The 139,239-nt window shown below is 39.0% G+C and overlaps 2 protein-coding genes across 4 annotated transcripts in view; both read right to left on the bottom strand.

Moving 5' to 3' along the window:
• Nucleotides 1–9,054, bottom strand: part of UGDH (UDP-glucose 6-dehydrogenase) — a 29,357-nt gene extending 20,303 nt beyond the window's left edge. The window contains exons 1-2 of the mRNA XM_008701416.2: nucleotides 8,794–9,054; nucleotides 1,468–1,636 (exon numbers count right to left, since the gene is read on the bottom strand). Coding sequence (XP_008699638.1) covers nucleotides 1,468–1,629 — 162 coding nt within the window. The 5' untranslated portion in view covers nucleotides 1,630–1,636; nucleotides 8,794–9,054. The remainder of the gene's footprint in view (nucleotides 1–1,467; nucleotides 1,637–8,793) is intronic.
• Nucleotides 9,055–19,546: 10,492 nt separating this feature from the next.
• On the bottom strand, nucleotides 19,547–95,080 carry SMIM14 (small integral membrane protein 14). Of its 3 annotated transcripts, XM_040625080.1 has the most exons (6): nucleotides 94,816–95,080; nucleotides 94,294–94,388; nucleotides 60,626–60,735; nucleotides 41,025–41,073; nucleotides 24,736–24,878; nucleotides 19,547–22,652 (listed from the first exon to the last, which is right to left on the bottom strand). In XM_040625080.1, exons 2-6 carry the CDS (start codon nucleotides 94,346–94,348, stop codon nucleotides 22,620–22,622), a joined length of 390 nt encoding a protein of 129 aa, XP_040481014.1. In that variant the 5' UTR covers nucleotides 94,349–94,388; nucleotides 94,816–95,080; the 3' UTR covers nucleotides 19,547–22,619. The 3 variants fall into 3 exon arrangements, with proteins under 3 accessions (XP_040481014.1, XP_040481015.1, XP_008699640.1); XM_040625081.1 differs by lacking the exon at nucleotides 94,294–94,388 and having other exon boundaries at nucleotides 94,816–95,076; XM_008701418.2 differs by lacking the exons at nucleotides 94,294–94,388; nucleotides 94,816–95,080 and adding an exon at nucleotides 85,774–85,871.
• Nucleotides 95,081–139,239: the final 44,159 nt, after the last annotated feature.

Below are 139,239 nucleotides of genomic sequence, written 5' to 3'. Positions count from 1 at the left end.
AAAGAAAGAAAGAAAGAAAGAAAGAAAGAAAGAAAGAAAGAAAGAAAGAAGGAAAAAGTGATTGGGGCGCCTGGGTGGCACAGTCGTTAAGTGTCTGCCTTCGGCTCAGGGCATGATCCCAACGTTATGGGATCGAGCCCCACATCAGGCTCCTCCGCTAGGAGTCTGCTTCTTCCTCTCCCACTCCCCCTGCTTATGTTCTCTCTCTCACTGGCTGGCTATCTCTGTCAAATAAATAAATAAAATCTTAAAAAAAAAAAAGAAAGAAAGAAAATGTCTTAAAAAAAAAAAAGAAAAAGAAAGAAAATGATTGATAACAGTCTTACAAATAACAAAGCTTTCCTGAAAGAAAAAAAAAGGAATATATTAATGGTGGAAAAAAATGCCACCATAAAATTTCCAAATGCTTCTCTGTTGGGTTTCTTTTTCTTTTCTTTTCTTTTTTTTTTTAAAGATTTTATTTATTTATTTGAGAGAGAGAGAGACAGCCAGTGAGAGAGGGAACACAACAAGCAGGGGGAGTGGGAGAGGAAGAAGCAGGCTCCCAGCAGAGAAGCCTGATGTGGGGCTCCATCCCAGAATGCTGGGATCACGCCCTGAGCCGAAGGCAGACGCTTAACGACTGAGCCACCCAGGCGCCCCTCTGTTGGGTTTCAAAAGCATAATATTGTGAACTCATTTTACAGTGAAATTTTTAAAAATGGGATACACATAGCTTAATAAAATCATTGGAAGCATATCTTCCTAACTATACATTATCTAAATTCACAGCAATTTAGGGGCACCGGGTGACTCAGTCAGTTAAGCATCTGCCTCTGGCTCAGGTTATGATCTCAGGGTCCTGGGATCAAGCCCCACGTCGGGCCCTCTACTCAGCAGGGAGTCAGCTTCTCCCTCTCTCTCTATGGTCTCCCTCCCTCCCTCCCTCTCTCTCAAATAAATAAATAAAATCTTTTTAAAAAATTCACAGCAATTTTGAAATTCTAACTAAACAAATTTGTGATACTAAGCACTAGATATAAAAGACATCATTTATCCACTCACAGTTTACCTGATAGAAGTACAGTACAATAACCCCCAAATATCATGGACTTATATGAATTAATATTATAAACACCCACAGTTTTATTATTTTCTTTGTACAGAACACCTTTCTAAAATTTTACTATTACAATATGGTAACCATATTAACAAAATTAGAAAAATAGAGAAGAGAAAAAATTACCCATATTCTCACTGCACTAACACCACCATTATTAATATTCTAATAAATTTTTTCCCAGTCATTTTCCCTGGGCATACTTGACATAATCACAGTTGTAATGTCCATGACATTGTGTATCTAGATTTCTCATTTAATTTCTTTTCAGTTGCAGTCATAGATTTTTACATTAATAGCAATTTATTTATCAAAAACAGTAAGAAAACAAAGAACATAAGAACAAAGAATTATTTAAAATGGTTTACCTCATAAATAGGGAGCGTAGGAGAGTTCCATGCGTTGATTCTTGATTCATTGACGTCAACAACTGTTACCCTGATTTCGGGGCACATATGAGCAATGACACTACACGTAGGTCCTCCAACATAGCCCGCACCAATGCAACAGATCTTCTTAATTTCAAACATGATTAAACTAGAAGGGAAGCAGTAAGATTGTTCTACTATTGAAAACAAAATTTAAAGAAATCGCATTGCACGTTTATCACGCTTTATAAAAACTGTCAAGGTGACAGATAATCTGGAAAGATTTCCTGCATTCATACTCATTAAGAATTATTAAAAGAACGATAATATATAACATTCCAATTGGAATGTCTGCTCTTGGCTGCACTAGCATAAAACATGGGGGAAAAAAAGTAACTGATATTACTGAAAAAGAGCCACAAAGATGATAATGACCTAATATTCAAAAATTCAAAAAGCAAAATAAAACCTTACTTAGGCCTCTAAGGCCACAAGGGTAATTCTGACTGCTGAGGAAAAATTCAAGGGTAAACACACCAGTGCAATTCTTGCTTAAATAAATGCCGGTGTACAAAGGTCAGCCTTATGGCAGGTTTAGACTAACAGGACAGATATCAGGAAACTTGACAGATAATAAGATTAGTTTGAAAGTCCAGAAGCGGCCTCTGTGATTATATTCCCTATACAATTTGGCTTCAGCAGTTTATTTTTAGGTACCTGACGATGATCTTAAACTCCGTTTCAACTTTAATCAGAAACTGTGCCATGGTTAAACAAAAGCCATTTGTGTAGTTAGCAAAGCTGTTACACAGATTTTGATGGGTTTTCAAAAGCCATGTAGGTGAACTGATTCACACTTATCCAAATGACAAGGTACTGATTTATATATAAGAATGTCAGTTTATTCATTATAATGAGAACAAGAACTGTCAAACTGATCCGATTTTTAGAATTTTAGTCTTTGCCAAGACCGACCTCCGACATCATCTAATCTAACCCACTCATGGATTCCAAAGAGAAGGAAAATGCCAATCAGAGAGTTTAAGAACTTGTTAGTATACTCCTGCGTGGGTCAGAGAAGGTGCTGTGGAAGGCGGATCTTATTATAATGCCTGGCAAGTACAACCCTACTCTGAAAAAAGATACACAAGCCACATAATTAAGATGATCCAGTTCCCTTAAGTCTGAATCTGTATTAATCAAACAATGTTCTAATCACTGGTTTTCTGGGTAGACTTCCCTCCTGGAAGAGAATGAGCTGAACAGCCCATACAAGTATCCTGGTCTGTGTTAGGAAACAACTAAGTCGGCTTATAAATCAATCTTCAGTTCAGGTCATGTTTAGCAGATATCAATTCAAAGTCTAATCTCTAATGACCTTTAATAAACCTTAAAAAGAACAGAAATTTGGTAAAACAGTAAAGATGAGCAAAATTTGGAATCTACCGATTCTACAAAAGAAAGCAATATTCTTAGTGATACACATACAAAGAAATCTTTTAAATTTATTTTTTGTGGGGTGCCTGGGTGGCTCAGTCAGTTAAGCATCTGCCTTTGGCTCAGGTCATGACCCCAGGGTCCTGAGATCAAGCCCCATGTTGGGCTCCCTGCTCATCGGGGAGCCGGCTTCTCCCTCTCCCTCTGCTGCTCCCCCTGCTTGTGCTCTCTCACTCATCTCTGTCAAATGAATAAATAAAATATTTTAAAAAATAATAATAATAAAATAAAAATGTATTCTTTGTTTTGAATAGGTAATAAATTCATATGGTACAAAATTAAATCTGTGTGACAAAGTATACAGTAAGAAGCCTCAAGTCTACCCCATCCCTATCTCTTGGCTACTCACTACTTTGCTTTCACAAGCAAACCTTTTATTAGTTACTTGTGTATCCATCCAGTGTTTCTCATACAGTACAAGTAAATACACATATGTATTTTAATAATCCTGACTTTCTAAATTCAAGAGGTAAAATACTATAATATACTATCAACATGTGGCTTTTTTTCACTTAATGTATTCTTACCTGTCTATTTCCCCCCTCTCGCTCTTATTTTTTATTTTTATTTTTTTCTGTTTCCAGTAAAACTCTTTTTTAGAAACAGTTACACTGTATTCCATTGTGTGGATGTACTTACCAGGAAATATTAAAACCATACTAAATCTGGTAGATCCTCTTTAATTATTTTTTAAGTAGGCCCCAGGCCCAATGTGGGGCTTGAACTCATTGCCCTGAAAGCAAGAGTTCCATGCTCTAAGAGCTGAGCCAGCCAGGTGCCCCTGGTAGATTCTCTCTTTAATAATCTAAATAAATGGGTTAAGAGTTTCCTATTATCACCTGTGAAGCCACACAAACATGATATTTCTATTAAACTTGAAGGGTTCCAAAATTCACCCTAGCAAAAATACTGAGCCTAACAAAATTTACTTTTGGCAACCATTCATCTTTTTCTTCACACTTCTTCTACTCTTCAGTTCTGACTTACTACTCTCCAGGCTTCAAGTGCCCTATACACAAGAAGAAAGAGAAACTGCTAGGAGGAAAGAACTGCATTGGGATTGACAAGCAACTAAAGCTCAGGGGAATGTTCTAAAAAGCTCCCACTTGTGGGACAGTTGAGCCTGGAGCAGGCTTACCACAGACGTGTCTCCAGCATTCACTGCCACTGTCCCCACCTCTACAGTAGAAAGGGCTTGGCATCGGGTTTCAGAAAAATTGTTTCAACTGCTTCAGACCTAGTCCTTTGGTCTCTTTCACGAAAAATTAATATTCCCAATTTAAGGGTCTATCTGTGGGCACAGAAGAGAATCTGGCCATAGATACAGGTCCTGACACTCAAGAATTTAACAATTTACTTAGGGAAAAATTCAACTGAAAAACATTTATTAAACACCCTATGTACTCTGGATACAACAGTGAACATGACAGGTACAGTTCCTACTCTTTCACGGTTATATTCTAGTGGGAGAGCGCAAAACAAAATAACTGCAGCTGTGATACATTCCATATAAAGGAAATAAACACGTAGGTGGAGGAGAGACTGTCTATGGGGGAAAAAACTACTGTTGATAGGGTAGTTAAAGGAGGACTCTCTGAGAAGGTGACTCTCAAGCTGACTTTAAAGATGAAAAGGAGGGGCGCCTGGGTGGCTCAGTCCGTTAAGTGCCTGACTCTTGATTTTGGCTCAGTTCATGATCTCAGGGTCATGATCTCAGGGTTGTGAGATGGAGCCCCTTGTTGGGCTCCATGCTCACTCAGTGCAGAGTCTGCTTGTGATTCTCCCTCCCCCCCCATCTCAAATAAATAAATAAATAAATAAATAAATAGAATCTTAAAAAGATGAAAAGGAGTTAGTCACACCCAAGCAACATATAAGGCAGTATAATCAATTGAATGACTAAATGAGTATTAAAGTCCAGAGGGGAAAAAAAATAAGAAGGTATCTACATCAAGGGAAAGATAGAATCTAAGCTTGGCCTAAAGACTAAGTAGGATATAGAAAGAAAAGATAGGTGGGGGAGAGCACTCCAGTTGGGGGGGGGGGGAGGAATAAATAAGGACTTATAAACAGAACTGAGTCCAAAGAAGTAAGACTAAGGACTAGATGGATAAACATACGGGTATTAAGAAGTGGTAAGAGGTACTAACTGTCTTGTAGAGCGGAAATGAATTTAAAGTGGGTCTCAAATGCCCCTTTCAGGGAAGCATGCCCACGGCAGTTCAGGAGGTTATAATTTAATAACTTCAGGCAACAAGGGCGCCTGGGGGGCTCAGTCGGGTAAGTGTCTGCCTTCAGCTCAGGTCATGATCCCGGGGTCCTGGGATGGAGTCAAGCATCGGGCTCCCTGCTCCGCGGGGTCCTGCTTCTCCCTCTGCCCCTCTCCCCTGCTAGTGCTCACTCATGCTCTCTCACAAAAATAAATAAATAAAGTCTTAAAAAAATAAAATAACTTAAGGTAACATAATTAAAAGTAACGATAACAATCAATAGCATTTGTGTAGCTAAAATCTAATAAACTCCACTAAAGGAAAAAAAAGGGGGAGGATCAGCCTGTAGCCTGGAAAGAGGGAGTTAAGAACAAGAATGATGTGTTTACTTCAGCACTGTCTAGAGAAGAATGACACAGAATCTGGAAGTCAGAAGTATTCTGGTTTCAGAGAGGTGGGGTAAGGATAGGCTTTCCCTATGTTTATGGCATGTTCTCCAAAGATTCCTTGCTCTGATTCCACTCTCCCTTATGGATTCAGATTCCCAGGAATCATAATACCAGAAAGGGATGACCCAGATTTGAGATAGCAAGCATTCCAGGAGCTGCAGTAAAATTTCCCTACTGTAATACTAAGGTTTCATTCTAGTGTAACCATTAGTCTCTTATGAGTTTAATCATTTTAAGTTAACATCTAAAGTCTTGGGCCGCCTGGGTGGCTCAGTCGTTAAGCGTCTGCCTTCGGCTCAGGGCGTGATCCCAGAGTCCTGGGATCGAGCCCCACATCAGGCTCCTCCGCTGGGAGCCTGCTTCTTCCTCTCCCACTCCCCCTGCTTGTGTTCCCTCTCTCGCTGGCTGTCTCTCTCTCTGTCGAATAAATAAATAAAATCTTAAAAAAAAAATCTAAAGTCTCATTAACTCTGGGCCCATGGAGGAAAAAAAAAAAAAATCTAACTTCCAGATCTGCAAGGCTGAAGATGAAGTCGTAAACTGCGATGAAGCTGAAGAACTGTCCCGCCAGTGGAACACCCTTACTCGACAGCTAGCCAACCTCTCTAATTACAACCAGTATATTGGGAATACCTAAAAAGTAGAATTTCAAAGTATTTTTGGACCAGAGGATCTTTTGGGATTACCATTTAATCCTAGAGCCAAGAGGTTATAACATTCTTACATAAACATAGATTGAATGTCTACATGATGCAACTCTTAGGTTCAAGGAGTTCACAGTTTAATAAGGCGCTCCCAGGCTAACAGTTCTTATCTGCTGCTGTTACCTCTACACTTAGAACAGTAGGCTCTCAGTAAATACTAACTGAATCAATGAGTAACTCTCCATTGGGGCCTGTTTGAGATGAAGACTGTTATTTGAATATCTTTAGCTCAGATGGCTGATCATTGTATTTTTGCTGAAATTGTCCAGAATACTATCGGCCTCTCTTTTTTATGTAGAACTTTGGCATGTCTTCCCAGAAATACTTCTCATCCACCTTGACTGCTAGGCTGTATTTAGCTTGCCTTACACACAGCACCTGGGGTAGACTACTGATGGATCTATATCATAGAACTGCATGTGTTTTGGGGTGTCCCTGTGGTGCTATTTCACATGAAGCATGGCTTATAGGTGACAGTGGGAAAACTACTGAAGAACTGTGCAAGTCCCAGTAAATCGTCACTTGGAAGTTTCACTACAATCTTCAATCTTTATTATGGAGTTTGATACAGTGTTAGTGTTAGTAATATACTTTGCCTGACACAGATGTCTTCTGATTCCATATTCCATTTCTACTTTTATGTACCTTCAGATCTTCTATTGTGCTGTCAGGGAAATGGGAATGTTTGCTTACTGAGTATGTCAGTTTGAAATGAGTTTCTACCTCTGTATTTTGGGAAAATCTCAACAACCCAGGCTGTTCCAAAACTACTCTTCCTCTAAAATTTTATAAATTCAGATCAATATTTCGACCTAGAAGATGTGGCTAACAAATATCGAAGGTCCTATTACAATCGAAGCTGAGTCTAATCCCTCCATCCCCACCCCTCTTCAGTATACTCTGCGTAATTACCCAGTAATTACGTTGTAGTTGGATACATCAACTTCACACATCACCTTAGTCATTTCCAAAAATTAAATACTAACAGATGCTTGACCTGGGAAAAATATTTAATCAATGAGAAAGGCAGTGATAATGTTCTATCTAAAGGGCATCATATAAAGCTGTGGAAATAAGTGGGAAGATGAAGTCTACTTATTAGTTACAGACTTAATGTTTGAGAAAGGAGTACAGCAATGGGAGATGAAATGAGATCCTTTCAATCAGGGTTGTCTACCACTTACCTTAACTAGATGCTGGGTATTAACAAGCACATCTCAGAGCAGACAGTAAGCTCTTTCATTTCCAGAACCCCCCTGAAGAAACAGACCAGACTACTGTTCTCCATTTCATAGGGGATTTGAAGAAACTCAAAGAGTCACTGTGTCTTTGAGGGCAGTCAATGGACAGCTACTCCTCTGTATATCCATGAAAAAGGTCCTTACCAGTGAATCCCTCTTTTCAGTACACCATAATTTTCAAGCCTACTCAGTTATCTTCCTATATACAAGAAGTATGATTTTTCTTTTTTCTTTTCTTTCTTAAAGATTATTTAATCATTTGAGAGAAAGAAAGCACGAGCAGGGGCAGAGGGAGAAAGGTCTCGATCCCAAGACCCTGAGATCACAACCTGAGCTAAGACAGGCGCTTAACTGACTGAGCCACCCATGCGCCACAAGAAATACGATTTTTCAAGATTTCACACAAACATGATCCCCTGAAGTACCCAAGAAAGGCTTTCCCTGACATGAAAAAAAGCAATTATATGGTGTGGCAGCCAATAATGGATTCCAGCATAGCCCGTACAGATGTCACGAATGTCTTAGGATTTCGCCCTCAGGGGCTTTCTGGCTTGTTTCCTCTTTAGTACTTAAGAAGGGAGGCTAGTGGGGCGCCTGGGTGGCACAGCGGTTAAGCTTCTGCCTTCGGCTCAGGGCGTGATCCCGGCGTTAAGGGATCGAGCCCCACATCAGGCTCCTCCGCTAGGAGCCTGCTTCTTCCTCTCCCACTCCCCCTGCTTGTGTTCCGTCTCTCGCTGGCTGTCTCTATCTCTGTCAAATAAATAAATAAAATCTTAAAAAAAAAAAAAGAAAGAAAAGAAGGGCGGCTAGTGACAGGAGGTGAACAGACTAAACACAAACAAAAGACCAGGACTCTGAGACCAAAATGGGGTCCCTAACCAGAGGACCGCTTCCTTCGGTGGACGTTCGGCTTCCTGGGAAAATCTCATTTGTTTCAAGTCAGAAAGTGAGAAAAAGAAAGAAGCGTCTGGAAGACTCCCGAGTGTACTCCCGAGTGTAGAATAAAAAGCCCACGCTATCCCCATTCTCAGGGCAGCGGACCAAAAGGCGATTCCCGCCCAGAGCCCAAAGGAGGAGGCCAGGGTCGTGAGACTGGGAGCCCCTGACCCAGCGCAGAGCGCAACCGGGAGCAGCGCGCACTCCCCCGCCCCGCTCCCTGCACATCCCGCGGAGACCGGGGACCTTCCCAACGAGGTGGCAGGGCCAGCCCGAGAAAGGCGCTTACCCACTTCCAGGCACCGAGCGCAGCGGCCGCTCCGATCCGGACTGCTCGGACAGCTCCTCTCTATGGGCCGCGCTGCAGCAGCTCCTGCACACTCGCCCTGCTCCGCCTGACCTCCTCTCACCGCCCGCCCCTCCCTCTGGCTGCCAACCACTGCACCCTGAGTCCCGGGCCCGAGCCCGTATTTAAAGGATTCTGCCCGAGAAGGCGGAGGCTTCATTCCCCCGCAGCCAGGCCCTCCAGGACTCTGCCCTCCACCGCATCCCTGCTCCTCCTCCCGCCACACTAGGCCCGGGCCCGCCCCTATTTCCTGCGGACCCCAGGGGCGGGCAGTCGGGGCGGTGCTAATCGTAGCTGGATGGGGAAGCCCCGCCCCTAGCCGCGCCTGGGCGAATCCGCTAGGGCCAGCTCAGCGATCCCGCCCCTGCCGCTCGCGGCCCTGGGCGGGGCTGAGTGCGTGGCCAGTCTGCTGAGGCCCTTGGGGTGGGGCTCCAGGTGCCGATAGGCCGGGTACTAGTCTTCCCGGCCGCCTGCAGACGAAGTCTCGTCGCCTGGCCTCGCTTCCCTCCCTGTGTCCCGATCCCCGCTGACGGTCGGCGCTGAGGTGGTACCGCGTGCGCGCCAGGTCGGCCATGATCTAGGACTGCGGGGGTACTGGGCCGTCTGCGGCTCGAGGGGACCGGAAGGTCTCGGCCCCCTTTCCGGTCTCCCCAGCAGCCCCGAGGACCGACCTCGTCTTTCGGCCCCCTAGACCCTGTGGGTCAGACCGCCCGGCGGCTTGCTCCCCTCCCACACCCTCCGGGCCGGCGGCCCAAGGTTTAGTCAGATCCCTTCCCTCGCCACTTCTGGGAAGGAGGCGCCTCGCGTCAGTAGGGATGCTGAGTCCCGTCGTGACTGGACCAGTTAGTGCCTCCGCCCTGATCCCTGGGAGGAGAAGCATGACACCCACGCCCTCCAGACATATTTTCCAGAGCTACTCCTGCCAAATTCTGGATCTGGGTTGTCTGTGCTGAGAGTTTGCAACATACAAGTTCCGTGTGTGAGGAAGAGTAAAATTAATGTGTGGACGCTGCCCGTTTTTCATGAGGAGGGCAGTTCTGTTCTCTTTCTCCTCTTCAAAGTCATCTTAAGTCTCAGATCTGTGAAGAGAAAAGCAGTCATGACTTTTTTGTGTGTTCCTCATTAAGAATTATATCAGGTTACATCATCTGTACTTGAAGTCAAAGACCAGTTTTATTTTATTTTTAAGATTTTATTTATTTGTCAGAGAGAGAGAAAGTACAAGCCAGGGGAGCAGCAGGCAGGGGGAGAAACAGGCTCCCTGCGGAGCAGAGCACCCAACGCTGGACTCCATCCCAGGATCCTGGGATCTGACCTGAGCTGAAGACAGATGCTTAATTGACTGAGCCACCTAGGTGTCCCCAAAGACCATTTAAAATACGTCATGAGGAACATGATTAGGAGTTTATAAAGGCACATTAAAATACCTCATAGATGCTGGCTGTTGTTTTTTTAAAATTTTATTTATTTAAGTAATGTCTACACTCAGCATGGGGCTCCAACTCACCACCAGGAGATCAAGAGTCTCATGCTCTTCCTCATGAGCCAGCCAGGCACCCTGAGATGATGGTTTTCTTGACAGGATCATGACAACTTCTAGAAAGCTGTTAAATGTTGATTAAACAGTTTGCTATAGATTGTAGAAAGTATGATATAATATGCAGGTGTTGTACATTCTAAGCAGGTAAATTCATTTATCCAACAAATATTAGTGCCTATTGTGTGTTTAAACAGTACAATCTCAGAAATTAAATAAGAATATCAGTACTAGCTAGAATGGACCTTTGGATACAGGACACAGTTCTCAAAATGTACTGACAATCCCTGAGACCCTTTCAGAGGATCCAGGAAGTCAAAACATTTTCATAATAATACTAACATGTTACTTGTTTTTTTACTCTCATCTTCTCACATGTATACAGTGGAATTTTCCAGAGGCTGTATGACACATGATATCATAACAGACTAATGGAGATTTATAGATTAATAAAAATGTGAAGCAATACCAGTCTTCTTACTAATTTTTAATTTGTAAATACAGTAATTTTTCATAAAAATATGTGGTTAATGTTAACATGTCATGGATTTATTATTGTCAATGTTAAGGAATCTATGTATTTTTCATAATTTGTCAATTTTTATTTCTAATAAGGTAAATACCAGTAGCTACAGTCAACATGAAAAAACTTTTTGGGGCCTTCAAATTTTAAATGTGTTAAGGAGTCCGGAGAACAAAAAGTTTGAGAACTGCTTGATGTAGACCAATTATTTTCAGATTATGTTTCATGGAGCTCTAAGTTTTTCTGGTGGTGTGTCACTCTGTGAGGAAAGAGAATGAGTGGATGAGTAAAAGGTTAAAACAGACAGGGCTCCGGGTCTCCTACATTTATCTCCCCTTTCCTCCACATCAGAGCAGTTCTACTTTTATCTGTTTAATCTGCTTGATATATCAATTTTTCATGTAGGATTTCAATTTATACATGGATTCCTCTTCAAACTTAAAAAACATTGATTCATTCATTGAATAAGTATTTCTCTCCAAGTATTTCCCACATGCTGGTCACCAGGAATACAACTGAGTAAAGAATGATACATTCCCTTCCTTCATAAATTTTACTCTATGGGGAAACATCAATCAATCAATCACACAGATAAATGTAAAATTACAACTTTATTAAGGTGGGATATATATATAGTCTTATGAGAGTATACAGCATGAGTATTTAACATAGTAGTTAGGGATGCTTCCTCAAGTTGTGAAAATTGAGCTCCTAAAGAATATGGGAATTAACTGGGGGAAATGAAGAGGGTAGTTACAGGAATAAAAAGAGTGAATGTGAGGCGAGCAATTCAGAGCTAATTACAGTAATTAAGAATTACAAATAGCATGTCCAGGGTAGTAGCCATGGAGATTCAGAGAAATGAACAGATTCCAGAGATGCTCAGGAAATAAAAGCAGTAAGACTTTGGTAATGTTCTCTCCAGTACCCCTCCAGTACCTCCCCCCAACACACACCAAGGGTGACCCTATCCTGATTTCTGACAATATAATAGTTTTGCCTTGTGCAGATACATTTAAGGAAATCACTTTCCAGCTCCTCAACTTCCACAGGTACCCTTCCCAAAACTGATATGCCTAAGAACAGTCCATTTTATAAAAGAAAGGCTTACCTTTCACCCAAGTAAAACCATACTACCATCCATTACCCAGGGGTAAACTTCTCCTGAGTACCAAAGAAATAAACTGGATTATTGTTTGGGGCAGTCACCTATGTTAATTAGTAAAGAAACCTCAAATCTGTCTTTCTTCATTTTATACTTATTTTTGCTAAGGCTGAAGTCCAGAGTTAGAAACAGGACATGTTGGCCTATGTTGGGATATTCTGAATTCCAAGAAGATGCCATATAAATTAGTGACCTTAATTCTTTTAAAAGCAACTTGTGTATTGGGGCGCCTGGGTGGCTCAATCAGCTAAGTGTCTGACTCTTGGTTTCGGCTCAGGTCTTGATCTCAGGGTCAAAAGACAGAGCTTCACATCACGCTAGGCATGGAGTTTGCTTGAGATTCTTTCCCCCTCCCTCTCCCTCTGCTCCTCCCCTGGCTGGAGCACTGACCCAGAGGGTATTGTGGTGAACTATCTTTGACAATGCAGAGAAGGGCCACTTTGGGTAGACAACAGTTGTTTGAGAAACACTGCTCTAGGGGTCAGTGGAGCAACAAGACAGAGTCTGAGTTCTGAATACCTAAAGCAAGCATTTCAGCCTTACACTGCTTATATTCTTGAACTGTTACCTGAAAGAGAACTTAAGTCCATCTGGTTTAAGCCACTAGAGTCTGTCTCCTTATTCCAGCAAGTTAACCTGTATCCTGATTGCTCCCAATCTGCTCCTTCTCACCCGTCATTTTCCTTACCATAAACTTTGCCCAACTCAGTTTGTATCATCAACCATCCAGTTGCTCAGGCCCCAAAACCAGACTTAAGTCTCGTTTTCCCTCTTCCCTTCCATTCACTGTCAGGCCATTCGTGTGGCCAATTGGCTTTACCTCCAACATATATCGCAAATCTCATTTCCTTATAATTCACATTGCCACAACCCTTTGTCAAAGAGATTAGCACCTCTTATCTGGATTCCAAAGGATTACTAGCTTCCTACCTCACTTCCTGATGCATAGCTCATCTTCCACATAGCAGCCAGAATGAGATTTTAAAATCATAAATCATATATCCCTCACCCTCTGTCTCAAGGGCTTTTATACTCATAATAAAACCCAGAGTACTTATTTTGGATTTCAAGATCCTATAAAATGTAGACCTTACTTCGTTTCAGAGAGCGAGCAAGCTTGCACGAGCGCAGGAGTGGGGGAGGGGCAGAGGGGGAGGGAGAGGGACAGGCAGACTGCATGCTCAGCATGAGCCCAAGGCGGGGCAGGGACCTGAGATCATGACCTGAGCTGAAAGCAAGAGTTGGATGCTTAAGCGCCTGAGCCACCCAGGCACCCCTGTAGACCTTACTTCTGATCTCAACTTGTACAGGTCATTTGGCCTTATTCTGGCCCCTTGAAAATGCCAATTATGCTTCAGTCTCATGTCCTTGCACTTTTTTTCTCTTGGAAAACTGCCCAGATCTTTCCATAGCAGCGTAATTCGTCTCACCCCAAATGTCGTCTCTCTCCCTTTTTTTTTTAAAGATTTTATTTATTTATTAGAGAGAGAGTATGAGTGGGATGGGGAGGAACAGGAGAGGGAGAAGCAGACTCCCTGCTAAGCAGAGAGCCAGCCATGCGGGGCTCCATCCCAGACCTGAGCCAAAGGCAGACACTTAACCTACTGAGCCACCCAGGTGCCCCTCCAAATATCATCTCTTCAGAAAGCTCTTTCACCATTATTAACTTCTGTTTAGCAATTAGTTCCTGAACTATTAGCTTATTTGTTAGCTTTTGTATTTGTCCCTTGTAAATACTATATAAACTTCTTGAGGACAGGGACTAAAAACAAATGGCCTTACCACCACAAGAACTCATGTTTTCTGAAGACCATTAAGTCTATTATGTGAAGAATGAATATTTATCCTATTAACAATTGTGATCCAAGTCCTTGCAAAGTAATAATCCCACCTTTATTCCTTATTATGACAGTGGTGTTCTTGTTTCCTTGGCATGTTTTTTCTTTTTCTTTCTTTCCTTTCTTTCTTTTTCTTCCTTCCTTCCTTTCCTTCCGTCCTTTCCTTTCTTTCTCCTTCTTTCTCTTTCTCTCCTTTCTTTCCTTCCCTCCCTTTTTTTTAGCATAGAGCCTTCTCATGAACTGAACAGCCATCCATGAAGAAGGATTACATCTCCCTTCCTCATCCGCACAAGAAAAAACTGAGAAAATAAAAAATATTTTTAAGCATCAGGAAAAACTGTGAAATATCACTATTAAAAATAACTCTACTGCAGGAGAATTTAAGGTTTCACTTAATTTCCTGACCATATATAGAAATCAGCTAGTATAAAGGAAATTATTAATTTTTGCTTTTATTTGTTTTGTTTTTCATCTCTAGAATTAAACACAAGCTTTAGCATTCTTCTTTAAGATTTATTTATTTTAGAAAGAGAGAGAGTGGGGGGGGCAGAGGAGGAGAGAGAGAGAATCTTGAGCAGACGGCCCATTGACCTCAGAGCCTGAAGTGGGGCTTGACCTGGGGCTTGATCTCACCACCCAGAGATCATGATCTGAGCAGAAATCAACAGTCAGATGCTTAACCAACTGAGCCACCCAGGTGCCCCAAAGTTTAGCATTCTTAATGCCAGCAGTTCTTACCCTTCGCTGCTACCGGAATCAACCTGTAGATGCTTAGGTCATACCCTATACCAGAATCTCTGAGGTATGGGTCAAAGCAACAGGTTTTTAAAGCTCTCAAAGTGCAGCCAAAGTTGAGAACTATTAGTCTAATAGTTTGCTCTTTAGCTTTTATTGCAATGGATTTATTCACCTATTAGTCAAAATGTATTTGCTTTCTAGTTTACTTGTCAAGGATTTTAAAATCTTGACTGGAAACTGTGACATTCTATTTAATGTTTTCATCCTTAATGTTTTTCTTATGCGAGACTCTGACCTAAAGGTGCCATTGTCCATTCTTAGTAGAGTGAATTCTTTTCAATAGAAATTCAATGGATGGGGCACCTGGGTGGCTCAGTCATTAAGCGTGTGCCTTCGGCTCAGGGCGTGATCCCAGCGTTCTGGGATCGAGCCCCACATCAGGCTCCTCTGCTGAGCCTGCTTCTTCCTCTCCCACTCCCCCTGCTTGTGTTCCCTCTCTCGCTGGCTGTCTGTCAAATAAATAAAATCTTAAAAAAAAAAATTCAATGGAAGTGCCCCCTAATAAATATCCAGTTTCTGTACAACTTAAGGTTTTGAAAAAGAGAGTTTGTATGTGTATATGTGTGTGTGTGTACGTGTGTGTGTGTGTGTGTGTATTGGGATGGTGAGGGCCTTTACATAACAGTATTTATTCAGGACTTCACAAAGCGTTTTTGATTTTTACTTCAACTTTCTGTTAAGTGGTACCATATTTGATAAGTAAATGAGGAAACTAATGCTCCAAATTAAGTGGGCTGCCCAAGGGTCACATAACTTGTTTTCCTTAGTATAGGCTGCTCAAAATACCATTAGTCATTTAGTTATCAAAAACTAACATTCACAGTTTCACAAGAAGGCAACGTGTTGTTAACATATCGAATGTGGAAGTACAAAGGATAACCTGGGGCACCTGGATGGCTCAGTCGGTTAAGTGTCTGGCTCTTGGTCATGATCTTGGGGTCATGAGATCAAGCCCCACATGGGGCTCCCAGCTCAGTGTGGGGTCTGCTGGAGATTCTCTCTCTCCCTCTGCCCCTCCCCACCTCAAATAAATAAAATCGTTAAAAAAAAATAACCCAGCCTTCTTTTAAGCCAGCTATTAAAGAGACTTGCAAAAATGTAAAACAGTGCCACTCTTCTCACTAAATTTTCCTTTTGGAAAATGGTTATTTTTCATAAAAACCTTTATATTAACATGTATTGGGTTTACTGTTATTTTAAAATAATGCTTATAAATGTTGTTTAATTTTGGATACAGTATGTATTGCTAGATATAACAAATGCATATAAACAAAAATTCTTTGGGGTCCCCAAGCCAGAAAGTTTGAGAATCACTATAAGCTATATGCTATAAGCTATATGCTATCTTTTAGCTATAAGAAAAGCTAAAACTCTGAATGAATTATTTACCTTAACATTAAGCCCAGCTCACACAAAGCTACTTCAGCACTTTTTCCCCAAGGCTAAACACTACTGGCAATATTTTTATTGCACATGAGGCAATCACGACAATTAAAATAGTAGTTTGAGAATTGGACAAAAATTGCAGAATAACTGATAAAGAACACCAATTGCCAACTATCTTTCTTCAACAAAAACACCCTTTCAATATCACTGGTACTTTTGTAGATTAGCACTGGAATTTATGACAAGATTTTTTTATTACAAGAATACTGCTACAATTATTCAACCTTAACTGTTGCCAGTTTATACCTATTTGTGACTTTCCAGTTCTTAAAATATTGTGACACAATGAAAAGAATTCCTTGGTTGTTGTGAAGAGAGAAAATTACTACCCATTCTTCAATGGAGAAACTATAAATTAATTATACTTTAAGTTTTCTTTAAGCCTTGTATTTTCTGATTTAGCTTTGGCTAATGGAATCATGCTTGAAGCTTGAGAACTCCAGCTTTCAATAGGCTGTTGTTAGTGAAACCCTCTAGGAAAAAGGATGTTGACAGAGCTACAATGCGAGACAGGACAGACTAAAATGCAGTTTTTAAGAAAAGGCTGTTAGATTAAAATTGAAGGCTAAGCGTATTTCCAAGGATGTAAATCTTTATCCATTTGTTGGGAGTGTAGGCTCTGGTGTCAGATTTGTATCTGTTCTGTATGCTATCACCATGAAATTCTACTTACTTGATCAATTGCAAGGAATCACCTTTAAGACACCCAGACTTTCAAAAGTTTAATGTTTATATACTAATTAGTTATCAGGGAAAGCTGCAATCAGGCCAGGGTCTGTAATGCCTTTTGTATGAGTGACTATATAACAGATTATCTTTTTTAAAAAGGAAGATTATTTTTATTTATTATTTATTTATTTATGAGAGAGCAGGGGGTGGGGGTGCTGTATTTCATAATCCCAAGATCATTACCTCAGCAAGACACTCAACTGACTGAGCCACCCAGGGATCCCAACAGATTCATTTCTTTAAAAACAACATAGGAGGAGCGCCTGGGTGGCTCAGTCATTAAGCGTCTGCCTTTGGCCCAGGGCCTGATCCCAGAGTCCTGGGGTCGAGCCCCACATCAGGCTCCTCCACTGGGAGCCTGCTTCTTCCTCTCTCACTCCCCCTGCTTGTGTTCCCTCTCTTGCTGGCTGTCTCTGTCAAATAAATAAAATCTTTAAAAAAAAATAAATAAAATAAATAAAAACAACATAGGAGGGGTGCCTGGGTAGCTCAGTTAAGCATCTGCCTTCGGCTCAGGTCATGATCTAGGGTCCTGGGATCAAGCCCCGCATAGGGCTCTCTGCTCAGCAGGGATTCTGCTTCTCCCTCTGTGGTCTCCTTCTCTCTCTCTCTCAAATAAATAAATAAAATCTTATTAAAAACAACAACATAGTAGGGGCGCCTGGGTGGCTCAGTCGGTAAGCGTCTGCCTTTGGCTCAGGGCGTGATCCCAGCGTTCTGGGGTCGAGCCCCACATCAGGCTCCTCTGCTGGGAGCCTGCTTCTTCCTCTCCCACTCCCCCTGCTTGTGTTCCCTTTCTCGCTGGCTGTCTATCTCTGTCAAATAAATAAATAAAAAATCTAAAAAAAAAAAAAAAACATCATAGTAGACTTACTCCATAATGCTGAATCTGCTATGTAGTACTTGTGCTCTTTGACCCTGCTCAGTTCTTCAAAATGAATAAAAACACTGCAATTCAAGTCCATTAATCATCAAAACACAGCCTGAGTGTCTGAGGTTATGAGCAGTATGAGAACCAAATATTTAAGAGGAAGGCCTCTGATATTGCAGGGATTGTAAATATTTTTTTCTCATTCCTAAATTTCCTGGAAATAAGCAGAGTGTTATACAAGGGGATATGATTTTTTCTTAAGATTGATTTATTTTAGAGGGGACAGGGCAGAGGAAGAGGGAGAGAGAATCCCAAGCAGACTCCCTACTGAGCACGGAGCCCAAAGCATGGCTCAGTCCCACAATGTTAAGATCATGACCTGAATGGAAATCAAGAGCTGGATGCTCAACCGACTGAGCCACCCAGGCACCCCGGGAATATTCTTTTTTTTTTTTTTTTTTTTAAGATTTTATTTATTTATTTGACAGAGAGAGAGACAGCCAGTGAGAGAGGGAACACAAGCAGGGGGAGTGGGAGAGGAAGAAGCAGGCTCATAGCGGAGGAGCCTGATGTGGGGCTCGATCCCGTAACGCCAGGATCACACCCTGAGCCGAAGGCAGATGATTAACCGCTGTGCCACCCAGGCGCCCCGGGAATATTCTTTTTTGATATGAAAGTTGCTTTATTCTTAAAACTACACATATTATTCTTCATCCCTATCTATTCCCTGCTTCTCAAACATCTCCCTCCACCTCCCTTTCAAAAGACATCTTAATTTGGCATCTGAATGTTTAAAATGTTTTCTGTAACATAGTTCTGAATAACACCCATTTTAGAGCAGAAAGTTAAGCAATAAACAAATATAAACACTGTTGAAATGTTTATTGAACCAACATAGTCCATTTGTTTGAGAAAAGATATGCAAAGTTAAGGTGCGGGGAGGGGGGGAGATCACATTGATAACTCCAGTTTTTAAAAATGTGAGCATGATAGATAATCGCAGTTGGTGTTTTTGGAACTTTCTGGTGGGGAGAAAAATCGACTGTATTAACTGAGATTTGGAACTGAGACAACTATCAGATGAAATGGCAGGAAGCAAAAAAAAACTTACGAGAATTCTACTTTCTGAGAAGAAAACTAATATTACAGAACCATTTTGTGAAAACTTAGTTTTACAGGGGTTCATGTATCTACTGACATACACACGACAAACTTTAGATTGAAATCATTAACTATCTCCAGGAAATTATGTATTTCACAAATTTTGCTATTTTAAAAGAACACCTAAGTATCACACAGACACTGACCATGCCAGAGCAATTTTACCATTTTTACCTGTACATGGGGATTAATGATCTCTAGTATCTGGGTGCATTCCAGGTCATAAGACAAAAGCAAATCTTTACTTTTGTGTGTGTTCAGTACAGTTACATATCTAACTCCTTTGAAGTAACACAGGTCTGCCCAAATATATAATTAACACTATTGGATATTATTCCCTCAAAGCAAATGTCTATTAACCCTGTATTCTAGGAAGAAATAAAAAAAAAAGAATAAGAAATGTAATTGGGATCTAATTTCCTAGAGATTCTCAGAATCCCTACTTCTGAATATTGGCCCCACTGCTATTACATAAATATTTTTCTTGTAACTTAAAGTTCTCTCTATGCAAGGTCTTTAGTTAGGGGTAAAAAGTCTTACGATAAAACTGTTTAATAAAGGATGTAAACATTTTACTAAGCAAAAGATGCTTACTTCATTTCCCACAAAAGCCAAACAGAAAACAATACATTACTAACGTTTTCTATTTATTCATTAATAAAAAGTGCATAGTACAAGCCCTTTATCCCAGTCCAAGTACTCAGTAAAAGATTACAATAAACCCTGGATGGCACAGACATGATTTGTTTGGCATGATTTAAACATTTAAAAACAGCAATTAATATTTAGTACATCACATGACCACTTTCGCTTTTAACAAAGTAATCATCAGACATGGTAACAAATACATATGCTTTTTCATTTAGAAATATCATCTTAAGACTAAACCTACTATTGCAACAACAAAAATTTAACCCATTGTGTGTAAACTCTTCATTTCTCCTTCAAGTTGCCGTTTTGTGTCTTGAGCTGATGAGCTGGTCAAATTTTAGCACGTTTATTTAGAGTGACAGGCTTTAATTCAGAGTGATAAATTTTCAAGGTTCTTTTGAAAATAAAATATTCAGTAATTCTGTAAACACGATCACATCACACACCACAATGACACTAAAAGTAACCATAGAATAGCTGAACCTAATAGTTACTTTGGAAAATCTCTGCAAGTTATTTAAAATATGACTTGCTGGCCATAGGATAGTGCTTGGATAGATACATGATAAAATCTTTACTATACACAGTTCCAATGTTAACTTTTTCCATACGGAAAGCAAGAAAACATTATTTTGCATAAGGGACATTAAATGACTCTAAAACAAAATAAATTTAATGTTGTTTGTGGAATATTTAAGAGCCAAAAGTGATTAAAATATGACGCTTTATCTTTCTTTTTTCCAGATTTAAAAATGATTGTAGCCACAGTTCAGGTGACTGTAAGCCAAGTAATGAATAAGAGTGTGCTCAATAAAAAGGCCACATGTAGAAGCTTTAAGAATTAAATAGAATAATATAAATTACTACTTAGATTAACAGGAATACTTTATATGCAGTAGTATGTGGCCTTTCTCAGGAATGCAGAGAAATTTTACAAGCAAAAAAACCAAAACTAAATATTTCTCTAGGAACTTTCATTGCTAATTAAATAGATGGTCCATATAGAAAAGGTTAATATACTAGATGTACTGTCAATTAAGTGTATACGACAGAAATGAAGAACCAGGAATAAGACTCTAGATTTGTAGGTCTCTAGCTAACACCAGACATTCTGTTTCCATCTCAAGGCCAATTGGCTTCAACCAAAGCCAATTCTCAATTATCTGTGAGCCACAGATTCAGTGAATGCATCAGTATCTCTGCCAGAGATTGGCTTTCTAGCAGCTTAGAGAACAGACTGTCAGGATGTATGTGCAAGCCTTCAACGTCCAGGGGCCAAGGGCAGAAAAGGGAATGCTTATACAGATTTAACTCCATCCTATGCCATCCCTGCCCTTTCTGCACTAACAGCCATAAAGGTGGGAAGGCTTCCAGTAGGCCACAGAAAGAGGAAGAACCTTAAATCTACGGTGCTCACTTACCCAAGATTTGACTTACCTGTGTTACGATACCCCTTATTTAGTACAAGTAATTAAGAGTAGGTGACACTCTGTGAAGAAGTTGAGCACAACACTAAGATGCACAGAAGGAATGCAAGCAGTCAGCACTGGGTTATATAATGAAATGAAGCCCTTAAAAAGTTTATGGCCTAAAATGTAATCATAATAAAGGGGGAAAAATACCCTAGGAGCATCACACAATTTTATCAGAGACTCTATTAAACAGTACAATGATATAGAGAAGTTTATTAATTCATACAAGTAATTTCTCAGATCGATACAGTGAAAAGCTAGACTGATCTGGGAGGAAAATCCTTACATCGATAGCAAAATATCTTCTAGCCGCCATAAACCAACTGTAATCACTTGCTAAGAAAAAAATTCCATAACCACATAGGTCATGCAGACTTGTTTTTATGCCATTTGTATTCATATTCTTTCAAACTGAGCAAAACAATGCAACCTTTTACTTTTATACATTTCAAAATTTTACTTATATTAATGCTCCTCCCCACCCCAATCCATCTTATGACTAAACAAGAATGAGATAAGGGGTGAGAAAAAGATCCTTGATTGCTTTTTCATTTTCCTCCTTTTCTCTTGGAGTAAACCATCAAATATTTTCTGAAGTCAGAAGGATAACAAAAGACTCACTTTCTTCTTCACAGAAAAAAATAGACTAAATAAGTAAATAGCATTCAAATGTCAGTAACCAAATAGGCCCCCAATACAGCTTTAAGATAGTTCCATTTAAGAGGGAAGTGTTAGAACAGAAAAGAAGGTTCCTGAGAGGCACCCATTTAACAAATAAATTATAGCTTAAATTATTACTGTATAGAATATACCTGGCAAAGGCAGAAAGCATTAACTTTTTTCCTCCTTTCATGAACCTTATAAGGCTATACTGGATTGTAAATCATCTACCATATTTAAATCATGTTTATTTAAAGTTCTCCTAATATTAGACATTTTTGTGGGAATAAAAAACTTAGTAAACAACTATTTCATTTCTTATCCCTCTTTTTCTAGACACATAAGCCAGTTGTAGTGGATGACACAGATTTGTAAAATATTCCAAAGGCTGCCCACAGTCCCAAGAACTAGAAAAAACTGCCACCCACAAATAACCTATTAAGGTAAATGTAAATACGGTGTGGTTCTAATTTTTTTTTTCATACAATCTAGACAACCCCAAGTAACTTTATAAATACCTTATGAAAAAAAGCAATTTTAAAACCTATCAAAACTACTTAAAATATTTAAAGGCAGGATCTCAAATTTCCTTCAATCAGGCCAGAAATCATCACAAAAAATTATGATCACAGTTACAAATAGAATGAGTGGAATGTTTAAGTTTAGGATAACCAAAAAAACCCATGTAACTTTTTTAATATAATCATTTACTCAAATATACTGTAAAAAGGAATGGTGATAACACAGGAAGCAAAAATAAGCTTGCGAGTGAAATTTCTAGAAGCTCATGAAAACAATACCATCCCATATTGCAGATGCAAAAGGAAAAACAGTCTAATGGGGTTAAGAGTACTCTGGTCATCTTCGTTCATTTGGTCGTGCAAGGTGTTAACTATTTTCACTTCCCATATCACAAAGTTAGTCCACAGGAGGGGCTGGTGGATCTTGTCCCTGGCATTAGAAAGACAGAAATTATGGAACTGACTTCTTGAATCCCAGTGCAACCAATCTAACACATATAGTAAGAACTGAACAGCATGCCCCCCACCCTCCAATCCCTAATCATATACTTATTTGAACTTTTCATATGTTTTTGCACGAGGGAACACTAAATTAATACTATAATTCACCTATGTTTGTCTCATTCCTCCCTGTGGCATGAAGAAAGGAAAACTGTGTAACAGTGATATGATTTAGATGAAACTGCTCTCCCTGACAGCTCCAGAGGTGACATTTAAACCAATACAAGTAGCATCATCCCTTTTGCTTACAGTGACTGAGCACACTACAAAGTGAAGGGAGAGACTTGCTTCTCACTACAGAACATCAATGGGGAAGCATGTGGCTCCAGTTGCTACTGGCAGGCATCATATGACCACAAAGGGAGCCCACTTCTGAATGAAGCTGATGGTATGAAGAAAGAAAGTAGGTCTTTGGTGATAGTGTAAATCTAAACACTGACCCTACCTCTGGATTTTCTAATGTGTAAACCAAATGAGCCACTTGTTTAAACCAGGTGGAGCTGATCTTTGTTACTTGCAAGAGAAAGTATTTGAACTGGAAAGATCAGAGCTTTTAGGAATCTTCAGGAAGATTCCATTTCTTCTCCGACATGTTATATGAGGCCCTGGTTGAAGGTGGTCAGTTTTCTACTTGAAACTAGTCAACATGTTTTCTTGCTTACTCCTAGGGTGGTGGGCCTACTATTCTAGAACTGCTGGCCAAAACGAAGTAAGGTTTAGGGGCTGTCATCTTAAAGTTCTGTCCCTTTCGATGGCTTCTAGGCCAGCTTATTAAGTTGGATTTCTTTAGCTGCAAATGTTGAGGAAGTTGCTCTTTAATATGAAAGTAATAAAACTGTATCTAGAAAGTAAGAAAAAACACCAAAGAGAAAGCATCTTATCAAGACAATATACAAGCTGTTTAAGACATACCTTCTTCTCCAAGTGAAACAAAAAACAAATTTAAGGCTTTTTATATAGTGCTAATGATGCCTTCTTTCTTAAAGTCAGCATGGCTACATATCTAAATGTTCTATTCCTAAACAAACCAAAGCACTGACCAATTATCATTCCACATTTGCTTTCTCCTACGTAAGGAATTAGTTTACCTAAACTTCTAATATTAGCAATACAAGATTATGGAAAAAAAGAAATTATTTTAAGAATTCCACATGGGGAGAAGCTTGGAGACAGGAATTAGTGGGATAACTTGGTGTTCAACAAGTGAATTCATCATGTAAATATCTTTAAAGAGGTAATATCCAAGGCAAGTAGAAAAGAAAAAAATATAAATACCAGTTCTCAAAACAATTAAAAGGAATTCTTCAATGAAGTTTCTGTTAAAGACAGCACCAAAAAACTCCCTGTTGGGTCACTTTATTTACCATATTTTTTTATCTAGAAGGTTCTAAAAATGGTAGTAATCATGACTATCAAGATTTACCAACATGAATGATCCTACCTCTCCTTTGTCAGTTCAGTTGATCTATTATGATGCAGAACTGAGAGAGTTTAAGAGAAATTGGATGGGAAAACAAGAGGAAAACAGGATTTCACCAGATAGGCTCAGGGCCTCTTACTGTATTTATTAGCTAAAACAGAAGGGGAGAAAATGAAGTAGAGGGAAAAACATTTGAACTGTAGCTAGTAAGAGAATTTAGGGAGCTGGAACCATGAGAAGCAAGGGATCAACTATGAGGAACTGGGGAGTGGAAGACTGAGATTTGAGAAATACTGCTGTGGATTATTACAAACTGGATCATTTTTTATATTAAGAAAGACTGGAATGTGAGTGAAGATTGGAATGTGTTTTAAAATTCTTTTTGGGCTACTGGTCTGTGCTTTTCTCTGTATGTAACTCCATGAACACTAAGCCATTGCAGGTTGCAAGATTTACAAGGACTGTACTGGAAGAATTTATTCTGTGGGTTAAATCTTCCGTTTGCTAATTCTGGTATTTCAACAAACTACTCCCATTCCCAGGCCATACCCCTATCCACTACCCAAATGAATTTCTAATCCACAACACTTACATTATGAGGACTGGTTGGCTTGCCAGTTAGGTTGGATCCTCTTAGATTAGGAGGTCTCAGTAGAAACAAGATCACTGCAATAACCATCCAGGCCATCAAGATCATGGTAATACTGATGCCGTTATCACCAGAGGGCCCTGGTACTAAAGACAAACAAAAAATATATTTGCAACAAAAACTCTTATAATATTGTTAGATAATGTAAAAAGAAATTCTAATGTTTAAATGCCAATTTCAAAAGTTGTATCAATACTAAAAAATTGTATAAATTTTAAGAAGTGCAATTATGAAATATCACACCTTCAATTTCCCTTTCCTCTTGTGAGAAAATCTAAATAGTAAATGGTATGAAATAGTCATAGGACAAAACCTATTATATAAGGATTGTAATTGTACAGTGGTTCTTAATATTTTGGTGTGACAGAATTCTTTGAGAGTTTCTACTCTAAGAACCCATGTATACACATTCAATGTTGCATATAATTTGGGAAGGTCGATTAACCCACAAAACCACCAATCCCTAGATACACTGAGATCTACAAAACCCAGGTTAAGACCACCTGATGTACAGTAAAAACAATCTACTTCAGGAGGGGAAAATTCTGCATTTTAATTGTAGAAGCAGCATGAACAAGTAACAGAGTATAAGGAAAAGGGACCATCTGGGTTGTATAATACATAAATGAAAGATGCCTTTCATGATAGTCTCAAAGAGATAGTAATTTGGCCCTTTTTTGCAAAAAAAAGTTGCATTCAGATCTAGATATTCTTTTTTTTTTTTAAGATTTTATTTTATTTATTTGACAGAGAGAGACAGCCAGTGAGAGAGGGAAAACAAGCAGGGGGAGTGGGAGAGGAAGAGGCAGGCTCCCAGTGGAGGAGCCTGATGTGGGGCTCGATCCCAGAACGCTAGGATCACGCCCTGAGCCAAAGGCAGACGCTTAACGACTGCGCCACCCAGGCGCCCCCAGATCTAGATATTCTGAAGTCTATGAATTTATCAAGTGAAAAAAGTCAGGGGTGTGTGTGTTGGTAGTAGTCTCTCCCAGCTCCTTGAGGCAGCCATATCTTATTTAATCCATTATTAACAAGTGCCTAGCATAGTGCCTGGCCCACAATGTGAGCTTAATAAATTTCTGATAAATAAAACAAGCTTATAATTGATGTACACTAGAGAACTCAGTTATTAAAAATGACAAATATAGATTAGATTTCTAAAGAAAAACATAGTATATATCTACGTGGTTACTAAAATAGTTCATCAGGACCATAATTGTTTAGTTTTAGTCTCCCTGCCTGGGGAAAAAGTAAAAGAAATCCAGACAAGAAGTTCAAACTAGGCTGATGCACTGCACTGGGGTACATGGGCCCAGGTCTCACTTCCAAGAAACGGAAGGGATGGGTGGCCTTACTGAGGCCAAAGGGCTAGTGACCAAAGGGAACAAAAGTCAAGCAAATTGCTGGGCTGGCCCAAGAGCAGGCTAGATAGAAATGTGGCCTCTTGTCCAAACCCCCATTACTTCCCCAGAAACAGAAAACAGAACTCCAGGTCACCAAAACTGTGTTATCATACAATGCATCAGTATTTTTTCCCCCTATATCCATATCCATTCCTTTCTTTGTTCTCTCCTACTATACTAAACATGCCTCCCCTCATAACTAAGACAATTTCTCCACTTGAGCTTCGGGTCCCATTGCTCTTGCAGAGATCTTATCCATTATCCTCCCTCTCATGTATTCAACACCCCGCTCCGTGGCAGCCAGCCTGGAAATCACTTAAACACAATCAAATTCCCCCACCTTAGGAAAAAAAAAAAAAAATCCCTCCCTCAAACCCTTTCCCTGTCCAGCTATCGAAGCTAATATCTTAAGAAATGACTACATTTCACAACGTCCCGTTCACTCTTCAGGTGGGGTACCCACCTCCATCCTGTACACAGCTCTTCAAAAGGTCACCTGTAAACCTCCATGCCTGTAAGCCTCATGGATAATCATAGTGCTCATTTTCCACGACCACTCTCTCCTTTTTAAAGCACTTTCTTCCTTTGTCTTCTTGCCTTACCACTGTCTAGTCTTCTTTCTTACACTCACCACTCCATACATGCTTGTCTTCCTCTTCCTGGCTTTTACATTTTGGAGTTCTCATGGTCAATTTTAGATTCCCTTCTCTTCTTGCTCCACACACAGTCATCCTCACCTGTGGTTTCATTTACCTTCTGTATGCAGACTACCTCTAAATTTACATATACCCAACCCCAACTCTTCTGAACTTCAGACCAAATATCCAACTATACGTCTACATCTATTTTTTAACTTCATACCAACAGTTATTTTTTTTTAAAGATTTTATGTATTCATTTGACACAGAGAGAGCACAAGCAGAGAGGACAGCAGGCAGGAGAAGGAGAAGGAGAAGCAGGCTCCCTGATGAGCAGGATCATGACCTGAGCTGAAGGCAGACGCCTAACCAACTGAGCCACCCAGGCGTCCTTTCATAACAACAGTTCTTAAACTGTGGTATACATTCCACCCATTCAGCAGCTTCTTAAAAATGCAAATGACTAAATCCTACCTTGCACTTAAAATACTCAATATCCGAAACTAAAATCATAAAAATCTCTCCTAGCCCCATCATCCATGCCCCACCAAATTGGGTCTCCATTCATCCAGATGCCTAGGCCAGAAACCTAAAAAAAATCCACTGTTCTCTCTCAATGACCTTCTATTTACTCCATTAAGTTTCTGTCAATTTTACTTCCTAAATATCACTCAAATCTATCTACATTTTTTTTGAGAGAGAGAGAGAGAGAGAGCATGCATGTGCATGCACATGTGAGTGGGGCAAGGGGAGGGGGAGAGGGAGAGAGAGAATCTTAAGCAGGCTCCACGCTCAGTGCAGAGCCAATGCAGGACTCAATCTCATGACCTGACCTAAAATCAAGAGTCAGATGCTTAACTGACTGAGCTACCCAGGCACCCCATCAAATTTACTTATAGTGGCATTCCATACCTGCTCAAGCTAGCATCACTTCTTGTCTGGTTTACTGTGATGGCCTCTTAACTGAGCTCTCCTACCTATTCTTGCCTTCTCTAATTCTATCCTCTATGCTGCTCCAAGAGTGATGTTTTTTTAAAAGCAAACACTATTATTTCTATTACTAAATAATAGCTAAAATTTGAGTGGTTACTTTGAACCAGGCATCATCTCTATTAATTCTTTTAACTTTTTTTTTAAGTAGGCTACACAGGGCTTGAACTCACAACCCTGAGATCAAGATTTGAGCTGAGATCAAGAGTCGGACAGTTAACCAACTGAGCCACTCAGGCGCCCCAACTATTAATCCTAACAATCTTATTTTATGGTAAGTTCTATCATATTTTCATTTTATAGATTCGGAAACTGGGGAAAAGGGAGATTGAATCTCAATGTCATATAGTTTGGTATGTGGCCAACCTGGGATTTTAGTACAGTTGGTCTCATTCCAGAGCCTGTGTTCTTAATCTCTTTGCCATGCCAGAATCTCTGACAAAACCGCAGAGTGAGACAGAGTCCTGAAAGGTCCTGCGAGTAGTAAATTTGGAAAATACAGACTTAGAAGGGATTTTTGATGAATAAATTCGTAACTAACAGGTAAAACTTAGATTATTTAAAGTTAGTCAAAGAAGATAACTGTGACTTCTACTTATTATCACTTGTTATGGTGCCCCTCTCTCTCAGAAATAAAACACTAGGTTAATTGTATAGAAGTACAACCCCAAAGTCAATTCTTACATATCGCTCAATTTGGAAAGTGGGTCTCTTACTTTTTTTTTTTTTAGATTTTATTTTTTAAGTAATCTCTACACCCCAATGTGGGACTCAAACTCACAGCCTCGAGGATCAAAAGTTGCATGCTCTACCAACTGAGCCAGCCAGGCACCCCAGGTCTCTTATTTTTTGATACTCTTTGCACATAAAATATTCTTAGTTGAACCTCAGATCACAAATTTACTAATTCATGTCTTAGACAAAGCGGCCATAGCAAAACGTCTACTCCTTTGTAAGAGTCTCATAGTGATATTATGGTTTTCAGTTTCCTGTAACTGTCTCCTAGCTTGGTTCTTATTGCTGCCTTTCCTTCCTGATACTGCTGTCGAAAACGTCTGCTTACAGCACTGCTTATAACACATCTGCCGACTAACCCAGTGTCTCACTCTCCAGTGCTGACTTCTTCAACTCTGAACTCTTCAGCCTGGCCTTTCCTCATGTGACTTGGCCCTACTCATCATATTAACTCTTAGTATTTCTCAGAAAAAGCATCCTCCTGCTCCAGTCAACTCCATCATCTTCTGCCTTCTTTAGTCAGTGGTTCCCTGGCCTGTGATGATATCAATACCACAGATTCTACCGCCCTCCCTCACACCATCTAAATTCTGGAGCAGGGGCGCCTGGGTGGCACAGCGGTTAAGCGTCTGCCTTCGGCTCAGGGCATGATCCCGGCGTTCTGGGATCGAGCCCCACATCAGGCTTCTCTGCTATGAGCCTGCTTCTTCCTCTCCCACTCCCCCTGCTTGTGTTCCCTCTCTCGCTGGCTGTCTCTATCTCTGTCGAATAAATAAATAAAATCTTTAAAAAAAAAAAAATTCTGGAGCAGCTCAGGAATGGGGTCAGGAACCAACAAAATTTGAAAAGCTTTCCAAATGAATCTGACACCAGTTCCATGCTGGTCTGGCTGACAGCATCTGCCAATTTTACAAACTCAGTCCTTGTGGGGTACTCATGACTTTTCCCCGTCTCATATGTTCTTCCAAGTAACCTCCATTTACTCACCTACATCCCTCTCTTCTGTAAAAAATCTCCATTTTCTCAGCCCACTCTTTCCTTTCTACTCCAGGCTAGTGTAGCATTCCTAGTTTGAAGGAATGGTTTCCTATTTGTCCTAATTAGGACATTAACTTTTTTTAAAAAAATATTTTATTTATTTGAGAGAGAGAGAGAGAGAGAGAGAAAAAGCACAAGCCGGGAGGAGATGCAGAGGGAGAGGGGGAAGCAGATTTCCTGCTTAGCAGGGAGCCCGATGCAGGGCTCGATCCCAGGACCCTGGAATCATGACCTGAGCCAAAGGCAGATGTTTAAACGCTTAACCGACTGAGCCACCCAAGCTCCTCAGGACATTAACTTTTTAAGAACTGAGACCATCTCAGAGCTGTTTGACTCCACTACTTCTTAGCTACATAATCTCTCTGTGCTTCAATTTCTTTACCTGTGAAATGGAAATATTACCATAATCTCAGAGAGTAGTTGAAAGGATTGAAATGATCAGTACATAAGGAGCAGTTAGTACAGTGCCTAGTACACAGGAGGTATTCAATAAACATTGGCCATTACCAATATTATGCATGCAGAAAAGTCTGAGTGCAGATATATCCTGGTGTGAATAACTAGGCTGGATAAGGTGCTGAAGTGGGAATGGAAAAGGGTCAAATACAAATGGTACTAGGATGGAAGATGTAATGCATGGTGACTGACCAGACTGACAGAAGGGAGAAGAAAAAAAGTTAAGGATGCCTCTAAAATATCTGAAGGGTGATAACGTGTAGTAAAATTTCTCTACTTAAAAAGGTTAAGAGGGGCACCTGGGTGGCTCAGTTGGTTAAGCATCCAATCTCAGCTCAGGTCTTGATCTTAGGGTCATCAGTTCAAGCCCCCACATTTGGCTCCGTGCTGGGTGTGGAGCCCACTTAAAAAAAAAAAAAAAAAAAAGGCGGCGGCGGCAGCTTGGGGCACCTGGGTAGCTCAGTCAGTTAAGCGTCTGCCTTCAGCTCAGGTCATGATCTCGGCGTCCTGGGATTGAGCCCCACGTTGGGCTCCCTGCTCACAGGGAAACTGCTTCTCCCTCTCCTCCCTGCTCATGCTCTCTCTCGCTCTCTTCTCTCTCAAATAAATAAAATCTTTTTTTTTTTAAAAAAAGGGCTAGGGGCGCCTGGGTGGCACAGCGGTTAAGCGTCTGCCTTTGGCTCAGGGCGTGATCCCAGCGTTATGGGATCGAGCCCCACGTCAGGCTCCTCCACCATGAGCCTGCTTCTTCCTCTCCCACTCCCCCTGCTTGTGTTCCCTCTCTCACTGGCTCTCTATCTCTGTCTAATAAATAAATAAAATCTTTAAAAAAAAAAAAAAGGGCTAAATGGATATAGTTTTCCTAACCTTCAAAGTTTGATAAGATCATTTCTTCTATTCTCCCATATAACTCAAGGTCCACCTCACAATAAAGAATAATAGCTGAATCAATTAAAGTTGAACCTCTTGACTACAGTGTTTTTTTGTTTATATTAGTCCCACAAAATTAAGATGGCTCTAGAATATATTTTCATATGGGCATATTGTACAAGGTTATTTAAATATCATTTTGGGAAATCATTTTATTTTTTTATTTATTTTTTTCAGGGGGGGTTGTGAGCAAGTGGTGGGGGTTAGGCAAAGGGAGAGAGAGAGAATCTTAAGCAGGCTCTAAGCTCAGTGCAGAGTCCAATATGGGGCTCGATCTCATTACCCCAAAATCATGACCTGAGCCAAAATCAAGAGTCAACCAACTGAGTCACCCAGGTGCACCAAGTGCAAGGTTATTTAAAACAAAACGAAACAAAACACCCTAGAAACAAATCTAAATGCCTGCCAAGAGTGTCTGATTAGTAAATTATGGCACAATTATAAATTGTAATACTCTGAAACTGTAAAAAATGTTGAGGGAAGTCTCCATAGATATGCTATTTGTTTTTGACTGGGGGGAGGGGAGCAGGTAAAAAAACAGTGTACAAAGAAAGGGGGCAAATAATATACATTTTGCTTGTACATACATAAATTCTGGAAAGATACATAAAAAGCTAATAAAACCTGGAGACAGCACCTGGGTAGATGGGAGAATATAAATAGGAAGACAACTTTTCACTGGATATTAATTAATTTATAAAAAGGTAGCCCTAAACTATTTCAGGGTTGGAGATACTGGGTATCTGAACTGACCTGAACTTCTTGAAATATTCAGAAAGAGAGATGAATGGAGTCACTGAAGGCTTTCTGTGATTATCTGCAGTGCCTTATGATATGACTCACTTCCTCATAAAGTTTCAAAACAGCTATGCTACTCAAGTTCCCGCATACTACATGCGGCAAATACAAACAAGTATAAGGGACACCTTTATAAAATTTTTTTTTAAAGTTTTAGTTTTAAGTAATGTCTACATCCTACGTGGGGCTTGAACTGACGACCCTGAGATCAAGAGTCACACACACACTTCTGATGAGGCAGCCGGGCGCCCTAAGGAGCAGCTATTTTAAAGTTAGTATAGAGAGGTAAACAGGCTCTGGCCACTGTGGTTTTTATTGTGAGAACTTTTTGGCACTTACGAATATTAAGGGGCACAATCACATGGGAGATATAAAATCTGTTCCCTTACTGCCTAGAAAATGCCTTATGAGTAAATACTTCTTACTCTATGGTCTGGAAAGATGTCAAATCAAAAAATGTAAAAGGACTTTACAGCAAAGTTCAGCATTCTATTTTGCTTAAGGTTGAAGTCTTTAGTTATAAGCAAATGTGTTACAAATAGCTTGCCGAATGGAGAATTCAGAATAAAGCCATTAACTTAGCTGGACACCAGAAGATGAAAGAGTAGAGGGGGTGCTCTAAGAGCTGGTAGATCACAAAGGATTATTTCTATAAACTGATACAGGTTTCCAATGGAAAAGTAGAACTAGAACAACAGTAAACACGGTGCATTAGCACCAGGAGGCTTTAACTCCGCAATTTTGGGGTTGTAGAGAATAATTACATTATCCTCAGCACAGCTACCTGTTTTCAAGTTGATTTATTCCAGAATTAACTTAGTGATAAAGCCAGTTTCCAAACAACACTTTATCTGAAAGGCAGTCTTTCTGAAGCATGAGCAGACTTGCTCTGTACTGCTCTAGAGAACAAAACTATGGGTGAACACCACAACGACGTGGAGGTTAGTTCAACATATAGAATCATGCAGCAACTGAATCTGCTAATACATTGCAGCTAAATTCTGCTACAACACAAAGTAATATATTCAACTAAATCATCTCAAATGCACGAACATGATATCATGGCAGGCACAATGGGTATTGCGATATAGTAAGAAATATATATTTGGTTTTCACTCCAGTTCCTGGCACAAAAATCCTAAAACTCTCGGAATTTCCTGAGAGAGAGGAGAGAAATGTCATTTGTTGTTATTAATAACAAACCTGATTTTATGCTAATAAGGTAAACTTGGTGTCCCTAGAGAGCTACAGGAGGGGGTCTGGTTGCCGGAGTTGGACCATATAATTAGAGAGCTGGAACTTTCAGCTCTACTCCCTAACCTCCAGAAGGAAGAAGGGCTGGAGACTGAGTTAATCAATGGCCAATGATTTAATCATTCATGTCTACAGAATGGAACCTCCATAAAAACTCTAAACAATGGGGTTCAGAGAGCTTCCTAATTGGTGAATACCTTGAGGTACTGGGAAAGTGGCACACTCAGAGAAAACAGGGAAACTCTGCACCCCTCCAACTTACCCAGTCCAACCCTTCTATTTGACTGTTCTTGAATTGTACCCCTTATGATACACTGGTAATGTAAGTAAACTGTTTTCCTGAGTTCCGTGAGCCATTTTAGTAAATTACCGAACCTGAAGAGGGACTGTAGGAACTCCTGATTAATATATATTTTATGAAAACAGCATAAACTCACTGGAGAAAATTTAGAATTCAAAGAAACGAAATTTTATCGCCCACAGGAAACAACTGCATAAACCATTTAAAAACATGGCTTTCAGAAAGGATTTCCACCAAATGCTAAAAGCAGCAGGGGAGAAAAACTGGGCAATATAACTAAATTAATATTTAAGCTCTAGAGTTTTGTCTCTATATTTAGATTAAGGAAATGACATTTCACTCAAAGAAATAAGAGCATATTTGGGCTTAAGGTGGGGCTGGCTCAAGCATTGCAAATACCACAAATGTAATAAATACTTGTTTTTCCATAAGGAGTTCAGTAAGATTATTTTCAACTAGAAAAACAGGTTTTAGCTTTGCCTGCTAGGGGAAATTTTTGAGCTGCTTATCAGAGGGCACGTTGTAGATTAATGAATGCTACAGAAAAAACAACAAAGAAATCAGGAGTGGAGGAACCACCAACCATCATATACAAAATAAAATAGAGCTCAGATTCAGGGATGGTAAGTATAAGCAACTAGCCTATTAATAAATGCAATTTGGGGGGCGCCTGGGTGGCTCAGTCGTTAAGCGTCTGCCTTTGGCTCAGGGCGTGATCCCAGCAGTCTGGGATCAAGCCCCACATCAGGCTCCTCAGCTGGGAGCCTGCTTCTTCCTCTCCCACTCCCCCTGCTTGTGTTCCCGCTCTCACTGGCTGTCAAATAAATAAATAAATAATTTAAAAAAATAAAAAATAAATGCAATTTGATAATATGCCAAAAGCCTTAAAATGTACATAAGATGTAGCAGGGGGAGTTAAAATGTTGGGATTTAGAATGGGATCAAACTTAAATTATTAACTTCAAGTAGACTCTTACAAGTTGTTATATGTAAGCATCATGGTAATCACAAAACAAAAACCTACAGTAAATACACAAAAGATGAAGAGAAAGAAATATAAGCATAACACTAAAGAAAGTCATCAAACCACAAAGGAAGAAAGCAAGAGAAGAAAGGAACAGAAAGGAACTACAAAAATAGCAGGAAAACAATGAACACAATGGCAAGTATATACCTATCATTAATTACTCTTAAACTAAATTCTCCAATCAAACAAACTAAATTCTCCAATCAAAAGACATAGAGTGGTGGGGTGCCTGGCTGGCTCCGTCAGTAGAGCATGTAACTTTTGATCTCAGGGTCATGAGTTCGAGCTCCACAATGGGTGTAGAGCTCACCTGGAAAAAAAAAAAAAAGGCACAGAGTAGCTGAATGGATTAAAAAAAAACAAGACCCAGCTATATGGTGCCTGTAAGAGACTCACTTCAAATGTAATAACATACACAGACTGAAAGTGAAGGCACAGAAAAAGACACTCCATGCAAATAGAAACCAAAGGAAAGCTGGGGTAACTATACTTGTATCAGACAAAATCAATTTTAATACAAAGACTATTAGAGACAAGTAAGGACATTACATAATGACAAAGGGGTAAATCCAATAAGAGGATATGACATTTGTAAATATTTATAGGAGTACCTAATATATAAAGCAAATATTAACAGACCTAAATGGAGAAACAGACAGCAATACCGTAACAGTAGGGGACTTCAATACCTCACTTACACCAATGGACAGATCATCCAGACAGAAAATCAGCATGAAACATCAGCCTTAAATGACATACCAGACCAGATGGACTTAACTGTATATACAGAATATTCCATACAAAAGCAACAGAATAAACATTCTTCCCAAGTGCACATAGAACATTCTCTAGAACAGATCATATGTTGACCACAAAACAAGTCTTAATAAATTTAGGAGGACTGAAATCATATCAAGCATCTCTTCCAACCACAGCAATACAAAACTAGAAATCAATTACATAAAGAAAACTGGAAAATTCACAAATATGTAGAGATTAAATACACTACTGAACAAGTGGATTAAAGAAAAAACAAAATTTTTTAAAGACAGTATTCTCCCACTTTTATTTTAATTAATTAATTAATTAAACTTAATTTTTATTTTTTAAAGGAGGCTCCATACCGAACATGGGGCTTGAACTCAGGACCCTGAGATCAAGTTGCACACTCTACAAACTGAGCCAGCTAGGTGCCCCAGAAAAAAATTTTATAAAATCAAAAACTACCCCAAAGCAAACAAAAATGGAAATATAACACCCAAATTTATGGGATGCAGCAAAAGCAGTTCTAAGAGGGAAGTTTACAGTGATAAATGCCTACCTCAAGAAATAAGAAAAGTTTCAAACAATATAATTTTACACCTCAAAAACTAGAAGAAAAAAAAGAACAAATGAAGCCCAGGTCAGTAGATGTAAGGAAATAACAAAGACTAAAGTAGGAATAAATGATGCAGAAGTTAAAAAGATAACAGAAAGATTGATACAACTGAGATTTCAGAGCTGATTCTCTGAAAAGAAAAAAAAAAACTGACAAACAAACCTTTAGTCAGACTAACCAAAAAAAGAGGGACAGGACTCAACTAAAATCAGAAATGAGAGATGTTACAACTGATACTACAGAAATACAAAGATCATTCATACAGACTAGTACGAATAATCAAACACCAACATACTGGACAACCTAGAAGAAATGAATAAACTCCTAGAAACTTACAGCCTACCAAGACCGCATCGTAAAACAGAAAATCTGAACAGACTGATAACTATTAAGGAGACTGAATCAGTAATCAAAAACCTCCCAGCAAACAAAAGTCCAGGACCAGAGGGCTTCACTGGTGAGTTCTACCAAACATTTAAAAAAGAATTAATACCAATACTTTTCAAACTCATCCAAAACTAGGCGTTAATACTACTAAACTCATTTTATGAAGCAAGCATTACCCTGATATGAAAACCAGCAAGGACGCCACAAGAAAAAAAGTTACAGGCTAATGTCCCTTATGAACACAGATGCAAAGATCCTCAACAAAATATTAGCAAATGGAATTCAACAATTCATTAAAAAGATCAAACATCATGATCAAGTGGGATTTACTCTAGGGATGTAAGGTGGCTCGACATCCAAAAATCATACAATGTGATATACTACATTAACAAAATTAAGGATAAAAATCATATGATCATATGATCATTTCAACAGATACAGAGAAAGCATTTGACAAAACTAAGCATCCATTTATGACAAAAACTCCCAACAAAGTGGAAATGTCCCTCAACATAATAAAGCCTACAGCTAACACCATACTTAACTATGAAACCTGAGAGCCTTTCCTCTAAAATCAGCAACACAACAAGGATGTTCACCACTTTTACTCAACACGGCATTGGAAATCCTAGCCACAGCAATTATGTGAGAAAAAGAAATACAAGGCAACCAAATTTAAAAGAAAGAAGTAAAAGTGTCATTATATACAGACATATACAGAAGACCCTAAAGATGCCATCAAAAAAGATGTTAGAACCAATAAACAAATTCAGTAATATTGCAAGATACAAAATCAATACACAAATCTGTTGTGTTTCTATACACTAATAACAAACTAGCAAAATATGAAATTAAGAAAATAATACCATTTATAATTGCATCAAAAAGAATAAAATACCTAGGAATAAATTTAACCAAGGAAGTGAAAAACCTGTATGTTGAAACCATAAGACATTAGGGGTGCCTGGGTGGCTCAGTCAGTTAAGCGTCTGCCTTCAGCTCAGATCATAATCCCAGCGTCCTGGGATCAAGCCCCGCATCAGGCTCTACACTTAGCGAGAAGCCTGCTTCTCCCTCTCCCTCTGCCTGCTGTGGTCTCTCTCTCTGTCAAATCAATAAATAAAATCTTAAAAAAAAAACAAAACTATAAGACATTAATGAATGAACTCATAGAAGACACAAATAAAAAGATATTCCATGCTCATGTACTGGAATAATTAATATTGTTAAAATGCCCATACTACTCAAAGCAATCTATAGTTCAATGCAATCCCTACCAAAATTCCAACAGCATTTTTCTTTTTTTTTTTTTTTTTTTTTTAAAAGATTTTATTTATTTATTCGACAGAGAGAGAGACAGCCAGCGAGAGAGGGAACACAAGCAGGGGGAGTGGGAGAGGAAGAAGCAGGCTCATAGCGGAGGAGCCTGATGTGGGGCTCGATCCCACAACGCCGGGATCACGCCCTGAGCCGAAGGCAGACGCTTAACCGCTGTGCCACCCAGGCGCCCCCCAACAGCATTTTTCAAAGAAATCTAACAATCCTAAAATTTGCATAAAACCACAAAAGACCCAAAATAGCCAAAACAATCTTGAGAAAGAAGAAAAAAAAAGCTGAAGGCATCACACTCCCTGATTTCAAACTCTATTACAAAGCTACAGTAATTAAAATATGTTATTGCCTTCAAAACATATACATAATTGGGGCACCTGGGTGGCTCAGTCACTGGGTTAAGTGTCTGCCTTCAGCTCAAGTCATGATCCCAGGGTTCTGGGATCGAGCCCCCCTTTCTGGCTCCCTGCTCAGTGGGGAGCCTGCTTTTCCCCCTACCCCCTGCTCTTGCTCTCAGAAATGAATTCAGGCATATATGATCAATTAATTTACAACGAAGGAGTCAGAAATACAAATGAGAAAGGACAATCTCTTCAATAAATGGTATTAGAAAACTGGACAGCCACACGCAAAAGAATGAAACTGGATCACTATCTTAAGCCATACACAAAAATTATCTCAGAATGGATCAAAGATTTTAATGTAAGACCAGAAACCACAAAACTCCTAAAAGAAAATACAGGCAAGTATTTTTTGTCAATGACCTTTTGAAATGGACACCAAGAGTGAAACCAACAAAAGCAAAAATAAACAAGTGGGACTATATAAAACTAAAAGACTTCTTTTGTTTTTTTAAGATTTTATTTATTTATTTGACACAGAGAGACTGCACAAGCAGGGGGAGTGGCAGGCAGAGGGAGAGGGAGAAGCAGGCTCCCTGCTGAGCAGGGAGCCCCATGTGGGGCTCGATCCTAGGACCCCGAGATCATGACCTGAGCTGAAGGCAGACACTTAACCAACTAAGCCACCCAAGTGCCCCAAACTAAAAGACTTCTGCAAAGCAAAGAAAACAATCAACAAAATAAAAAGGGAACCTACTGAATACAAGAAGATATTTGCTATTTGTTCTTTAAAAAAAGGGGGGGGAGTGCCTGGGTGGTACAGTCAGTTAAGCATGCAACTCTTGGTTTCAGCTCAGGTCGTGATCTCAGGGTCATGAGAACAAGCCCTACATCAAGTTTCATACTCAGCACAGAGTCTGCTTAAGAATCTCTCTCCCTTTTTCTCTGTCCCTTCCCACTGAGCACGTGCACGTGCTCTCTCTCTCTCTAAAATAAGTAAATCTTTTTAAAAAATTTGCAAATCATATATAAGGTGTTAATATCCAAAATATACAAAGAACCCATACAACTCAATAGCAAAAAACAAACAATCTGATTTAAAAACCATCAGAAGACTTGAATAAGCATTTTCTCAAAGAAGACACAGATGGCCAACAGGTCAAAATCACTAATCATCTGGAAATGCAAACAAAACCATAATGAGATATCATCTCATACCTGTTAGAAAGTGTATTACCCAAAAGACAAGAAGTAAGAGTTGGTGAGGATGTAGAGAAAAAGAACCCTTGTGCACTGTTGGTAGGGATGGAAATTGGTACAGCCACTATGAAAGACAGTATGTAGGTTCCTCAAAAAATTTAAACAAGAACTACCATTATATGATCCAGCAATTCCACTTTTGGGTTTTTCCCAAAGAAAATGAAAACATTAATTCAAAAAGATATATTCATGCCCATGTTCAATGCAGCACTATTTACAATAGCTAGGAAATGGAAACAATCTTAGTGTCCATCAATGAATGAACGGATAAAGAACTTGTGGTGTATATATATATACAACAGAATATTATTCAGACATAAAAAACAATGAAATTTTGCCATTTGTGACAACATGGATGGATGTGAAATAAGCAAGACAAAGAAAGACAAATACTATATTATCTTACTTATATGAGGAATCTAACAAAACAAAACAAGCTCATAGACACAAAGAAACTACTGGTGGTTGCCAGAGGGAGATGAAGGGTGGGAGAAAGTGAAGTGGAAGGAAAAGGTAAAAAACAATTTAATTAATTTAAAAATGTGCATACAAAGGATGTTTGCTCAATTATTATTTGTAATAGCAAAAAATACATCAGCACCCTAAGAATCCAATGAAAGGAAATAATTTCAACACTGGTACATCCTGGGGCGCCTAGGTGGCTCAGTCAGTTAACTGTCCAACTCTTGATTTCAGCTCAGGTCATGATGTCATGGTCATGAGATCAAGCCCTGTGCCAGGCTCTGCACTCAGCAGGGAGTCTGCTTGAGATTCTCTATCACTCTCCCTCTGCCCCTCCCCAACTTGCATGCACATGCTCACTCTCTAAAATAAATAAATTTAAAAAAATCTTCTTTAAAAAAATAAACACTGGTGTATCCCCAAAATGTATTATTAGTCAGTTACTATTTTTAAGATAAATATATACTGATATGTTTATAATACAGTAGTGAAAAAAACCACACATAAAGTGATCCCATTTTCATAAGTGTATTTGAGATTAATTGTGCCAGGTTTCACCCTCCTGTTAATGTCATACTTCCATTCTTAGTGAAATTATTATGGCATAAGACAGAACTGGCTTAAATGTTGGTTATTAGTTCCCCTCAAGTTATTTGTGTCCTGAAAATATGATGTCTCACCTAACAGCCACCAAGTCTAGGGGCACCTGCATGGCTCAGTCAGTTGAGCCTTCAACTCTTGGTTTCGGCTCAGGTCATGATCCCATGGGTTGTGAGATCGAGCCCCAAGTCAGCTCTGTGTTCAGTGGGGAGTGTGCTTGAGATTCTCTCCCCTTTCCTTCTCCCTCTGCCCCTCCCCCTACTAGTGCACACGTGCCTGTGCACTCCCTCTCCCTCTAAAATAAATCTTTAAAAAAAAAAGCCACCAAGTCTACCAGCTATATTCACAATGCAGGATCCTTCTTCCTGCTGTCATTCTCACTTTACCATCAACATTGCCCATAAAGCCACACTGAGAAACTTCCCAACTGCCTATGCTCTCGAGAACGCCAATGCCCAAGCCAAAAGGCCCAAAGCTTCCAAATCATAGGAAAGAACGGCTTCCTTCCTTCATTCAGAAGTTCCCAAAGCTGCCAACAGATGCAAACAGATGCTAGAGAAAGGGTGAAGGAGGGGTTTGCACTAGCATCCTTGATGGTCCAGTTCGACCAGCCGGAAGTGCACTGTTACACATATATTTGCCAAGAAAAAGATCTGAAAGCTTTTGCACCAAGTTGTCATTTCTTATCTGTGATTTTAAAATTTTTCTTCAATGACCAGTTTGTTTTTGAGGCAAAAAAATTTTTTTAAGTTAAAAAAAGAAATATTTAAGTAGGAAATACATTATTGAGAACCATTTCCTTAATAAGCAAACTGTAAGAAAAATTTCTGACAAATATTCAGTTATGTGTCCTCTAACTCTGCCCCCAGTGCCAAGGCTCCTCCTGTCCCATCATTACTTACATTCCTGAAGACATTCTGTGTCTGTGCAGTAGGACTGGGACTGCCTCAACTACAATGAAAAAGAAGAAAGGAACGTTAGCCATTGGACTTAACCAAAAACGGATACTCATCATTAGAAAAATCATATTTTATTTTTTAATGAATGCTACCATAGTCGATATACTGTACCTTCAGAATCAGATACAAACACAGACTACATTGAGGAGTAGTCCAGTTTGGGGGGACTTTTTTTCTACTCAAAATAATTTTCAAATATACTGTGACCTAGTCTACTTCATTCATCTACATTAAGGAATTAAAAAAAAAAAAAAAAACACCACCTGTGACAGAAACTCCTGAAGCATGTTATTAGACTTCCCAAAGGAAAAGCCCTAAACTGTAGAGGAGGACTGCTAGAAAGAGTAAACTTTGTGAATGAGATTTTTTTCTCATTGAAAACTAGAAGCAGGTAGCAAAAAAACAGACTCTATTTGTAGAAAATGCATCTTTGAAAGGGAGCACCATATTTCCCCCTTTTGCTTATAGCTGCATAAACAGTGGCTGGATAAACACGAAACTAAAAATGGATATTACGGGGGTTGAGAGAGGATGGAGGAGTAGACTCTGACAGAGATGAAAGCTAAAGTTTTCAATGTCTATCTTTTCAAACAATTTAATTTTGGAACTCCGTGATCATCAATTTTAAAAAGAAAATTCAAAAAGAAAAAACCTATCGTAAACATACATCATCATCCTTTTACGTTCACCGTATGCTCAGGTACTTTAGGATGGTTAGAAATGATAATATGATAAATCTTAAAATAAAGATGACTATATAGTAAAGAGAATGAGGAGCACGCAACTTTTCAAATCAGCCTTGTTACTTTATAATGACACCCTCTCTCCATTACAGCAATAACTCATGACTTTCAGTTGCTTGGGAAAGCAACAACAGAGCAGTTGTGCTTAGATGGTTAAGTATGAGCTCTGCAGAAAGATCGGGACTTCAAGTCTGGATCTGCAACCTTCTAGAGTTTCAAAGCCTTGGGCAAGGTCTTTAACACTTCGAAGCTTTAGTTTCCTCACCTGGTAAAACGGGGATAATATTACCTATATTTGAGTACTAGTGAGGATTAAAATAGATAATGCATGTGAAATGTATTAACAAACCAAAGAATGTTAGCTGTTATTACTACTGTGCCACACCAACTACAACCTCATCTAAACAATTACTGCAATTAACAACTAAACAAATCATTTTGTAAATTGTTCTTTAAGATGAACGGACTTGCTTCGGTGTGTACTTCTAAAAGTCATCCTATTTGAATTAAAATGGGAAAACAGATCTTAATGCAAAAATATGCAAAGGGATTAATTAAAAAACTCTTTTAAAATTATACATTCTATGGCCATTATCAAAAAGACAAAAGACAACAAGTGCTGGTGAGGAAAGGGAACCCTGGTGCCCTGGGAATGTAAATTGGTATAGCCACTATGGAGAACAGTATGGAAATTTCTCAAAAAATTGAAAATAGAATCACCACATGATTCAGCAATTCCACTTCTGGGTATTTATCTGAAGAAAAGGAAATTACTAATTTGAAAATACATGCACCCTCTACCTCACTGCAGAATTATTTACAATAGTCAAGATAGGGAAACAATCTAAATGTCCATTGATGTATGAATGGGTAAGGAAAATGTGGCAAATATATATATACAACGGAATATTATTCAACCATATAAAAAAAATGAAATCTTGCCATTTGCAACATGGATGGACCTTGAAGACATTAGGCTAAGTGAAGGAAGTCACAAAGAAAAAGATAAATACTGTATGATCTCACTTATGTGTGGAGTCTAAAAACAAAAAGCAAGCAGAGCTTACAAATATAGAGAATAGATTCAATTTACTTTGCTCAGATCCATCAGAGGAATCACTATGCGTGGCAGCTCTAGCCCGATGAAATGTATTCCTTAAGTAATAAGACTTGAATGTTAAAATGATTCCTTGGTCCATGGGCTGCGGAATGGATGTTGTGTTAGCAGGCATGAAAACAACATTCATCTTGTTGTAGCTCACCATCACAGCTCTTGAGTAACCAGGTATATTGCCGATGAGCAGTAATATTTTGAAAGGAATCTTTTTTTTCTGAGCAATAAGTCTCAGCAGCGGGTTTAAAATATTCAGTAAACCACGTTGTAAACAGATGTGCTGTCATGCTGGCTTTGTTGTTCCATTTATAGGGCACCAGCAGAACAGAATTAGGATAATTTGTAAGAACCCTAGAATTTGGGGAACAGTAAATGAGCACTGGCTTCAACTTAAGTCACCACCTACATTAGCCTCCAATAAGACAGTCAACTTGTCCTTTGAAGCCAGGCATTGAAGCAAATTCACACTAAAGTGAAAATAACCATAGGTATAGTTATTAAATAGTCTCTAAGACCAACATAGTCAATGTTTTCCTTCTGCAGTAATAGAGATCTCTCTTGGGGCACCTGGCTGGCTTAGTCCATACAGCAAGTAACTCTTGATCATGGGGTCATGAGTTCGAGTCCCACATTGGGTGCAGAGATCACTCAAAAAAAAAAAAGTACCATGGGAAGAAAGAGTAGGCTTCCCTTTGGGACTATGATAAAAGATGGTAATGTACAATTTGTCCTGCTATATAAGTTTCCAGAAAATTAATTAGTTCACATATAATTGGTAAAAAGAGAAATTATGTCAGATTAATGTGGAAGCTGTGTTGGTTCTTAAGTGATTTTTCCTAGGTAAAGGCAGCCAGCCAGAAGAGTGGGAGTCAAATGATTTTCAGCAGGAAAGGATAAACCCTTTGGCTCATGCTGTGCAGGCAGGAACTCCTTCAGCTTTAAGAAAATTACAAAGGAGTGCCTGCAGGCGTGTGCATGTGCACAAGCGCACACACACACAACCAAGGATGAGAAGAATGTATTCACTGAGAGCCTGGCTGAGTGCAGCACTGCATCCCAAGTCCAAGCTGCATCAGATCTTTGGGACATCCCATCAAGAGCTGTGGTTGGATCCTGCTCTTCTGGCTGGTCTTCTTTGAGTACCTGGTGACACTTTCCATGTTCACAAGCAGGCAATGCTGCAGGCTCTGAATAAGGAATGAGATGCCAAAGTATCATGACCACATTCCTAGTCTAGCACATAGTGTTTTTCCAAGCCAGTGTTTTGGAATATATATATCCAGTGCTCAGATTCAAACACCTATGATGAGTAAATTACAGTCTTTAAAAAATTCAAAAACCACATATTTAGTACAACAAGAGAATCCCACTGTTTTGATGGTACTCTTAAAACAAAGGCCTAATTTACAATACATCTCAGTTTTCTCTTGACTTATTTACTGATGCTAATTTTGGCTACTCCAAAAGGAAACTATTTGTGAAAACAAATAGAAGAAAACCAAGGATAATATGTGAAGGAAACAGAAATGCCAGTATTGATAGGATGGTCAAAGACTTCAAATACTCTCTGTATTATGGTGGAGGGGATGAGGAGGGAACCACATATGGACCATCTATAGCCAATTGTTGCTGTCCAGGTAAACTTTCATGTTAAGACTGATCCCAGGATCCCAGAAAAGGAATAAAAGTAGATTTAGATCTTTCCACTTAACTAGGATGGTCATGGAAAGTTCTTAAAGTGAGTTAGCTTCAAAATCACAGAGACAGCACAGTATGAGTAGAATAAATATATTTCATCATTGGGGAAAAAGGCAGAAAACAGAGATTAAAAGAGACAAAGAATAAAAGAGACCTGGCACAGAGATTTCATGTTAGGGAACACTGAAGAATCTAAAATAGTCTGTTAGGATATCCCAGAAGCCTAACAGAAAACCTTGGCTGTCAGAGGCCTATGGGGAAAATGCAGACCAAAGAGAAGATTCTAATGACAAAAAGCCGGTAAGTGTAAGTTCTATGAGGAATCTTATTTTGGAAAAAAATTACTGAAAGGAATTACAAAGAACAGAATGTTTCTCTTTGGAGTTACCAAAATGTATCTGTTATGGAGACTGAATGTCTGTGCCCCAACTTCATATGCTGAAGCCCTAAATCCCCAATGTGATGATATTTGGAAGCAGGGCCTTTGGGGGGTAATCAGGTTTTAAGGAGGTCATAAGGGTGAAACCCCCATAATGGGATTAGTGCCCTAGAAGAAGAGACTAGAGCCCTCATTCTCTCTGTGCCATGTGAGGATACAGCAAGAAGGCAACTGTCTGCCAACCAAGTAGAGAGTTATCACCAGACACCAAATCTGCCTGCACTTGATCTGGGACTTTCCAGACTCCAGAATTGTGAGAAATAAATGTTTGCTGTTTAAGTCATCTGTTTGTGGTATTTTGCTATAGTGGCCCGAACTAAGACAGTAATTAAACGAGAACTTATTTGCTATATTTCTATGTCTGCTCAAGAACCTCACATATATTGGAAGTCCCCTCCCTTCCCATGGGCAGGAGCTGCCTATGCACTGGTAAACAGAACAGTGGTTAAAAGTGAAGCTTTAAAGTCAGAGGTATCTGGGTTCAAATTCTGTGTTTGTTACTTTCTATAAAGTTTCAAACTATGAAAGACATAAATATGACCTATTGATGTCACTGGGTTGCTTGGTTCCTGTCCCAGGTACACCAAAGAATTAGAGACCCCAGATCAGAATGGGGAGATGGAGTTTATTGAGTAGATACTTAGGATAGTACATTTTCTTTTCTTTTTTTTTTTTTAAAGATTTTATTTATTTGACAGAAAGAGATAGCCAGCAAGAGAGGGAACACAGGCAGGAGGAGTGGGAGAGGAAGAAGCAGGCTCCCAGCGGAGTAGACCGATGTGGGGCTCGATCCCAGGACTCTGGGATCACGCCCTGAGCCGAAGGCAGATGCTTAACGACTGAGCCACCCAGGTGCCCCAGGATAGTACATTTTCAAGAGAGAAAGCGGGCCACTGCCGGAGCAAGAGTGGCAATGGCCCCAAGAAGCTCTAGCTGCATCCTTTCAAGCCTGCTTTTTGTTTATGTAAATCTGGCTTTGATTGACATTTTTGATTGACAGCTGGTTATACAACATTTTGGCTTCTGTGCATCCGCCTACCCGTGATGCATTGTGTTATAGTTTTATTTACTTATGTAGTGTATATGTATGAGTTTCTATGAGTTTTTGCCTGAACCTTAGGGCAGACTGCACCTTTTGTGTGGCTGTTCAGCTCTTGGAAGTCCCCCTGTAGAGGCTTCTGAGCCAGCTCTGTGGCTAAGCCTTTCCTGTTCTGTTAGCCCTTGGAGGTGGCTCTGGAGGTGAGGCTGTTAACCCTCAGGGATGGCTGCGGGGGTGGGGCCAGCATCTGCTTTATTCCTCCTTGCACATGCCTACTTACATAACATTATGAAGCTTACGGCATTTTAAGGATTAAGTGATATAATTAAACATATATAAAATTAAATATGTACAAAGAAAACCCAGTTCATGGCCCACAGGATAATGTTTTGAGATCATAGCATCATAGCAATAATACACAGGCAAGAGAGAAAAAGTCCTTTTAATATTAAACAGGGCTGCCTATTTGTGAAATAAGTATGCTCAAATTTATCACTACTATTTTCTAAAAAATGAAATTCTAACCAACAACAAAAAAGAACTTTCAAAGCAATGACTAAACAGTTGGGTCAACGTCTTCTCTAGCCAGACCTCACACAGCTCACAGTTGTAAGGTTGGCTTGAAAATCTCTGAGCTGTGAGATTCCTGTGGCTTTCCTCAAAACATAAATACAGAACATTTCCTACATTCTAATGTGGCTCAGTAATGTTCTACTAGTACTCAGGGATAGAACAGAGACCAAAATGGACAAAATCCCTCCATACAATAACTCCTTGTTAACATTCTGGTTAATATATTGCAGACATACATATTTGTAATACAGTTGAACTTTGAACAACACAGTGGTTAGGGACATTGACCCCTGTCAAAAATCCATGTGTAAGTTTTGACTCCCCGAAGACTTAACTACTAATAGATTACTGTTGACTGAAAGCCTTAGCAATAACAGTTGATTAACACATATTTTATATGCCATATGTATCATACACTGTATTCTCATAATAATGCAAGCTAGAGAAAACATTATTAAGATAAGCGTAAGAGAAAATACAGTATGGTACTATATCTATCAAAAAAACCCCTGTGTATATGTGGACCCACACAGTACAAACCCATGTTGTTCAAGAGTCAACTGCATGTGTGTGTGTGTGTGTGTGTGTGTGTGTGTGTGTATATATATAATTTTATAAAACAGAACCCTCTCCGTGTTATTTTGCTATCTTTTTGCCATACTCAACAACTAGTCACAAATCTTTTTTTTAAAAAAGATTTTAGAGAGAGAGCACATGTGTGTGGGGAGGGGCAGAGGGAGAGAGGAGGAGAGAGAGAGAGAGAGAGAGAGAGAGAAGCAGACTCCCTGCTGAGTGTGGGACTCAACCCCATGACCTGAGCTGAAACCAAGAATCAGACACTTAACCAACTAAGCCACCCAGGCACCCCCGTCACAAATCTTTTAATGCCCCAACCCTGCTCTACATAACTTTTAATGTTGCACAGCATTCCATTTAATTACATCATTTCCAAATTTGTACATGAAAAACAATGCTGAGGTGAACGTTTCTATAAATACATTCTTACCCATTTAATAATCTCATTAGAGTAAGAAGAGAAACTGTTAGAATAAAGGTATACACATTTTAAGTTTTCATGCACATTGCCAAACTACAGGCGGAATATTTTAAAGAAATGACAAAATACAAACAAAGAACATTCAATTCAAATATTCCTACATAATCACACTACTGCAGAAGTCCAATGTTTCAACTGGGAGATCAGCTAGAACCTACTATTTCTGATCACATTTAGTTGTTTTTTTGTTTGTTTGTTTTAAGATTTTATTTATTTATTTGAGAGAGCATGAACAGAGGGAGGTGGAGGGGCAGAGAGAGAAGTAGACTCCCCGATGAGCAGGGAGTGGGATGCGGCGCTCAATCCCAGGACCTTGGGATCATGACCCGAGCCGAAGGCAGATGCTTAACCGACTGAGCCACCCAGTTGCCCCTGATCACACTTAGTTCTTAATGACTAAGTAGCATCTCTACATATTTTCCTGTAACATTAACAAAAATAACTTGTGGCAACCACAATAATCCATGCAATTTATAAGCTTCAAGACTTCAAATAACTGGGTTAAAGGCAAGTCTGAATATTTTGAAAATATTTTTTAAATGTCTAACACTAATACGTTGGGCTACTTTGCCCAAATATGATATACATATACTTTCTCCAATCCTACAAAATACCTTCTGATTTTGAGTTTAATTAATTTATTGAACCAAAAATCAACACACAATTTAAGGCCACCGACAAGAGAACAGTAAAATTCACATGCTATACCCTATGGTACAGGCAATTCTGATTATATATATCTATCTGTATATCTATCTATCTATCTGAATCTGTAAAGATATATAAATGCATAGTGCATAGATATGTGACTGGAAAGTTCACAAACTAAATGCAACCTCTGGCCAAGCAAGTAATAGTGGTCATGGGGTCCAGAGAGGTGAGGGGTAGGCAACGGGAAGTTGCCAAAGTCAAAAGACTTTGACTTTTTGCTCTATTTTTCTATATTATTTCAAGTATTCACAATTTAAATATTTACATCTTACCTGTATTACTAAAAAGAGAAAATTCCAATACCATTACACTGTTAAAAATGTTGAAATCCCTAATGTGCTAGTATTTGGAGGTGGGGCCTTTCAGAGATGATTAGGCCATAAGGATGGAGCCTTTATGAATAGGACTGATGGCCTTTATTTTTAAAAGATTTTTTTTTATTTGAGAGATTTTTATTTTAATTAATTTATTTATTTTTTATTTGAGAGCGCACAAGCACGAGACAGGGGAGGGTCAGAGGGCAAGCAGACTCCCCACTGCGAAGGGGAGCCTGCTGCAGAGCTCGAACCTGAGACTCTGGGATTATGACCTGGGCTGAAGGCAGATGCTTAACTGACTGAGCCACCCAGGCTCCCAGGACTGATGCCCTTTTAAAAGAGACCCCAGAATGCTCTTGCACTCTCTCCACCATGTGAAGATCCAACAAGAAAACAGCAGTCTGCAACCTGGAAGAGGGCTCTCACCAGAACCCATGCTGGCACCTACTCTTGGAACTTCCAAGTCTCCAGAACTGTGAAGAATAAATTGCTGTTGTTTATAAGCCACCCGATCTATAATATTGTTTAGAAAACCAAACTAAGACATTTGCTAACATGAAAAGATAAAGTGAGAAAAAGTTGCAGAAACGTATGGGTACTATGGATCCCTTCTATGTAAAACAAATTTCTAGAAAGATGTACCTAGCAGACTGTATTTTCCAAAAACAGCCATAGTAGTATTTCCAGTCACACATGCTCTTCCAGATTTCTCTACTCCCCATTAAGAGGTAGAGGGTAGTAACTAAGAAATGGATTAACATCAAAATTAACTCATAATGGGTTGAAGACTTGAACGTAAAACCTGAAATCATAAAACTCCTAGAAGAAAGCATAGGCAGTAAGCTCCTTGATACCAGTATTAGTGATGTATTTTTGATCTGATTCCAAAAGCAAAGGCAACAAAAGCAAAAATAACTAAGTAGGACTATGTCAAACTAAAAATCTTTTGCACAAGAAAGGAAACCATCAACAAAATGAAAAGATAACCTACTGAATGAAAGAAAATATTTGCAAAACACCTGTCTGATAACAAATTAATATCCAAAATATTAAAAAAAACTCCTACAACTCAACAGCAAAAAAACAATCTGATTTAAAAATTTTAAACAGATATTTAACCAAAGAACACATACAGATGGGTAAGAGGTACATGAAAAGATGCTTGACATCACTAATCATCAGGGAAATGCAAATCAAAACTATAGGAAGACATCACCTCATACCTGTTAGAATGACTATTACCAAAAAGACAAGAAATAACAAGCATTAGTGGAGATGTGGAGAAAAGGAAACCCTTGTGCACTACTGGTGGGAATGTAAATTGGTGCAGCCACTATGGAAAACAGTATCAGGTTTCTCAAAAAAATTAAGAATAGAACTACTGCTACATGATCCAGCAATTCCACTTCCGGTATTTATCTGATGAAAATGAAAACATTTATTTGAAAAGATATAAGCACACCCACGTGCACTGCAGCATTATTTCCAATAGCCAAGATATGGAAACAACCTAAGTGTCTACTGATGGATAAAGACGATGTGTGTAGACACACACACACACATACACACACACACGAATACTATTCAGCCATAAAAAGAATGAAATCTTCCCATTTGTGACAACCCAGATGGACCTTAAGGACATAAGCTAAGTGAAATAAGTCAAAGACAGACAAATACTGTATAATCTGCCTTATAGGTGAAATTTAAAAAGACAAACCAAGCTAATCAACAGAGAACAGATTGGTGGTTGCCAGAGATGGGTGGTAGAGGATGGGCAAAATGGATATAGGGGGTCAAAAGGTACAAGTTCTAGCTATAAAATAAGTTATGGGGATGTAATGTATAGCATGGTGACTACAGGCAATAATACTGTATTGCATATTTAAAAGGTGCTAAGAAAGTAGATCTTAAAAGTCCCCATCACAAAGCAAAAGATTTCTTTGCAACTACATAGGACAGATGTTCACTAGACTTACTGTGGTGATCATTTAGTAATATGTAAGTATCAAATCATTTTGTTGTACTAATACTGTTTGTCAATTATACTTTAATAAAAAAAAAAAGAGGTGGAGTCTATTTCCTCCCCTCTTGAACCTTAGTAGGCTTGCTGACCGCTGTTATCAAAAGTATAACAGGAGCACCTGGGTAGCTCAGTCAACTGAATTACCAACTCTTGATTTTGGCTCAGGTCACAGTATCGGGTTTGTGGGTTGAGCGCCACATTGGGCTCTGTGCTCCGTGCTCCGCAGGCCGTCTGCCTGACATTCTCTCTCTCCCTATGTCCCTCCCCGCTGCACTCACATGTGCATGCTCTCTCTCTCTCTAATAAATAAATAAATCTTTAAAAAAAAAAAAAAAGGATCGGGGTGCCTGGGTGGCTCAGTCAGTTAAGCATCTGACTTCCACTCACGTCATGATCTCAGGGTCCTGGGATTGAGCCCCACTATGGGCTCCCTGCTCAACAGGTAGTCTTCTTGTCTCTCTCCCTCTTCCTCTGCCCCTCTCCCCACTTGTGAACTCTCTCTCTCTCTCAAATGAGTAAATTCTTTAAAAAAAAAAAGTATAACAACAAAAAAATTTAATAAAGAGGGCATCTGGCTGACTTAGTCGGTAGAACATGTGACTCTTGATCTCAGGGTGGTGAATTTGAGCCCCACACTGGGCATGGAGCCTACTTAAAATAAAAATTTTTAAAAAGGGGCGCCTGGGTGGCTCAGCCAGTGAGGCATCTGCCTTTGGCTCAGGTCATGATCCCAGGGTCCTGGGACCGAGCCCCATGTTGAGCTCCCGGCTCAGCAGGGAGCCTGCTTCTCCCTCTCCCTCTGCCTGCTGCTGCATCTGCTTGTGCTATCAAATAAATAAATAAAATGTTTAAAAAAAATTTTTTTTTAAAGTATAACAGAAGTGCTGTATGGGACTTTTTAGGCTAGGCCATAAAAAACATCCAGCTGCTGGGGCGCCTGGCTGGCTCAGGCAGTAGAGCATGCGACTCTTGATCTTGGGCTGTGAATTCGAGCCCCACGTTGGGTGCACAGATTAGTTAAGGAAATTAATAATAATAAAAAAAAAGTATCCCCTTGTTGCCTGGTTCTCTCCCTCCACCATCCTCCCTTAGGATGGATACTCAACCTTGGAACCAAGCCACCATGCTGTGAGGAAGCCAAGCGGCCACATGAAAAAGCCATATGTAAGTGTTCTGGCTGACAGCACTAGGTAGGGTTTCAGTCATCTACCAGGATCAACTGCCAGACAGTGTGTAAGTGAGCCTCCAGATGCTTCCTGCTCCCAGCCTCCAAGTCTTACAGCTAAGAACCCAGACATGAAGCAGCACACGAGCCATCTCCACTACACTCTGTAGGTACTTCAGTTTACCAGCTTAATAAAAGGTTGTTTTATGCCACTAAGTTTTGCAGTAATTTGCTTTGCAGACATACAATTGGAATAATATAAACGAAACTGTTAATAGTTCATATTCAGTAAAGAAGCAATGAAGGGTTGGAGAATATAGGGAGATTTTTATTTTCTCTTTCAACACTTAGTATACTGCTTGAATTATTGAATTAAATATACTGACATGCAATCACCATTTTATCTTTTAAATAAAACATAATCTCACTTCCTAATTGGTAAAGTGAATTAATACCTCTAACCATAGAAGGACTAACCAGTCTTCCAATGCCTGGATGATACTGATAAAAAGTATTAAGATTTGAAAGAAAAAAGTTGACAAAAATTTTCTTTATCGACTAAAATAAAACCCAAAAGTTAATCAGATGATTAAAAAGGCTTTGTAGCCACATGTACAATGCTAAATATTATTATTAAATTGGGGAAATATATATATAAATACACAGACACCCACACACACACACCACAGTATCTAAATATATATTTGTTAGAAAGAGCTGGGAAGATGCACACCAAATTCATTTAAGGAAGTAGGGAATAAGCCAGATACAGAGAAGTGTGTGAGGAGTTTAGTTTTACTTTTAATATACTTTTTTTTTTGAAAGAACATATTCATATATTATTTCAGTAACTATTTTACAACAATTAATATAAAATAACAAAAGATACTAGCAGTAACTGTATTTGCTAGGTAGAAAGGTTTCTCAAGAAATTTTTCAGACACACATATTTTTCTTCTGGGAAAAAGGCCAATCAATTTTAATGTGACTTATTTAAGTACAGTGAACACTAGCCACAATTTACAGGGCCTCTGGGCCTATAAAGAGGAATCTGACCAAGGATCTCCCAGATCACATGCTTACAGTACTTTAATATGAAAATAAAGTAAATTAAAAATGTAGAAGTATCAGTTACACTGCTTAGAGTTGAAAAACAGAGCTCAACAAACCAAAAAAAAGGGATTATCTGTATTCCAAATCTTAGGTTACAACAAAGAACAGGAAAAACACAGAGCATAATCTGAGTTCACATTACTAAATCTATCTGTTCTCTCTTTCTGGAACTCCTATCATTAATAGAAGAAACTTTATGCCAAGAGACAGCCAGTCAAGGAGAACAGGAGAAGGAGGTGGCAAGGGAGCAGAAGAGGGTGAAACCAGGATAATTCTGCAAATGGCTTCAATGAGAATGGAAAAAGTCCCTCTACAGGCCATTTTTATTGTTTTAAGAAAATATCAGTCATTAAAAAAAACAAAAAACAAAAAAACTACATACAGTAGTTATAAGGAAATGCTTTTAAAAAAAATACTAACCTCACAAGGAGAACGCACAAAACATACCAGATGACTTAAAAAAATGATTTATGGGGCACCTGGGTGGCTGACCTGGTTAAGTGTCCGACTCTTGATTTTGGCTCAGGTCATCTCAGAGTCATAAGATTGAGCCCCGCATCGGCCTCCATGCTCAGCATGGAGTCTGCTTGTCCCTCTCCCTCTGCTCCTCCTCCTGCTCTTGCTCTTTCTGTCTCTCTCAAATCAATCAATAGAATCTTTAAAAAAAATGATTTATAATTCGATTACAATTTTGTGTTGGCATCTTTCTACACATGTAGTAGTATTCTACTACTACGTCAAGAAAAATCCATATTTAGGGGCACCTGGGTGGCTCAGTCGTTAAGTGTCTGCCTTCGGCTCAGGGCAGGATTCCAGGGTCCTGGGATCGAGCCCCACATCAGGCTCCCTGCTCCGCTGGGATCCCTGGGATCCTCTCCCACTCCCCTGCTTGTGTTCCCTCTCTCAATGGCTGTCTCTCTGTCAAATAAATAAATAAAATCTTTAAAAATTTTTTTTTAATTTTTAAAAAATTCATATTTATCACTGGGCCTAGTCCCATATTACATCAAGTAATGAAACATAAAATAACTTGATAAAGATACCTGATTTTAATTGAAAGGAATTCTCACTGCATATTCTTATCCACTTCTTTTGAGTCTTATCAGCCAGTATTTAATGAGTAAAGCACTAATTAGGATAGAAATAGACTATAATGTCAGATAATGCCTCTTTTTATTAATGTTTCCGAACATTCCTGAGACAAACAGAAACATACATGCACCTAGCAAAATACAACTGTGTTATGAACATGTGTATGACTCAATGATGTAATTAAATCATTGGAAGGAGACATGCCAAGTGAGAAAGCAAAGCTTTGTCAAGAGCACCCCAAAATGGGCATTCTTTGTACTGCAGGCTTACCAACCTTACACTTAAATTCTGTTTATAATGTATCATTTAAAACACTCCTATAATACAATCAGAAATACAGTCATTTGTTTTAAAGTCAATACTGTAGACAGACAATAAAATGAATGAAAATCACATTTATATTCTTTGTACTAGTACAGCTTAGCAGTTAAAGAATCAAAACTTACATAAGCACTGATGAGGCAAGAGTAAAAAATCTGAACTGCTGCTTGTGTCCATTTTGCCTTAGGAGACATACAAGCTTCTTCTATTTTTTCTTAAAGGTTTTATTTATTTGAGAGAGAGAGAGACAGCATGAGTGGGGGAGGAGGGGGCAGAGGGAGAGGGACAAGCAGACTCCCCGCTGAACAGGGAGCCCAATGCAGAGCTCAATCCCAGGACCTGGAGATCATGACCTGAGAGGAAGTCAGATGTTTAACCAACTGAGCCACCCAGGTGCCCCTAGCTTTTTCTATCTTTATATATTTTTTTAAATACTGATGAGAAAAAATTAACCAATTTAGAAATCAAAGAATGTAAGAACAGAAAAAAGTCTTATTAGAATTATTGGAAGGCTAAACATCACAGGATATATTTCCTTTTCAAATCATGTAACAATAGTGCATTCAAAAATTTTATTCCTCAGTGAAAACAGTCTGTACTAATTATTTATATTATTTTACTGCTTATAATGTCTTTGAAGTAGCTTACAAAGTTTTGTTTCTAGGGGCGCCTGGGTGGCTCAGTCAGTTAAGCCAGTGACTCTTGATTCTGGCTCTAGTCATGATCTCAGGGTCATGGGCTCAAGCCCTACATCAAGCTCCGAGATCAGCGGGGAGTGTGAAGACTCTTTCTCCCTTTCCCTCTGCCCCTCCCATGGTGGCTCTCTCTCTCTCAAATAAATAAATTTTTAAAACGTTTTATTTTTAAGGTTAATTATTTGACTAGGTAATGCATTCACATAGTTTTAAAATGTGAAAATACGGTGACGAATCTCCCTTACTGCTTTCTCCTAACCCCCTAGGGCCCCCCTGATCACAAATACAGGGTTTTTAAAGGTGCTTGAAGGAGACCAACAGGCAGCAGAACTGAACATGGCACTAAAGAAACAACCCAGGGCCTAGGCCTAAACTGCCAGGTTTGAATATGCCTCTGCCACTCTCTGGTCAGCTCCAATGCCTAGGAAAAGTGACTTAACCTCTCTGTGCCTTAGTTTCCTCATTTGTAAAAGGAAAAACTTACATCAGAGACTTTCTATGGGCTTAAACTAGCATGTAGACTAGCTTCAAATTCTCCTCAATGTAACATTATGAGCCCAAGGGAGATCCCTTGGAAACCATTTCTATGTATTTATAAACACATTATACTGACCTACACACACACCTCCCACACACTCTCTCATACTCCAACCTGCAAAGGCATCTCTATGGCTTTCATGATCATTTCTCAGATAGTTCTAAAATATGTGTCTTCTTGTATTTCTAATAGGTTGTGCGCTGTCTCCCAAAAAGAGCAGTTCCTATCCCTTCCTACCCATTTCCCCTCCCACAGAGGCAGCCACTTTCAACTTTTAGGTGATTATTTAGTATTTACCTCCATGTCTTTATATATAAATATGCATTGCTACTTCTTGATTTTTCAGTTTTAAGCAATATCCACTGATTCACCAGTATAAAATATGAAGACCTAGTTCTCTCTTTTCTGAACAAACCACACATGTGCACTCTTGCCATCTCCTAATAGTTACATCATAAGTTTGTTTAGCGCAATAGTCAGCTTTAACATTATGACTACGTAAATGCTCTTCACAGTTGAATCATGTAGTAAATACAATTACTTTTTCTTTTCTGTACTATTTTCTGTACTTCCTTATTCTTTTTTCCCCCACTTACTTGGTTTTCTATGACTTTTGACAACTTGTTTTCAGTTTTCTAAATCACAAGACACCTAGACTCACCAGGTATTCTTTTTCTCTCTCTCTTTTTTTTAAGATTTTATTTATTTATTTATTTGACAGAGAGAGACAGCCAGTGAGACGGGGAACACAAGCAGGGGGAGTGGAAGAGGAAGAAGCAGACTCCCAGCGGAGGATCCTGATGTGGGGCTCGATCCCAGAACACCAGGATCACGCCCTGAGCCGAAGGCAGACGCTTAACGACTGAGCCGCCCAGGCGCCCCTCACCAGGTATTCTATCAATTCATCTTTCTGAAAAACATCTCTGCTAGAGCCGTGTGACACCCTCTCAATGAAACCAGCTGTCTTGCAGTCCTGGTGCACAGCTATCACCTTGGGATCTCTGTTCACCATTATCCTGAAGTTACTTTGGCTTCTTGCATGTGCCGGATCTCCTGCTTTCTACACTCAGATCTTCTTCTTCCTCCTGGGTTTATGCCGCCTTTTTGGCGAAAAATAGTTCATCCTCTAGTAACTATCTAAGACATGGTACATGAGATGGCATTTTTGAAGACTCCCTCCTATTTGACTGATACTTTGGTTGAATACAGAATGTTGGATTTGTAATAATTTCCCTTCAGAACTTAACATCTTTGTGTCAATGCCTTCCAGTTCTGCTGCTGAAAAGTCTAAAGTCTTTATACTCTTGATCCTTTGTATTTGAGTATTTTCCAAGAACAGCAAGAAGGCCAGAATTGTTAGAACAAAATGAGCAAAGGAGAAGAGTGGGGTAGAGGGGGGACAGATCATGGAGGGCTATGTAAATTTTGGTGTTTTTTTTTCCCACTAAGTGTTGTGCAGAGCTACGGTAGGATTTTGAGGGAAGGAGAACATTACCTGATATATCGAAAATAGATCACTTCAGCTGCTGTAGTGAGAACTAAACTTGAAGAAAGTGGGGCATGACAGGAGGGTAGAAGCAAGGAGACTCATAAGGAGGCTAATTTCAATAATCCAGGCAAGAGCTGATGGTAGACTAGATCAGGATGTTGCACTGGAAGTGTGAGAAATGTCTGGATTCTGGATATATTTTCAAGGTTAAGCCAAAAGGTTTGTTTCTGCGTTAGCTATGAGGTTGAAAGAGTAAAAACTGACACAAAAGGTATTGCCTAAGCAACCAGAGTAATGGAATGAATAGAGAAGACAAGGAAGTTTAAGCTTCAGGGCAAGAAAAAAAGTTTGGTAATGCATACATTAAATGTAAGATGTCTACTACTTCTCTAAATGGAGATGTTGCATCATCACTTGGACATATAAAATTCTGGAATTTGGGAGCAAGCAGCATCTTGGCTGCTCTTGTTCTACAGCACGACTTTGGCTCTTTTCTTGTTTTGACACTTACCCTCCTACCCTCCCTTTGATCCTATTCATTTTCCGTGCCAGGTTCTCCAGTGTGAGCCACATAATATCCTTTTAATATGTATTTTTCTGCTTATATCAGCCAGACCATCTAGAACCTGTAATAAAGAACCTTAACTGATAGTTACTAAATTAGGAAAAGAAGTTACTTTTAAATTGTGAATGAATAGAACTTTATTAAAATAAAAAGGAAATAATGGTAAAATCTTAACTGCTCCTAAGATGAATATATTCCTTGGTGAAGCCCATCTATTTCCACAGAACATACAAGAAAATCCAACTTGATTATATGAGGTAAAAAAAATAACAAGAATTCGAAACTAGTACCTAAAATTAACGAGATGCTACTCTATTGCAAGAATGAATTCAGTGTCCATTTTTAGAAAGATGAGAATAAGTTTCTGCTCTATCATCATATTGCAATACATTATTATCATATCCATGAGTTTCCTGAACATGCAGAAATCTAAACCCTGATGGTTATAACTAATACAGAAAAATTATACCCTTGGATAAACTTTTAAAAATATAGCTGGGGAGTTAGACTTTCACAGAGTAATAAGATAAAGGTACTAAAAAGTACAAGAGTAGAAGATAATGAATGAGTGAGAGGTAGAAAAGCCTAGTATTTATAAGCTGACAATATTTAAATGAAAAAAAGATAGCTTTTGTTAAATAACCTTTTTCTGATTATAAGATACATTATCATAGAAAATACAGAAAACCATAAAAAAAGTCTCACCTTATAACCTACAATCCAGAGATAAACACTGTTAACATTAGAGACATAGTTTCTTCAAGTCTTTTTTTCCTGTGCACACATATATATGGTGTGTGTGGGTAGAGAAAAACAAGACCGTACTAAAGGCCATTTCTGTATCTTGCTTTTTATTCATTTCATATATGAATTTCCCTTATGTGATTATATATTCTTTAAAGACATAGTTATTTTAAACATCTGTATAAGATTCCATCATATGAACATACCATGATATAACCACTGCCCTACTGGTAGGTAACTGGGTTTGTTTATAACTATTCACTACTAAAAATAATGCTACAATAAAGAGTATTACACATTACTGAATGTAGAGAAGTTAGACCTTATTTCTGAATTTTTGAAATTAGAGATCTTATTTNAAAAGACACTCTTTCAGAAAAAAAAGTTTTTAGAAAGCACTTAATAGCTACAAGGTAGATATGGCCCCAAAATGCTGCTTGATTTGGAGTTTAAATAAAAGAAGAAACAAAAATTATAAAGTACAATTCAAATCAAACAAATGCCTATCAAGCCTAATCAGCAAGTTTCCTATTGAATCAAGTGAGTTTCTCCTCCCTTCTGGCATCTTCAATTCTGCTATCAGCATGTTATACACCACTGGATCCTCCATCCAGGATCACCCATCAGTGATTGATACTGCGTGAAATACCCAGCACAGACTAAAAACTGTAGCCTTTTAAAGGTTTGTAAAATCTAAAATCTATGTTCACATAAAGTACTTTCCACTAGGATTGCTATACAATGTTCCATCAGGCATGAAGGTATGCATTAAAGACAAAACAAAACAAAAGCTAAATACAGTTTTCCTGACAGTCTACTAAAGAGGATAGAAAGGTACAGGGAATCATAAAAAGTAGGGCTTAGTTTTAGCCATCTCTAAAAAAAAAAAAGCAGCAGAGCTAAGAGAAAAAAGATGGATACTATGTTAAATACAAAATACTGTACTAAGAAAAAAAGAGGTAGTAATTCTTATTAAATACTGATCTCCTGGGAAAATTTACCAGTTAAATTCAAGTCTATTTTTCTGTTCCTAGTATCACGTAATTTGAAAAAAAAAATTGCCTTATGTTTAAATTTAGACATAAAAACTATCAGCTATTTAATGTCATAAATAGGAGAAAATATTTTAAATACTCTTTCTTCAGACTCATCTATTTTTATATCAAGTTATCAGAGATATTGCCATTTTCTCTATAGCCACAAGTCTAATTTATAAGTTCTTATTTTATTGATTTCCTTCTAAGACATTCTTTAGGATCATAAATCCCAGCATATGCTGACTCTAAGAGGAATATCATTCACAAGAAACACACTTCTGATCACTATATATAGACACTGAGTCAGCAAAAAACCTGCTTATTAACCACCAAAAATTCAAATATTTAAGCAAATGTTTATTTCTGGTTTTACCAACTGGTCTATGATAACATACTTCTATACAAGAGTATTCTAGAACAATAAAATGTTCTATAAAATGATAATATATCTTATTGTTAATAGTTAGTTTCTTCTTTTGCACATAAAAAGTATGAAGTATAATACATAAAAAGTCCTGTATTTAAGATTCTAGAGACTTAGGAAAGTCTTAAAAACCTTACAAATTCAAATCTCACAACAATCAATTCAGTGAGACCATCTAAAGCCTGTTGTTCAGAAACCTGCCTCCATAGAATAATTGATTTGGATTTGGAAATGCTTTATAGAGAGATTTTTATTGTCGTGTCATTTGTTAGAGTAGAATCTGAACCATGTCACAACAGGAACTGTGACTTCATAGCAATTTATCAGGTAAATACACTCCATATAGCTAAAGACTATATTCCTTAATACAGAACAGAAAAGGCTATACACACGTGTTACTTACCTACAATGGTGATATCAGCAACATAAATCTACCATAAATAGATAACAATTTGTTTCTATCTCTAATAAAAGAATTGCTGGCAGGGACTTTGACCATTATGACTTAAACCACTGTGGAATTTCAATTATGAAATAATTTTAGTGACCATCAGATGAAAATTCTCCAACAACCAACATTCCCACAAAAATAGGACAGAAGGAGTACAGCTCAATTCTGAATAGAACTGTCCCAGTCATCTCACCAGATTGATCAGCCTTCTCATTGCATGCTCATGAGAGCAAACACATTCACAGGGATCGAATCCACCTTCTGCCATGATTGCCCAGCGTGATTTAACTTGACTGCTTAAATCTAGGAGAAAGAGAAAAAAAATGTAAGACAACCACTGAGTGTTACTCTTTCTGTTGAGCTATGAAAATTCGTATTATTGTATAGACTCATAATAATTCTCTTAAACTAAGGATAGTTCATATTTATTAAAGACCTGTATTTATGAATTTATTACTAATTATATATATGAATTAGGGATTAATTATATAAATTACAAATCTATAGAAATGATTGCCTACCCCTTCTACAGGCAGACTAATTTCCTACAAATGTGAGTGTCTTCAGACGCTCTATCCTGGCTCTCCTGTGAAGCAGATGATGCTAGAGTCCTAGTCTGCTTAATTACTTCATTCTTTAACTTCGTTAGCTATAGTACTGCTATAGACTGAATGCTTGTGTCCTCCTTAAAATTCATATTATTAAAAAGGAGACAGCAGGCCCCAAAATGGAGTCACTCATGCCAAAGTCCATGTCAGCAATGGACCTAATACCCAATCTAACTGCAGTTTCAACACCAAAAACTGTAACCTTTAGCCAGTCAACACTAGTGAGATAATCCATCCATACGCCCCTTCGATTCCCCTTAGGAAGGTGACCTTGCCTAAAATAATATATTCTTTGCTAATAATTTCCTTTTTCCACCCCCCTTTCTGCCTTTAAAACACTTTCCTTTTCTACAGCTTGGTGGAGCTCCTTTCTATTTACTAGATGGGATGCTGCCCGACTCATGAATTGTTGAATAAAACCAATTTGATCTTTAAATTCACTGCTTAATTTTTGTTATTTAACAAATTTGGTGAAAGCGGCAGGATCAAGAGAGACTTCTGATAGCTTTGGGGATAACAAGAAACACAGATGTGGTACTCCATGAACTGTTCAAGTTCTCTTTCTTTCTCGCCATTTCTGGGGGCCATTGGGAATTGGGAAGTTCCTGTCCTTTCTGAGCTCTGCTCTCTTTGTGCTGAACTCCTAAAATAACCAGCTTTTCAGTCCAAGTCTTCATGGGTCAGCTTGAGCTGACACACAGTTCCATGTGGAACCTGAGTCCCTACCTCTTGGTTCAGTCCACCATTCCCCAGTTGTTTAGAATACCCTTCCTCAGTTCCAGTCACAGTAGCCACTTACTGGGATTTGGTGGTTTAGTCCTTTCCTCAGTTCCAACCTACAGTCCCCACTTACTAGAGTCTGCTGGTTTAAGGCATGCTGAGAATTGGTGATGGTATGCAAGGCCTTCTCTTGGCCAGTCCACAGTAACACCTTTTGGTTGCTGCTGGTATGTTCAAATGCACATCTGTTTGTTTTATTTTGTGTAGATAAAGGGTTATAGCTAACAGAATCTCAGAAGTAAAAAAAAAGCCACAAAAATCAGTGGGCACTGGCAGAACACTTAAGAGCTGTTAAGAGTACCCATCACCCAACTCAAAAATTCCTGCATTAAGCAGGTCATTGAACAGGTTAGGTTGACACTAGGTCACCTGCCAACCTCAAGAAAATTTCTGTGCAATGAGTTACACTGTAATACTGTACAATTCCCAACCCTGAGGCACATCCCTTTGTATCAGCTCAGCCCTAGGACAACTAAAGTTGGGATCCTTAAACTCTAGAGAGTCTAGCATGCTTCCTTCTGGCACCCCTGCTTATTTTTTTTTTTAAGATTTTATTTATTTATTTGACAGAGATAGAGACAGCCAGCGAGAGAGGGAACACAAGCAGGGGGAGTGGGAGAGGAAGAAGCAGGCTCATAGCGGAGGAGCCTGATGTGAGGCTCGATCCCAGAACGCCGGGATCACGCCCTGAGCCGAAGGCAGACGCTTAACCGCTGTGCCACCCAGGCGCCCCTATTTTATGCCTAAGAACTATGGTCCACAGGATACATTGACAAAAGTGGCAAAATCTTTCTAAGCTTTTTTGTGTCCTGACAACCTGGCTTGGTAACCATCAGATTGGCAGCCCCAAAATGTGGCCAGACAGAAATATGGATAATACCCCATTTACAGCTAGATCTGGCTGCACAGAAAAGGCTGGTTAAATTCTAATTGTGGCTAGGGTCCTACCAAACTGTTCTCAGAGGAGTTACAACCTAGAATTACAATGGCCATTATAAGAAATGTTCCAATTAGATAAGATCACTTAAGAAGTGCACTTAAAAGCAAGGCTTCCAAATCAAACAGAATGGGTTGCCTATTTTAATTGGTATGCAAGAGATTCCAAAAGGCTTCAAAATTCCAAAATAGCTTCATTAAAAGATTTGTTTTAAAAGGCTGGTGAAAAACTAAAGATGTAAAAGGTACGTAAAAGCAAAAAGCTTTAATTCTTATTGCTTCCTTCTATCTTCCTTTATTTGAGGACTCATTCTAGTACTCCTCTATCTGAGCTGCCTTTATGGACTATAAACAAAAGTCCACCAAGTTAATGACCTTACAGACCCCTCCCATACCTGATCTCAGAGGAGGGCTCCTCCCAAATGGAAGATTTTCTGGTAAACTGCTACATTATTCTCTTAAATAGCTAAGGGAAAACTAACATTAAAAAATCTTGCCAAATTCTGGTAAAAAAACAGAGTTAAAGATGGGATCCCAGAAAAACTGGGAGAAGGTGGCTAAGGATGAAAATTCTTACCAGAGTCAGCTCTCCCAGATATGTCTGTAGGACCCCAGAAAGAAAGGAAAGGAAGCTATCTTTTGCACTCTCCTTGGGGATCCCTCTTACATTCAAGGGGGGTTATTCGATAGGGCCAGAAATGTTTGCTGTTTGTCCCAGGTGAAAACTGACAAGATACCTAAAAGAATTTTTAAGTAGCTCTGTGACTGGCGATTGGCTGGGTTGAAAGCTGATACACAGAGCCTGATTAAGAATTTTTTTAGGCCTCCTCCCATAAGCTAAAATGAAACTAGGTACCCAGAAGGAAAGAAAAAAATCTTCTGAAGCCTTCGTAAAAGTATTCACTTAAAAAAAAAAAAAAGTAATTAGATGGGTGGATCAACCTATGATGTCATTCAAATTGCAACCCAATTCTTTGAGGAATTGAGAGCAACTGTCTACATTTTACAAATCTTGGCAAAATTAGAAATGCAGCTCTAGAGGCAATTCAAAGTTCACCTATTCCTTTTATTACCAATTCCAAAGCCTCTATTTATCTCAAAAGGCTTATTGACCTTGCAAAACCGAAGTCCTCAGAGGCACTTGCATTCTTCCCCTGTGCCTTTGAGATATAAATATTAAATCTTATCTAGACCATCCCAATTCCTAAGACTGAAAATAAAATTCAAATTGCAAATAAGGCTCTCTTGTCTAAACTCTAGGCCAGAACCTCAAGATTTTGTCTCTACAAATACAAATCCTTTTTTTTTCTTTAGTAATCTCTACACCCAATGTGGGGTTGGAACTCATGACCTTAAGCATCAAAAGTCACATGCTCTTCCTACTGAGCCATCCAGGTGCCCCAACAAATACAAATCTTAAAAAGTCTTCTCCATGGGGGGCCTGGGTGGCTCAGTTGGTAGTGCATGCAACTCCTGATCTCCAGTTGTGAGTTCAAAGCCCATGTTGGGCGTAGAGCTTACTTTAAAATAGAACTGCTTAACTGGCTTAAAAATAAGTGCTTCTTAAGTACTTACAAATCTCAGAAATATAATAGAAATGCACCCAAATGTTTTTCAAATTCACATGATCTAGGATAATTTTCAGTATAAAAGCTAGTTAAAGTATGCTGATTTAACTAAAACAGACATGTCTTTCAGGTTATCAGATTAAATATAAAACTTTTATTGTACCAGTCAAGTAAGTTCATTTATCTCTCACAAAATGTGTCAGCCAAAAAAATAGCTTGGAACAATGGCTGACTCTGTCTAATGTCTAATGGCTTTTGTGTATATTCTAAACATAATTGTTAAAAACAATTAAAAAGACTAAATAAAAAGTTTCCAGGTAAATTTTAGTTTCCTCCCAATCTTTTTGATAACCTGAAACCTTGAAGTTCTGTTAATTTAGATAATGATTTAGGGGCGCCTGGGTGGCTCGTCGATTAAGTGTCTGCCTTTGGCTTGGGTCATAGTCCTGAGGTCCTGGGATCGAGCCTCACACTGGGGGGGGGGGAGGTCTCTGCTCAGCAGGGAGTCTGCTTCTCCCTCTCCCCCTGAACCTCCCCACTTGCGCTGTCTTCTCTCTCTCTCTCTCTCAAATAAATAAAATATAAAAAAAATTTTTTTTTAATAATTTTTAAAAATTTAGATGATATAAGTTAAATTCATTAAATATCATTTCCAAATAAGATAAAATATTGAAACACTAATTACTGAACATAAGTTTATCAATTTTTGGCTTCCTTTTACAGAGGAATTAAAGATATTTGGGGAAAACATGTTTCTAGAAATTATAGAAAGTATTTAAAGTCTGCCAAGCCACAGGATGCTAATGCAATGACAACTGTTTACTTCTTTACTTTCATTAGCAACTAAGGTTTCTAAAGGTTAAAAACTTTAATATATGCTATAGTAAGGGAAACACTTGCCTATGCAAGGAAAGTTAAGATGTGTGTTCTTGGTAAAGAAGGCATGTAAATTGGGACCGGGCCCTGAATTTTAGGGTTCTCCAAGTATCTGGCTACGACACACCATGCTACTGTTTACAGTTTTCTCCCACTCTTTTGATATGGAATCACTAAGAATAAGGATTCCCCTGGAATCTCCTTGGAAGGGATTATACCAGGGCCTCCTCACTACCCAGATGATAGGGACTCTAACCCTGGATACACATTCCACAGCTGACAAAAAACGGCACCTGACATCTGGTCCTATACAAACACCAGAGACCTCCAAATCAAAGTGACCGGGAAGATTAGCTGACATCGAGGTGGTTTCTCCCTAGACACTGGATCAAGAATTCATATTTTAACTAAACATGAAACCCTTTCTTCTTTCTTTTCTTTACTGTGGTACTAGCCTGGAAAGATGATGCTAGCATCCATATCTCCCAGGCCACTGCTGGGGGGCGGGGGGTAACCTATGGAATTCAGAACAACTTTTTATTTCAAGCTAAAGAGAAAACCTAACTGACCTGTGGCTTGAACGAGCAAACACAATAACTCCTCTGAATTAATCTATTAACAGTACTATCTTAACAGGAATGGTTTGTGCCCAGACAGGGTCCGTTTTTGTTTATGGTAATCATTCTCCTGAGGCCTATAAATGCCTAGACAGCTGGCAATGCCTCTTTGGTTATCAAAGTGTGCCCCCAACTATTACACCTCATTGGTCAACTCCCCTGAATTTACACTGCCAAGTTAGAAAAGACCTATCAGGAGGCTTTCATGATTCAAATTCACTTTCCTTGGCAGGGCCCTACTTCCATGGTTAGGAGTAAATCTAACTGAGGCTACGATCAGAAACCTCTCCTTAACTCTTAAAAGTATTACAAAATCCACAATAGCTGCCCAACAAAAATCCTTAGACTGTCTGGCTACAATTGTTCTTTTTGTTTTTTTGGTTTTTATTTTTTTGGTTTTTTTTTTTTTTTGTTTTTTTTTTTTTTTTTTTTTTTTTGCAGTTATTTTGGATACCAGAATAGGCCTTATTTATCTTTTACCTGAGCAAGGAGGTGTCTGTGCTGTGACCACCACTACCTACAGCACCTGGATTAACATTTCCGGGAAAGTTGAAACTTAGTTATGGAAGATCACTGAGCAAGCCAGTTGGCTTAAAAAAAATGACTTCCTTCAGCAGGGCGTTTCTTTGACTTACTTGATTTTGATTGGTTTTGGTCTTGGGAACCATAGCTCTGAAGTGCATTCTGAACACTGGGAAATCATCCTGAATATAATAATCCTAATAATCTCTCTGGCACATTACAGTCTCTCCAAAGCTTTACATGTATGTTCCTAGCTGCTAACCACCATGCAAATGATCTCCCTAAGATGGGAACATCAGAAAAGGAACAAAGAGGGGCTGGCTCAGTTGGTAGGGCATGATTCTTGATCTTGGGGTTGTGAGTTCAAGCCCCACGTTGGGTGTGGAGATTACTTGAAAATAAAATCTTTTTTTTTTTTAAGATTTTATTTATTTATTGGAGAGAGAGAGAGAGGAAGCACAAGCAGAGGGAGGGGCAAAGGCAAAGGGAGAAGCAGACTCCCCGCTAAGCAGGCAGCCCAACGCTGTGCTTGATCCAAGAACCACAGGATCATGACCTGAGCTGAAGCCAGATGCTTAACTGACTGAGCCACCCAGGCACCCCTAAAATAAAATCTTTAAAAAAAATTGTGAACCTCAAGTTGTAGCCTATCACAGAGATTAAGCAAAAAAGAAAAAAAAAAGTCACAATCTGTGAATACCTCAAACAAAAATGGACAGAAACCAGGACACCTGGGTGGCTCAGTCGGTTAAGTGGCTGCCTTTGGCTCAGGTCACGATCCCAGGGTCCTGGGATCAAGTGCCATGTCAGGATCCTTGCTCAGCAGCAAGCATGCTTCTCTCTCTGCCTGCTCTGCCTGCCACTCCCCCAACTTGTGCTCTCTCTGATAATTAAATAAAATCTTTAAAAAAAAGGACAGGAGGACAGAAATGGTCAGAACTTCAGAGCTGAAAGTGGTACTAATGCCTTAAATTTTGGTCACACATCTCAGTGAAGCTGCAAGTCTCATCAAAAGCAGTGAACTGTTAAAAAGGAGATAAGCCAAAATGGAGTCACTTGTGCTAAACTCCACATCAGCAAACCAAGACTTATTACACAACTTAATTAAAGTTTGGACCACCCAGGAATGCAACCTTTAACCAGTCAACATGGAATTACCTAGTTAGCACTAGTGAGATAATCTTCCTGATAGACCATTAGGAAAATGGAAGGTGCTCTTGCCTGAAACAATGCATTCTTTGCTAATAATTTCCTCTTCTGCCCTTCTGTCTTTAAAAACCTTTCCTTTTCTATAGTTCGTCAGAGCTCCCTTCTATTTGCTAGAGGATGCTGCCCAATTCATGAATTGTTGGATAAAGCTAATTTTATTTTTAAATTTACTCAGTTGAGGGGTGCCAGGCTGGCTCAGTCAGTGGAACATGCAACTCTTGACCTCAGGGTTGTAAGTTCGAGCCCCACACTGGTTATAGAAAGAAAACTTTAAAAAAAAAATTAAACCTTAAAAATAAACAAATTTACTCAGTTGAATTTTTGTTATTTAACAGTATGTTGAAGGCTTAATACCCAATTTGATGGTTTTTGGAGGTAGGGTCTTTGAGAAGTAATTAGATCATGACAGTGGATCCTTTATGAATGGAATTAATGTCCTTAAAGAGACATGACAAAGATGATCTCTCTCTGTACCATGTGAAGATACAGCAAGAAGGCATCCATCTACAAACCAGCAAGAGGGCTCTCATCAGAAATTGCATCTGCCAGCACCTTGATCATGGACCTACCAGACTTCAGAACTATGACAAATCAATGTTTGTTGTCTAAGCCACCCAGTCTCCGGTATTTTGTTGTAAAAAGCCCAAACTAATGAAGAGAACTTGAAGCCTTTAACCTACTAAGAAAGCCCTCTGAAAGAAAAAAAAAGTTATCTAAAATGATACCAATGTTTAGTGGTGGAGGGGCACACAAAGTAACTTAACAATAGCCAGGAAATAACTGGGAAGATTTTGAAAAATAAGATTAACAAGTGAGAGGCCAAGATGGAATACAACTGGTATTTAAGATGGAAGAGACAGACCAATGAAACAATTCATATATTAACTTAAAGGAACTTCATTCATTCAAAAACTACTTAGCACCTGTATTAGGCATTTGAAATATAAAAATGAGCAAAAACCAATACAGTCCTTCCCTAACAGTGTTCACATTCTAATGGTCGAGACATATATTAACCTAAACATTTTTTTATTTTTTAATTATTTTTTTAATTCTAAGATTTTATTTATTTATTTGTCAGAGAGAACACAAGCAAAGGGAGCGGCAGGCAGAGGGAAAGGGAGAAGCAGGCTCCCCACTGAGCAGGGAGCCTGATGTGGGGCTCGATCCCAGCACCCTGGGATCACGACCTGAGCCAAAGGCAGATGCCTAACTGACTGAGCCACCCACACACCCCTAACCCAAATATTTTTAAAATTATAAATACAAACTTGTAAATGCTATAAAAGATAAATGGACCAAAAGACTTTTGGAAACAAAAGCCACAAAATGAGAGAAAATATTTGCATATATGTTAAGAGTTAATATTCAGAATATATGAAGAACCCCTCTAACAAGAAAAAAATGACCCAATTTTTAAATGGGTAAAGGACTTGAACAGATATTTCTCTAAAGATATACAATGACCAATAAGCATATGAAAAAATGCTTAATGTCATTAATCATCAGGGAAATAAAAATCAAAACCATGAGATACCACTTCATACCTATTAGGATGACTATAATCAAAGAAATAAAAGTAAATGATGTGAAGAAATCAGAACACCTCTATATTGCCAGTGGGAACATAAAATGGTGTAGCCTCTCTAGAAAACAGTTCAGCGGTTCCTTAAAAAGTTAAACATAGAGGGGCACCTGGGTGGCTCAGATGGTTAAGCGTCTGCCTTCAGCTCGGGTCATGATCTCCAGGTCCTGGGATCAAGGACCCTGTCGGACTCCCAGCTCAGAGGGGAGTCTGCTTCTCCTCTCCCACTCCCCCTCCTCCTGCTTGTGCTCTCTCTCTTTCTCTCTCAAATGAATATATAAAATCTTAAAAAAAAAAAAAAAAAGTTAAACATAGAATTATCAATGACCCAGGAGTGCCTGGGTGGCTCAGCCGGTTGAGTGCCCGACTCTCAATTTCGGCTCAGGTCACGATCTCAGGGTCAGAGGATCAAGCCCCACATCAGGCTCTGCACTCAGCATGGAGTCTGACTATCCCTCTCCCTCTGCCCACCCACCTCACTCACATTTACGCTCTAAAATGAATAAAATCTTTAAAAAAAAAAAAGAATTATCAATGATGCAGCAATTCTACTTCTAGATATACACCCCAAAGATTTGAAAATGGACTCAGATACTCGTATATTAATTACAACAGCATTATTCATGATAGCCAAAAGGTAGAAACAATCCACATGGCCATCAACCGATAAATGGAGGAACAGAATGTGGTATATGCATGCAATGGGATATTATTCAGCCATAAAAAGGAATGGAAATATGACACATGATTAGGCTGTGAAAACATTATGCTAAATAAGTCAGACACAAAAGGACAAATATTGTATGATTCCACTTCCATGAAATATCTAGAACAAGAAAATTCATACAGACAGAAAGTAGAATGGTGGTTTCCAGAGGATAGGGAAGAAGGGAATGAAGAGTCATTGCTTAACGAATACAGAATTTCTGTTTGGGGTGATAAAAAAGTTTTGGAAATACATAGCAGTGATAATTGTACAACACTGTGAAGGTAATTAGTGCGACTGAATTGTAAACTTGACACAATGGTTAAAATAGCAAAATCTGGGGGCGCCTGGGTGGCTCAGTCGTTACACGTCTGCCTTCAGCTCAGGGCGTGATCCCAGGGTCCTGGGATCGAGCCGTGCATCCGGCTCCCTGCTCCGCTGGGAGCCTGCTTCTTCCTCTTCCACCCCCCTCTCCGGCTTGTGTCCCCTCTCTCGCTGGCTATCTCTCTGTCAAATAAATAAAAAAATCTTAAAAAAAAAAACAAAATCTGTTATATTATATATATTATATATTTTACCCAATTAAAAAAAACATTCTGGTCGTCTAGGACTAGAGGGCTTGGGAAGAAATGGGGACTAACTGCTAACTGGTACCTGCTTTCTTCTGGGGTTAAGAAAATGTTCTAAAATTGATTATGGTGATGGTCACACAACTCCATGAATATACTAAAAACCACTCATTTTATACTTTGAATGATGCATCATACGGCATGTGAATTATGTCTCAAAAAGGCTGTTAATAAAAAAAAAAGTGGGGCATCTGGCTGGCTCAGTCAGAAGAATGTGCGCCTCTTGATCTTGGAGTCATGAGTTCAAGCGCCACGTTGGGGGAGAGATTAAATTATTTCTTTTAAAAAAAGAAAAATGGTGCGTAGAGAACACATACAGTTTCTAAACTTACCTAGGGAATCAGGGAAGATTTTATCAAGAAGTTAACTTTGAGTTGAAAGTGGAAGGATATGATGGAATACAATAGGGCAAGATAGAAGTAGAAGGTGTGAGGACTGGGGTCTGGAGGGCATTCCAGACAGAAAAGGAATAGGAGTGTAAAGACCCTGGAGCAAGTAAGAGCATTGACATGGTGGAGGAACTCAATGAAAGCCACAATACACTGGAATCCAGAACAAGAAGAGTCGTTGGAAATGAGACCAGAGAGGTCAAAGGAATGGGCCACACGGGGTCTTCTAGGCCATGTTCAAGATTAGGTCTTCATCCAAATAGCAATGTGAAGCCTATAAAGGCTATGTTTAGAAAAGATCACCTTGGCTGCATTATGGAAAACTGATAGGAAGAAAGCTAGTCAATATAGAAGCCTAATCAAAATGGTCTTTCAATAGGTCAGAAATAATGGTGTCCTTTCTATCCTTTCTAGAATTATCTAGGTTTGATGACAGCATATTAAATCACTGGGGGGAAGAGAAATTATTCCATAAATTATGTAGGGCACAGCTGGCTCCTCACCCTCATTCCTTACACCAAAACAAAGATGTGTTAGTGATTTAACTTTTTTTTTTTAATATTTTATTTATTTGTCAGAGAGCGAGCGAGCGCAAGCAGGGGAAGCGGCAGTCAAATGGAGAGGCAGACTCCCCACTGAGCAAGAAACCGGATGCAGGGACTCAATCCCAGGACCCTGGGATCATGACCTGAGCAGAAGGCAGCTGCTTAATCGACTGAGCCCCCCAGGCGTCCCAGTGATTTAACTTTTTAAAATAAAGGCACACTAAGAAACAGTCAACTAAAGCAACTAGAGCAATGGATCAGAATAGAATACCCACAAACTGACCCATGATTTTTAAGGGGAATTCAGGATACTAATAAAGGTGCCACTTTCAACCATCAACTACTTAATAAATGGTAAGATAACCTTTTTTTTTTAATTGAAGTATAATGCACACATAAAAGACTGGAAAAATATACATCCAACTTAGTAAGTGGTTAGCTCTAGGGAAAAGAATATAATTTTAAGACAGACTTTCACTTTTCAGTTTTTAAACACTTCTTATAATGAATGCGTACTCATATATTAAGAATTTTAAAATACAGAAGCTTAATTTTTAAAAGTCACAAATGTATAACTACAAGAAGACTACTGGAATACTTGCAAAGCAACATAAATCAAAGAAACTATACAGGACCAATAAATTTGACAGCCAAAAATTATAAAAGTTTCTATAAACCAAAAATATATTGTAAATAAAAAGACAAAGAATGTGGAAAAACACTTGCAACACATATCTGGTTAATTTCCTTAATTTACAGTGAACTCCAAAAAATCAATATAGAAATGGCAACCTTACAAAAAATGAGCAAAGATCATGTTCACAGGAAAATACAGAGCCAATAAACAAAAAATATAAGAGGTGCAAATCCAATTATCACTTTCATGTATCCAAAGATTGGTAAAAATTAATTTATCTAGTTAACTTGGATATCCATACCCAAATAATCATGTAATGTTGTTGTATAAAGATGTTCACTGTTTATGAAAGCAAAAAAATGATAAAGCAAAGTGTATATCCTTCATCCTTATGGTTCTAATTAAATAAATGATAGTATGAGTACATGAAATCCTACACAGCTATTGAAAACAATGAGGCATGGGGCACCTGTGTGGCTTAGTCAGTTAAGTGTCTGATTTCGGTTCAGGTCATGGTCTTAGGGTCCTGGGACAGAGCCTCGCAGCTGGCTCAGAGCTCAGCGGGGAGTCATCTTATCCTTCTTCCTCTGTCCTTCCCCTCCTCGTGCTTGCTCTATCTCTCAAATAAATAAATAAAATCTTCAACAACAACAAAAAAAAGAATGAGGCAAATTTCTTTGTAATGATCTGGGGAAATATCCAAGATAGACTGAGGTGAAATCAAGTTTCAGAACAGTCAGGGCAAACCTACTTGCCATCTAGTATCTTCAGAGATCTGTATGCCTGAGCTAAGGGGAGGTAGGTAGAGGAAGAGGAGCCAGTCACAGGCCATCTAAGCTGGAGAGCCTAACTCTTCCAGAAGGTACGAAATACCAAATACAAACTCTGCCTACTTCACAGTTTTGTCTGAGCCCAATTTTTTAAAAAAATGATTAGCCTTCCTGTCAAAGAACTTACTGTACATATCCAATACAGAAGACCCTGAAAATAAATAAATCCCACTCTTACAGGCAGATAAAATTCACCCTTGAAAGCCTGTTTCTCACCTGTCTTTCCAAATCCATAAGCGAATCTCCATTTACAAATACTGGCCCTTCCTTCCTATCTGTGCCTCCCCAGGCCAATAAAACATCAGCTGAAATTAAAAGATATTGTGAGATTTTTTAAAATGAAATTCAAATACTAAAATGCCTAATACCTACCCAGTTCTGTAGCCTCTGAACACAGAAATGCTAACTAACGAATTGCCTTTATAAAGGGAGACTTGTTTCTATCACCCATAAAAATTGCAAAACACAGCTATTTTTAAGTCTTTTCTTAAAATCCATTTGATTAATAAAACTAGATTCCACCAATACTGCCATCACCCTCCACCTCCAAAAAGTCCACAGCTTCTTGAGGGCAGGAACCTAACTTTAAGTCATCATTCTGTCTCCAAACACTTCCTTCGCTGCTTAAGCCACAGCAATGAATAAATATTTGCTGAATCTCTGACGTTTATTTTCCCTGTTATCTATATATGCCAGAAGCATGTAAATCAACTAGAATTTTCTTTTTTTTTTTAAGATTTTACTTGTTTGTCAGAGAGAGAAGAGAGCGAGCACAAGCCAGGGAAGCGGCAGGCAGAGGGCGAAGCAGGCTCCCAACTGAGCAAGGCAGCCGGATGTGGGACTTGATCCTAGACCTGAGCTGAAGGCCCATGCCTAAATGACTGAGCTACTCAGGCATCCCAAATCAACTAGAATTTCAAAAGATATGCCAGTATTAATCAGCCTCCAGTAAAATGAGGAAATGTATTTATACATTGGACAGTCTTCAATAGTGCTATGCTTCTGTGGAACTTTCTTCACATAAACTTGAGCTATTTTAAGCACTATGCAGTTTTCAGTTAGTAGTTTCCACTTTAAAATTACTTGGGTTTTTGTTTTTTTGTTTTTTTTTTTAAACAGAATGGAAACAGTTCTTTTTTGGCGAGGACCTCAGAACAAGCGTCAAGCATACCAGCAGCTAAGGACTAGAGCAAAAAACTTAACCAATCCCACCTCACATTTAAATCTCACGTGTCCAGAGACATTAAGAAGCTGCTCTATTATGGGCAAGACAGAACTGGGTTACTAAATCAGAATTTTGGTATATCAGAATTTATTTGGGGAGTTTTACAAATACCTAGAATTTATTTCAGGGTACAGCAGGGTATTTAACAAATACCTGCGAGTATTAAAACAATGGCTTTGATGTCCTTGTTTCAGAGTTGTTGTTCACCTCCTCAATGTCCCTAATACGAGAACAATGCTAAAGAACACCAAAGTCATGGACTTGACTCTTAAAGACAACCAGCTTTATTGCAATTGGTCATAAAAGCCTAAGTCATGAAATATAAACAATACACTGAAAAAATTCAAAATCCAAAATAATCCAGGGGAGGACGAAAGGAATTAAATGTGGGCACAGATAAAACAGATAAAATAAGCCATTCGTTGGTAATTACTGAAGTTGGCTGACAGCTACTAGACAGTTCCTATACAATTCTTTTCCATATTTTGAAATTTTTGATAATAAGCATTTAATTTATATATTATTTTATATATAATTTAATTTATATATCCTATTACAATTAATATTTGCAACAGCAATCTAACTGTGGGCATAAATTAACCAACAGTTTATAAGTTGCTTTTTATGCCGCATAAAGGACAAAACAGTGCACACAACTAAAGCTCTCAAACCATCCTCTCCTAAACAACCCCTATCATAGAAAAGAAGTCAAAGGATACACTCTGAATGTTGGAAGGGCAAATGCAATCCCCCATATCCCTCAGATCCAGGTCATTTCCTCCTTCCACTCCAACTAGCAGACCTTTCCAGGTGGAGTTCACAGCTGTGATAAGTCAGTTGACTCATCCCGTTTCTATATGCTGACGGAACTTTCCAGGGCTGGTAACCAGTTTATTATCCGCTGTTAGAACCTTAAACACTCCAGCTTATGCTGGGTGGGTTTAATTTACCTTATTTCACCTTCAGGAAGCCAAATTTCATCGCCTACTTATAACTTTGGAAAAGGTGAAAAAGTAGATACTGTAGTTTCACTACCCTATTTTCTAGAATTCTGCCATTGAATTACATGCTTACATAAAGGATTGATTCCTTGGGAAATAAACTTCTTAAAAGTGTTTTTTTTTTTTTTTAAGATTTTATTTATTTATTTGAGAGAGGAGAGCATGAGTGGGGTAAGGGCAGAGGCAGAAGCAGACTCCCTGCTGAGCAGGGAGCCCTATGCAGGGCTTGATCCTGGGACTCCGGGATCATGACCTGAGCCAAAGGCAGATGCTTAATTGATTCAGCCACCCAGGCACCCCTTAGAAGTGGTTCTTCATGAGGTTAAACATTCTTAATAGCAAATCATAAAACAGCAACGGTACCAGTGTTACATATTTTTATCAGATCACTTGGTATCAGTGGCATATCCAGAAGTATACAGAATAAAACGGAAAATGTCAACTTTCCCATTCCTTCCTTCCCAAGTCTCCACCCTTCCCCCAGGGGTACCACCCACCCGATAGTCTGGTGTGAATTATTTCAGGTCTTTTCCTACGTATGTACAGCCTTATAAATATGTATCTACATGTATCATTTTAGTGGATCTTACAGATCATGTCATACATATTCCGCAACTTGTCTTTTTGTAGCATACAAAACCTTCAGACCGGGGCGCCTAGGTGGCTCAGTCGGTTAAGCACCTGCCTTTGGCTCAGGTCATGATCCCAGCATCCTGGGATTGAGCCCCGCAAGGGGTTCCCTGATGAGCGGGCAGTCTGCTTCTCCCTCTGCCCCTTCCCCTCCCCATGCTCTCTCTCTCTTTCACATAAATCTTAAAAAGAAAAAAAAAAAACCCTTCAGACCTTTCAATATATAAAGCTCTACTTCATTCTTTTTCATGGCTACATAATAGTCCAAAAACATGAACATGCAATTTTAGCACTCTTTTAGTAGAGGTTACTTAGGGACTTGCCAATGTTTTTTTTAAGTAAACTCTATTTCCAACGGGGTGCACAAACTCATGACCCCGAGATCAAGAGTTGCATACTCTACCAACTGAGCCAGCCAGGCACCCCATGGACTTCCCAACTTTTTTATTAATATAATACTGCAAAAACCATCTTTGTGCCCATATTTTTGTTTGTTTGTTAATTAGCTATAGTGATTCTTTTGGGAACTATCTTTTCTCTTGGGCTTTACCTATTCCAAAAATTTTTTAGAGACTCTCTTGGCTATTTTAGCTCTTTTGTCTCTTAGAAACTTAAGAGATTTATCTACCTGAATACAAAAAAAATTAAATAGCTAGGCCTAAGGTCATTCACAAAAAGTCTTTGCCAATTCTAATTCTATCAACAGCACACAGTACGTATTACTAGTTGTATAACATAGTAATTACATACAGTATTACTATCACTGATAGTACAATAATATATTACACTAAAAAATATCTGTGCCAGAATGTCGGGTCCCAAAAATATATCTCATTGTTTTTATTTCCTAATTCCAATACGGCTGCATATCTTTTCAAGTTTATTGGCATTTATATTTCTTCTTTTTCAAACTTTCATCTTACCGATTTTAGCAGCTCTTCATAGTTGCTTTTTATTATATTTATTACAGCTTATTATTTAGTATTAATCCATTGTTATAGTAAGATTAAGAACTTTTTATAGGTTATTTGCTTCTCTTCCTTCTAGGTGGTTTCAAAGCCAGATTCACAAGGGTCTATTTTTACATATTTTTCTATTTAAATATTTATCTATCTTAGACTATTAGCTAAAGAGTTAATAAAATTACAAACCATAAAAAACAGATCTAGGGGCACCTGGGTGACTCAGTCAGTTAAGCGTCTGCCTTCAGCTCAGTCATAATTCTGGAGTCCTGGGATCGAGCCCTCTATCAGGCTCCCTCCTCAGCAGGGAGTCTGCTTCTCCCTCTCCCCCTGCCCCTCCTCGCACCTCATGCTCTCTCTTTCTCACTTGCTCTCTCTCTCTCAAATAGATCTAAAATCCTAAGACAGTTATTGAAAATAACATCCAATGACAATATGAAATAATATTTGGAAAGTATTTTAGTTTTCTTTAATGTTTTAACTAACACACTGATTTCTTCCAGGGACATGCTGACAGAACCGAAGGGCAATAATAAACCTTAGATTTTCTTTTGATAATTTTACTTAAGCTCTTTTTCATTTTGGAGCTATTTTTTGTTGCTATAGAAGTTAAGGACTCACATGAAGGAAAAAAATGTCTTCCAAGTCATTAAAGATTCAGGGAGGAAAGCATTTCTATGTTAGTATGTGTATGTGAGTTTTCATTTTGGTTCCTCTCACAGAAGAAAATATTTGGTTTAGTTAGATCCTTTCAAGAAACTATTATATTCTAAATTCCTTTAAAAGAGGTAATTTTACAAATACCTAGGAGTAACAAAAATTTCCAAAACGTAATAAAATGTTAACATAGGTTTCAAGGTTATAGAAGTCATTTTCAAATGAGTTAGCAATTTTTATAACACACTGAAAAACAGTAAATATTTCAAAAGTGCTTTTAACACAAAATGGTTGGGAGACTCAGTCATGAATTTTTAAAGGAAATAATCTAGTCACATGCTAAATTAACCTACAATAGTTCTCACATTAAGTTGGAATGGAGCTACAGTTACACGACCTTTACCTATAAATAGCCTTGAACTGTTTGCTTCTTGCTTTACCAATGGATAGCAAATTTCCTAAGAATAGGTAAATATAACAGAAACAGGACAAAATTTTTAAAAATACAACAGGACTGAGAAAGATGTGGTCATGAAATCTAAATAAAAGACAAAACCCAGAAGATCATTAAAAATTAGGGGCTAGTAAGCAAAATGGTAGATAAATCTCTTAAGTTTCTAAGAGACAAAAGAGCTAAAATAGCCAAGAGAGTCTCTAAAAAATTTTTGGAATAGGTAAAGCCCAAGAGAAAAGATAGTTCCCAAAAGAGTCACTATAGATAATTAACAAACAAACAAAAAGTCACCCTGGGGCACCTGGCTGGCTCAGTCTGTAAAGCATGCAACTCGATCTTTAGTTCAAGCCCCAAACTGGGGGGTAGGGTTTACTTCAAAAAAAAAAAAAAGTCACCTTAACTAAGTCATCAAATACATGCAAATTAATGTGAACTTTCACTTAAAAAACAAAACACAGAAAGTACAAGAGTACACTGAAAGTTCACTCATACACTGCTAGTCCTGCAGTTCACTGCTACAACACTTCTGAAAAGTAATTTGACAATATGTATCAAGAACTATAGGGGTGCCTGGCTGGCTCAGTCTTAGAACATGCAACTCTTGAACTCTAGATCTAGAGGCTGTGAGTTTGGGCCCCACACTGGGTGTAGAGTTACTAAAAAATAAATAAACCTAAAAAAAAAAAAAAAAAGGACTACAAAAACATTCCTATCGATGACGTGTGTTATTTGTGGTTTATTTTTAAATACTCCAACAGAAGGGGGAAAGCAGAAGGATGGAAAGGAATAAATCTTCCACACAGAATTCAAAATAATTTAAGTAGATTTAACCCCTTTAAGAGGTAAAGCTTAACTCTCCTCTGACCTTGAATGTGGACTAGACTTAGTGACTTACTTCTAAAGGGTAGAATACAGAAAAAGAAGGTGACTTTAAGTGGTGAAACCTAGCAAATACTACCTTGACCAAAAGATCAAAGTATACATCATTAGTGATAAATCACGTTGTGGATACCTGGGTGGCTCAGTTGGTTAAGCATCTGCCTTTGGCTCAGGTCATGATCCCAGGGTCCTGGGATCAAGACCTGCATCGGGCTCCTTGCTCAGCAGGGAGCCTGCTTCTCCCTCTGCCTGCTGCTCCCCCCTGCTTGTGCTCTCTCTCTCCCTCTGACAAATAAATAAATAAAATCTTAAAAAATATATAAAAATAAATAAATCACACTGCTATCATGTACCCTTTAATAAGATGTGATAAGAAAGGCAGTTCACCTGTGTGGTATTCTTCCCCCAAAACATCACATTAAGTCTAATCATGAGAAAAATCATCAAACCCAAATTGAGAGGAATTCTACAAAATACCTAACCAATACTCCTCAAAACTGTCAACGACATCAAAAAACAAGGAAAGCACACAAAACTATCACAGACCACAAAAGACAAAGCAGACACACTACTTCCAGGTGATCCTAGGAGAGCCCTTGCAAATGATAAAAAGAAATAGATTATTACTGACATTCTATTTACCTTAAATTAGCAATACTGGGCAATGTACTATTAATTCCACAATTATCCACTGCTCTCCAGAAACTTTTCGGGGTGCCCTCCCTGTAATTCTACCAAGAGGCTAATAAATTAATTTTTACTTAGGTAGAATACTACGCATTAGGCATTTCTGACCTTCCAAGCAAGCATTCAACCCCTTTACATTTTATAACTTGAAGTCTCTAGCCTCTGCTGCCCCTGCTCCATTGCGGTCCCAACATAAACTGAACACATGACTTGGAAAGATCTTTTCCTTTCCTTTTTTAAATAAATCCTCCTGGTACCTACATCAAAACATAACAAAATGGCAACTTATCCCCTATACATCTCATATTCATTCCTTAAAAAATGGCAGGGGGAGGAAGGGGGCGGGCACCTGGCTGGCTCAGTCAGTAGAGCATATGACTCCTAATCTTGGGGTCATGAGTTCAAGCCCCACAATAGGTGTGGGGGGACAGAGAGGAGGAGGAGAAGAGCAAAAGGGGTAAGGGGAGGGGAGGGGAGGAGGAAGATGGGGAAAAGAAAAGAAAAAAAAGAAAAGAAAAGAAAAAAGAAGCAAAGCAACCAGGTCTAAGAACTCAGAATTACTGCAACTTGATTTTTTATTTTTCTCAAGCCTGCATTATAAAAATATGTACCCTTATTTAACCTCCCTACTTTGTTGCCAATCTCTAGTTTTCTCTCTTCTTCAATAAAGGTTAGTTCCCTGCCCTGCTTCCAAAAGCAATATTACTAAAAATTCATTTCCCTCATAAGAAATGAGTCAGAAATCCAGTATGCTCAATGTGAAATTTTTGTGGTTAAGGGGAAAAAGTACATAGAATTACTATATGCCCAGAATTTAAACACAGGGAGGAATTATGCTACCATAAAACGATTGTACTGGTTCTTTTTAGGTGATCAGATGACGTTTTCTCTTCTCGTTTTTTAAGTTTCTATACTACAGTTTACTGCTTGAATCAATTATGTATTTACATAAGGGTATGTAAATTTTTATATATAGGTAAACATTCATCCATACATTAAACAAATGATTCTACCCAAAATAATAAAGACTGATGCCAAAACTCCCACACATTAATAACTTAAATATAAATTTTTATCTATAGAGAGATGTTTGCAAATGATCTAAAACCTTAAGAATTTATTTAAAAATAATTATATAATTGGTTGCCTCTGGAAAGCGGGCATAAGTGGCTTGGGGGCAGTAGTAGTAAGGACACTTCACTGTATACCATTTTGTGGCTTCTGAACTATTCAAAAAATATTAACTTTTTAAAAGAATACCATACAGTTTGGGGCGCCTGGGTGGCACAGCGGTTAAGCGTCTGCCTTTGGCTCAGGGCGTGATCCCGGCGTTATGGGATCGAGCCCCACATCAGGCTCCTCCACTATGAGCCTGCTTCTTCCTCTCCCACTCCCCCTGCTTGTGTTCCCTCTCTCGCTGGCTGTTCCTATCTCTGTCAAATAAATAAATAAATAAAATCTTTAAAAAAAAAAAAAAGAATACCATACAGTAAGCTTCTTGTTCTTCCCCCTACCAGAACCATAGCTCTAGGAACAAATTAACTGCATCTAAATTTTCTCTTGGACTGGATATGCTAAATTTTCTTAACCCTCTATCTGACCCTTTGTCATCATTAAATTTGTTGGCTAGAGTTAATATATAATAAAAGGGTGGGACACCTGGGTGGCTCAGTTGGTTAAGCATCCGACTCTTGATTTTGACTCCGGTCATGATTTCAGGGTTGTAAGATCAAGCCCCATGTTGGGTTCCATGCTGGGCAAGAAGACTGCTTAAGATTCTCTCTCTCCTCTGCCACTTCCCCACCTCCCTCTCTCCCTCTCTTAAAAAAAAAAAAAAAAAAAGTGAATGTATTTACAGAATGAACCAAATCCCATCATCAACAAGAAATGACTAAGTATATAATGAAGCACAAAATGGGTACCTCTAAAATCAGCCTCTGCCCTAAATCTGGGGTAATCATTCTTTGCAAACTCAGTTTAGAAAACTTTACCTTTCCCTGAAGAGGACCTTTATCATGATGAGTAATGTACAGCGTTGCTGCATCACTATCTTGTACACCTGAAACTAACCTAATGCTGTATATTTACTATACTGGAATTAAAATTAAAAACTTAAAAAAAAAAAAAAACTTTACCATTCCTTTCTCCTACTCACTCTCTGGTGGAAGCTTTAACAAGAAAATCAAAATCCTGAAACTGTAAATATCACAAACTACTAATGTTGATACGATGTTTTGTCAAATTGAGTTTAAAATAAAGGCAAATGGGAATTCACTTTTTTAAAATTCATTTTTAAAATACACATTAAAAAAAGAACAAAAGGAAAAAGACAAGGACTAGACTAGTTTTGCTACTGGCGTTTTCTCAAGGCACATCCAGAATCAAAGACATCTGGATGCACACCATAGCTGGGATGGCAAGAAGAAAAAAAGAAGGCAGAGGAAGCAGAAGAACAAGAGGTAATACTATGACATAGGAAATAAGAAATAAATTCTTTCAGAGCACCTGGGTGGCTCAGTCGTTAAGCGGCTGCCTTTGGCTCAGGGAGTGATCCCGGCGTTATGGGATCGAGCCCCGCATCAGGCTCCTCCGCTGGGAGCCTGCTTCTTCCTCTCCTACTCCCCCTGCTTGTGTTCCCTCTCTCTCTGGCTGTCTCTCTCTCTCTCTGTCAAATAAATAAATAAAATCTTAAAAAAAGAAAGAAAGAAAAATGAAAGAATTTCTTTCTTATAGAATTTTCTAAACATACTAACCACAAAATATATTTATTTATACATCAAAGTCTGAATTACAAATGATAGGATCAATATTTTAAAAATGGTCCCAGGAAAACCTCCTAACAATTAAGAAGGAAAAAAACCCAGCAGTAATTCTAGAAGACAATTTAGTTGACTATTTGACCATTGTGGAAGAATTACCACTTACAATGGAAAATACCAACAAATTTACAACATAACACTGTGTGGATTAAAAAAAAAAGAAAATCCCAAATAAAATAAAAAGAGCAAAATCGGGGAAAAAAACACATTTGACTAATATGGCTGGCAAAGGTATCTTAATAACACAGAGCATTGGCAAACAGATTCTTTAATAAGCTATAGACTGCATTTGAGATTACAAACTGTAATAACTTTTATGGCAATATGAATCCAAAAGTTAAAAAAATGTTCATACCCTCTGAATTAATTCTGCTTCTATTAAAAAAAAATCTAAACTACAGAGATTTATGTACAAATATGGTTCCCATAATTTTACAAGAGTGAAAAATTGGAACAAACTAAATGTCTGGGTAAAAGGGAATGTTTAAATCATGATACATACTGTGTAGTATTATGCAGCCAAATGTTTCATTTTCTTTCATAATGACATGGGCAAATGATCACAACACAATATTAAAGTATATCAAATAGGATATAAAAATAAGCATAGCACATGCACATGGTTAAAAAGCAAGGAAAACACATGCTCAAAAAAGTTGAAAGAATGCATACCAAAAGTTCAACACTGGGTGTCTCTGGGTGACAGGATTTTACTTTCTGCTTTTTAAATTTTAAGTATCATATGATGACCGTACATTAACTCTTACAATAAGGAAAAAAAACTTTGGATGCAGCAGCTAAATCCAGGAAAACTAACTCAGATTTATCAGTAAATAAATGGCAAAAAGTAAATAAAGATATGGCAGGGATATGGTGAAGAGATTCAGGAGACATCAATCAAATGCGATGTACAGACCTTGTTTGAATCCTGAGTTAAATAAACATTGTAAAAGAACATTTATGCAAGAACCAGAAACTCTGAACACTAACTGGATTAAGCAACATTTAGGAATTACTAATTTTTTTTTTTTAGCATAACTACAATGTCAATTATCACATCTAAACAGAGTCCTTATCTCTGAGAGATCCCACTAGGTGTTTTCAGTTAGAGAGAGAGAATGACTGGGATCTAGTTGAAAATAATCCTGCAAAGGGAGAAGTACAGACAAAATAGAGCCATGAGTTAAATAATTGTTGAAGCCAACTGATGAATACACAAGGACTCATTATACTATTTTATCTTTAACACCAAAAATTTCAAACATACGTAAGGTCTTTTTAAACTAGTTTTACAGGGTACCTGGGTGCCTCAGTCTGTTAAGCATCTGCCTTCAGCTTGGGTCATGATCCCAGGTCCTGGGATCGAGTCCCACATTGGGCTCCCTGCTCAGCGGGGAATCTGCTTCTCCCTCTATCCCCCTCAACCCAGCTCATGCTCACACGCTCTCTCAATCTCAAAAATAGATGGATAAAATCTTTAAAATATATATAAATACAGTTTTACAGAAAAACAGAACACTCTTCTGCTTCCCCCCAGGCAAACACAGGGGTCTCTTCTTGAGAAAGCATGGGTTAACCAAGGCTGATACAAGGTCAAGGGATGAAAATTATCTTCTGTGATTTTAAGAAAGTGATATATGATGAAATCATCTTTTCAAATAGCCAACCAAATCTTTACAGTGATCAAGAATGGTATCAAAATTCTTTCCATTAAAAAAAGGAAAAACCCACAGCAAGAGCAAATGGCAAAGCAACAATTTAGAATGCACACAATTTGTTTTTTAAGATAGAAAACAGAGATGATGGGGAACTCAGAATAACTATTCTATGCATTTTTTCTAAAAAAGCATCAATTCTACTGATGAAAGCTCCAAAGTTATACAACCAAGAAAGTGAAATATGCCAGAAACTGCTAGAACTGCCTCCAGGGCATTCAGGGAGCCTACACCTAGGTTTGCTTTCCACTCTATTTTTAACCTTATTCCCAATTATATCACAGAGGTAACTGCTTACCTCTAAAAATAATTTTCTTCTAGAAACAGCTTTCTGACCCAAGTTTTTATGCAGAAGTTTTTATCAGTAGTAAATTAGACAACTGACCAAACGAAAGAGTAGAGATATCCCAAAACTTTGGCTATCTTTCATATTAAACATGGAAAACAAACTATTGGTCTATCACTTTTAGTAATACTATCATTATAATGCTATAGACTAATATACAATTGAGTAGTTGGGATTACTTTCATTGGATGACCCAATATCTCAATGTAATAAGGTGTTCAAATTCACTCACATACAACACTTTTTTGCAACATATTCTTGCTCTATTATCAGAAATGGATCTCAATCAAACATAGCCATACCTATAATTTATATTTGACTGTAGCTTGGCTAACTACTTTCACATGCTAACAAAGTCCTTCTGACAAAGTCAAAGCAGGAGAATTATCCCTGTTTTTAAACGAGGAAAATAGGTTCAGGGAAGCTAGCAATTTTTTTTTAAAAGATTTTATTTATTTATTTGACAGAGACAACCAGCGAGAGAGGGAGTAGGAGAGGAAGAAGCTGGCTCCCAGAACCCTGGGATCACGCCCGAGCCGAAGGCAGACGCTTAATGACTGAGCCACCCAGGTGCCCTGGAAACTAGCAATTTGACCATGGTCACACATCTAATTTGAGACAGACTCTGGACAGAAAGTCACAATGTAAATTCCTGACCAGGACTCATTCCACATCTGGATAGGGATGTGATATGACCAAACCCGCTAGTGACATTTGTTTCACTCTTACAAAGATCACTTCAGAGCAGTACAGAAATTACATAACTATCAACTGACTTCCTATTACTTCTTACTAATGACATACTTTTAAACACATTTGCATCTCTGATGGGAAGTGGGCAAGGAAAGGATGCAGACACAAGTTCAAATTAGTCAATCGTTTGCTAAAAATTGTGCTAAAGCTATGCCTGGGAGAAGTTAAAGACATTTTAAAAATTTAAATGTTGAAATAAACCCTATTATATACCCTAAATATCACGATTCTTTGTTCTTAGGAGTTAAGACTCCCTGAATTCTATCATGACAAGTTTTAAAACTCAAATTAATAGCCAAGCAATTATAGTTACAAATTCCTTACAATATGTCCTGTACTGATCCAATAGGGTGACCCTATATTGTTCCACCTAGAATGCGCCATTTACAAGAGAAAATACAATTAAGAACCATCTCTGAAATTCTTACAAAATATTTTTACAGCATAACAAAAAGGTTTAAGACACTCTTTCAGAAAGAGCATACTATTCAAAAGGAAGAGACTAAAGCAGGCTAGAAAGGATAATAAAATACTTATTTTCCACAGAGTGGAATGCTAATGTATACAAGAAACAAGGTGAGTGTAACCAACAGGCTTGTGCAAGATATCACTGTATAGATAAGATATACATTAGAGGATGACAAGTCTTCGTTTACTCATAGTTCAACAAATCACAACTTGACAAGTGGTACTATTAAAACTTTGGGGATGCAGCAGTTCTCACCTACTCATTTAAAGAGAAAAGAACTGAGGCCCAGACAGCTTCAGCGACTTACCCAACGTCAAAGCAGGCATGGGATTCAAACCCATGTCTTCTCTCACTTCTCCTTTCCTCAGAAGGTTGTATCTAACAAGTCTTCAGGGGACTAAGTAACTGGAAGAAGAGTTTAGATATAAAAGAAATAAAAGGCATCCCCTACCTCTAAGAGCCTGCAATCAAGTTAATTATTAATTATAATTAACTCATAAAATAATAATTACATACCAGTATATAATTAACAGCCAAAATAAATGTAACAGACAAATGACTTCTCAGCAGAAAGCTCAAAATTGAAGAAAAGAACTACTCTCCTCAACTAACCTTCTAAACCATTGCTTCTAAAAGCTTAACTCTTCAAGGTCATCAAGAATTTCCTGAGCTCTTTAATTCCTCTGTATCTCTGCAGCACAGGACTCTGTTATAGGTCCACCCCCAGGGCTCTACCACTTTTCTAGAAACTCAGTTAATGTGGCCCTATTTCCCCATGTCTGAGACACCACCTTCTCTTTCCTCAGTGACCTTTTTCTCTCTTACCTCTTTGACTGTATTTCTAGGAATCACCTTAGGCTAAAACTTCATGGGATAGCAGAAAGAATACATCTCAGATATGATTCAAGTTATGGCACTACTGAGAAAAGGATAAATTAGCTTCTCTGTGACTTCAGTTTCACTATCTATAAAACAGGAGTGATAACTGAAACTTCTTTTTAAAGGGTTGTTTCGAGGATCAAATGAGAATGTGTAAGAGTGCTTTATAAGCTATAAAATGCTCTGGGCCAATTCAACTCTAAGCCCTTAGATTTGCAATTTATCTTCAACTCTCAGCCCAAGATCTCTGTATACTGGTTTGGCATGTTTGTATTCTCCTGAGGCTCAGCTATCACTCTTCTGCATAAAAGAGAAAGAGCAGAAAGAAGTCTGTTCTGAATCTTGGTCCCTCAACTATGAATTTCCTGTCCTTTTCTGGCTGTTCCTTACTTTTGTAAAATCCCAAAGATTCTCTCAAGGTCTGGGGTAAAATTTATCATGAATGGTCCCAAAAAGAAAACTTTTCAAATGAATGATCTTTGTTTATAGTCAACATCATAACCAAAATTTTCATATTCTGAAAATGTTTTCTAAAATTTCTACTCAAGAGTATGTATTAGTCAGATTCTGAATAGAAAAAAATAATTTTTTTTAAGATTTTATTTTATTTATTTGACAGAGAGACAGCCAGTGAGAAAGGGAACACAGGCAGGGGGAGTGAGAGAGGAAGGAGCAGGCTCCCAGCAGAAGAGCCTGACCTGGGGGCTAGATCCCAGAACTCCGGGATCACGCCCTGAGCCGAAGGCAGGCGCTTAACGACTGAGCCACCCAGGCGCCCCCTGAATAGAAAATTTTTAAACTAAGGGGAAAAAGGCTGTTTTTCCTAAGTTAGAAACAAAAATTTAACAGAAGATGACATAAAAATTCCATACTATGTGATCCCAAATCATAGTAGATAGAAGTTACTTAGTTAAGAAAGTAGTTTTCAATAGCTGTATTACAAAATATTAGTGTGTTCTGAAATTGTGAAGTATATCACAAGTAATGTTACAAGGTTGTGAATGATTTACATCATTCAAAAAAATTAGAATGGAATCAAGACTTTTTCTCTCATTCATCTGCTTGCCTATATGATTTCTTGAACAGAAAGGAGTTATGGTTTCTGCTCTCCCACCTTATGTAACTCCTCTCACCCATGCTATGGCTAGATAATGTATCTGTACATAGACGCACATAAATGGCATTCATGATGACAGGAAAAATACTCAGAACCACTGTGATAAAGAAACCAATATTATCAAAAAATGAAATCTGAATAAACAACACGTTTTAAGTCTTCAAAATTTTAAGCAAGTCTGTTTCTTTTACAATACCTTTGCTAAGAGTAACAAAGAAACAAAACATATACTATGCAAAAAAAAAAAAAAAATTAACTTGTATTTTAAAAAGTATGTTGTAAGAAGACAAGATAGCAGCCAGAACACTGACCTCTAAGTCTGGCGCATATACCATGAGGGTGCTTACTGCACTCCTATCTTGATTTGAAACATCTTTATTAGCTGTTAAATTCTGAAAACACTGTATCCGTAGTACTTGTCAATGAGTGCAGTCAAGCAAAAACCAGCTTCATTTTGTATTGTTACAAAGCTGAGACTCACATCTGTGCTTTGATCTAAATTTAAAAAAGGAAATGAAAATTCAATATGAAAATAAGCAATGAGAAGGTAACTTTCTCCAAAACAAAAGCACTGAAGTGTACAATGTTATAAACAAAATATAAACCCTATTATATATCTAAAAATTGGGTATTAGTTTAGAACCAAGATTTTAATATTTCAAAGAAATAGGATTTTAAAAGCAACACGCATTTATAGTTTTAAAATTCAAATACAAAAAGGTTAAAAAAATGCAAAGTAAAAGGTACTCTCCTCTCCTCTGAGGCAATCTCTATTAAAAACTCTCATGTAAATTTTCTAGGAAGTACAAGTATATGTATGTGGTATACACTTGCCAAATTATGATTAAAGTCATTGCATTTCAAATCCCTAACATGTCTTAAATGTAACTTTTAAAAAAATAATTAGACCCGTTGCTCTAATTAATCAGAGCTTAGGTTAACTTTTAAAGCCAATGTTCATCACAATATCACTTATAATGGTGAAAAGTGGAAACTACATTCATGTTCAACATTAAATGAAAACCTCCAGTAATCAGTGTATTAAAAATATCTTCTAGGGGCGCCTGGGTGGCACAGCGGTTGGGCGTCTGCCTTCGGCTCAGGGCATGATTCTGGCGTTACAGGATCGAGCCCCGCATCAGGCTCCTCTGCTAGGAGCCTGCTTCTTCCTCTCCCACTCCCCCCTGCTTGTGTTCCCTCTCTCGCTGGCTGTCTCTCTCTCTGTCAAATAAATAAATAAATAAATAAAATCTTAAAAAAAAAAAAATCTTCTAAAACATAGCCAGTTACGGGGTGCCGGCTGACTCAGTCCAAAGAGCATGTGACTCTTGACCTTGGAATGGTGAGTTCAAGCCCCACGTTCGGTGCAGAGATTACTAAAAAAATAAAGAAAACTTTCAAAAAAAATTAAAATGTAGCCAGTAAAAATCAAGTTTAGAAAGTTTCTAAGGCCATGCTCATTAAGTCAAACCAAACCAAACCAAACCAAAACTAAGATACAAGCTTATGTGGGTATTCTATCTCATTTACACCAAAGATGCATTTTAAGTAAATAAATAAAACACTGGAAGAAAAATACACGTACAGAGATAACTTCTGAATGAGAAGATTATAGATTTTGTTGTTTTGGGCTTCGTACAGTAGTATCTCTCGCAGCTTTTCAGCAACAAGCATGCCTTGTGTTAAAAAACAGGGGCTATTAGAAAGCCATATCCAGTTCAGGTTTAAATAGAACAAAACAATTTATGAAAGTAGTTCTACTAGCATATTCTGACAGCTGTAATAAGTAGGTTTCTTATTATAACTTCTATGATTCTGTAAGACAAAAGACTAGTTAATACTATTATAACAAAGTCCAGGATCCAGGGAAGACTGGGTTTGAATCCCAACAGTACCTAGTGCCTTTACCCTGGGCAACTTACCTAACTAGCCAGAGCCTGTTTCCTCCAGTGTAAATTAGGCATAACAATATCTGATTGAGAAAACTGATGTGACAGGTAAACATGAAGTGTGCAAAGGAACTCAAGAGACTGGAAAATATAGCCATAAATAGCAAATGCCATTATTGTTGATATTCAAACAGGTAACTGTATTTTAATTTCAGACTCAAATAATTTTCAGCCCTTTTCCAAAATGGCTTTGAAAGTGCCCAAACTGCTCTTTACTCAAATGCAGGACCTACTCATATGTGCCCAACTATAGAAACATTCATATGGGGGCGCCTGGGTGGCACAGCGGTTAAGCGTCTGCCTTCGGCTCAGAGCGTGATCCCGGTGTTATGGGATCAAGACCCACATCAGGCTCCTCCACTATGAGCCTGCTTCTTCCTCTCCCACTCCCCCTGCTGTGTTCCCTCTCTCGCTGGCTGTCTCTATCTCTGTTAAATAAATAAATAAATAAAATCTTTAAAAAAAGAAACATTCATATGGTTAGTACTTACTACGTGGGCCAAAAAATGACTATACACATAAACACAAACCAAAGAATACCTTTACTTATAAGCCTGTAGCAGTTAATTGTCTAAGAAGTTTTACAATCTTTTTTTTAAAGATTTTATTTTATTTTATTTTATTTTATTTTATTTTATTTTATTTTATTTGAGAGAGCCAGAGTGAGCAGCAGGGAGGGACAGAGGGATAGGGAGAAGCAGACTCCCCACTGAGCAGAGAGTTGGACAGGAGCCTTGATCCTAGGACCCCAGGATCATGACCTGAGCCAAAGGGAGACACTTAACTGACTGAACCACCCAGTTGCCCCAGAAGTTTTACAATCTTAAAAAATCCTAACATAAGCCAAAATGTAACAAAGAACAGCTGGGAGTGCTAAACTTTTTGCAAAATCTTTACCCTCCATATACTAATATGTCATTATTTATCATTACCAATTTAGACAATTTAGTGTCTTATATTGAGGTTTTGTTCTAAGTCCTATTAAATTATATGGAAAAAGATCACAAATAATTCCTTTTAGCAATGTACCATCTTTTACAAACACAGATTAAAGTTATTTTTCTTCATTTATTTATTCCATCAACAAACCTACTGATTATCTAACTGGTCCTCCCTGACCTCATGGGCCTCCCAATCAAATAGGCCACACAGCCACAGACAAACGCAGAAGAGGAAGTGATGGGAGCAGACACATGGCTATTTACAGAAGCCTGAGGTGCGCAAGGACAGAGCTCTGGTAAAGGTCATGTGCTCCACAGATAAACAGGAGCCAAGCTTAAAGATTAGGAAAAGACTAAAGACGGCAGTATTTCTTTAGATTAAGTTCCCCCACATCAAAAAAAATCAACACACCAATCAAATTTAACTCTTTTTAAAACTCATTTGGAAAGGGGTCTTGCAGCGAGAAATCTATTCAGTTTATGATGATCCAATAATTGCCCAAGTAGTAAATCACCCAAATCAATGGAGAAAATGTAGGAAGAATTCAAATGACTATACAAGCAGATAGAAAGTGATAGATAGGTTTTTGGTGTGTGGAACACAAGGTAATGTACAGTTAGAAGAAAACACTTCAAATACTTAAAATTTACTTTAAGCCTGGTAGGCTCTCAATACAATAAAGCAAGAAGACCTAGGAGTGTTTGCAGAGGTCATCTCCTGCAACTTTGCCTGTGCAACTTCAGGAAAAAGACCACAAAACAACAACTTCATTAAGGACTGGGTTGGAAATGGGATAGAATACGCTATCTTGCCCTTAACAAAAACATGGCCTTTCAAACCAAAGTACTGTGTACAGTTCTAAACACTAGTTCAGAGGCAGTGGGGTACAGTGATTAACAGATGTGTTCAAATCCAACTTTCTGCCACTTACCATGTCACAGTTCCTTCACTTGTAAAATGGGAGTAGGAATACCTACCTCTGAGTCGTTCTACAATTAAATGAAAAACATGTAATTTTTTAGCATAGTACCTAACACATAAGAGTGTTCCCCAAAACAGCAGCTATCATTACTACTATGAAGCAAGAAGTAATCTCCCAGAGAGAAGCCATTACAATACCAAGAGACATTCTCAAACTTTAATAACCATAAAAATCACCTCAAGGGCTCGTTGAAAATGCAGATTCCTAGAACCCATTCCTCCCAGGGATTAATTCTACAAGTCTACAGTAGAATGGGGGGGGGGGGAGAAATTAAACACAAAAATAAAATGTAAAATAGAATGTGGCCATTCTCTTGCCCAAACATCAAGAATTCCTGAAATAAGAGAATCAAGGTACTGCCCTATTTAAAAGAAAAAAAAAGCTAAAAACTAGGGTTCTTCCATACAAAGAACTGATCTAAAACAGTATATTCAAGAGGAATACACACCTGTTCAGCAAGTTTATTCATTCAACTAACATTCATTGAGTTCCTACTATGCAGTGAAAAGGACAGACAAGGTCCCCGTTTTCTCAGAGTTCAATTTCTAGTGTAGGAAACGATATAAAAAATAAGGAAATTCCAGATAGTACAAAATATTATGAAGAAAATAAGAGAATGGAGAGATAGTTGGGGAGCAATCTCCTCAAAGAAACATCACTTGAACTGAGACCTGAATGACATGATGGAATCAGCTACAGCAAGACCTGGGAGAATATTGAAGCCACAGGGTATGACGAACATAAATGCCCTACAGCAGAACAAGCCTGGCAAGTTCCAGGGACAGTGCCAGTAGGGCTGGAAAACAGGAAGAAACTGACGTGGCCAGGCTCCGGGGTACTAATCTAGGCAGAGGGATATATGGTGAGTTAAGGGAAGGAGGCAGGGCCAAAACATTAGTTCGGATTTTATTCTGAACGTGATGGAAGGCTTTCCAAAAAACGGGTAACATAATCTGATTTACACTTTAAAGGATCTCTTAGGCTGTGGTAAGGGGAATGCAAGATAAAAAGCCAAAGTGGAGGCTGGGAGACCAGGAGGTTACTACAGTAGGCCAGGTAAGAGAGTTGGCAAAGGTAGAGGTAGTAGCAATAGGAAGTAGAGGCCAAATTTAGAATACATATATTAAGCACTATAATTAAAGGTAAATCAGAGAAAAAGAACTAAGTCACAAAATAAGCAGTAAGCATCTGGGACTATTACCCAAGAGATAGGGAATAAAAAGTGAGATTTAAAGGTTTTAGGTACGTTTATGACTAAGGAACATGAATGGGTTATTAGCATATTTAGGATACTTCCTAGTAAGTTTTATCCTCTGAAGCTGAGGTGAAGGGGACATTTCCTTCTCTTTTGGCACCACCAAGAAGGCACTGGGGTAAATGGGCATACGTCCAATACTCTTGAATGTGATTCATAAAGTAAAATCTTACGGGCCCTCACTGATGAGGGCTGGCCAGGTGGTCAGCATTTGGACCACACTGTAGCTATCGAATAAGACTAAAGCTTTACCTCAATCAAATCACTAAACTAGCAAAACCCTTTTAAACTTTCTGTCGCCAACTTAGGCTATTCTGTCCCTGCTCTCCCAAGAGCTAAACAAGAAAACCTCAGAGTGACACACAATGCAGATTAACTTCTTAATGTTATCACAGAAGTCTGGGAGGAAATCTTTTAAAACCACGATTCTACTCATTACAGTCTGGCAAACATACAGTGAATATACCCTAAATTTAGGGTCCAAAAGTCTATCTCTACGAAAATATATATTTTGTTACTCCAAAGTAGAAGAGCAGGTTACAGTAAAGCATATGCGGTATGATGCCATTTTTGTGTAAAATGTATGACTGCAAAAAAGTCTGGAAGTATATAAATCACTACCAACATTTTGATCATCTCTGGATGGCAGGGTTATCAATAACTTATTTTCTTTTTTGATTATTAATTGTAATAATTCTCCAATTACAAATTATTTCATATAAGCCAGAATATTCAGTTCAGGTTACATAAAAGATTAAAAAAAAAAAAAAACCTTCAAGAAAACGTAATTTCATTTCTCTAAATCAGCAGGATTACAACTGTGGTATTAAGGAAAAAAGATCTCAATTGCACACACTGGAGAAAGAAATTTGTTAAGAGGTCCATGATATACCACACAAGAATACACCCTTCAAGGAAGTGGTCTAAATGCCTAAGTACTCTTCCTGAATTTCATAAGGGGCAATCAATTAGCACATACTTCTGTTGTTCTTCCTTGCCATTTACCAAAAAAACACCTCAATTAATCAGTTCTCTGGGGACAAAAAAAGGCGGGGGGGGGGGGTAGTAAACACCAAGTTAGGGCAAAAAGGAGTTTTGGTCCTCTGGTCTCTGTGCTGTCGGGGTCGCGAAGAGTGGCAGGGCTTGAAGCAGGCTACACTACAGGAATCTGCGTGGCCGGATCACCTCAAGTGGAAAGGAACACAAGCTTTCTGCAACCTCCACGGAACTGGGCCGTGAGACCACCTCCGAAGGGTCTCAAGACTAAAACACCTGAAAGGTCTTACACCATCTAAGTTATTGTATATATAGAGCTGCCAACGATTTCTGACAATAACACACAAAAACTGGAAGGTCTCTTCAACAAACACAGGTATTATGTGCGTGAGGCTCACCGACTCTCGATGCAAAACCAAGACACCTTCTCTTATTAGGGCCATATCTTCGATTCCGCAAACTAGAACAACTCAAAACATCCTACTGACTTTCTACAGCTAACAAATATCATCTTGGCTAAAATCCGAACACACACAGAAGCAGCCACTTTGGAAAACTTTGGCTTTAAACGGCAACATTGGACTTCAAGTGCTCCGGTAACCAGTTTATTGCACATTATGTCTTTATAAAGGGTGCTACCTCTTCACTGTCAGGTCTGGTTCCACTTAACTGAACAAACAGAAAAAGGGAATACTTTCAATTCGTACCACAATAAGGACTAAAAAGGCTCCCGCTTTCTGGATGGCAGCTTTCCTGTCTCATCAATCACAACAAAGGACGCATCCTAATGACTTCATCAAACCTAGAGAAACAGAGGTAAATGATACAGTGTGGATTTCAGGGTTTGTGGGTTTTTCCTTCCAGCTACGACTCTCTTCTTTTTACTCCCATTATACGCCTCCACCCGAGCTCACTGTCTTGCCCTAAAAATAAAACCACCCGTGGCTACCGTCCACTTTTCCTGCTAAGCCCCGACTCTGGTTTCCTGCAGAGAGAGCCAAATTGCAGGCTCTCTGCCTCGCTCTTCGCCAGGGGGGCGCGGGCTCGGCAACAGCGGGCTTCTCCGGGTGCACAGTCCCCAGCCCGACCGGAGAACCACCGAGCCCGAGAAGCCAGCCTTGCTCTGCCGCAGCCGCCGCAGTCTCCCGGAGCCTGAGGAGCCCCAGGAAAAAACAGGGTGAGGGGAGGGTGGGCTGGCAAACGGCGGTGGTAAAGGGGGAGACACTCACCCGCCCAGACAACAACCGACGGGGCGGGGAGGATGGGGGCCGGGACCAAGGCTCGGCAGAAAGACCGCCTGAAGCTTCCGGAACGCTGCGGCTGCTCGGGACGCCGCGGCCGCTGCTGCTCCTGGCCGCTGGCTTCCTCCCCTCCTCTGTTTTGATTCGATTGACCACGTCACTCTAAGCCACGAGACCCGGATCTGCCGGCTCCCGCGGGCGGCAGCGCAACAGATTGCAGCGACTCGAGACCCCAGCGGCCCGCCTGCAGAGCATGCGCGCGCCCCGCGCCTGCCCAGTGTGTCGGGGGAGGCGGGGCGGGCGCGAGCGACACGCTATCCGTGGGGGCGCAGAGCGCGGGGGTTGCAGTTCCGGTTGGGAGGGGTGGGGCTGAGCGTTGTGAAGTGAAGAGGGCGAGGCCCCGCGTCTGTTGAACTGGCCCGTGTAACCTCGGTTTCGTGTTTGGTGAACAATGTCCTTTGCTGTGCGTCTCTCTGCCTGATTTGGTGGCTTTCTCTGACCCAAGTCCTTAGAATGACGAGGGGAGAAGTAGAGATGGGTGCAAGTTCGTGTCTGCTGAGAAAGGGTACCTCTGTAGAGTTGTGGGTGGTTTTCTGTTTGTTGGGGGGTTTTTTGTGTTTTGTTTTGCTTAGGCCCGGGTGAAAATTGGAGATGAAAATTTAGTCCGATGCACAAAAGTGTGTCAAATATAGTAGTTACTGAACCCCTTTACCCTCCCTAACGTTTTTGAACCCAGAAAGCTGTGCAAAATTAAGCTCAAGAGAACTATGAAAGGGAATATGTCACCAACCATGGCTTGCTGGTCAGGAGATAGTGGAGAATGGGCAGGGGGAAAGCTTTGTTGGGCGGCACCCCTCAGCCTTTGTTGCTGGAATAAGGATACTATTTGGGGAGTAAGAACCTCACTTTTGGACCTAGTTTGGTGCTTCCTACTCTCCCATTCTGGCCTTCTTAGTCTCCCAGCTAAACCTTCAGGGCCCTGGAAATTTCCCACTTTGGCAAAGCTTAGGGCTACTCTGTTTTAGGTCCATGAATTAACAAACTTTAATCAGAACAGGACCAGTGGCAAAATAAAAGTAAGTTCCAAACAAAGATTTCACAAAGGCATATCCTCTTTGCCTCTCTTGCAAAAGAGATGAAAGTTAGCTGTAAAGAACGGTCTTCCTTACTCCGACTTGATGACCTTTTCACCTCTGAATTTCTACCCAGCCACTTAGTAAATCCTCTCACCTGAGTCACCTTTAGCAAATTAGTAGTATGGTTTGCAAGATCTTTTTAATGTAGTTGGATATTGCACACAGATAAAGATTTGTAGAAAATTAAAGGTTTCTGGTAAAACTCAAGAGTGTTTCCTAGTTAACAGATTACAAGTAAATAGAAGTCAAACTCCTTGGCCGTTAATCTGCCATCTTGAATTCTGTTTACTCAAATTTAGAGAGCTTGAGGTGGAATCTAATGCCAATTGAAGTTATGTGCTGACACTATAGTAGAGGGTCTTTAATTTGTGGAACTTTATTTGTGGAACAGAAAGTCTTCTATGCTTGGGTGTACTCATGTATACACAGATGTGTTTGAGAACACTTTAAAACAGTATGTCACAAAACTAGAATTGTACGGGATGTTCAAAATTATCAATACTTGTTTTATAAAGTATGTTACAGGAAAATTAAGATGTTGGGATCCTCGGTAGGCAGCTTCCCAGGTAACCTCCAGTGATTCTCATCTCTGGAAATGTCGTCCCCTCCAGCCCTTTGAATCAGGACTAGTCTGACCCATAGAATACAGCTGAAGGTGTGTGACTTCTGAGACTAGGTCATAAAGGCACTGACTGCAGCTTTCTACCTCATTCTTTTGGATTGCTTGTATTGGGGGAAGCTAGTGTACACACCACTCCACTCAGGCAGCTCTATAAAGGGACCATGTGGAGAGGAACAAGAGCCTCCACCAACAGCCGCACCAACTTGCCAGCCATGTGAGTGAACTACTTTGACTGGGCTGATCTTGTAACCACAGCCAAGCGTTTGATGACTGCATCCCTGCCTAGCATCTACTTGCAATCTCATGAGAGGGAGAAAGGGCCAACTTTACTCACAGACAGTGATAAGGGATCTTACATGGTTTATGCCCAATTGTAAAGTTCAACCTTTCTAAACTTTAAACAGTAGAAAAATAAAAAGTGTGTTTGTGATCCTATATGTAAAGTAATTCGAAGAATAACAGAATTCTACCACAGTACCTAGAACATAGTAGATACTGAATAAATACTTTTTAAAAATTTTTTTATTTTGGGGGGACAGCAAAAGCAAGGTTTATTAAGTGATAGTAAATAAAAGTGTATTGGGAGTACAAAGCTCCCAAAGAGGGAGGGGCCCCAATAGGGTTGCCCAATAAATACTTTTTTTAAAGATTTATCCATTTTAGAGAGAGAGAGAGAAAGTGCATACAAGTGCACAAGTCAGGGGAGGGGCAGATGGAGAGAATCTTCAAGCGGACTCCCCGCTGAGCTCAGTGCCCAAGGCAGGGCTCAATGCCACGACCCACGACCCACGAGATCATGACCTAAGCAGAAACCAAGAGTCAGATGCTCAACCAACTGAGCCACCCAGATGCCCTATATAAATATTTGTTGAATGGACACATAAAATTAAAAGATCATTTCGGGGCGCCTGGGTGGCGCAGTCGTTAAGCATCTGCCTTCGGCTCAGGGCGTGATCCCAGCGTTCTGGGATCGAGCCCCACATCAGGCTTCTCCGCTAGGAGCCTGCTTCTTCCTCTCCCACTCCCCCTGCTTGTGTTCCCTCTCTCGCTGGCTGTCTCTATCAAATAAATAAAATCTTTAAAAAAAAGAAAAAAGAAAAGACCATTTAGAAAATATTGGGAATAAGTACTGATAAAGGAGTAACACCATAATATATGAAGGACCCATACAAATCAATTCAGAAGATATTAATGCCTCTAATACTTGTGTAGGTATAGAGTATGAACTGATGCTTTATGCACAAAAAGGAGATACAAATAACTAATATGTGAAAATCTTCAATCTCGGGTGCCTGGGTGACTCAGTCAGTTAACCGTCTACCTTTAGCTCAGGTCATGATCCCAGAGTCCTGGGATCAAGTCCCACTTCGGGCTCTTTGCTCAGCAGGGAGCCTGCTTCTCCCTCTGCCTGCCACTCCCCCTGCTTGTACTCTCTTTCTGTCAAGTAAATAAATCTTAAAAAAATATCTTCAATCAAAATGCAAATTAAGAGGTGCCTGGGTGGCTCAGTCAGTTAAGCATCCAACTCTTGATCTCACCTCAAGTCTTCATCTCAGGGTCATGAGTTCAAGCCCCACATTGGGCTCCATGCTGTATGTGAACCCTACTTTAAATAAATAAATACATAAATAAATGAAAATTAAAGTAAAATTCCCTTTTTAAACTACTACTTTATGGAGATTTTAAAGATTTTTTTATTTTTAAGTAATCTCTATACCCAACATGGGGCTCAAACTCACAACCCTGAGATCAAGGGTCTCATGCTCCACCGACCAAGCCAGCCAGGCACTCCTGGAAATATTTTTAATTAGGATAATATTGGTTCTGTTAGCTCTACTAGTAGAAATTTTAAGTTTTAGTTAGCTTCTTGGAAGTCAATTTGGCAATATATATGAAGTTCTATAAAATCACATCCATTAGCTCAATTTCACTATTAGGAACTTAAAAGTTAATAACATTATAAAGATATTAATTGCATTTATATGATGGAATAAAAACATGGAAATAAACTATGTGAACAATGGTAATGGAATAGATAACTTTGTTGCATTGTATGTTAGAATCTAAGAAACATGAGTATAGAAGTAATTTAAAATAGATTTTAAGAAAGTTAATCACATTTTATATGATGGAGAAAAAATCTAGAAATAATCTAAACATATAATGGTAATGGAATGGGTGAATATGTTAAATTATGTGTTAGGGATTAACAAACTTGTTACAACTCCCCTTCTGAACCAAACCCTACTTTGATTCTTGATCTAGAAGAAGAAAGTGTAAATAATATATGCTTTATATATTCATAAAAGCATTCTGGAAGATATTCCTAAAACTACTGACATTGGTTACTGGGGGGCAGGGTGGGTGGGTGGAGTGGAGTAAGTGGTGAGAGATTTCCTTATGATTTTTTACCCTTTTATATGGTTTGAATTTTTACATATCCATACATTAGTTTTGCAATAAGAAAAATCATTAATATTTTTTTACCTTTTTTGTGTGTGTGGTTATATTAGGCTGCCTGTCAATATACAGGCTGCCATAACAGAATACCACAGACTGGATGGCTCAAACAACAGAAATTTATTTTCTCAAAGTTCTGGTGGTAGGAAATCTAAGATTAAGGTGCCCACAGGGTTGGTTTCTGGTAAGACCTCTCTTCCTGGCTTACAAATGGCCACCATCTGGCTGTGTCCCCACATGGCCTTTCTTCTGTGCACAGGCCCTCCTAATGTCTCTTCTTGTAAGGACGCTAATGCTGTTGAATTAGGGCTTACCCTAATGACCTCATTTAACTTTAATTACTTCCTTATAGGCCCTATCTCCAAATATAGTCACATTGGGTGTTAGGGCTTCAACATATGAATCCGAAGAGACACAATTTAGTCCAAAAGAGTGGTGATATATATACATATATATGTATATATATCATGACATTTACCATTCTAACCATTTTTGAGAATACAGTTCTATAGCATTAAATACATTCATGTTGTGCAAAAATCACCAACATCTATTTCCAGAACTTAAATCTTTCCCAGTTAAAACTCTGTGCCTGTTAAACACCATGTCAGGTGTAGAGATTACTTAAATAAGTAAGACTTAAATAAGTAAATGAATCATACAATATTTGTCCTTCTGTGACTGACATTTCACTTAGCATAATTTTTTTTTAAGATTTATTTGAGAGAAAGAGAGGGGTAGAGGGAGTGACAGGGGACGTGGGGCTCAGTTTCACAACCCTGAGATCATGACCTGAACCAAAACCAAGAATCAGATGCTTAAACTGATTGCACCAGCCAGGCACCCCTCACTGAGCATAATTTAAAGTCATCCATGTAGCTTATAGCAGAATTTCCTTCCTTTTTAAGGCTGAATAATTTTCCATTACATGTATATACCACATTTTGTTTATTTGTTCATCCATTAATAAAAACTTGGGTTGCTTCCACCTTTTGGCTTATTGTAAAACTTCTATGAATATAGGAGTACAAATATATATTCAAGTCACTGCTTTTAATTCTTTTAGATATATACCCAGAAGTGAAATTGCTGGATCATATGGTTATTCTACATTTAATTTTTTGAGGAACCATCATACTGTTTTCCACAGTAGCTGCACCATTTTACATTCCTACCAGCAGTGCATGAGGTTTCCAATTCCTCCACATCCTCACCAATACTTGTTACTTTCTTTTTTTTGTGAGAGGTGGTCTATCACCATAGCTTTGATTTGCATTGTCCTGATGATTAGTGATGTCGAAAATCTTCACATGTGCTTAATGGCAATTTGTATATATCTTCTTTAGAGAACTGTCTATTCAAGTACTTTGCCCATTTTTTAATTGGATGGCTCGTTTTTTTGTTGTTGAGTTGTAGGAGTTCTCTATATATTCTAGATATTAACCCCTTATCAGATATATAATTTGCAAATATTTTCTTTCATTGCATGTGTTGCCTTTTCACTCTGTTGACAGTGTCCTTTGCACAAAAGTTTTAAATTTTGATAAAGTCCAATTTATCTATTTTTCTTTTATAGCCTATGCTTTTGGTGTCATATCCAAGAAGTCATTACCAAATGCAATGAAGCTTTTCCTCTGATTTCTTTCTTTTTTTTTTTTTAAGGTTTTATTGATTTCAGAGAGAGAGCGCATGCATGTAGAGAGGGAGAGGGAGATGGAGAAACAGACTCCCCACTGAGCAGAGAGCCTGATTCTGCTTGATGCCAGGACCCTGAGACCACGACTGGAGCAGAAGGCAAACAGTTTACCAACTGAGCCACCGAGGCCCCCCCGCCCCAGTCTGTTTTCTTCCAAGAGTTTTATAGTTTTAGCTATTAAGTTTAAATCTTTGATGAATTTTCAGCTGATTTTTTTATATAGTGTAAGGTAAGGGTCTAACTTCATTCCTTTGCATTTGGATATTCATTTTTCTGAGCACCATTTGTTGAAAAGACTGTTCCTTCCCTATTGAATAATCTTGATACTCTTGTCAAAAATCATCTGACCATATATGTAAGTGTTTACTCTGGGTTCTCTATCATATTTGTGTGTGTGTGTGTGTGTGTCCATTTTTATGCCAGTACCACAGTGTTTTGATTATTACTATGGCTCTATGGTAAGTTTTGAAATCCAGAAATGTGAGCCCTCCAACTTTTTTGTTCTTATTTTAAGATTGTTTTAACTATTCAGGGTCCTTTGAGAGTCCATATGAATTTTAGGAATGATTTTTCTATTTCTGCAAAAAATGTCATTGGGATTTTGATAAGGAATGTGTTGATCTGTAGATCACTTTGGATAGTATAGAAGTCAAAATAATATAAAGTCTTCCAATCCATGAACACAGGATAGATGTCTTTTTATTTATTTGTATCTTTAATTTCTTTCAGCAATGTTTTCTGGTTTTCAGTGTAGTAGTTTTCCACTTCCTTGGTTAAGTTTATTTCTAAATATTTTATTCTTTTTGGTGCTATTATAAATTGAATTGTTTTCTTAATTTTTCTTTTGGATTATTCATTGTTTGTTTATAGAAATGCAACTGATTTTTGCGTGTTGATTTTGTATCCTGCAACTTTGCTGAATTTATTAGTTCTAACAGGTTTTTTGTGGAATCTTTAGGGTTTTCTACATATAAAATCATATCATCTGCAAACAGAGATAATTTTACTTCCTTTCCAATTTGGAAGACTTTTATTTATTTTTCTTGCCTAATGGCTCTAGCTAGAACTTCCAGTACAATGTTGAATAGAAGTCATCAGTGAATGAATTATGACTACCGTACAGCATATGGAAAAATGCTTATGGACCTATTGTTAAGGGGCAAAATGACACAACACGCACATTATAATTATATCTGGGTAAAGAATATTACACAGTTGAATAAACACTAAAAAAGGGAATATTAAAAAGTAAAGGTGGTTGTGTTAGGAAGTGAAATAATTCCTGATCTTAACATGTTTGAAAATTTTTTTAAAGATTTCATTAATTTAGAGAGTGAGTGCACAAGTGAGGGGAGGAGCAGAGGAAGAGAGAGAATCTCAAGCAATCTCCATGCTGAATGCAGAGCCCAACATGGGCTAAATCCCAGGTCCCTGAGATCATGACCTGAGCCGAAATCAACAGTCAGATGCTCAACCAACTGAACCACCTAGGCGCTCTTCATGTTTGAAATTTTAAAAATATTTCAGCAGCTGTACTATAGTCTAAACTGAACATATTAAGAATTTCTGTGTTTTTAATATTAATATTCTAAAGATATTGAGCTTTGTTTTGTCTTGTTTTTACTTCTAAGCCTAGGTTATCTTCAGTTCAGCAGGTGTTTGTTGAACACCTGTTGTGTGTTGGGACACTATGGGCACATTTATGAGTGAAAATCATGTGGCCTACAAAGAAAATACAGATCCAAGCATTTAATGAATATTCTAATTTCTTCTAAATTCTCAATTATTTATTTTTTTTTAAAGATTTTTTTTTTAAATTTATTTATTTGACAGAGAGAGAGACAGCCAGCGAGAGAGGGAACACAAGCAGGGGGAGTGGGAGAGGAAGAAGCAGGCTCATAGCAGAGGAGCCTGATGCGGGGCTCGATCCCACAACGCCGGGATCACACCCTGAGCCGAAGGCAGACGCTTAACCGCTGTGCCACCCAGGCGCCCCTCAATTATTTATTTTTTATATGTAAATTCTTAATTTATTTGGGATTAATTTTGGTCAATATGCTTCTACAGTTCTTTTGAAAGTTAATGAGGCACTTCAAATTCATATTAGAGCTATTTATTATTCAGTGTAAAACCTTCAGTTAGCCAGTTGAAGGTAGTTATACAACTTAAATTCAGGAGAATTAGATCTTGAGAAAGTATATTCACTTTTACAGTCATCAGAATAAATTACTCATATTTTGTAGAGTTTGCTGTCTCATTACTATCATGCTATTTCCTCAGATAGAGAACATGAGTTGTATCTTCATAATTTAAAACTGCAAAGGGAACCAAATAAGATTTTGGATGTTCATTTTTTCTGTATAATAATATATAGATAATATTCTATTTACTAATTTTTAGAAAGTAATAAAATTAAGATAAATTTGTACAATGATTTTTCAAATTTTTTGCAATATATTGAAAAAGGGGACATGGTGAAGGAAAATACTGAAGTTTCATGAGTAGAAATCTGAATAAGAAAGACATTTCTTTGGATTAGGAAAATAAAAGGCAAATTATTTGTCCCCTGACATTGGGGATAATGTTTAATAAGCAAGTGTGGGTAATATTTAATAAGTGTGGAGAAGCAGTGTGATAGCTTCAGTATGGTTGCGATTTGCCTTTCCACATTTCTTCCTTTTAGAAGACATTACTTATGGGCACGTGGCTCGTTAGGTGGGTAGAGCATGCAACTTCTTGATCTCAGAGTTGTGGGTTCAAGTCACACATTGGGTGTAGAGATCGCTTAAAAATAAAATCTTTAAAAAAAGATATTACTTATTTCATTCTCTGGAACACATTAAGCACACACACACAAATAAAACTAGGGATTATTGAGTTCTGACAGTTATTAAGCTATGTCTGTTTTTATTCCACAGGCTTTATCTAACTCCTCACCAAAGTATTTCAGTCTCTTTAAAGTTTAAAAGATATCATCTTCGGGGCACCTGGGTGGCTCAGTCAGTTAAGCCACTGCCTTCAGCTCAGATCATGATCCCAGGGTCCTGCTTCTCCCGCGCCCTCCCCCAACCTGGGTGCATGCTCACTCGCGTGTGTGCGCTCTCTCTCTCTCTCTCTCTCTCTCAAATAAATAGATCTTTTTAAAAAAAGATGTCATCTTCTGCTGTCAGAATATTCTTTCTCCTAATGTGATATGTAGAATTGTAAATCTTGAAGGAATCCCAAAGCATTACAGGAGGATTTTAAGTACCCATTTCCTATTCCGACTATTATATTAAAATTTATCTGACTAAATCCACAGCCTTTTAGCTTCAGCCACATTCCAAAATGCCACCTATTTAACTTTCCCTTGCTAGTGGAAATCAACTTTAAATTGTTAAAAAGAATCTAAATGCCAAATTAATGGGAGATTAAAATAGATGAAAGGATGGTCCTTTCCTGAACTAGGCTTTAACCTAGGATCAGCTATGACTAGTAATCCTTTGGCTCTGGGAAGGAGGCGCTGGACCTTGAGTAGGAAAGATAATTAGAAACTAAACTGGGATATCGGGGATGCTCTGGAATGTTCATAGATTCAATCCTATAGGATTGTGGGTCAACAAAACCCCACAAATTTAATTAAATGGTACACTAAATATTAAAATGCTCTGCAAACAATAATGAACTAGACTATTAAAAAACCAATTCTGAATGATTTGTAATATTAGTGTTATGCACATATTTGCAAGTCTCTACCACAAATGATGCACTTATGCTTCTAATTATATGAAACAGTTTGAAAGGAGTCTAGCTCAAATCATTGTATCAGGGATTGTTTCATTTTAAGTGAAAAGGGGTCCTGTTTTTCAGCCCACAGCTAAGAATATATGATACTAAATACTACCCTCCCCTGGGACACCTGGCTGGCTCAGTCAGTGGATCGTGGGACTCTTGATCTCAAGATCATGAGTTTGAACCCCACATTGGGTGTAGAGATTACTTAAAAATAAATAAATAAAAATAAAGACTACCCTCCCGTAACCCATTCTGTGTTTGAAGAAGCATCAGCTTTTGGAGTCTACCCCTTCCCCATTGGGTCTAGTGAGAGGTATCAGTTAAGAAAACTATCACAACCCCCACTATTATCCCCTCCCTCATGTAAGGGAAGACAGGAACAATGAAAGTTGCCTTTTAGAGGGAATACAATGTTCTAAAGAGAGGGCATTCTCTCTCCTTACATTGTGAGGGAGAATAGAGAATTTCCCCTTCCCTAAGATTAGGAAGGGAGTTAACAGAAGAATCATTCATAAAGTAGAGGTGCTTCAACCCTCTGAACTATTACCTGCCTCAATAAGTTGAGAATCAGTGATTGCCTCTGGTCTAAAAATTGCTAAGCCATTCACCTGATGCTGCTAGGGAACAGAAAAAAGAGACATGAGAGGGGCGCCTGGCTGGCTCAGTCAGGAGGCTCAGTCAGTAGACCCTTGATCTTAGGGTCATGAGATCAAGCCCCACATAGGGCACAGAGCTTACTTAAATAAACACATAAGTAAAAAAATATTTTAAAAAGACATGAGAAAGTGAGTACAGCTGAAAGAGGGGGGTGTCAGCTGGGTAGTGGGGCAGTCTGCATACCTACTGTTTGGAATGGCAAGTTTCCCAAGACTCAAGTTGTACTACGTGGTACAGCAGGGCCCTAACAACCACCCCATCACCACACATGCACAAATGTACATGCGATGCCTACCCATACCAGCTATGTATTATCTCCAGCTCAAGTGGGCAAAGAAATTCCAACTCCAAGTTCTGAGGAGAGAAAAACCCCATTAGCCCAGCTCAGTCCTATCCTGGTCCAATTGGCTAGGGACTGACGAGCAATATTATATGTGAGCAAACTGTTGGAGAAGGAGGCATGGGCAAGCTCATTTAAAGAAGTGAATGGAAGGGAAATGAGAGACATCACAGCACAGTTATCTGCAACCAATATTTTGATGATAACAAAATTGGGAAACTGGCCCACTGTAAGAGAAGATATGTTCCATTTCCTGACTGAATCCTCCATTTTGAGGTAAACATCTCAACAAGAACAATGTCATTGACCTACAATATCAAATAATGTTTAATATAAAATTTCATTGCCACTATGACATGACTGTAGTTGGCAAAAGTGGTTACATATTTTATCTCTCCAATAAATTATTTATGGAAGACACCCCCACAAAAAAAAAAACAAAACTCAAGAACAAAAAGAGAGAGTACTCATTTGGAATAATTGTAATTTTATTAATCATTATGTACCTGACTTCTAGGCAAAATGTTTTTTGGACCATAAGAAGCTTCACAGTATACAAGTAATCATCATTATCAGCAATAATAACAAACACCTATAAAGCACTTATAAAAGGTCAAGTGTTTCTGCTGCTACAGTCATGGTTAAGTCCAAATAAACTGAGCGCCTTCTAAAAGGAAATCATTGTGTGGAGTCCTGGTGCTGGAACAACTGGGATTCCATATTAAAATTTTTAAGTATGGGGGTACCTGGGTAGCTCAGTCAGTTGTGCGTCCCACTATTGATTTCGGCTCAGGTCATGATCTCAGGGTCATGAGATCAAGCCCTATGTCAGGATGCATCTGGGGTGTTGAGCCTGCTTGGGATTCTTTCTCTCCCTCTCCCTCTGCCCCTTCCCCACTCACGCTCTTGAGCTCATGCTCTCCGTCTCTCAAACAAAATCTAAAAAAAAAAAGTAAAAATATAGGAACAAATACAATGCACAAAGATCAGTGGTTGCCAAGATTAGGAGTGGAAAAGGGTCATAGGGGCAGCGGGAGGGAATTATTTCAGGTGTTCAATTGTTCTGTAGCCTGTCTGTGATGGTGGTTACAAGAATCTACACACGCAAAAAAAAAAATCTATACGTGCATAAAATATCATAGATATGTACATTACACTGAAAACATGAATTTTTATGTATTTTTGACAAAAAATAATCTGCATAAAGCGCTTCCTTGATACTTTGAAAAATATTACCTTGTATTAACATATGTATAATCATAAGTATTAATATATGTATACATCCATGAAGCTAGCACCACAACCACAACCAAGAAAACTAATTTATCACATCCAAGTGTTGCTTTTGTAATCCCTCTTTCCTCTTCATTCTAGCCCCTCTTCCCCAATACCTAGGGGAAGAGGGGCTAGATATAATAGCTTTATTGGGGTGCCTGGGTAGCTCAGTTGGGTAAGCGTCTGCCTTTGGCTCAGGTCATGATGATGCCAGGGTCCTGGGACTGAGTCCTGCATTGGGCTCCCTGCTCAGTGGGGAGCCTGCTTCTCCCTCTCTCTCTCTGCCTGCCACCTCCCCCTGCTTGTGCTGCCTCTCTCCCTATCTCTCTCTCTCTCTGTGTCAAATAAATAAAATCTTTTTAAAAACAATAGCTTTATTGAGATATGATTCATATACCATAAAATTCACCCTTTTAAAGAGTACAATTCATAGTTTTTAGTATAGTCATAGATTCGTGCAACCACTACAACTTTCTACTTTCAGAACATTTTCATCATTACAACAAGAAACCACATAATCAGTAAGAATCACTTTCCATGCACCTCCTTCCGGCCGCTGGAAACCACTACTATACTTTCTGTTTCTGTGGATTTGCCTATTCCGGCCTAGCAGTGGGATTGCTTGGCCAAATGGTAACTCTAGGTTCAGCATTAAAACTGTCTTCCAAGCAGCTATACCATTTTACAATCCTACCAACAACGTATGAGGGTTCCATGCATTCCACATACATTCTACATTCTCACCAACTTGTTATTGTCTTCTTTTTTTTTTTTTTAATATTTTATTTATTTGACAGAGACAGCCAGCGAGAGGGGGAACACAAGCAGGGGGAGTTGGAGAGGAAGAAGCAGGCTCTTAGCAGAGAAGCCTGATGTGGGGCTCGATCCCAGAACTCTGGGATCACAACCTGAGCCGAAGGCAGACGCTTAACGACTGCGCACCCAGGCGCCCCGTCTTCTGTTTTTGAGCCACTTTATTGGGTATGCAGTGGTATGTCACTGTGATCTTGACTTGCATTTCCCTCATGACTACTTAAGTGGGGCATCTTGCAGGTACTTTAGTGGTCATTTGTATGTCTTCCTTGGCGAAATGACTATTCATATCTTTCACATGTGTTTTAAACAAATTGTCTTTTTATTGTTGATTGTAAGAGTTATTTATATATTTTGGATTCAACTCCCTTATCAGCTATATCATTTGTAAGTATGTTTTTTATTCAGTGGATTATCCTTTCACTTTCTTGGTAGTGTCCTTTGAAGCAACACTTCTTTGTCCTTTGAAGTGAAGTGCTTCGAAGTTTTTAATTTTGATAAAATCCAGTTTATGAATTTTTTCTTTTGTCACTTGTATCTTGGTATCATACCTAAGAAACTATTGCCTAATCAGAGGCCATGAAATTTTACCCCTTTGTTTTCTTCTATGTGTTTTATTGCTTTAGCTCTTAGGGCTATGATCCATTTTGAATTACTTTTTATATATTATGAGCTAGGGGCCCAGCTTCATTCATTTGCATGTGGAGACCCAGTTGTCCCAGTACCATTTGTCGAAAAGATTATTTCCCCCCATCTTTTTAATGGTTTTAATCTCTGACTGGGAAATACGTCTGTGCAAAACTCACGCATCACTTAATTTCTAAGCTCAGTATCATCATACTTATTTAACGTCTACCAGAGTTGTCTGTCATCTTATGACCTGAATATAAATAGTCATAGTTTTAGTTTGCTTTGACATCTGAGAGATGTCCAGGAAGTAAGCTATATTTGCTTTTTTAAAAACCATGTTTCTGGGGTACCTGGGTGGCTCAGACGGTTAAGTGTCTGCCTTTGGCTCAGGTCATGATCCTGGGGTCCTGGAATCGAGGCCCACATAGGGCTCCCAGCTCAGCAGGGAGTCTGCTTCTCCCTCTCCCTCTGCCTGCCACTCCCCCTGCTTGTGCTCTCTCTCTCTCTCTCTGTCAAATAAATAAATAAAATCCTTAAAAATTTTTTTAAAAACCCATGTTTCCTAGTACAGTAATAATTCACATTATTCTTTAGAGACAAAAAAATGTAACTCTTTACAATGTTATTTAGTCCTATAGCTTCTTGTATAAACATATCATTTTTTAAACTGCAAAGATATTGGAAGAACATTTACTTATATCCAGTGACGACTTCGTTAGAGCTAGAACATAGGTTCTGCACCTAGCTTCAAAGTTTACTTTTTAAACAAAATTTACGTAAGTTAACAGAAAACATTTGTGATGGTTTTGTACCGTGTTAACTTAGTTAAGCAAGAACTGAGTCCCAGAAATTTTCTTCCTTACGTAGTTACAGGTTAGCCTGGACCACAAGAGACATTTTGGACGAGGGCAAGATTTGGAAAGCAGAGGTGATAAAGGAGTGATCTTAAAAAAAAAAAAATTATTGCGACATAATGCACTCTCCATCTAACCATATAGCTCACCCATTATCATCTTTTTGCACTTGAAGGGTCACTGCAACACACCACATACTGTTGCAGTTCCCACACATAGTCACTGATTTGTTGGCTCACTTTGGAGGTGCGAGGCAGCAGCGGGGTCCAGAGCAACTCTGTCTCCTGCTGGATCTTCTCCTTCAGCTTCTCCAACTCTGACTCCTGAGTCAGCCACACATTTAGCTTCATAATGAAGGATACTAGCCTCTCTTGCAAGTTACCTGCATCTCTCAAGTTCAAGGCTTAGAGGTGGTAAGGGACCAAAGCAGGTTCCAGGTTGTCCTCATGGGTTCCAGTTTATCTTTGCTCTTCCCTACTTCATGTCCATTTTTCCTTCTGGATTGCCTGCCATGTTGTCTTCAGGCCCAGCACCACACACAGAAGCAAAAACCACATATAAACTATTTAACCAATTTCCACAACTGCATAAGGTCAAATTCAGATAGCAAATCCTATATCATTTCCAGCGGTACTGTTTCTCTGATCAAATCCTGTTACATCATTACACACTTAGAATCTTTGAGAATCCTTCCTGTCAATAAGACATCTAAGTGTATAATTAATGAAGAGTCAACTGGCCTATGCAACCTTCACCCCTAATTCCAAAATGCTTGTCCGGAGAGTGTTTTATCCAATTGGTTTTTGTGAGCTCTCGTTTCTTACAATATTCAGCTCAAGATTATCACTGGGATATTCCCCCATATTCTGCTTTAGTGTATCAGATGAACACTGAGACTGGATGAAATGGCCTGCGGGTAAAAAATAAACTTTTAGGTCTCTTGAATACAGGAGTACAATGTACAAGACTGGTTAAACTTGCTAATCAGCCTCTTAGGGTCACAGAATTAATTTAAGGGATATGGAATGCCACTATATAAGGGATAAAAATTAAAATGTTAAAATTTAGAATGTATGATTTTAAAAATGTATGTCATCTAGGTATCTTTTTTACTTTAATGTGTAATTCTTACAGATAAAGTTTTTAGTAGAAATTTCTCTCCCTACTGGGTAAAATTGGAAAGGGAATAATACATTAATTGACTCTTTGACTGGTACTACTTGGAGATGCGAAATGAGATCCTTTAGAGTTACTTAAGCCAGGCCTTGCCGGCTGCTACTGCAGAATTGGGTCCCTCATTTCTTTTTTTTTTTCTCTCTCTCTCTCTCTTTTTTTTAAGATTTTATTTATTTATCTGACAGAAAGAGAGTGTACAAGCAGGGGGAGCGGCAGGCAGAGGGAGAGGGAGAAGCAGGCTCCCTGCCGAACAGAGAATGCGGTGGAGGGCTCGATCCTAGGACCCTGGCATCATGACCTGAGCCGAAGGCAGCCACTTAACCGACAGAGCCACCCAGGTGCCCCTAGGGTCCCTCATTTCAACTGATTGTTCAAGGATATCAGGCAATCCACCTGGTTCACTGACAGCAGTTCCAGAACACAGGGTCATGGAAAGCAGTGGCCCAGTGTCAACAGTAGATGGCAAAATTCTTGTGAAAGAAAAGAGCAAGTTGGTCCAGGGCGCTAACTTACGGGCAGTATTTCTGGCAGGGATAGATTTATATACAAATAGAAGTCCTATTCTCTGACTGTCTACTGACTCTTGGGCTGTAACCAAGGAATTTGCAGTCCGGCCTGGCAAGTGGGCCAGACACTCACTGGTTAATGAAAGCGGTACTGCTCTTTGGAAATCTTTATGTAAATTCCAAAGGTGAACAAAAGTGAAGCATGTTGCTGCTCACCAAAGAAACCCGATGCAAGGGATCAACACGTTTGATCTCTTGAAGTGGTAACCTGGGTCCATGAAATGAGTTGACATTAGGGAACTCAAGCCAAGAAGCAAGGGACCACATGACAAAATGTACCAGTGGCCTTCACTGAAACTCTAACCGTTAATAACATTTCTGTTTACAATTAGCCTTTGGCAGTATTCCCAGGGGAGAAGGTCCAGCGCATAGCTGGCCAGTAGATAATATTGACCCCTTATCTATTGCTCCAGGGGAACTTAGATGCATAGTGACAGAACTTGATACATATTCTGGGTTGGGTTTTGCATACCTAGTGACTGAAGCCACTGTCTTTAAAACTACCAAAAAGCTGGAACAAGAATATTGTGCCCATTTGGCCCTCTTAGTTACATTTCCTCAGATCAAAGCACTCACTCCTCTGCCTACAAGGGGCAACAACGGGCAAAGAAACATCACAGTCAATGGACCGGCTTATATTCCTTATCACCCTCAAAGGAGTTGATTAATAGACAATTAGAACTGTCCTAAACACACCAACTACTTAAAAAGACACAAGGATTGAAGGATTGGTCTAAAAACCTCTAGCTTGTGTTTTGTAACTTAACATGAGGGAGGCTGAAGTTGGGTCTGTTAATCAAATTGTTAAGCTTTTACAGTGGAAGTAGGGAAAAGAGAGTGGGGGATAATAGAGGCACATAAAGAAAGGTCTTTCGTGGTTTATGACAATTTCCTTTTTTTAAAAAAAAGATTTTATTTATTTCAGAGAGAGAGAGCACGAGCAGAGGGAGGGGCAGAGGGAGAAGCAGACTCCCCACTGAGCAGGGAGCCTGATGTGGGCTCGATCCCAGGACACTGAGACCATGACCTGAGCCAAAAGTGGATGCTTAACCGACTGAGCCACCCAGGCGCCCCAGACAATTTTCTTTTTTAATTCTCTCTTAGTCCATTTGGGCTATTATAACAAAGTACCAAAGACTGGGTGGCTTACATACAACAGAAATTTATTTCTCACAGCTCTGGAGGCTGAAAGTCAGGTATCACAGCCTGGTTGAGTTCTAATGAGGGCCCTCTTTCAGTTTGCAAACCACTGATTTCTCATCAGATCCTCGCAAGGCACAGAGCAGAGAGCAACAGTCTCCCTCATGACTTTTATAGGGGCGCTAATCCCACTTATGAGGGAACGACCCTCATCTAATCCTAATTACCTCCCAAAGGCTCCACTCCCTAGTACCATCACACCGAGGGGAGGGTTTTGACATAAACTTCGGGTGTGGGGATGAACACAAACAATCAGTTCATAACTGATTGGTAGTCCCTGGCCTGGATATATAATTAAGAGTTCCTGAGGTTGATAACATAAAACAAGGTAGTATCTACTAATTTGAACCCAACACAAGAATTTTGAAGAGATTGATAGGATAGACTATACCTTCCCCCACTTTACCAAGTTAGGACTGACTGTACAAATGTTCTGTTGCCCCATTTTCTCTACTTATTCAATCTGATCCCCTAAATTTGGAACGGACTGAAAGCTAAGTCCAAACACATCTCATCTCATTACCAGCTACATGGACTAGCCCAGGGGCTAAAGCAGAAGGATCTTACTCAGGAGGAAAGGTTTGAATTAAAATTAATGATTAATGAAAGAAGAGTGAAATTATTGCTGAAGGGAAAGGAGCTGGTAAATGGCTTTTACAGAAGGGAAAATCTAACAATGCTCATGAGGCTTAGACAGAGACTTAGAATAAGAGAATAATATTCTGTCTTAGTTTAGACTCAGGTGTCTGTTTCAAGGGACGGAGCCTGCCAAAACCTCTTCTTCTTTTGAGGGGCGCCTGGGTGGCTCAGTCAGTTAAGTGTCTGCCTTTGGCTCAGGACATGGTCTCAGGGTCCTGGGATTGAGCCCTCCCTGCTCAGTGGTAAGTCTGCTGCTCCCTCTGTCTCTCTCCCTAGCTTGTGATCTCTCACTCACTCTCTCTCTCTCAAATAAATAAATATAATCTTAAAAATAAAACAGAAAACCTCTTCCTCTTTTGAAGAGCCAGAAGTGAGCTGAAGAAAAACAAACTTCCAGGAATGGTCTACCTTCTCAAACCAAATGATGAAAGTGGGAAGTTCTAACTATGACTCTACAGGAAAATACTAATGTGGCTATGTCTTTTGGGTTTTGTTTCACAGGACATTATCCCTACAGAGGAGAATTGGCCTTTCCAAGGAAGAGGTAGACTTGATTAATGATAGATTGATTACAGGTCTTAATCGTTCTGCAGATATATACCTTACAGTTCAGAGAGCTCTAGATTAGGAAGGCAGAAGACTCATAAAGTCAGTATAAAAATATGAGAAAGTTTACACTGATATTACTTAGGGGTTTAGTTTCTGCTTTAATTCATACAATCTCCTCAACGGTTATTCCAAATGTTTGTTCAGAATCTGTGCATGCGTTTCAACTGTAAGGCAAGTTAATTTCTGTGGAAATGGGGATAATTGTTTTGTTGTAAAAAGATCTTGACTGCTGATTAGCATGGTGGACTGAACTATGGCAGTTGATTCCCACCGGCCAGAAATGAACTTGCGTTGTTTTGCCTAAGTTCCTGCATGGCACTGACCCCTGGCCAAGGCATGAAACGTGTTGATTGACAGTGTTGTTTCGTAACCCTGGGTCTGAGGAGTTTCGGGGTAGTTACGATTTGTACCACTTTGTCAAGATTGGTTATTACTGTCAGTGAGACTAATGCTTTATCACTGGTCTCAGCTCCGCTGTTGAGACCGGCTATTTAGCAGGAATATACCTACATGACCAGTAAAATGTAACAAACTCCACCCAGGACTCCATTTGGGGCTTTTTGCTTCCACGATATTCCATGCACACATCAATGGCTCCTGATCTGAGATAGAAACTGTGTCTGGCTTCAACCTTTACGGGAGGCAAACAAAGCAGCCTACCCCAGCCTCTCCGGACCCCTGACAGTGAGGCTGACTTTGCTGTGATGCAATCTTTACTTTAATGCCATTGGTATATGGCTTTTTTTTAACAGACTGTAAATTTGTAAGCATTGTCATTTTGAGTCTTGGGAGTGTTCTTGAGCAATAAAACCCTGTTTGACTATTACTGTCAGTGCATGTGTAGGTGTTACACATTACCTTAAAAAAGCCTAAGAAAATAAGGGCATGCAGTTTAGGTTATCATCACGGACTCTGTTTAAAAGATAGGAAAGGAAACAAAGGATGACTGAAGGATGTAATAGTACTTAATTTAGGAGGAACATAATAAGCAGAATATTTTGACTCCAAACCCCACTGCTTGAGGGGGGGGGTCAAAACTGGCTGCTCTGGTTCCAATTAGAAACATCCTCAACACACAGCAGTTTATTTGAAATTAGAACACTTGACTAAACTTTCAGCTGTTATGATAACACACTGAGGTTGGCCAAGAGTATGGTCAGATTCCAGAGAATGATTTTATGATATTTAAACTTATAATCCTAGAGTTTCCCCTAACGCCAAGTTAAAAGCACCATGTTTCATGTCTAAAATGAGACAGTGGGGAAATTTAAGGAGCGGTATTGATGAATAAATTGGTATGTTTGGTGAAATACTTTGTAGCATCCCACGTGAGTTGAAGTGGGAATAATTTGGAAACCTCCCCATAGAAAAATGTTCAGATCTTAAATATAAGTTATCTAGGACTAGAGCAAAAGTTTTGAGAGAGCATAAGATTAGTTAGAGCCAGCAGATAAGAATGAAAAAGAGATGGTATTTGACAATATTTTGAAAGCGCAGTGTGAAAGCAAAGAAATCGTACCCTAAAATTATAGAAACCAAGGTATTTGCAGCTGAACCAGGGACAAAATCTAGGACAGAGTTTTCCCTAACCGAATGATCTATATGGGTGGAGGCCTGCTTTTCCTACTGGAAGACTGACCCTACTTTCAAGCATAATTTAGGACCTGATATCATTTTCAACAATTAAATCATAGGACAACTGAGTAATGTAAGACAGACACTGTGGTTATTTGATGACTGAATAAACATGACACAGGAAAAGAACACACAGTCCTTGGCTTTGATAAATAGTTCTCCACCCAAATACTGGAAATCACATAAGGAGCAACTGCCATTAAACTATGGATGACTCTGTCCACGAATTACTTGGAAGTAGAGTAAATAGATCATGAGGGACAGTCTAAAATAAAACTTGATGGTCATTGGTCAGCAGTAGCTGAGCATTTTTGATGTGCTGCTTCTTGTGCTGTGTGTTACATACAGAATGTAACTCACAGTAATGCAATAGGTAACGTTATTGTTACCTTTTCACAGATGAGGAGACTGAGGAGCATTAAGTCACTCCAGTTTTCAGACATCAAGCCCTTGTTTAATGACCTGTGCCGAGTGGCCAGTGGCAGCAACGGAGAAAGAGTATCTGAAGGGAAAAAGGCAGCTCACTAGACTTGAATCACCAAAAGTGATGACTTCAAATGAAGAATTCGTAAGAATTTATTCTAGCTCTTCTTCTACACATCATGCATAATTTATACGAATCATAGCACCAATTAAATTTCCACTTTTATAAAACATGCTCTTTTATTCCTCATTCATTCATTTATTCATTTTTTTCATCATCATCATCATCCAGTGTTAACTGTAGACCGCGCATCGACCTAATATACTAAATCTTTTTTTTTTTTTTTAAGATTTTATTTATTTATTTGACAGAGATAGAGACAGCCAGCGAGAGAGGGAACACAAGCAGGGGGAGAGGGAGAGGAAGAAGCAGGCTCATAGCGGAGGAGCCTGATGTGGGACTCGATCCCAGAACGCCGGGATCACGCCCTGAGCCGAAGGCAGACGCTTAACCGCTGTGCCACCCAGGTGCCCTATACTAAATCTTAATCAAACAATCAACCAATAAAAAAATCCTTACCTTCTGCTTCCTGGTATGCTGAGGATTTTAACAGAGGGCCACTCCCCTTTAATAAAGCAAAACAATCCCTGCCTACACAAATTTTGAGAAGTTTGCACAACACAAAATAATGCAAAATAAAAATATGTAGAGGCGCCTGGGTGGCTCAGTCGGTTAAGCGTCTGCCTTCAGCTCAGGTCATGATCCCAGGGGCCTGGGACCGAGTCCTGCATGGGGCCCCCTGCTCAGCGGGGAGCCTTCTTCCCCCTCTACCGGCTGCTGCCCCTGCTTGTGCTCTCTCTCTTTCTGTCAAGTAAAGAAATAAAATCTTTAAAAAATGATAAAAATAAATAAAAATAAAAATACACAAAACAGAGACTGAGCTGTCTGATAGAGGTGATTCTTTGATTTTCTTTCTTATAGCCAAAATGTGCACATTTAAACTCCTATTCTGTGAGGGAAAAAGTAACAAGAGAACCACTAAATTGAGGTTATGTACGGTAGACTCTCTCAAATGCAACAGGCGCCTAATACTTTTCATTGAAATTTTACATTTTAACCATTTTTGTTATATTAATAGTAAATATGCTTCAAACATTTCTAAAGTCACCAGTGTACTCTGATGCTTCCAGTGCTTTTACTAGCACAAAATTAACTTTTAGTTTAAAACTTCTTTTGTTAAATATGACACCAACACTTGAGTTAAGTAAGATCACAGTTCTTCAAGTGTTCTTGCTTTTGGTTACCCTTTCCATATACGTTCATACAATGTGCTTTATTAGTCAAGTTTCCCACCATAATCAAGCAACAGATAATTACTGAGCATTTGCCATTTGTAAGACTTTGACGGATATTGTGAAAGAGAAAAGGAATAGATGACAGGGCATTTGCCTATGAAGAACTACACTGACTGGGAGAGATCAGAAAAACAAATGGAAAGTGAACTCCTCTTAAAACATTCCTCCCGTGGCTGCAAAGAAGCTGTTGCTACCCTGGTTCCACAAACACCTGCCTCTCTGGCCACCATCACTTTATTTGCTGGCTCCCATCACTCAGCATTGACCCTTTCACGTAACTCTTCCTCAATGTCCTCTTGTTCTTCTCACTATACACGGTCACCCTAAATGACCTCAATTCTTCCACGTTTTCACATTAACGTCAATGCAAATGACTCCCAAATCTGTACCTCTTTGTGCTGAGGAATCCCATTTCCAACTGCCTGCTGGATTCACTCCAGCAGACTGCGTGGTTATCTCCTCTACGTGCATCACACCCCAGGTCCAGAGGTAGGCTTCACTGGGCTAAGAATCCTGTCCAACCTCCTGGCTAGTTATTGGTTTATATGAGTACAAGGCATTCTTTTTGGTCTCAAGAATTGAGTTAGTGCTGGGTGTGAGATTCATTCTAGGTATTGACAAGGGAACAAACAGAGAATGCCACATGGAGAGATGGCCTCTTTTTTCCCCAGTATAGTNNNGGGAATGAAAAGGTTTTTTTCTTCCTATCTAGGTTCTTTGGCCAGTCTAATAATGGAATTGACATGAGGCAGATTAGCAGGAGAAAAATTTAATTTCACACTTACAGGAGCTCATAAAAATATGATCGAAGTGACCAAAGCAGGGAGTTTTTATACCTTTTAGACAAAGACACAATAACTTTGTGAAGAACTAACAAGACAAAGAAGTTTGGGCTTGGGGTAGCAGGTTCATGAAGAAGTAACTAGGTTTGTTTGTATAGCCTTCTCGGCCCTGAATTTCTTATTTCCAGCAATAAGGATGCCTTCTACCCTCCAGGTGCAAGGAGGGCATGCCTCACATGGGGGATTTATTTTCTGTCTTCAGGGGGACAGAGAAGGAGAGTGTCTTTCTTGCACTGATGGTCCATAAGTAACTTTAATTCAAAAGAATCGAGATGCCAAAGTGGCGTATTTGGGGGCAGCCTGTCCCTGAACCCTATCAAACATCTTGTGCATGTATGAGGCCAGAAAATTTGCAAGAATCTTAAAAACCAGCCTAAGGAAAAGGCTGACACAAGGAAGAGAACAGAGCAAGAGAAGGGAAGTGGAACCGGAGGTACTTTAGGTTAGCCTTAAAAACCTGTTCCACCTCCAGATTTCTTCTTCTTCTTTTTTTTTTTTTAAGATTTTATTTATTTATTTGACAGAGAGAGAGACAGCCAGTGAGAGAGGGAACACAAGCAGGGGAAGTGGAAGAGGAAGAAGCAGGCTTCCAGCAGAGCAGGGAGCCCAATGCGGGGCTCAATCCCAGGGACTTGGGATCACGCCCTGAGCCGAAGGCAGACGCTTAACGACTGAGCCACCCAGGCGCCCCCACCTCCAGATCTGATTTGTGAACCCAATACTTTCCTTATTATTCCAGCCCATTTGAGTAAGGGTTTATGCCTCTTGTAGCCAAAAGCATTCTAATTGACATACTCACTGTTGGTTAATGGACTCATCATGGACACAATCATTTACAGAGTCATTGGGATGCCTCCCTCTTTCACAATCACATTGTTCTGTGGTTTCTGCATCCACAGTCTATCTCGCCTTAGCTCCTTCTTTTCGTCCCTTATTGTCATCCCCCATGACCATTACCTTTGACCTTCAGTATTGCAATGCTTCCTAACTGAAGTCTCTCTGCTTTTAATCTTTCCTCTTCTTTCAATTCATCTGACATGTTTCTTTCTGCTAGTAACTTTTTAGACAGAGTGAAAAAAATTTTTTTTAATAAAACATAGGTTGATGCCGTAACTTTGCAGAAATTCCAACAGATTTCCATAACCTATAACAGCATTTCCTAAATGTATTCCATTGAATAGTAGTCTCAGGAAAATATCAAAGAAAGGGTTTTATGATCAAATACATTTAGGAATTTCATCTCTGGTAGCCAGATTCTGAGACAGTCCCCAATGATCCTTCCTGTCTCTGGGTACTTACTCCCTTCTGTGGTGCCTTCCCACACTGTATCAGGATCGGTTTATGTGAGCACCAGAATATGGTAGAAGTGATGGTATGTTACTCCAGGGTTAGGTCATAAAGGTTAGCTTCTGTGTTGGTCTTTCTTGGATCACTCAACATGGGGAAGCCAATTGCCATTTCATGAGAAGAGGTCCATGTGGCAAAGAATTAAGGCCTTCAGCCAAGAACTAGAGTCCACCTGATGGCTTATACTCTTTCTCTACTGGAGTGCTTAAAAGAACAATGGTGGAAGAGCCCTTTCCTCCTTATCACCTTGTCTCTTCAACCTCCACAAATTAGTACAGACTGTGCTGGAATAGAAAAATAATTATTTACAAAGGAGAACTATAATATACAAGAGATGAGAGTTAACATATCAACAACTTGAGCTTTCCTTTGCATTCTAGAAGGGAAAGCACCCGAAGACTTCATTGGGAGGGAGCCCTCATGGGTCCCTTCCCTCCATTCCTAACAGGACAGTCCAGGCTCTTGCACCTGCTTCGGCTCCAAACATCTCCTCTTCAAGATAGTCCTACAACCCCACACTATTCTTGGAAAAAAACCCTGGTCCTGATCTTTCTGTAGGAAAAAGATTTCTTCCCCTGGATCTTTCTCCCACCATCTGCCCGAGTCTAGGCCTTATTGTTTCAAAAAGGGACTATAAGAGGAGAAGTCAGCACAAACCAGTATAAGAAGGCTGACTATATTGCATATTAATACTAATCTGCTTCTGCTGGGCAGGGATTTTTCATCAGTGGGGTACCCACCCTTAATGACTCCAGTCTTCAGTAATTTTCTGAACTTCAACTAGGCAAGCAGCAACACTGCCAGTCCTTTGGTCATTTGTAAGGTAAGTATATCTCCTGAGGACTTGCATTAATGATTTATCTTGAAGATATCAAAGTCTAAATTCATACTGAAGAAAGAATGTGTCCTCTGCCATCAAGACTCCTTGTTGTGTTAATAAGTTCCCAACGGTTTCTTTCCTACCCCTCCAAGGAGCTTGAAGCCATTACAAAATTACTTGCTGGCTTTTACAGTCCCCCTTCTCTCTAACTCAGAGATCAGCACCAGCCCCAGTTGTGTTCTTTAGACTCAGACAGTCCTCCTGATAATAGGTGAGAAGGAAATTATTAATACTTTCCATCATTAGGGCATGGTCCAAAGAAAGCAAGAATTGGAAAAGATCAGGGAAAGGGTGCCTAGTAGGCTCTGTCAGAAGAGCACTTGATCAGGAGCACAAGTGACTCTTGATCTTGGGGTCATGAGTTCTAGACCTATGTTGGGTATAGACATTACATAAATAAGCTTAAAAAAACTCAGAGAAAAAAAAATGAAGTTGATAGCTTGAATGCAAAACTCCAGGAGAATGTTTTCATGTTTATTCATGCAACTACTATTTATTGAGTGCCTGCTATATGCCAGGCATTCTAGGTACAAAGACAAGTAAGATGTAAAACATGATTCTCTGAGAGCTCATAGCTTGATGGAGGATCGATTATTGAGAAATTGTTTGGCCAGATGTTTTAACCTCCAGTCCGGTCCTCAATTTGCTAAATGAACCACCTTGATTTCCTTGTCCTCAAAGTGCAATTAGTAAAATTTCTTCGGAGTCTTGAAACTTAATTGCCTAGGCTCTTGAGTGTACAATATTTGATTTGGACAAATATGTGATCTTTAACTCCTGTTTCCTTTCCTAAGTTGATTTCAAAGACAGACTAATAGAAGTCAAACTCTAGATCCCTCTTTAAAACTAGATCAAATCCTAAGCAGCCAGCTCTATGTTGCCTTCTCCTGGATGCCTTCAGCTGCCAAGAATTAAAAGGTTCAGAAGGCATTCTCTCAGAGAAAGAGAGAGAAAAAGAAAATAAAATCAACAAGAACGAATGAGTCTCAGCTATTGCGGAACCTAAAGTCCCAAAAGTTTAAGACGAAAAGGCCTCTAGGGGCGCCTGGTTGGCTCAATCGGTAAAGCGTGCAAACCAGGTTGTGAGTTGGGGTGCCATGTTGGGCGTGGAGCTTACTTAAAAAAAAAAAAAAAAAGGCTCTAACCAAATAGTCCAGGCCAGTCTAGTTCTCTATTATTCAGATTCCCTTCAATTCCTTTATAAGTCTCAACCAAGTGTTCAGACACAATCATTTGGGGGGGATAAGTAGGGCATTTGTCTACTCACCTTCCTACAAGCCAGTGCTATTAAACAGTATTTGCATTTCCATGGTAACTCAAAACCCTCCCCTTGTCCTCCTTCATTATGGATTCGATGCATTTCCAGTTTCTTTCCTGTAAGGTACAGTTAAGAGAAACAGGATGGCTGAGATTGGGAAAAGGAGCCAGTGCAGTCCTACAGAGCCACTGATTAATCATAAATTCGCATTTTTCAACATAACATGATGGAGAGCTATGGCATGGGAAGCAGTTCCTATATATTACATTATATTAAAGAGAAAAAACTTGCTTTGACCTCATTTTCTTCTCATCCCTTTTCTCCTTTATCGCTTTTTGCAGGTTTTTGTTTCTGTCTTCTTTTTATTGGATTTACATTTTTCATTGTGTCCTTTATCTCACCAGCTCTCCTTTTCCCTTTTTTTTACACTCCTTAGGACATTGTAGAAATGTATATTTCTAAATTGGTTATGCTGTACTTTTTGTTCTTGAATAGATACTGGGCAAAAGGAGGAGTTCAGGATACAAGAAATTTGTGTTATATTCATTTTCTGCCTCAGTAGAGAAATAGTGCCTTCTAGTGTTTGCAATAACATTTCGTATTTGCACCATTTCCATTCCGAAAAGTAAAATGATACTTTTACTTTTCATAGTTCTACCTATTTATTAAATATATTGGTAATATTTTTATTTTAGGGACTTAAATGTCAGGATCATAAAACATTTATTTAATGAGTTGATGATGGCACTTAGTCCAAATATGTGAAAGGATTAGAAAAATGTATTCTACTTAATCCATCCCCCAATTAGCAGTCATCGGTGGTCACCAACTGGTGAGGAAACAAATCACAAAAATATGCACGATATTGCCAAGATTGCTAAAAAGATGCCATAAATAGAGAATTGCAAAACCTGGTTGCTTGACGGCACCAGGAACAGGAAATGTTTCAGAAGGGTTGCTCAAACTTTTTATCCCTCAAGGTATCCTTTTGGGTTTTGACATGGGTTTTGAAGGGATTTGACTGACATGTCTTCTTTCATTCTGCTGCTTGTAAGTCACCTCTGTTTCTCCTAGAACTGGCCATGTTCCTTGGGAGAAGAGCTGTTCTCTCAGAGAAGCAGATATATTCCTTACACAATTTACCAGTTGTGAGAAGTTAGCTGTTGCCCAGTATTTCCCAACTTCCTGAGGCTGGATATGCATTCCCTAAAATGGATTCTCACTTGTCGGCTATTATGAAAACATGAGGAATAACTCTGTGCATGTGCATATCTATGTATTGTATTAGGGTTCTCTGGATATACAGATACAGATACAGATACATAGATATAGACATATCTATAATTATATACGTATCTGTTTTTATGTATCTACATGTACACATATCCTAATGGTTCTGTTTCTATATATTTCTCTATATTTATTTTTATAAAGAGATTTAATATAAGCCATTTGCTCATGCAGTTACAGAGGCTGACAAATCCCCAGATCTGCAGGGTGAGTTGGCAATCTGGAGACCAAGGAGAGCTGATGGTACAATTCCAGTCCAAGTTCAAAGGCCTGAAAACTAGGAGAGCCAATTTTCAGTTCCAACTCAAAGGCTGGCAGGCTTGAGACCCAGAAACAGTTGATGTTCCGTCTGAGTCTGAAGGCAGAACAAATTCTCCTTTACTTGAGGGATGGTTAGCCTTTTCTTTTATTCAAGCCCTTCAACTAATTGGATGAGACACACCCCCATTTGGTGGGGGAATGTGCTTTACTTAGTTTATTGATTCAAATGTTAATATCATCAGAAACACCAAAATAATGTTTGACCAAATATCTAGGTACCCTATGGCCCAGTCAAGTAGATACATAAAATCACTGTTATTGTCAACATATACAAATTAAAATATGTTTATTCCTTTGAAATGTTTACAGCATCTTTGTTCTATACATATTGTTTCAGTATTCATTATTTGAGTCTTATGAATTTCTTTCTTCAAAGCAGTGGACTGTACAATCTCTAATGAGTTATTGTAAACAGTGTCTTTACAAATAACTGGAAAGAATATGGAGATAATATTTATTGAGCACAAACCATTTATCTGGGATTAGCTGTTTATACATTTAATTTTCACAATAATCAACTGAACTAGGTAAGATTACTATCATTTTAGAGATGAAGAAGCTGAGACTCAAAGAGGCTAAATAACTTGTCCCAATGTGGCAGAATATGACTCTAGAAATAGAAACAAATCTTAAATGCTCATATTCTTTCCACTCCGATTTGTTATCATTAACAAGCTATATTACTGAGGCAAACTAATCAACTTCTTCAGGCCTTGCAAATCTCTTATTTGCAAAATGATTATGAACTAGATGACTTCTTTTTCTTTTAAATATTTTATTTTTTAAGTAATCTCTATACTCAACATGGGGCTCAGACTCACAACCCCAAGATTAAGAGTTGCATGCTCTACCGACTGAGCCAGCCAGAGGCCCTTGAACTAGATGATTTCTTCGGTCTCAATTGTTAGAGTTCATGGCAGACATTTCCAATTATCTACCCACTATCCATTAACTTATTCTTCCTTGCCAATAGGATAGAGACAAACTCATTTAGCATACTTCCTGTTGCCTTTCACCTTTACCCTTATTCCTACCTGAATACAGACATGACGCTAAAAGAGAAACAGCAGGTCTCAATTCCTTGGTGCAATGTTTGTTTTCTACTGTTCTAGCTAAAGATCTTTTCACCTTCATCCCAGGATCTAATGTTGGCCTTCAAAGGACAGTGTGTTCACCCCAGGGTCGAAGCAAAATGATTATAGGTGTGCCAAAATAAATTCACATAATTTAAAACCATGCGTTTTTCCTGAATACAGGGAAAACTTTGTCATTGAAGTAACTTGGAAAATACAGAAACATTGGAAATTAAAAAAATAGGAAGCTTGTTATTCCTCAATTAAGAGAAAGACAAAACCATTTTTGACATTTTGCTGTGTTTGAATTTCACTTCTGGTCATAGTGGAATGATCGACTGTGAAACTGCATTAAACATACTCAGCAACTATTTTCAGGCGGTGTACAATGAACAGCATAGACTGCAGTTTCTGAGAGAAAGAGATCCATGAGGTGAGTCTCATGATTGATCAGCTCTCTGCTTAGGGAAACTTTCCTAACTGTAGTGCAGAGGGCTTGAATTTGAGCAGAGCCTAGGCATCCTGCTGAACCGAGGAAGCAGCATGAGAGTCTGTGGCCTCTGGGTTGGCTAAAATCTTGGGGGCAAGGCACTGGAGAGGAAGGAGCTGAATAGAAGGGGGGTGTTCCAGATACATCTAGGTCTACATATCTAGATTATATACCTATATATATATTGTTCCACTCATCTATATAGCACTACACACACACACACACAGAGGGAGGGAGGGAGAGGGCTTGATATAGATATATAAATATATATAGTTATAGATCTCCTATCAACATAGAAAAAAGCATTAGATAAAATAAAATAAACATTCATGACATAAATTCCCATCAAATTAAGAATAGAAATGTTCTTAGTCTGTGTAGAAACATGTACAAAAACTGCAGCTAGTATCACTTATAGGTGGACAAAGGAATGCTTTCCGCCTAGGACTGGGCATAAAGATAGGACATCCACATTCAACACGTTTAGTATTTTTGTATCGAAGTCCTTAGCTAATGCAACAAGGCAAGAGAAAAAGATACAGAGATTCAAAAGGAAAAAATAAAACTGTTTCTATTCACCGATCTCATGACTGATTGCTTACAAAGAAAATCCTAGAGAATACACCAAAAAAAGTGCTATAATTAACAAACAGATTTAGCAGAGAAGTAAGGTTAAAGAATCACTTGTATGTCAATGTGTTAGCAACAAACTACTGGAAAATAAAAAATTTTAAACGCTACTCATAGCATTTAAAAATAACATAATTAGGAATATATTGAACGAAAGGTGTCCAAGACTTCTTCACTGAAAAAAGGTAAAGCATGACTAAGAGAAATGAAGGATCTAAATAACAGAAAAATATATCATATTCATGGGTTGAAAGATCCAAAATTGTTAAGATGTCAGTCATGCCCAAATTGATCTATAGACTCAATGCAATCTTAATCGAAGTCTTGAAGAAATAGACGAGCAGATTTTTAAATTTATTTGGACATGTAAGAAACCAAAATAGCGAGAACAATTTTGGATATCTTGTTATTTCAACACTATTTGTTGAAAGACTTTCCTTTCCCATTGCATTGCTTTGATGCTTTTGTCAGAAATAAACTGATCTTATAACTGCGAATCTACTTGGGGCTATTTTGTTACATTGATCTATTTATTGATTTTATGCCAGTACTACACTATCTTGATTGATCTATATGACTGTCGTTTCTATGGCTGGTTCTAGAGCCTGTCATCCATGGGGCAAGCACTCAGGAAAGGAAGATGGATGGAAGTGGAGGAGGCAAGAACAAACTGAAATTTGTGGGGTTGAGCTGGACATCGATAGGGTGGACTAGAACTCAGGGAGGCCTTTCATCACCTCCCAGCTTCCAACTTTAATGATGGCGGTGTAATGCAAGGAATCCAGCTGACCCTTCTTATCAAAGAGCTAGTTAGGCACCCTCCCCAGGAGGTGAAGAAGCTGCGGGAGGAGATCTGGCAGGAGCTAGGGTTGCTGTACTGTCCGCTCCAGCAAGTGAGCCAGCAGATAGGAGACAACTATAAGGCTTGCTGGTACCCTGCACTGACATTACAAGTGTAAGAAGAAGATGGCTGCTACTTCACTTCTGCCGTCTAACACTCACGCAAAGTAATCCCTCATGGCCCTGGAACTATGTGTTGGGCAACTATTCTCCATAGTTCTCTCGCTTTTCTGTACATTTTTCGAGCAAAGACAGTGTCAGACTTTATTTTGGAATATTTTTTAATATTTTATGTATTTATTTATTTATTTGAGAGAGAGAGAGCACGAGCAGGGTGGGGAAGAGACGCAGAGGAAGAGGAAGCAGCAGACCTCCCCCCCCCCCGCCCCCACCAGCCATCTGGCGGGGAGACCGACGAGGGGCTGGATCCCAGGACCCTGAGATCGTGACCTGAGCCAAGGCAGACACTCAACCAACTGAGCCACCCAGGCGCCCCTATTTTGGAATATCTTTTAAAAGATATTTGTATAGTGAACAGCCTTAAAAGAAAGAGATAGCGTCTTCCTCTAGGACAGAGGGTTCATTTGTTTGCTCTCCAATATAATAAGACAATAATGTAATAATGACACCTTCCAAGGCAAAGGTTGGGCAGGTTTGCTTGCAGCCCATTATAAAAGATTGGGAGTTTTCCTGGGGCGCGTGGGTGGCGCATTCGTTAAGCGTCTGCCTATGGCTCAGGGCGTGATCCCAGCATTCTGGGTTCCAGCCCCGCATCAGGCTCCTGGGCTGGTAGCCTGCTTCTTCTTCTCCCACTCCCCCTGCTTGTGTTCCCTCTCTCGCTGGCTGTCTCTCTGTCAAATAAATACATAAAATCTTAAAAAAAAAAAAAAAAAAGATTGGGAGTTTTCCTAAGCTCAAAGTCCTTCAGCTGTGACACAAACCCATTACACGTGTAGCACCCACCTGAGTCCACTTCCACGTTGCCCCCGTGGGGGGGTGGGGGTGAGGGCAAAAGAAGCTGTATGAACATGAAGCTCATGCTGCCTGCTTATGCTGTGAGAAATAAAGTCCTCTACCTCTAACCTGGTGTCTCATGTCTTCTGCCAGATCCACGAACTGTGGCAGGCTTTTCAGAGGGTAAAATCTGGAAAATGTGGTTCCAGCTTAGCTAAATTGACCCAACACATCCACTGCAGAGAGACAAAGGGACAGAGGACTGAGAGGTGAGGGAGGGAGGAGGTATGTGGTAAAATGTTAGCAATTGATAAATCCAGGTGAAAGCTATGTAGGTGTTCATTACACTATTCTTCTTCTTCTTTTTTTTTTTTTTAGAAAGAGAGAGAGGGCAGGGGAGGGGCAGAGGGAGAGAGAGAATCCCAAGCAGGCTCCGTGCTCAGCGCAGAGCCCGATGTGGGGCTCAATCTCACAACCCTGAGATCATGACCTGAGCTGAAATCAAGAGTCAGACACTCAACTGACTGAGCCACCCAGGCGCCCCTACACTATTCTTTCAACTGAAATTTTACAAAGTAGAAAGTCAAAAGGGAAAAATCACCCAGATTGCTATGTGAGACAGCAGAGTGGGAAGAGCTGAAGCAGGGATATTACTTTGGAAGTCTTAAGCAGCTAACCAAATGACAAACCAGAAATGTAGGAACCATTTTACCAACTTCCTTTCCCACACCCAAACTATCACCAGGTCACTGGGTTAATGTAAACTCCTAGTCAGCTTAAACTTTGGCATAATTTCTTTTTCAGTACCAATATCTGGATTGGGGCAAGACTAATAAAATAATCTCCTAATTGGCAGTCTTGCCTCCAGTCCAGCCCTCTCTAAGTCATCCTCTGAATTGCTTCCAGGATAACCTTCAAAGATCTTTTCTGACCATGTCATTTCCCCACTCAAAACCCTCTGCAGGGGCGCCTGGGTGGCACAGAGGTTGGGCGTCTGCCTTCGGCTCGGGGCGTGATCCCGGTGTTCTGGGATCGAGCCCCACATCAGGCTCCTCTGCTCTGAGCCTGCTTCTTCCTCTCCCACTCCCCCTGCTTGTGTTCCCTCTCTCGCTGGCTGTCTCTATCTCTGTCGAATAAAAAAATAAAATCTTTAAAAAAAAAAAACAACCCTCTGCAGCCACGGATGAAATTCAAATTCCTTTACACAGCCTGCATGGCATCATGATCTGGACTCCACACTTGACTTACACATGCACCAGAACAATGGCTATGTCTTTGTTTTCCCACACACATCACCCTCTTCTCTACATGGTATTTCTGCTGCCTGGAATGTCCTTTTCACCTTGACTTCTTGCCGCCTACCTCTTCATCCTTTCATATCTGGTGACTGCAACACTCGCTGATGCTGAGACACTTCCCTGTACCTCGCACGCAGTGAGAAGTTCCTCCTCTGCTCCATTTCACAGCCTTGCCCATGCTTCAGTTGTTTCACACATCACACACTGTTATATTCTTTATTGACATGGCTTTATTGAGTGTCTTCCAGGCAGAGACTGACTCATTGTTGTAATCCAATGCAAAGGACAGGGACTACATGTGGCAGGTGTTCCAGAACCGCTCATTGAAGTGAACTGAAAATCCTGTCACATTAAGAGAATTTAGGAAGGGCAGAGAAGAGATGAAATACTGAAAATGCCAAACAAACTTTGCGTGGCCGAATTCTAAGATGCCCACCCAAAGAGTCAGCTCTGAGTCACCTCTTTGAAGTTTGAAAACACGTAAATGAAGCAACTGGGTGTAGAATTGTAACCACTTTCTTTGAAGAGGGTTTCTTGCTAGCTATTTGGAGAAATACAAAATGATGGCAAATATCTTTTTTTTTAAATAGGAAATCTATGGAAATTCAAATCAAGAATGAAAACATAAGGCTAATTCATGGACAGAGAGAATGAATAACTTGGAAGAGGGAAAATGGTATAAACAAAATCTCTATTATTGATAGAGTATCTCTTTTTCTCCTCCCTGAATTATCATTTTGTACTCTCTGAGAGACAGAATTCAATTTCTATTCCTACCATTTTGAGAGGTCCTCCATTTTAATCTGAAAAAGCTGAACTAAGAGAAACGAGAATAGAGTGGTGGTTACTAGGGTCTGGGTGGGGGGAGTGGAGGAAATGGGGAGAGATTGGTCAAAGGGTACAAACTTCCAAACTTTTGGTGGTTAGAGCTAATAATACCATATTATATACTTGAAAGTTGCTAGGAGAGTAGATCTTAATGTTCTCACCACAAAAAAGAAATGGTAATGATGTGACAGGATGGAGATGTTAGCTAATTCTTTGGTGGTAATTATTTTTGCAATATTTAAGTGTATACCTTAAACTTACACAATGTTGTATGTCAATTATACCTCAATGAAGCTGGGAAAAAAAAGATCTTTGTTTTAACAATAAAGTGGTTGAATTACTGCCTGAAACTCTACATTTTAGAAGAAGCAATAGGATACTTTATGGTTATTATTTTTTATGTAGCAGAAGAGCTCTAAAATGCTTTGCAATAAGCAAAATAATTTTAAAAGCAAGGTTTTGTACTAAACTGTCTATGATACATTTTAATAAATTAATCCAAAACTACTACCTTGTAATACCAGTGTTTAATGGCACCAATGCATAAAGGCAGCGTCAGGAAAAGTGACGTCCTCAGCAAGAAGAACAAGGAACAGAAGGTGTAATGATAACAGATGACAGAGGGAAAAGCAGAATTCACCAGCTCCTACTTTGCTTTCATTTTCCCTCACAAAGAATTATCCTCAAATTGGAAAAGGTAAGAGCTACATGTGAAAGAGAGAATTTTAGTCCAAGGCAGGTGAGGATGTAAGAAAGCATCCAGCCCTTTAGGTAATCTCGCTTCTCTGTTTTACTGAGAGAATTTGAAATGTGGTCTAACTTTGTTGGGAACCGGAGAGGTGCCAGAAGACTGGAGATGGACAAATGTCCTCATTTTCTAAAAGAAGAAACTATAAGCCTGTGAACACATTTTTTCCTTGGCAAAATTCTGGAATGGCAAATTAGACAAATGGTTTGTGAATCTTTTAAAAAGTGGTGAAAATAAGACACAGCATGAATTCACTAAAAAACAAGTGGATGTAAATGAAGTGTTCTTTCTAATAGGGTTCTGACTCTCCCTGGTCTGACCCCTACAGGGTGACACAAAGGAGGAAGGTGGGCCTGGGAGTGGGATGAGGCTGAATTCCCTTCCCACCTCCCCCACTTACCAAAAGTGAGACTTGGACGCTCAAATTCTCGGAGCCTGTCTTTAACCCAAATGTGACGGAGCTCCTTTGGGCTAGCTCTGCTCTTACCCAGGGACTTACTTGAGACCAATCTCACATGTGGTCTTATTACAAAACAACAACGATTCAGACTTTGAAGGCATTGATAAATAATGGCGGTTATGTTATACACGACACAACAAAACTTCTTAAAAATCCCTTGTCTAATCTGACTCTTTTGTTAAAATTCTTCCCCGTGGGAATCTACATCATCTCCTTCACTTCTAACTCCCTCAAAACAAACAAACAAACAAACCACCAAAAAAGCCCACTCTCCACAGCTTCTCCAGGTATACCTCTGCTTTCGGTATAAATATTTAGAAAATGAATATGTGTTTGCTAAAATCAGACCATACTCACATGTGCCCTAGGGAGCCTGAATTCTTGTGTCACATCAAAAATTAAAATAACAGTACCTATGTCAGAAACTTTTTAAGAGGCCTAGCTTAAAAATTCTATATGAAAAAGTTTTGGTCTTATCACTCAGTAAGTAGCAGCCATTATTATGCACCACTACTCTCATTACTGTGATAGACAAGAAAATGGTATGGACCATGCATATCCTTAATTTTTCAAGGCATTTGACAAATCTTCATGGGCAAGAAGGGTTGGATGGTAGTACAGTTCATTGGAAGTTTAAACAATTTAAACAACGGTGAAATAGAAGTTTCTAGTAGTTTGTCAGAGGCTGCATGGCCCTATCCTGTTAAACATTTTCATGAATCACTTAACATAATGGAGCACATTGGACATGTTAATCAAATTTGTGGCTAATACAAGCTTAATGACAAAACCAAGATTCCAGAAGATCTGAAAAGGCTGATACAAAAAAGTAATTTACTATGGCTTAATGTAAAATCGAGTTTCCCCAATGACTAACTCTTACGTAATTATAGTACAGTAACAAATCCAGGAATTAGACATTAGTACAACATGTGTGTATAGTTCTGTGTCATTTTCTCAAATGTGTAGATTTGTGTAACCACTGATACAGTCAAATCTATTGGTGTTGACATTTTACCTTACCTCCGTTTACGTTCCTTTACCGTCCCACATTTATAATAAAATTGTCTTAAATATTTCCTCTACATACATTGAGAACCGGATTAGGTAGTATTATAATTTTTGTTTCAAAGGCCAAATGGAAAACTCAAGACAAGAAAAGTCTACTGTGTTTACCTAAGGTTTTGCTCTTCCTGTGTTCTTTCTTTCTTCCTGATGTTACAAGATTCTTTTAGGGGCGCCTGGGTGGCTCAGTCAGCTGAGCATCTGCCTTCCCCTCAGGTCATGATCACCGGGCCCTGGGATTAAGCCCCACATCGGGCTTCTTACTCAGTGGGGAGCCTGCTTCTCCCTTCCCTCTGCCTGCTTCTCCCCTTTCTTGTGCTCTTTGTCAAATAAATAAATAAAATATTTTTTAAAAAGATTCTTTCTTTTATCATTTCCTTTCTGTTTAAAAGAGAACTTCCTTGGGGCACCTGAGTGGCTCAGTCGTTAAGCGTCTGCCTTCGGCTCAGAGCGTGATCCCGGTGTTATGGGATCGAGCCCCACATCAGGCTCCTCTGCTGGGAGCCTGCTTCTTCCTCTCCCACTCCCCCTGCTTGTGTTCTATCTCTCGCTGGCTGTCTCTATCTCTGTCAAATGAATAAATAAAATCTTAAAAAAAAAAAGAGAGAGAACTTCCTTTAGCCACTCTTTTAGGGTAGGTCTAATTTGGTGAATTGGTGTCACATTCTCTTAGTTTTCCTTCATCTGAGAATGTCTTGATTGATCCTTCACTTCTGAAGGATATTTTCTCTGGATAGAGAATTCTGGTTTGACAGTTCTTCTCTTTCACAACTTCAAAAATGTTGTGCCATTTTCTTCTGGCTTCTAAGGCTTCTAATGAGAAATCTGCTATTATTTCTATTGTTTTCTTCCTATAGTAATATTTCATTTCTCTCTGAGTGCTTTCAAAATTTTCCCATGTCTTCAGTTTTCAGAAGTTTGGCTATGATGTGCCTTGACATGGATTTCTTTCAGTTTATCCTATTTGGATTCAGTCCATTTCTGGCTACTGCTTATGGGTTTTTTGGTTGGTTGGTTGGATGGTTGGTTGGTTGGCTTTGCCAAATTTGGGAACTTTTCAGTTACTATTTCTTCAAATATTTTTCTAGCCCAAAGAATGGACTCTTCTCTTCTTCCTCTCTGTTCAGGATTCTTCTTCCTTCTTCCTCTTTGTCCAGGACTCTGAAAATATGACTATTAGACTTTTTTCTTGTAGCCCCACAAGTCCTCAAGATTCTGTTAATTTTTCTAAAAATCCAATTTCTCTCATTGTTCAGACTGGGTAATTTCTTTCTTTCTTTTTTTTTTTTTTTTTAAGATTTTATTTATTTATTTGACAGAGAGAGAGATAGCCAGTGAGAGAAGGTACACAAGCAGGGGGAGTGGGAAAGGACGAAGCAGGCTCCCAGCGGAGGAGGGAGCCTGATGCTGGGCTTGATCCCAGGACCCTGGGATCACGCCCTGAGCCAAAGGCAGACGCTTAACAACTGAGCCACCCACGTGCCCCCAGACTGGGTAATTTCTATACTTCTATCTTCAAGTTCAGCAATTCTTTCATCTGTCCTCTCCATTCTTTTGTTGAGCCCATCCATTAAGGTTTTGATTTTGGTTATTGAATTTTTTAACTCCAAATTTCCATTTGTTTCTCCTTTATGTATCCTATTCCTCTTCTAAGACTGTGTCTCTTTGCAAAACTTTCTATTTTGTTCTTTTTCTTTAAGCATTCTCCTAATTGCTTGTTGAAAGATATTTATGGTATCTACTTTGAAATCCTTGTGAAATAATTCTAACATCTGTGTCATTTTGGTTTGGCATCTGTGGTCTTTTTTTCATTCATTTTGAGATCATCCTGGTTTTTGGTATAAGTGTTTGTTGAAACCTGGACATTTGGGGTATTAGAAGACTCCAGATCTTGTTTAGATCTTGTGGTTTTAGCAGGTCTTTCTGCTCTGGTGCGTAAAGGGGGGAGAGAGGGTCTACTTCGTTACTGCCAGGTAAGAGTGGAAGTGTTGGTTCTCTTCCATGATACCTTGGGTGGAGGAAGGGGCATTTGATTACTACTGAGTAAGGGTGAGAGTTCTGGCTTCCTACATGGCCTCTGCTGATACCGTGGATGTGTGTATGCATTGTTACCACTGACAGGTGGTGAAAGTCCTGACTCTCTATTAGGACTCTTCTGACAGCCTTCAGCAAGGAGGAGGAGGGATGTCTTGTGTACAGATGGAAGGCCATGCTCCCCAGATGGTCTCCATGGACACCACAGGGAATCCTATGCTCTTAACCACCAAGCTCTTCACTTGGCTTTCTCTGACACTTACTCAGGCAGGAGGATTGGGATGACTCATTATAGCCTGGAAAAAGTGGAAGTCTAGGCTCCCCACTGGGCCTTTGCTAGTGACTGTGTGGGTGATGTCACAGGTTTGTCTTTCTTTCTTTCTTTCTTTCTTTCTTTCTTTCTTTCTTTCTTTCTTTCTTTCTTTTTTTTCCTGTGACGTTTGCATAAAGCAGAGCAATTATTGTTTAAAGGTTTTTTGTCTAGCAAACTATCCCCTTCCTGGTCCTTTGGCTAGAAAAAAAGTCTTTTCTTGGGGACACTATTATTTTAAATCTGTGTCCATTGGTATTTCCAGTATCCAGTCTGGAATAACGCATTGAAAAGAAAATCCAGGAACTCACCACCATTCCTTGGGCCTTAACATCATTTGCTGCTCTGCTTTCTCTTCTCCATGTATTCAAGGATTTTAGTTGCACTTAGTGGAAGGAATAGGGGAAAGTACCTCTATCCCATTTCTTCCTGGATGTAGAAGGCTGTGCTAACTTTTAAAATCCTCATGTCAATCCTATGAGGTAACTGCTATTATAGCCATTTCAGATGAGGAAACTGAGTACAGAGAGGTTAAGTCATTTGCCCAAGATCACACAACTAGTAAGTGGGGATGAGATTCAAATCTGAGACAGTCTGGTGCCAGAGCCCATGCTCATGACCACCACATGGGCTTATGACAACCATTTATTTATTCATTTCAGTCATAGTATCATCACATTTAATTTCATTCATTAATTCAAAATATATATATTGAGCACCCATTATGAAGCATCTTTCTTTCTTTCTTTATTTCATTCTTACGAAGACAACATTAAAAAGACATGGTCTCTGGCCATAAGATGATTACAGTCTAGTAAAGGGTATAGAAATGTAAATAAATAATCATAATAGGACATTATGAGGGTAATACTAGATATATGTGATAGATACAGTGACTGCACAAAAGAGATTGTTAAGTTTGTTTGGAGAAGGAAGGAAAGTTTCACAGATGTTTAATTTGGATTTTGAAAGAATAGGATGTCAGTAAATGGATGAGGTAAAGAAGGATTCCAAGCATAGAGAACAGCATACACAAAGGCACAGAAGCATGAAAATAGATTGCATCACATGTTTGGGAAGCAGTAAATAGAATGACATAGCTGTTGTGCGTGGTGCCTGTTGTGGGGTGGATGGTAGCATTGTTTTTCTCATATTATCCTGATGGTGCTTATTAAACAATTCATTATTTCTCTACCAATTTGAAATGTCACATGTATTACATACTAAATCTTTATAAACTGTTGGATCAGTCCATTCTCACTATACTATCTACTCAGAAAATGATTTGCTTCTCAACAGCTTTAAAGTATATTTTCACATCTAATAGTGTCTTTCTTTTTCAAAGATTCTTAGATTTAGAATGAAATGGTTCAGTGAGGGGGGAAAAAAAGCCCCTGGGAATTTTAGTTGGAATAGCATTAAATTTATAAATTATTTTGAGCAGATGGGAAAATCATTAAAATTTTGAGTCTTCCAATAGAGAAATGTGTCTTTTTATTTGAGCCTTCTCAATAAAGTTTCATGTTTTTTATGTGCTATATAGTTATAATGTTTATTGCTAGATAATTATTTTAGTTTTATTTTGTGAAAACAATTCCGAAATTGATTTTTTAATTATACAAATACATACTGAATTCATGTCAAAGTTTTATTTAATTCATTAATGAGACAATCAGTAAAATTCTGAGCTCCTTCAGAAAAGGAGATCTAGGGGTACCTGGCTGGCTCAGTAAGAAGAGCATGCGACACTTTTTTTTTAGAAAGAGAGAGAGAGAAGTTGCCTGAGCAAGAGCAGGCAGGGGCAGAGGGACAGGGAGAGAGAGAATCTTTTTTTTTTTTTTTTTAAGATTTTATTTATTTATTTGACAGAGATAGAGACAGCCAGCGAGAGAGGGAACACAAGCAGGGGGAGTGGGAGAGGAAGAAGCAGGCTCCTAGCGGAGGAGCCTGATGTGGGGCTCGATCCCATCACGCCGGGATCACGCCCTGAGCCGAAGGCAGACGCTTAACCGCTGTGCCACCCAGGCGCCCCGGGAGAGAGAGAATCTTAATCAAGTTTCACAGGATCTCATGACCCTGAGATCATGACCTGAGCAGAAATCAAGAGTTGGATGCTTAACTGACTGAACCACCCAGGCGCCTCAGAGTATGTGGCTCTTGATCTTGGGGCTGTGAGCTCGAGCTCCACGTTGGGTGTAAAGATTACTGAAAATAAATAAAATCTTTAAAAAAGAAAAGGAAAAGTAGAAGCATACAGTTAGTGGGAAAAGGAATGCTGAAATAAGATCGCTAAATTAGATGCAAAACTGGTCAGTGTCCTAAGGGACAATAAAATATAATCTTGGGTTTATTCTTACTATCAACAGAAAAAAAAACACATTAATCCTATTCATTTCTATAAATTAAGCGCAACTATTACAGGAAAACATCTGGTCCCTAATCAATTATTGGTTAGAGTTACAATTTCTGAGTCAGAGATGATCCTTGTGCAGTTTATTTCAAAATGCTCTAAAAAAATACTGAAGCACAGAATAGCCAACACAATACTGGAAAAGAAGAACAAAGTTGGAGGATTGACCCTCGCTGACTTCAGGATTTACTATAAAGCTGCAATAATCCAGACAGTGTGGTACTGGTGAAAGAGCGAACAAAGAGATCAATGAATAGAACAGAGTACCCAGAAATAGACCCAAACAAATATGTGCAAAAAATATATCTATTTGTATGAATAATGAATATAGTGAACTGATCTTTGACAAGGAGCAAAGGCAATCCAGTGCAATAAAGATAGCCTTTTAGCAAATGGTGCAAATAAATGAATCTAGACACTAACCTTACTTAAACCTATCAGAAAAATTAGCTTAAAATGGACTTAACTAAAAAAATCACAAAACTATAGGGGCGCCTGGGTAGCGCAGTCGTTAAAGCGTCTGCCTTCGGCTCAGGGCGTGATCCTGGCGATCCGGGATCGAGTCCCACATCAGGCTCCTCCGCTGGGAGCCTGCTTCTTCCTCTCCCACTCCCCCTGCTGTGTTCCCTCTCTCGCTGGCTGTCTCTCTGTCACATAAATAAATAAAAATCTTTAAAAAAAAAAAAAAACTATAAAACTTCTAGAAGATAAAATAGGAGAAAATCCAGAATTTTTAGATACAACACGAAAAGCATGACCTATGAAAGATGTTATTAATTGGACTTAATCAAAATTTAAAACTTCATCTCTGCAAAAGATATTGTCAAGAGAATGAAAAGATAAGCCATAAACTTGGAGAAAATATTTGCAAAATACATATCTGATATGGCACTCACATCCAAAATATAGAAAGAACTTCTAAACTTCAACAATAAGAAAAATATATGTCATTAAGGAATTGTGAATTAAAACAATAAGATATATTATTAGAATGGCTAAATTCCCAAACGCTGACAATGCCAAATGCTGATGAGGATGTGGAGCAACCGGAACTCTCATTGCTGGTGTTGATGCAACTTCAGAAGGCAGTTTGGTTGTTTCTTTTTCTTTTTTCTCTTTTCTTTTTTAAAAGATTTTTATTTATATATTTATTTTACACAGAAAGAGAGCACAAGAGGGGGAGCAGCTGAGGGAGAGGGAGAAGCAGGGAACCCAATATGGGGCTCATCCCAGGACCCCGAGATCATGACCTGAGTTGAAGGCAGCGGCTTAACTGACTGAGCCACCCAGGAGCCCCCCCACTTTTTTTAAATAAAGATTTTATTTTTAAGTAATCTCTATACCCAATGTGGGGCTTGAACTCACAACCCTGAGATCAAGAGTCACACACTCCACTGACTGAGCCAGCCAGGCACCCAAGTGGCATTTAATTTTAAATTAGCATACACTGTGCTATTTGTAGGTATTCTAATGAGATTCTATTTTCCCCAATAAATTGGTAGTTTCATGACCAGAGTCCATATCTTATTCCTCTATGCATCCCTAGCAGCTAAAATAGTTACTTGTATACTCATAAATGTTGATAATAGTGCCTTTTCTTCAAATGTAAACCTTTTGAAGAAAGATAAGAATAATTTGTGTTTAAAGGCTTGAGATGATCCCTTATATACATGGTCAAAGAATTTTCAATAAAGACTAAGACCATTCGTTGGGGAAAGACAATCTTTTCAACAAATCTTGCTGGGAAAACTGGACATCCACATGCACAATAATGTAGTGGGACCCATATCTTACACCATATTCAAAAATTAACTCAAAATGGATCAAAGACCAATAAAGTAACAGCTAAAGGGGCACCTGGGTGGCTCAGTCATTAAGCGACTGCCTTTGGTTCAGGTCATGATCTGGGAGTCCTGGGATAGAGCGCCACATAAGACTTCCTGCTCAGCGATGAGTCTGTTCCTCCCTCTCCTTCTGCCTCCTCCCACGTGCTCATACTCTGTCTCTGTCTCTCTCAAATAAATAAATAAAATCTTTAAAAATAAAATAAAAAATAAAAACAACCTCCTGGGGAGGAGGGGAAAAAAAAGAAAAATAAATACACAAAACTGTCTCTCCTAATGTTAACTTAAAAATATACTAATAGGTTAAAGATTTGTAAGAATTCACAACATTGTTAATACAGTGAAATCATAAAAAGGAAGATAAAATGCAGTTGCATCCAATTCTGAGCACAGTGCTTTTGCTGAGATGTTTATATGATATGTCTGTCTTCTGCTACTTTGGATTATGATTTTCATTACAGCTATCCTATGTAGAGAAGCCTGGCCTCTGTAGGGTCTCCTGAGAGTGCCTAAGTCATGTTGCTTGCTAGCTTCAGAGGGCACAGGGAGAATTGTCTGCATATGCTTCCCTAAAACTCTGAAAGAGAGACTTAAAGCTGGATTGTTTACCGTAGAAAGGAGCCATTCCCTAGGATGGTACAGTTGAATGTTCAGCTACAGTGATCTGCAAGTGGCTATGCATCTCCACCCCAAGGAGCATCAAGAAAGGGAAAGATATTTATCTATTATTCATAGGGCAATACCTACAGTGGTCATTCTCAGTTGGTCCTTCTGAGTTAGGTCATCACCCTAATGGGGAAAGTTGTTACACGGGGCGCCACTAATCCTAATGCAGGGGCTCCAGAACAGTAGAGAGAGAGAGTGGTAACTTTCCTCAATGACAGCAATATCCAAGAAAGTAAGAAATTATCATTGTACCTTGGTGTATCAGACAGGGTCCTGGCAGGAAACAGGTGGTTAATCAGGAGAGTTTGTTAAAGAGACTATAAAGAGACAGGAAGCTGACAAAAGCTAACAATAGTAGAGACTGCTTGGCACCTCCAGGCTTGAAGGGGTAGAGGGAGCAAGATTACCAGAATCCTAAAAGAGCTCTAGCAGTAGCTGTATTCAGAGAGCTGTTGGACAAGAACTGCAGCCTTTGGTAGGGAAATATAGCATTGCTGATCCTTGGCCTCATTTCCTGCCAGAGCCTCCCATTCATTGGCCACACTCAACGGGAATCCAGAAGGTAATGAAGTCTTATTAATGTCAGGACAATGTTGCAGATCATACTTCCAGAATCTAGGGGCACAGCGTAGAGAATGTTGGAGAGCAGATTTGCAGGAACAAACGAAGACTATCTGACCAACTTAATGAGGCTTATATGATTTATGAAATTCTGTATTCTAAATGAATTATAAATGATTGACATGATTGAGGACTTGAGTAGGTAGAAGATAGTTGTGGAGTTTATTTAGTGGGAAGTTCATGGCCTTTGAGAAGACCAAAGGAAGGGGATTTTGAAGAGTGGCTTCTAAAGGATTTGGGATCTTTGTATTGGGGCCCCAACGACTCTAGGGTCTAAAATAGAGGACTCTGGTTTAGAGAACAGAAAGGAATTAACCAACTCAGCAAAAACAACTGAGATGG

This window comes from Ursus maritimus, unplaced genomic scaffold (assembly GCF_017311325.1).
Source record: "Ursus maritimus isolate PB19 unplaced genomic scaffold, ASM1731132v1 scaffold_8, whole genome shotgun sequence".
NCBI lineage: Eukaryota > Metazoa > Chordata > Mammalia > Carnivora > Ursidae > Ursus > Ursus maritimus.
Note: the sequence above shows the minus strand (reverse complement) of the source record. Positions and strands in the feature narration are given on the sequence as shown.

Excerpts from the sequence above, each read along its gene's own strand:
- SMIM14 (XM_040625080.1), bottom strand. The coding sequence starts at position 94,348 with ATGAGACAGGAAAGCTGCCATCCAGAAAGCGGGAGCCTTTTTAGTCCT. Across the intron at positions 60,736-94,293 it reads CCTTTTTAGTCCTTATTGTG|ATTTAAGCAGTCAAGTTAAA; the intron begins GTACGAATTGAA and ends TCTTTCTCCTAG. Across the intron at positions 22,653-24,735 it reads AGCCAACCAGTCCTCATAAT|GGACAAGATCCACCAGCCCC; the intron begins GTAAGTGTTGTG and ends TTCTAATGCCAG.